The following is a 125,826-nucleotide window of genomic DNA, read 5'->3' on the forward strand; positions in this document are numbered from 1 at the left end:
TCTTTTCCTTCCTTTTGGATAACCGTCATCTTTATCATTTTTTTGTGAAGGAGAAAGGTCTTCCCCTTGTGAAGCTCCAGGAAGAGATTCTAAAGGGATCTTCTTTCCTTCCTTTTGGGGAACCGTCATCTTTATCATATTTTTCCTAGTGAACAAAGGTCTTCTCCCTTTTGAGGCTCCAGGAAGTGATTCTAAAGGGATCTTCTTTTCCTTCCTTTTGGGGAACTGCCATCTTAGTTATCTTTCTCCCGGAGGAGAAAGATCTTCTCCCTTTTAAGTCTTTAAGAAAAGATTCAAAAGGGATCTTCTTTTCCTTTCGTTTGGGAACCATCATCTTTATCATCTTCTTCCTTGTGAGTCTCCAATAAGAGATTCTAAACGGATCTTTTCATTCCTTTTGGGGAACCTTCATCTTTATTATCTTTCTCCTTTTTGTTCCTTTTCGGAACCGTCACTGTTATCATCTTTCTCCTATAGGAGAAATGCCTTCTCCCTTTTAAGCCTCGAGGAAGAGATTTTAAAGGGATCTTCTTTTCCTTCCTTTTGGGGAACCGTCAACTTTATCGTCTTTCTCCCTGAGGAGAAAGTACTTCTCCCTTTTGAAGCTTTAAGAAGAGATTCTAAAGGGATCCCCTATTCCTTCCTTTTTTGGAACCCTATCATCTTTCTTCCACATGAGAAAGGTCTTCTACCTTATATGTCTCTAAGAAAAGATTCAAAAGGAATCTTCTCTTCCTCCCTCTTGGGGAACCATCATATTTATCATCTTTCTCCTCAAGGAGAAAGGTCTTTTGCTTCTTGAGTCTCCAATATGAGATTCTAAAGGGATCTTCTTTTGCTTCCATTTGGGGAATCGTAGTGTTTATCATCTTTCTCCTCAAGGACAAAGGCCTTCACCCTCTTGAGTCTTTAAGAAGAGATTTTAAAGGGATGTTTTCCTTCCTTTTGGGGAACCGTCATTTTTATCATCTTTTTCCTGAAGGAGAAAGGTATTCTCCCTTTTGAGTCATTAGGAAAGGATTCTGAAGGGATCTTTTCCTTCCTTTTGAGGAATCGTCATCTTTATCATCTATCTCCCGGAGAAGAAAAGCCTTGTCCCTTTTGAAGATATTATGAAGGGTTCTTTTCCTTCTTTTTGGGGAATCTTCTTTATCATTGTTCCCCCAAAGGATAAAGGTCTTCTCTCTATTGAGTCTCCAGGAAGAGATTCTACAGGGATCTTCTTTTCCTTCCTTTTGGGAAATTTCCATCTTTATCATCTTTCTCTCAGAGGAGAAATTTTTTCTCCCTCCTTCGTCTCTAGGAAGAGATTCTAAAAGGATTTTCTTTTCCTTTCATTTTGGGAACCATCATCTTTATCATCTTTCTCCCAGAGGAGAAAGGTATTCACTCTCTTGAGTATAGAGGAAGAGATCCTAATGGGATTTTCTTTTCTTTCCTTTTGGGGAACCATCATCTTTATCATCTTTCTCCCGAAGGAGAAAGCTCTTCTCCCTCTTTAGTATCCAAGAAGTGAGTTTAATGGGATATTCTCCCTATTGGGTTTCAATGAGAGATTCTAAAGGGATATTCTTTTCCTTCTTTTTAGAGAGCCTTCATCTTTATCATATTTCTCCCATAGCAGAAAGGTGTTCTTCCTTTTGAATCTCCAGGAAGAGATTTTAGAGGGACCTTCTTTTCCTTCCTTTTAGGAAACCGTCATCTTTATGTTCTTTCTCCCAGAGGAGAAGGGACCTTCTTTTCCTTCCTTTTAGGAAACTGTCATCTTTATGTTCTTTCACCCAGAGGAGAATGGTGTTCTCCCTTTTAAGTCTCTACAAAGAGATTTTTAAGGGATCTTCTTTTCCTTCCTCTTGGGGAACCGTAATCTCTATCATCTATCTCTGGGACGAGAAAGGTCTTCTCCCATTTAAGCATATGAGAAGAGACTCGTAAGGGATCTTCTTTCCTTTCCTTTTGGGGAATCATCATCTTTATCCTGATTCTCCCGGAGAATAAACGTCTTCTTCCTCTTGAGTAGGGGTGTAACTCGGGTCGGGTTCATCCTGAAAAAAAGCCAGGTTGGGTTGAGTTCGCGTCAGGTTCGGGTTTCGCGTTCGGGTTTAGTTTTCTCAACCCGGGTTGAGTTCAGGTCAGGTTGAGGGCATGGGCAACCCGACCTGAGTGAAACCTGACATTTTTAATAATTTTTTATTTTCTAAGCTTAAAATCTCGGGTTGGATCGGGTTGAAGTCGGTTTGAGTTCGGGTTGGAAAAAAGGGTTCCTCGGGTCGGGTTGAACCTCATTGGGTTGGAAGTCAGGTCGGGTTCGGGTTGGCCTCAAGCCGACCTGAGTTGCACTCCTACTCTTAAGCCTCCAGGTGGAGATTCTAAAGGATATTCTTTTCCTTCCTTTTGGGGAACCGTCATCTTTACCCCTTTTCTTCTGATGGAGTACGTTCTTCTCCCTTTTGAAGACCTAGGAAGAGATTATGAAGGGATCTTATATTTCTCCCTTTTGGGGAACCGTTATCTTTATCATCTTTCTCCCTCTTGAGTCTTTAATAAGAGATTCTAAAGGTTTCTTCTTTTTCTTCCATCTGGAGAATTATAATCTTTATCATCTTTCTCCAGAAGGAGAAATGTCTTTACCCTCTTGAGTCTCTAGGAAGAGATTCTAAAGGGATTTTCTTTTCATTTCCATTGAACAACGGTCATCTTTATCATTTTTCTCCTCTAGGAGAAAGCGATTCTTCCATTTGAACCTCTAATGAGAGATTCTAAATGGATCTTCGTTTCCTTCCATTGGAGAACCGTCATATTTATCATCATTCTCCTAGAGGAGAAAGATTTTCTCTCTTTTGAGTCTCTAAGAAGAGATTCTAAAGGGATCTTCTTTTCCTTCTTTTTGAAGAAACAATCATCTTTACCATTGTTCTCCCAGAGGAGAAAAGTTTTCTAAGTCTCCAGGATGAGATTCTAAATGAATCTTCTTTTCCTTCTTTTTTGAAACTGTCATCTCTATCATCGTTCTCCCAGAGCATAAAGGTCATCTCCCTCCTGAGTCTTCAGGAAGAGATTCTAAAGGGATCTTCTTTCCTTCCTTTTGGGGAACTGTCATCTTTATCATTATTCTCCGGGAGGCAAAATGTCTTCCCCTTTATGAGGCTCTAGCAAGTGATTCTAAAGGGATCTTGTTTTCCTTCCTTCCGGGGAACCATGATCTTTATTAAGTTTCTCCCGAAAGAAAAAGGTCTTCTCCCTTTTGAGGATCCAAGAAGAGATTATAAAGTGATCATCTTTTTCTTCCTTCTGGGAACCGTGATTTTTATCATCTTTCTCCTGGAGGAAAAAAGGTCTTCTCCCTTTTGAGGACTTGAGGATTTAGGAAGGGATTCTTTCCTTCCTTCTTGGGAACCGTCGTCTTTATTATTTTACTCCTGGAGGAGAAAGGGCTTCTCCCTTTTGAGGGTCCAGGATGCAATTCTACAGGGATCTTCTTTTCCTTCCTTTTGGGGAACAATAATCTTTATCATCTTTCCCCGGGAAGAGAATGGTTTTCTCTGTTTTAAGTCTCCAGGAAGAAATTCTAAAGGGTTCTTCTTTTCCTTTCTTTTGGGGAACTATAAAATATATCATCTTTCTCCCGGAGGACATAGGGCTTCTCCTTTTTAAGTTTCTAAGAAGAGATTCAAAAGACATCTTCTTTTCGTTCCTTTTGGAGAACCATCATCTTTCTCCCTTAGGAGAAAGGTCTTCTCTCTTTTGAGTCTGCGGGAAGAGATCCTAAACGGATCTTCTTTTCCTTCATTTTAAGGAACCACCATCTTTATCATTTGTCTCCCAAAGGAGAAATGTCTTTTTGCTTTTGAGTTTCTAGGAAGAGATTCTAAAGGGATCTTCCTTTCCTTCCTTTTGATGAACCATCATCTTTATCATTATTCTCCCGGAAGAGAAAGGTCTTCTCCCTTTTGAGGCTCCAAGAAGTGATTCTAAAGGGATCTTCTTTTCTTTCCTTTTGGGAACTGCCATCTTTATCATCTTTCTTCTCGAGGACAAAGATCTTCTCCCTCTTGTGTATCGAGGAAGAGATTCTAACTGGATCTTCGTTTCTTTTATTCTCGGGAACCGTCGTCTTTATCATCTTTCTCACGGAGGAGATAGGTCTTATTCCTTTTGAGCCTCCGTGAAGAGATTCTAAAGGGATCTTCATTTCCTTCTTTCCGGGGAATCATGATCTTTATCATCCTTCTCCCGGAGGACAAAGTTGTTCTCCCTTTTGAGGATCCAGGAAAAGATTCTAAAGGGATCTTCTTTTCCTTCCTTCTGGAGAGACGTGATCTTATTCTTCTCCCTTTTGAGGATCTTGGAAGAGATTCTAAAGGGATCTTCTTTCCTTCCTTCTGGGGAACCGTGATCTTTATCATCTTTCTCCCGCAGGACAAAGGTCTTCTTCCTTTTGAGGATCCAGGAAGATATTCTAAAGAGATCTTCTTTTCTTTCCTTCTGGGGAACCGGAGGAGAGACGTCTTCTCCCTTTTGAGGCTCCAGGAAGTGATTCTAAAGGGATCTTCTTTTCTTTTCTTTCCTTTTGGGAACTGCCATCTTTATCATCTTTCTTCCGGAGGACAAAGGTCTTCTCCCTCTTTTGTGTCGAGGAAGAGATTCTAAAGGATCTTTTTTTCGTCCCTTTCAGGGAATCGTCGCCTTTATCATATTTCTCCTGAAGAAGATGGGTCTTCTCCCTTTTGAGGCTCCATGAAGAGATTCTAAAGGGATCTTCTTTTCCTTCCTTCTGGGGAACCGTGATCTTTATTATCTTTCTCCCAGAGAAAAAAAGGTCTTCTCCCTTTTGAAGATCCAGGAAGAAATTCTAAAGGGATCTTCTTTTCCTTCCTTCGGAGGAATCGTGATCTGTATCGTCTTTCTCCCAGAGGAAAAAGGTCTTCTCCCTTTTGAGGGTCCAGGAAGAAGTTATGAAGGGATCTTCTTTTCCTTCGTTTTGGGAAACAGTGATCTTTTTCATCTTTCCCCGGAGGAGAAAGGTCTTCTCTGTTTTAACACTCTAGGAAGAAATTCTAAATGGATCTTCTTCCTTTTTTTGAGGAATCATCATCTTTATCATATTTCTCCTGGAGGACAAAGGTCATCTCCCTTTTAAGTCTCTAAGAAGAGATTCAAAAGAGATCTTCTTTTTCGTTCCTTTTGGAGAACCATCGTCTTTCTCCCTGAGGAGAAAGGTCTTCTCCCATTTGAGTCTTAAGGAATAAATTCTAAAGTAATCTTCTTTTACTTCATTTTACGGAACTATTATCGTTATCATCTATCTTTCTCCCAAGTGAAAAAGGTCTTCTCCTTTTTTAGTCTTAAATAAGAGATTCTTAAGGGATCTTCTTTGCCTTTCTTTTGAGAAACCGTCATGCTTCTCATCTTTCTTCCTAAGCAGAAAGGCCTTCTCCCTCTTGAGTCTCCATTAAGAGATTCTGAAGGGATCTTTTTTTCCTTTCTTTTAAGAAACCGTCATCTTTATCATTACTCTCCCGGAGGAGAAAGGTCCTCTCCCTTTTGAGAGTGCAAGAAATGATTCTAAGGGATCTTCCTTTCCTTCCTTTTGGAACCATCATTTTTATCATTTTTCTACTGAAGAAGAAAGGTGTTTTACCTTTTGAGGCTCGGGGAAGAGATTTTATAGGGATCCTCTTTTCCTTCTTTTTGGGGAACCGTCATCTTTATGATCTTTCTCCCGTAGGAGAATGGTCTTCTCCCTTTTAACTCTCTATGAAGAGATTCTAAAGGGATCTTCTTTTCCTTCCTCTTAGTGAACCATCATCTTTATCTTCTCCTTGAGGAGAAAGGTCTTCTGTAGAAAGACACTCTTAAAGGAACTTCTTTTACTTCCTTTTCGGGAAGCGTCATCTTTATCAACTTTCTCCGTTAGGAGAAATATCTTCTCCTTTTTTAGTCTCAAATTAGAGATTCTAAAGTGATCTTCTTTTCCTTCCTTTTGGGAAACCATCATTTTTATCATTTTTTACTGAAGGAGAAACGTTTTTTACCTTTTGAGGCTTGTGGAAGAGATTCTATAGGGATCATCTTTTACTTCTTTTTGGGGAACCGTCATCTTTATGATCTTTCTCCCATTGGAGAATTGTCTTGTCCCTTTTTAGTCTGTATGAAGAGATTCTAAAGAGATCTTGTTTTCCTTCCTCTTAGTGAACCATCATCTTTATCTCCTTAAGGAGAAAGGTCTTCTGTAGGAATATACTCTAAATGGAACTTCTTTTACTTCCTTTAGAGAACGGTCCTCTTTATTAGGTTTCTCCGTTAGGAGAAATGTCTTCTCCTTTTTGAGTCTCAAATAAGAGATTCTAAAGGGATCTTCTTTCGCTTCCTTTTGGGAAACTGTCATGCTTATCATCTTTCTCTCTGAGGAGAAAGGCCTTCTCTCTTTTGAGTCCCCATTAAGAGATTCTGAAGGGATCTTCTTTTTCCTTTCTTTTGGGGGGTCGTCATCTTTATCATCTTTCTCCCGAAGGGGGAAGGTCTTCTCCCATTTGAGTTTCTAGGAAAGGGATTCTTAAGGGATCTTCTTTTCCTTCCTTTTTGGGAACCGTCATCTTTATCATCTATTTCCTGGAGAAGAAAGGCCTTCTCCCTTTTGACTCTCCATGAAGAGATTCTTAAGGGATCTTCTTTATAATCTTTCTCCCAGTAGAGAATGGTCTTCTTCCTTTTCAGGCTCTAGGAATAGCTTCTAAAGGGATCTTCATTTCATTCCTTTTGGGTAACCGTCATCTTTATGATCTTTCTCCCATAGGAGAATGATCTTCTCCCTTTTAAGTCTCTACGAAGAGAATCTAAAGGTATCTTTTTTCCTTCCTTCTGAAGAAATCGTTATCTTTATCATTGTTATCTCGAAGGAGAATCGTCTTATCCCTTTTAAGTCTCTATGAAGAGATTCGAAAGGGATCTTCTTTTCTTTCCTTTTAGAGAATCGTCATATTTATCATCTTTCTCCCAAAGGAGAAAGGTCTTCTCCCTCTTCTGTCTTCTGAAAGAGATTCTAAATGGATCTTCTTTTCTTTCCTTGTGGGGTACCATCATCATTATCATTATTCTCCCGAAGGAGAAAGTTCTCCCTTTTGTGGCTCTAGAAAGTGATTCTAAACAAATCTTCATTTCCTTTCTTATGGGGACCCGTCATCTTTATTATCGTTCTCCCGGAGGAGGAAGGTCTTCACCCTATTAAGTCTCTGAAAAGAGATTCAAAAGGGATCATCTTTTCTTTCCTTTTGGGGAACCATCATCTTTATTAACTTTCTCCCTAAGGAGAAAGGTCTTTTGCCTTTTGATTCTCAAGGAAGATATTCTAAAGGGATCTTCTTATCCTTCCTTTTAAGAAACCATCATCGTTTTCATCTTTCTCCAAGAGGTGAAAGGTCTTCTCCCTCTTGAGTCTCTAATAAGAGAGTTACTTTCGTTACTTTTGGGGAACCGTCATCTTTATCATCTATCTCCCTGAAGAGAAAGACATCCCTTTTGAGTCTTCAGGAATAGATTCTAAAAGGATCTTCTTTTCCTTCTTTTGGGGAATCGTCATCTTTATCATTTTACTTATTGAGGAGAAAGGTATTCTCCCTATTGAAGCTCTAGGAAGAGATTCTAAAGGGATGCTCTTTTGCTTACTTCTGTGGAATCATATCATATTTTTCACGGAGGAGAATGGTTTTCTCCCTTAAAGTCTTTAAAAAGAGATTTTTAAGGGATCTTCTTGTCCTTCCTTTCGAGGAACCGTCATCTTTATCCTCTTTAGCACGGAGGATAAAGGTCGTCTCCCTATTGAGTCTCTATGAAGAGATTCTTGCGGGATATTCTTATCTTTCTCTCAAAGGAGAAAGGTATTCTCCCTCTTGAGTCTCTAATAACAGATTCTAAAGGGATCTTCTTTTCCTTCCTTGTGGGGAACCATTTTCTTTGTCATCTTTCTGCCGGAGCAGAAAAGCATTCTCCCTTTTGAGTCTCTAGGAAGAGATTCTAAAGGATCTTCCTGAGATTCCTTTTACGAATCCGTCATCTATATTATCTTTTCTCCTAGAAGATAAAGGTCTTCTCCCTCTTATGTCTCGACGTAGAGATTATAAATGGATCTTCTTTTCCTTCCCATTTGGACCTTTTAAAGTATAAAAGATAAATTACGCCTTTCTCAAACAACTTAAGCTTTTGGAGAAGTTGGTAAGTTAATATGGTATAAGAACCAAAGGTCTCGGGTTAAAACCTCCAGGACAGTAAAAATCCACATGCGATGGTCAGCCCAAAGTGGGACCACATGTGCCACGTGTTTGCCAAGTGGGCCACACGTGCGAGGGAGTGTTAAAGTTTAAAAGATAAATAACGCCTTTCTCCAACAGCTTAACCTTTTTGAGAAGTTAGTAAGTTAACTAGAACTATCATCTTTATTATTCTTCTCATGGAGGAGAAAGGTCTTCTCTCTTTTGAGTATCCAGGAAGAGATTCTAAAGGAATCTTCTTTTCCTTCCTTTTGGGAAACTACGATCTTTATCATCGTTCTCCAGCAGGATAAAGGTCTTCTCCCTCTCGAGTCTCCAAGAAGAGATTATAAAAGGATTTACTTTTCCTTCCTTTCAGGGAACCCTCATCTTTATCATCTTTTTCCTGAAGGAAAAAGGTATGGTCCCTCCTGAGTCTTTAGGAAGAGATTATAAAGGGATCTTTTTGTTCTTTTTTGGGAACCATCGTCCTGGTCGTCTTTCTTCTGGAGGAGAAATGTCTTCTCCCTCTTGAGTCTCCAGGAACATGTTCTAAAGAGATCTTCTCCTTCTTTTTAGGGAACCATCATCTTCATCATCTTTCTCCCGGTGGAGAAATGTGTTCTTCCTCTTGAGTCTCTAGGAAGAGATTCTGAAGGGATATTCTTTTCCTTTGGGGGCAACGCCTCGTTATCATTTTTCTCTCGGAGGAGAAAGGTCTTGTCCCTTTAAGCTATCTAAGAAGAGATTTTTAAGGGATCTTCTTTTCCTTCCTTTTGATGAACCGCCATCTTTATCCTCTTTCTCACGGAGGATAAATGTATGCTCCCTCTTGTGTCTCTTGGAAGAGATTTTGAAGGGATATTCTTTTCCTTCCTTCTGGACGAGAAATGCCATCTCCCTTTTGAGTCTCCATGAAGAGATTCTAAGGAGTTAACAGAAAAAGGTTTCTCCTTTCTGAGTCTCATATAAGAGATTCTAAAGGGATGTTCTTTCCCTTTTGGAAAACCGTCATGATTATCATCTTTCTCCCTGAGGAGAAAGGCCTTCTTCCTCTTGAATCTCCATGAAGAGATTATGAAGGGATCTTCTTTTCCTTTCTTTTGGGTAGCCGTCATCTTTATCATCTTTCTCCTGAAGGAGAAAGGTCTTCTCCCATTTGAGCCTTTAGGAAGGGATTCTTAAGGGATCTTCTTTTCCTTACTTTCCCATTTGAGTCTCTAGGAAGGGATTCTTAAGGGATCCTCTTTTCCTTCCTTTCGGGGAACGTCATCTTTATCATCTATCTCTAGGAGAAGAAAGGCCTTCTCCCTTTTGAGTCTCCTTGAAGAGATTCTAAAGGGTTTTTTCCTTCCTTTTGGGAAACCGTCTTTATCACTGTTCTCTCGACGCAGAAAGGTCTTCCCCCTTTCGAAGCTCAAGAGATTCTAAGGGGATATTTATTTCATTTTTTTTGTGGAACCGTCATCTTTATCATTTCCTTATTTTTCCTTCCTTATGGGGAATTTCCATCTTTATCATCTTTCTCTTAGAGGAGAAAATTTTTCTCCCTCTTTAGTCTCTAAGAAGAGATTCTAAAGGGATTTTCTTTTCCTTCCATTTTGGGAACCATCATCTTTATCATGTTTCTCCAAGAGGAAAATATATTCACCCACTTGAGTATACACGAAGAGATTCTAAAGGGATCTTTTTTTCTTTCCTTTTTTAGAACCATCATCTTTATCATATTTCTCCCGGAGGAGAAAGGTTTTCTCTAGGAAGACACTTTAAAAGGAACTTCTTTTACTTCCTCTTTGGGTACCGTCATTTTTATCAGCTTTCTCCGTCAGAAGAAAGGTCATCTCCTTTTTTAGTCTCAAATAAGAGATTCTAAAGGGATATTCTTTTCTTTCCTTTTGGGTAACCACCATTTTTATCATTTTTCTACTGAACGAGAAAGGTCTTTTACCTGCTGAGGCTCGGGGAAGAGATTCTATAGGGATCCTCTGTTCCATCTTTTTGGCGAACCGTCATCTTTATGATCTTTCTCCCGTGGGAGAATGGTCTTCTCCCTTGTAAGTCTCTATGAAGAGATTCTAAAGGGATCTTCTTTTCCTTCCTCTCAGCGAACCATCATCTTTATCTTCTCCTAGAGGAAAAAGGTCTTCTGTAGGAAGACATTGTAAAGGGGACTTATTTTACTTCCTTTTAGGGAACCTTCATCTTTCTCAGCTTTCTCCGTTAGGAGAAATGTCTTCTCCTTTTTTAGTCTCAAATAAGAGATTCTAAAGGTATCTTCTTTTCCTTCCTTTTGGAAAACCATCATTTTTATCATTTTTTACTTAAGGAGAAACGACTTTTACCTTTTGAGGCTCGGGGAAGAGATTCTATAAGGATCATCTTTTCCTTCTTTTTGGAGAACCATCATCTTTATGATCTTTCTCCCGTAGGAGAATGGTCTTCTCCCTTTTAATTCTCTAAGAAGTGATTCTAAAGGGATCTTTATCTTCTTCTTGAGGAGAAAGGTCTTCTGTTGGAAGATACTCTAAGGGAACTTCTTTTACTTCCTTTTGGGAAACCGTCATGCTTATTATCTTTCTCCCTGAGGAGAAAGGCCTTCTCCCTCTTGGATCTCCATTTAGAGATTCTGAAGGGATCTTCTTTTCCTTTCTTTTAGGGAACCGTCTTCTTTGTCATCTTTCTCGTGGAGGAAAAAGGTCTTCTCCATCTTGGATCTCCAGGAAGAGGTTCTAAAGGGATCTTCTTTTCCTCCCATTTGTATAACCGTCATCTTTATCATTACTCTCCTGGAGGAGAAAGGTGTTCTCCCTTTTGAGACTACAAGATATGATTATGAAGAGATCTGCTTTTCCTTCCTTTTGGGGAACCATCATTTTTATCTTTTTTTTACTGAAGGAGAAACGTCTTTTACATTTTGAGGCTCGGGAAAGAGATTCTATAGGGATCCTCTTTTCCTTCTTTTTGGGGAACCGTCATCTTTATGATCTCTCTCCTGTAGGAGACTGGTCTTCTCCCTTTTAAGTCTCTATGAAGAGATTCTAAAGGGATCCTCTTTTCCTTCCTCTTAGCGGACCATCATCTTTATCTTCTCCTTGAGGAGAAAAGTCTTCTGTAGGAAGACACTCTAAATGGAACTTCTTTTACTTCCTTTTAGAAAAAATCGTCATCTTTATCAGCTTTCTTCGTTAGGAGAAAGTTCTCATTTTTTAGTCTCAAATAAGAGATTCTAAAGGGATCTTCTTTTCCTTCCTTTTGGGGAACCATGATTTTTATCATTTTTTTTACTGAAGGAGAAACGTCATTTACCTTTTGAGGCTCGGGGAAGAGATTCAATAGGGATCATCTTTTCTTTCTTTTTGGGTAACTGTCATCTTTATGATATTTCTCCCGTAGGCGAATGGACTTCTCCCTTTTAACTCCCTATGAAGAGATTCTAAAAGGATCTTCTTTTCCTTCCTCTTAGCGAACCATCATCTTTATCTTCTCCTTGAGGAGAAAGGTCTTCTGTAGGAAGACACTCTAAAGGGAACTTCTTTTACTTCCTTTTGAGGACCCGTCATCTTTACCAGCTTTCTCTGTTAGGAGAAAGGTCTTCTCCTTTTTTAGTCTCAAATAAGAGATTCTAAAGGGATCTTCTTTCCCTTCCTTTTGGGAAACCGTCATTTTTATCAATTTTTTACTGAAAGAGAAACGTCTTTTACCTTTTGTGGCTCGGGGAATAGATTCTATAGGGATCCTCGTTTCCTTCTTTTTTGGGAAACCGTCTTCTTTATGATCTCTCTCCTGTAGAAGAATGGTCTTCTCCCTTTTAAGTCTCTATGAAGAGATTCTAAAGTGATCTTCTTTTCCTTCCTCTTAGTGAACCATCATCTTTAGGAGAAAGGTCACCTGTAGGAAGACACTCTAAAAGGAACTTCTTTTACTTCCTTTTAGGTAACCGTCATCTTTATCAGCTTTCTCCGTTAGGAGAAAAAAGTCTTCTCCTTTTTAAGTCTCAAATAAGAGATTCTAAACGATCTTCCTTCCCATCCTTTTGGGAAACCGTCATGCTTATTATCTTTCTCCCTGAGGAGAAAGGCCTTCTTCATCTTGAGTCTCAATTAAAAGATTCTAAAGGAATCTTCTTTTCCTTTCTTTTAGGGAACCATCTTCTTTATCATCTTTCTCCCTTTTCAGTCTCCATGAAAAGATTCTAAAGGAATCTTCTTTTCCTTCCTCTTAGTGAACCATCATCTTTATCTTCTCCTTGAGGAGAAAGGTCTTATGTAGGAACAAACTCTAAAGGGAACTTATTTTACTTCTTTTAGGGAACCGTCATCTTTATCAGCTTTCTCCGTAAGGAGAAATATCTTCACCTTTTTTAGTCTCAAATAACAGATTCTAAAGGGATCTTCTTTCCCTTCCTTTTGAGAAACCGTCACGCTTATCATCTTTCTCCCTGAGGAGAATGGCCTTCTCTCTCTTGAGTCTCCATTAAGAGATTATGAAGTTATCTTCTTTCTACTTTCTTTTGGGGAGTCGTAATCTTTATCATCTTTCTCCCGAAGGAGAAAGGTCTTCTTCCATTAGAGTATTTAGGAAAGGGATTCTTAAGGGATCTTCTTTTCCTTCCTTTTTGGGAACCGTTAGCTTTATCATCTATTTCCTGGAGCAGAAAGGCTTTCTCCCATTTGAGTCTCTATGAAGAGATTCTGAAGGAATCTTCTTTTCGTTCCTTTTGGGAAACCGTCTTTATCATCGTTTTCTTGGAGGAGAAATCTCTTCTCCGATGAGATTATAAGGGGATCTTTTTTTCTTTCCTTTTGAGGAACCGTCGTCTTTATAATCTTTCTCCCGGAGGAGAAAGGCCTTCTTCCTTTTCAGGCTCTACAAATAGATTCCCAAAGGAGTCTTCATTTCATTCCTTTTGGGTAACCGTCTTCTTTGTGATCTTTCTCACGTAGGAGAATGGTCTTCTCCCTTATAAGTCTCTACGAAGAGACTCTAAAGGTATATTTTCCTCCTTCCTTTTGAAGAAATCATCATCTTTATCATCGTTCTCCCGAAGGAGAATGGTCTTATCCCTTTTAAGTCTCTTTGAAGAGATTCTAAAGGGATCTTCTTTTCCTTCCTTTTAGAGAACCGTCATATTTATCATCTTTCTCCTTTGGGAGAAAGGTCTTGAGGCTCAAGGAAGAGATTCTAAGGGGTCCTCTTTACTTCCTTTTGGGGAACCATATATCATCTCTCTCCCGGAGGAGAAAGGTATTTTCTCTTCTAAGTCTGTAAGAAGATATTCAAAAGGGATCCTCTTTTCTTTCCTCTTAGTGAACTATAATCTTTATCATCTCCTTGAGGAGAACCTCTTCTGCAGGAAGAGACTCTAAAGGGAACTTCTTTAACTTCTTTTTAGGAAACCGTCATCTTTATCAACTTTCTCCATTAGGAGAAAGATCTTCTCCGTTTTGAGTTTCATATAAGAGATTCTAAAGGGATCTTCTTTCCCTTTTGGAAAACCGTCATGCTTATCATCTTTCTCCTTGAAGAGAAAGTCCTACTCCCTCTTGAATCTCCATGAAGAGATTCTGAAGGTATATTCTTTTCCTTTCTTTTTGTAACCGTCATCTTTATCATCTATCTGTATGAGAAGAAAGGCCTTCTCCCTTTTGAGTCTCCATGAAGAGATTTCAAAGGGTTCTTTTCCTTCCTTTTGGGAAACCGTCTTTATCACCGTTCTCTCGAAGGAGAAGGGTCTTCTCCCTTTCGAAGCTCAAGGAAGAGATTCTAAGGGGATCTTCATTTCATTCCTTTTTTAGAACCGTCATCTTTATCATCTTTCTCCTAGAGGAGAAAGGTTTTCTTTCTTTTCCGCCTCTAGAAAGAGATTCTAAAGAGATCTTCATTTCATTCCTTTTGGGGAACAATCATCTTTAGGATCTTTCTCCCGTAGGAGAATGGTCTTCTTCCTTTTATGTCTCTACGAAGAGATTCTAAAGGGATCTTCTTTTCCTTCCTTTTGAAGAAATCGTCATCTTTATCATCGTTCTCCTGGAGGAGAAACATTTTCTAAGTCTCTAGGAAGAGATTCCCAAGGGATCTTCTTTTCCTTTCTTTTAAGGAACCGTCATATTTATCATCTTTCTTCCAGAGGAGAAAGGTCTTCTCGCTCTTGAGTCTTCAAGAAGACATTCTAAATGGATCTTCTTTTCCTGCCTTTTGGGGAACCATCATCGTTATCATTATTTTCCCGGAGGAGAAAGTCCTTCTTTTCCTGCCTTTTGGGGAACCTTCATCTCTATTATCTTTCTCCCGAAGGAGAGAGGTCTACACCCTTTTAAATCTCTATGAAGAGATTCAAAAGGGATCTTCGTTTCCTTCCTTTTGGGGAACCATCATCTTTATTACCTTTCTGCTTAAGGAGAAGGTCTTCTCCCTTTTGAGTCTCAAGAAAGATATTCTCAAGGGATCTTCGTATTCTTCCTTTTAAGGAACCGTCATCATTTTCATCTTTCTCCCGGAGGAGAACTGTCTTCTCCCTCTTAAGTTTCAAATAAGAGAGTTTAAAGGGATATTTTCATTCCTTTTGGAGAACCGTCATCTTTATCATCTTTCTCCCTGAGGAGAAAAACATCCCTTTTGAGTCTTCGGGAAGAGATTCTAAAGAGATCTTCTTTTCCGTCCTTTTGGGGAACCGTCATCTTTATCATTTTTCTTATAGAGGAGAAAGGTCTTCTCCCTTTTGAGGCTCTAGGAAGATATTCTAAAGGGATCCTCTCTTGCTTCCTTTTGTGGAACCGTATCATCTTTCTCCTGGAGGAGAATGATCCTCTCCCTTTTTAGTCTTTAAGAAGATATTTTTAAGGGATCTTCTTTTCCTTCCTTTTAAGGGGCAATCACCTTTATCCTCTTTCTCACGGAAAATAAAGGTTTTCTCCCTCTTGAGTCTCTAGGAAGAGATTATAACGGGATATTTTTTCCTTCCTTTTGGGGCAACGCCATTTTTATTATCTTTCTCCTGCAGGAGAAAGATCTTTTCCCTTTTAAGCGTATAAGAAGAGATTTTCAAGTGATTTTCTTTTCCTTCCTTTTGAGGAACTGTCATCTTTATCCTATTTCTCTCGGAGTATAAAGGTCTTCTCCCTCTTGAGTCTCTACGAAGAGATTCTAAAGGGGTGTTGTTTTCCTTCCTTTTCGGGAACAATCATCTTTATCATCTTACTCCCGGAGGAGAAATGTCTTTTCCCTTTTGAGGCTCCGAGAAGAGATTCTGAAGAGATTTCTTTTCCTTCCTTTTGAGGAACCATCATCTTTAACATCTTTATAAAGGAGGCGAAAGGTCTTCTGTAATCATCTTTAACATCTTTCTAAAAGAGGCGAAAGGTCTTTTACCTTTTGAGTCTCCAAGAAGAGATTCTAAAGGGTTCTTCTTTTCCGTCATTTTGGGGAACCATCATCTTTATTATCTTTCTCTTAGAGGAGAAAGGTATTCTCCTTCTTGAGTCTCTAATAACAGATTTTAAAGGGATCTTCTTTTCCTTCCTTTTGAGGAACAGTAATCTTTATCATCTTTCTCCCTCTTGAGTCTTTAATAAGAGATTCTAACGGTATCTTCTATTCCTTCTAGAATCACCATCTTTATCATCTTTCTCATGGAGGAGAAAAGTCTTCACCCTGTTAAGTCTCTAGAAAGAGATTCTAAAGGGATTTTGTTTTTTTTCTTTTGAACAACCGTCAGCTTTATTATCTTTCTCTTATAGGAGAAATGGTTTCTCCCTTTTGAGACTCTAATAAATGATTCTAAAGGGATCTTCTTTTCCTTCCATTAGAGAACCGTCATCTTTATCATCTTTTTTCCCAGAGGAGAAAGGTCTTCTCTCTTTTGAATCTCTAAGTAGAGATTCTAAAAGGATCTTCTTTTCCTTCCTTTTGAAGAAATCTTCGTCTTTACCATCGTTCTCCCTGAGGAAAAAGGTTTTCTAAGTCTCCAAGAAGAGATTCTAAAGGAATCTTCTTTTCCTTCTTTTTAGGAAACCGTCATCTCTATCATCATTCTCCCAGAGCAGAAAGATCGTCTCCCTCTTGAGTCTTCAGGAAGAGATTCTAAAGGGATCTTCTTTTCCTTCGTTTGTGGAACCGTCATCTTTATCATTATTCTTCCGGACGCAAAATGTTTTTCCTCTTTTGAGGCTCTAAGAAGTGAATCGAATGGGATCTTCTTTTCCTTCCTTTTGGGGAACCATGATCTTTATCATCTTTCTCCCTAAGGATATAGGTCTTTTCTTTCTGGGGATCCAGGAATAGATTCTAAAAGTATCTTCTTTTCCTTGCTTCTGGGGAACCGTGATCTTTATCATCTTTCTTCCGGAGGAAAATGGTTTTCCTTTTGATGATCCAGGAAGAGATTTTAAAGTGATCTTCTTTTCCTTCCTTTTGGGGAACCGTCATCTTTATTATTTCTCATGGAGGGGAAAGGTCTTCTCCCTTTTTAAGGTCTAGGAAGAGATTGTGAAGGGATCTTCTTTTCCTTTGTTTTCGTGAACAGTGATCTTTTATCATCTTTCCCCGGAGGAGAAAGGTTTTCTCCATTTTAAGTCTCCGGAAAGAAATTCTAAAAGGACCTTCATATTTCTCCCTGAGGAGAAAGGTCTTCTCCCTTTTGAGTCTCCAGGAAGAGATGCTAAAGTGATCGTCTTTTCTTTCATTTTAGGGAACCGTCATCTTTATCATCTTTCTCCCAGAGAAGAAATGTCTTTTCCCTCTTGATACGAAGAGATTCTGAAGGGATCTTCTTTTGCTTCCTTCTGATGAACCATGATCTTTATCATTATTCTCCTAGAGGAGAAAGGTCTTCTCCCTTTCGAGGCTCGAAGATGTGATTCTAAAGGAATCCTCTTTTCCTTCCTTTTGGGGAACTGTATCATCTTTGTCCCTGAGGAGAATTCCTTCCTTTTGGGAATCCGTCATCTTTATCATATTTCTCCTCGAGAAGAAAGGTCTTCTGACTTTTGAGTCTCTAGGAAGAGATTCTAAAGGGATCTTTGTGTATGGTATAAGTCTTTTTCAGTATGGCTAATGGCACCTGGAAGTTTTGCCATGAACACACACAGACACATTTATTGATTTCGTCACTCTTACATGTTTTATAATTTGTGTAAGGTTCGGTTTTGATAATTAAGGTGTTCCTTTGGAAATAATACCCTTGATTTTATACTTTGATTGATTTTGAGAAATTATTTAAGTAGATTGAAAATAATTTGGTATTATATATTTATCTAATTTTAATAATTATGATAAAGTGCTCTAGATAAGTTTAGTTATTATTATAATTGCCCAAAGGTGATTTATTAATCATGATGATTAGTCCATGAGCATTTTAGTAATTATTAAAAAATTTCAGGGGGGGTGTTGTAATTATTTTGTTTATAGATAGTACAATAAATTGTCCCATAATTATTTATCAAAGATAGATAGATACTTTTGAAGAATCATCAAGGATGGAGTACCGCTTAAGATGGTTTGGACATATCCAACGTGGGCGTTTGGATGCTCCAGTGAGAAGAAGTGACTCGTGCCAAGTTGATGGAGTAAAAAGAGGTAGGGGCAGACCGAAAACAACTTGGGTAGAAACAGTGAAGAAAGACTCCAGGGCGAGACTTAACAGATAACATAACCTTGGATAGGATAGAATGGAAGAAAATGATCCATGTAGACGAACCCAACTAGTGTCAGGATTAGACTTAGTCAATTTGAGCCGGGTAGATCCTTTCACCTTCTTCATGAAAATTTTCTAAAGGATTCATCAGCCGACCCCAACTAGTTTGGGGCAAAGGCTTAGTTGAGTTGAGTTGAGTATCAAGGATATTCATGGAATATTGCTTTATTAGGTTTACTATCGCTAAAATAAATCTTCTATGAATTATAGCATGTGAATAACAATAATTAAACTCTATATGATGAATTATCATTAAAAAAGTGGAAGCATTGATATAATTGTCCTATTTACATGATCTGGAAAGAGTTGAAGTGAGAGGTTAACCACCAAAGTGTTCCATTCACGGAAACTAAATGACTTTCCAAATCATTTTAGGAAATTGCATTTTGAATTATAATAGGTAGTGGTTGGCCCAAAGGAAAGCCCTACTTGGCTCAATTCAAGACGGCACATGTAATCGAAGAAAGTCTAATAGCCTAGAAGATCTCTTCAACCCAAAGGTATTGATATTTTCGAAAGCTATTGTATTTTGCATCGGTTGGCATTGCGATAAGTTCTGGAAAGGACTATTGCATGTTGTGTTCTTATCCCAAAGGAGAGATTACTTAGATGTAGTTGATTACTTAGATGTAGTTTGGACTTCTAGTGAATTGATTAAAGAAATTGTTGTAAAATTCTAGACAGGACCGTTGCACATTATGATCTTATCCCAAAGGAGAGATTACATGGATGTGGTAGGACTTCGAGGGGATTCTTAAAAGAAACTAGATAAAAGCGTCGGTGACGTAGTTTCAATTTGACTTTTATAGTAATCAATGCTTCATCTATACCTAGTCAACTACCATCGATAGTGACACTCAGCGATTGTTCTAGGGATCATGGATTTTGACTTGGATCTTAGAGAAGATGATCCGCCCAAACAATGAGAATATTGCTCTCGTAAAGCGAGTGCCAAGTATGAAAGATGGGTGATGACCGATCGAATATGTATTCTAATCATGTGTAGGTATATGTCTGAGGTAATCAGGGGTGGTATTCCTGAGTATGAGCCAAGGATTTCTTGGATGTGGTGGTGCAAAATTTTGTTGAATATGAGAAAGCATAGACTGGAATTTTAATGAATACCGTGATTACACATCTTACGAATGATAAACGTGGGATCTAAACTTAGGTCTCTGGGAGTAGACATATCAGATTCATTTATAGTACCTTGGCCTTGAATTTACTTCCGTTAAAATTAGGACAACTAAAGACCACGTATAATGCATTTAGGGAAAAGTGGGAGCTGAATGAGCTGATCTCCATATGTGTCCAAGACGAGGATCGTTTGAAGAAAGAAAGAACTAAAAGTGCTTACGTGATACAACATGAGAAAGCTAAAGAGTTCACTTTTCAAAGGTAGAAGCCAAACTTTAAGGAACCTTTCTAGCTGAACACGTCGAAGCTGCTACATGATCCCAAGACTAAGAATAGCCATGTTATTAAATGATTCCATTACAGGAAGAAGGGACATAAGAAGATAGAGTGTCGCCAATATCCAGCTTGGCTAGAAAAGAAGAAAAAAGCAGTGGATGTTCACAAGCCCGAGGCTTCAAATTAAAGATGAAGTCACTTTTCAAGTAGTAAATGGAGAAAGTTTTCTTAGAGCTAATAAAAATTGGTCAAAAATAATTTATCGAAGTACAGAGACCATTTTCAGTTGATTAATCCTTTAATGTACTTGGTTAGTGAGAGCACATTTTAATTTTGACATATTGTAAAGAATAACAAGAACTACGTACAGGCTTGATCCCAATTCCGGGTACGTAGGCAGCTCTTAAAGTTACTTAGAGCGCAGCCGGATTGATTTAATAAAAAATTCTGATATCGGTCAAGGAATGTGTTATCATTTGGGTAATTGTGGAAATATTCCTAGAATGAAAGCCTTAAGTTTCATACTTAAGCATGACCGTAGTAGTCGACTCCATGTAAGAAGCATTAATTCTTGAGCATGATGGTAATAGTCACATAAGGGCTTCAGGTAAGAAGCAAAAGTGCCTTAAGTTTTACAGTTAAGCACGACGATTATTATTCACATGAGAGCTTTAGGAGAAAAGCACAAAGGTTGACCAATATTGGATTTAGCGTAAAATGATCACATAAAGTACGGTATTTCCATACTACACGTTCCATGCTTGTCGGCGATCATTTGTGAACGAGATTTCTAGTAATTGTGATCATACTTGGTCGTATACCGTTTGATGCAGTATTGACCTCTATGGTTCGTTGTTAGAATCTTGTGAGATGTGATCCTGTTTTTGAGATGTCATCACATTAATCTTATTTGGCCAAGAAGTCTTCCAGTCTAGATATGTATCAAGGTTAGTCTTATGTTCAATGCTTGCCAAGTGGGAGAACGTAGGATCTTATATTGTCAATCATTGATCTAAGATCGACAGTCTAGATTGAAGAATGAGATTAAATATGAAATTACTGGAGTTACCTGTTTCCACAGTGATCAGTGAAGGGTATTTTAAGGTAATCAGTGCATCTCATCCTTATTGAGACATGGATGATTAATGTAGCCCTAGATTCAACTACATCCGTTGGTTAAATAGATTAAGCCAATTAGGATTTATTGTGGGTGGAACGATAAGTCTTTTTCTATAAATAGAGGGGCTCGTCTCTGCTGCCATCTAAACTGACCAAAGGGAGATTTCTCCCACCAGGCGGACCAGAGAGGCAGTAGAAGACCTAGCCCGATCGATCACCGCCATGGCCGACCGAGGTAAGTCTCACAATCTTTCTTTTGTATTCTAGTTTATTTGCACGAATCTATTTGCACATTAATTTAAGATCTTAAGATTAACATCTTCATCATATTTCTCCCGTAAGAAAAGGTCTTCTTCCTTTTAAATCTCCGAGGAGGACTCAAAAGTACTTATTTGCTTCTCGGAGAAAGTCGGTAAATAGGGAAAAGAAAAATGCTAGTTTGAGAAGTTTTTTTTTTTTACCTTTTTGCCTTTTTCTTCTTTTTTTTTGTTGGTTCTTCTCTTCCTTTTGCGTTGTTTTCTCTCCAAATGATCCGGTCCCTCTCAAAAGTATCTTTCCTCTATTTATAGAGCTTCTTGGTGTCGTTGGCTAATGCTAACTCATCGCTTATCTTCAATTTCACGATCTTCACTTTCTCTTATTAGAGCCGTTACCAACGATCAGCTCACCCTTACCGTTCGTTCCACGATTTCAACATCCCTCTTTTATGGGAAGTTACGAAACCTCATCATTTATCCCTTTTATCTTAGGGAAAACGTAATATGTAACCACCATTTCTTTTTTCTTTTTTTACCAAGGCATTTTACCTTTATCCTTTCATTTTCTTTTTTTTTGTAAAATTTTGAGTTCAACAATTATTTTTCCCCTATTTCCCTTTATATCTATTTTTCTGATTGCATCTTTAGTTATTGCTAGTTGCTACATGTTTGGGTGCTAGCTTGGTATGTTGATGTCTACCTTGGTTGGTATTATGTTCTGCCTTCAGTTGACTGATTAATTAATTGAAAATATTTCACATTTGAAAAAATGTAAGATATTTATTCATGTTGAAAATGAGATTGAGATGAATGTGAGTTGGAGTGAGAGCTCTCTCCCAGCCCCCCCTCACTAATATGTCTCTCTCTCTCTCTCTCTCTCTCTCTCTCTCTCTCTCTCACTATATATATATATATGTGTGTGTGTGTGTGTGTGTGTGTGTGTGTGTTAAGTACAATGGCCAAAATACTCTTAAGTACATGAAATGCATCTAACAATTCATTTTCTTGTTTTATTTGAGAAAATCCACTCATTGTTAGGGTTTGTCGGAGCACCATATTTTTTTTTTCTTTTTCTTTTTAACATTTTGTCATTTAGCAGGGAAATATATAGAAGTTATTGTTCAAAGTGGATAAATATTGCGAGTTATTTATTCATTTTTCAAGATTAAATATTGGTTTCCCCAATTTATCGTTAATATTTGTTAATTAATTGAATAAAATTGAGATTTTGAAGTTTTGTAGATGACTTTTTCCATTTTTAAAACTCTTCTTCCTGATCTCATTTTGCAATATTTTAGAAATTTTACCCTCTTCTTTTAATGAATCAATTTGCATGGTTTTCCTATTTTTCATACATTCCAAAAAAGAAAACTCAAATAGAAATAGACAAGAGACAGAGCAACAAATAATTCATTAACGTCACTGACTTTTCATGATTCTCGATCATATAATACCAACTACAACAGTTTCCTACACTGTCTACTTACAAATACTTTTGAGAAAAACAGAAAAACACCAACCTTATGTCACTCTCTCCTCAACTAGACATAGCACTACCTAAAACTGTTTTCACTACTTACAATTACTCCTGAGAAAAACAGAAAAACGCCAATCTCATTTGAAAGCGAACTCCAAGATTAGCCTCAATTCTTGCAATTTCATTCTCATCATCTCCTGTCATTATCAATCATTAATATATTAGAATAATAGAAAAAAAATTGTCATTATATATTTACAAATTAATGGGAATCAGATGATGTCAGGAGGTATCCAATAGCCTCGAAAAATACTAATTTATTTATCGATATCGTTCTAATTTTATTATTAATTTTGAAAATTGGGTTTATGAATGAAATGGTTCTTGTTGAAAGAAGTGGTTGTCCCTCTCTCTCTCTCTCTCTCTCCCCACTCTACAAAAAGCACCCATTTTCAAATGTGCCAGAACCATAGAGAAGATTTGTTCCCTTCAAACGGGAACATAAGAAGGTAACTTTCAACATTTTCATATGTTTTCCTTTTTTCTCTTATTACATTATAATTTTTGTGGTTGTTGGCTGTTTTACAGGTGAAGATAATTACTTCCAAGGTTTTAACGACATTTGAAACCTTCAAAATTTTGGTAGCATTAAACTTTTCTTCCCTTCCATTTATGAACTACGTGTTTGTTGGGAAGCGCTTCTTGGAAAGAAGGTGAACCGAATAGGTGTAGTTTGTTTCATATAAATGAATTTTGACATCAAGCAAATTGTTATCCTATTCTCTGTTAGTGAGGTACAGACAAATAGTTTGCATGGTGAATCTTAGAGGGATCCGAAGCCGCTCTAAAGCCTCATTCACTGGCAGACAGATGGATTTTATCATAGCAAAAGGCAGTTTATACATGCCAATTTAAACCAGTTTATGACTGACCAGATTACATCCAGAATTGGTTTGCTGAGTTGTGTTGATCACAGTAAGATTTCAAGGTCAAATTCCTCTTTATGCACATCCACTTGAGAACTTAAGGAATCTCCCACAAGATTATGATTTCTTTGTTACATCTACATCAAAACTCATTAGAGCATGTCTCTACACACTTGAGCAACGCCCCGTCGCACTTTCCCTGCATCACTCATGCATTATACCTTTTCTTAGATCAAAGGTCTTATGGTTTTTCAGGCTACCAAGAGAAATTTATCTTCAACAATTGTTCGTGTGGATAATAACATAATTGAGTGTGATGTGCTTAATGTTGCTACAAGAGATGAAGTGTGATTGGTTAGTAGCCTGATTATAATTGATATTTTTTTCTGTTTCGCGCAGAGCATCAACATTTCTAGAAATCCATGTAACCATTTTTTTAGGGAAATGTTATCAGCACTACTGTATTTTGATGAGGGCACTCCTCACTTTATTAAAAGTACGGTATGGTTCGCACCATAGGATGATCCAAACCGTCCATTAGATGGGCCACAGCCTAAATACGTTGTGGCCCAAAAATCATTTCCATAGGTTAGATCCTAAAGTGAGGAGTGCCCTCATCAAAATACCGTAGTGCTGATAACATTTCCCCATTTTTATAGGTGGTTCAACTACAAGGAGATCTGAGAGGTTTTGGCATTGATGTTGAAGAGGTTCATCATCAAGTCCAAAATTTGGTGATCTATCTTTATTTTACTTAGTGTTGACCTTTTTCTTTAATTTAAAAATTCAAAATTTATTTATTTACTTTATGCAAAAAGTCAAATATATATATATATATATATATATATATATATATATATATATATATATATATATATATTAAAAGTTACAATTAAAGAGAAGTGTATCTTAAGTATTATCTTGAATTCCTATAAATATTCGTACATACACATGCTTTTAAGTTTTTTCTTCTTCCCAATTTATTCCACAGACGTGAGGCATGTTCTCAAGGGTTCCGGGCTGTTTAAGTGCAAATCCCCTTAGAGCGGACGAGTTGTATCATGGAGGCATATGCTAGAGAATCCATTTGCACTGTTGATTCGTCAAATGCAGGGACAATATTTTCCTTAAGGTTTAGATCAGTGCCTCGACTCAACCGTAAGTCATTCTCTCTCTTTACTGTTTGATTCTTTCTATTATTTTTGGTTTGGTTACATGTGGATTATTGCTTTATTTGTGTTGTTTATTATTATAATCTGAAATTCCAGTGTATTTTTACCAACACTTGGTAGGATATATAGATTTTCTACCAATTGGAATAACAACTCTTTGTCAGAAATGAGAAGAATGATTTTAAACTTTGTTGCATCTCAGGAAGCAAAAAATGGGGAGCAAAGTGGAAAAGTGGGGTGTTACTCATGCAACAAACTTTTAAATCCTCTACAGTGTTCTTGTCTTCCTTGCGTAGATCATAATGTGGATCCTTACTGTAGTTTGCATTGAACTTAACCTCTAAAATTAGATAATGTTTTGTAGTACGATGATATATTTTAGTTTGCTTGGTTTCATTAAATAAGAGCTCTTTCAACATGGTTCCAACAGTTCCTTAGATGTTATGATGTGTACATTTAGCTTAGGCCATGTTTGGATACCCACAAGATTTAGATTTGGATTTAGTTGATATTTTGAGCTGGATCAGATCCTTAGATTTCCAAATCATCTACAACAGTGCCAAAAAATCTGATTTTCAAATCTTTTCTGCTAGACATTATTTGTAAATAAATATTTGTAGCAACTTCCTTCACCGTGTGCTCCTCAATGTTGCTCCGGCAGCAGCGATGAGACATTCCTACCTCCATCTCTCTCTGTCTGTGTCTTAAAACATGATCATGAAGATGAATAATGTATTTTGTATCCAAAACTCAAATCCAAATCAAAATACAAATGCATGAGGTATCCAAACGGGCCCTTACGGAATTTTTAGAGCTGAGAAAAGCTCTTCTAGTGTATGTTATGATTGACATAGAACACACAGGTTTTTTGTACCTAATTTTTGGGATTTTTCTTAATTTAAAATATTTTAAAAAAATATTATTTTTAAAATTATTTCACACTCTTATCCGACTTCATGAAAATTTTCTAAGGGATTCATTAGCCGACCCCTACTAGTTTGGGACAAAGGCTTAGTTGAGTTGTATTTTACACTTTTATCTGCCGTTAGAACCGCCAGCAAAAGTTCCTTTGGTTGCCTAAAAGCCGGGTTAATCCATGGATTTTAGTTAGTTTTGGGGTGCCACGTCAGCCGAATACCCTGCTTGTTTGCCAAACCAAAATTAAAACCCTGGAGGACTACCTGCTTCGTCGGGTGAATGTTGTCCGAAGCAGTATCCTTGTTCAAATGTGATTTTGAGTCCAATAATCAGTTTAGCACTCACAATCGGTTGTTATAATCAAAAGACCCTGTTCGTTTCAGATTGTGAAAACCGATTGTCAGCACCAACCAGATTATTGTACCCAAAATAACGTTTCATTTTGAGTCCAATAATTGGTTGGGGGGTTCAAACTTGGCTGCCACAATCTGAAACGAATTTTACAAAAATTCAGAGTGGATTTCCTGGAAATCGGCCCATTCACTTTTCGATGAATGGTTGAGATTATTAGCCTAACTGGAAAAAAAGGCCATGTTTGGCAACTACGAATTTTTTTTTCAAGGAATATTAATTTTTCAAGGGGTGAGAGAAAAGAGAGAGTGGGAGGGAGAGGATCTCCACCCCCTACTCCCTTGCCCCCTCTCCCACCACTGTATAAATTAATATTCCATGGAAATAATTTTCATGACTGTTAAACATGGCTTTAGTTGGGACGTGGGAATTTCAAAATCTTTTCGAATTTAAGTGGTGCAATTTTCTTTAAATTATTAAGGAGTATTAATGCATGCAATTATTTGCTAGGCAATTTCTCGGGAAATGAAACCATTTCGCACCTGACTTTTGCATTAGAGAATAGCCAGCTCTGATTAATTAAATGAATAAGACAAAATCTACAAAAGCCTATGTGGCTGTTCTCTCATGCAGAAGTGAGCAGCGAAATGGCTTTCTGCGAAATTGCCTAGCAAATCCCGAGCAAGAGATATGCTAAAGTTACTCTCTTTTATAACAACCACTCTTTGGGGCCCAAGTAAGGAATGCTGGTGTAATCGGATTAGCTGGTCAGATCAACGTCCACAAGCGTGCCCCATGTCCCTTTAGCCAGCTTGATTGGACGATCCTAGCCCCTTGATCCATAATGGCTTGTTTAGGGCTTCCGCAAAGAAAATTCCAACCGTTGATTTGTACAGTTAGTTATCTTACGGATAGGATGCCCGTGTGGCATTCAATATGAATCATGTAGGTCACGTCATGATCGTCCACAAGATCAACGGTCTCAATTACACTAGATGTCCCCCTGTGGGACCCAAAAATTGATAGTAAGAAATGCAGCTTAAATCCATTTTATTAAATTGACACAAGTAGTTTGATCATCGATCTAGGCCACACATCTGGTGGGTACCTCTGTAGTTGGGAGACATGCATGCCCTGATCGGATGATCCTAGCCATACATACAATGAAGTGAATTTGGCCTGTCAGGAAATTAGGGGTGCAACTTGGGTCGGGCTCAACCCGAACCCGACGGGTTCAAATTGGGAAAGCCAACCCGATTTAAATTCTGGTTGGGTTAGGGTTGAGGACTTGGCAACCCAATCCGACGCAAACCTAGCCTCTGTCTTCTAGTTTTCTCACGTTTTTCTAGGGTTATGCTTTTTTCCCCTGTATTTTTCTATTTGGCCCGAGATGAACCCGACCCGACCTGACCCGATTAGGAGGCAGGTTGGGTTAGGGTTGGCCCCAACCCAAGGCTCGGGGTTGGCCTCAACCCGACCCAACCCAACCCGAGTTGCACCCATCAAGCCCTTCCAACACTGGTCTGATCGTGAATGTTAACCGTCCAATACAACGAGCCTCACCTTTCAATCACATTGATCAGATGGAACACACCCCTTACCTTTTATACTGACACCCGTCTGTGTGTTCCCACGTGAAACTCAAGGATCTCCCTACACGTGTTAAAAAGTACAAGTGTCGTTTAGGCTTGCACCTGCCTTTAACAACTGACATGTGGCTATTTCACATGTCCGTATTCCTGAGCTGGTTCACAGATTTTAAAACCCCATTCAAACCACTGGCCGATACTCGGGTAAATCCACTCAATATTAAACACGCACATACACCGTATATATATCTTACCAGCATATATACACTGTAGAGATATACATATACGTTCCCATAAAAGACACCCAATTGTTCTACCTGCTGTCACGATGTTATAATTTATAATATTTTTTTTGAATGATGAAGAATTCATTAAAAAAGGGGACCGAGATGGTCAATTACAAAAGATAAAAAAGGAAACGGTGGATATAAATCCAACCAAATACAAAAATATCAAGGAGGGAGGATAATAAATTTATTTTATTCATTATTCTAACTTGAAATGGAGAAAATAATAATAAATAATCTCAGTGGTCCATTTGTGGGAGATGGAACAAAAAACAAGATCTTAATTAGACCCGGAAAAATGGGACCCGTACCCGGGGGTACACCCGGCCCGCAGGGGTATGGGTACCAATTTCAATACCCGCGAAAAAAAATACCCGCACCCAACCCGTACTCGTGACCCGCGGTTGGGTCTGGGTCAGGCGTTGGTGCCCGCGGGTTACCCGCCATTCGGTTTTCAACTCTTTATTCTTTAGGCCTAAACACCAAACATCTAATGGATCAAAATTGTAGACTTGAACATCTAATGGATCAAAATTCTTTGAATTACAAGCCTCAAACTAACAAACATAAATATAAGTTTTTCAACTTTTGGTTAACTCATTTTTGGTGGATTTTTTTCTTCTAAAAATGAATAATTTCAATAGGGGCAAGATTTTTCTTGAAGAGGAGGCTAAGATTTCAGTTAAAAAGATTTTTAGTCTGTTAATTATGATAATAAGAAAATATACAAGTTATTGAGGTTGATATAGGACTTAAAAGAAGCTTTTTGTAGTTACAACATATATTTTCAGGAGGCAAACAAAATATTTGGCTTCTCACGAAATGTTGATGAAGCTTGTATAGAAAGGGGCAAATAAGAATATGACTTAAGCTTGTATGTTGTTGCTACACTACTTAGTGGAAATGATGTAGGAATGTTATCAACCATTTAGATCTAGTTTATTAGTAATTTTATTATAAATGATCTATGGTAGGCATCCTACACTCTTGGTCGAAGGTTTACCGAGACATATAAAGAACAAAATGTTAGGACTACAATAGGTAAACTGTGGAAGTAAAATATTGACTAGATTCAATAAAAGAGGGTACTCATCATCCCATCCTTGATATTTGATCCAACAGCAGCTGACTTGTTAAGAAGCTGTTGTTGGATTAAATATCAAGGCTTGTACATCCATCATACCAACTTTTTACAATGTTGCCTACTAGCCACTCTGCCTCTTGACATCACGGTCAAAGATGTTGCATTTGCCACCATGGGGTGCGCTAGAAACCCATGGCCGGCGCGAAATTTCATTATTCATGTACGACTCATACCTCCGCCCAATCCATCAAATCATATTTCTCAATGCCTTTTATTTCATTTATTTACTACCAGTTTTTCTGCCATGTGATCCATTTTTAATATCCTTTAGATATTCATTAGCAATTTTTTTGCTTCCAAAGTATTTTCCTTTGTGAGGATTAGCACCTCATTATTTGTTGGCATAGCATCATTATTAAATTAATTGCATGCTACTAATATGGCAAAACATAACAAGCCAATTTGGCATGTCAGGAAATCCAACAAAACTGGTCTGATCGTTAATCTGACCCGTCCAATACAACGAGTCTCACCTTTCAATCACATTGATCAAATGGAACACACCCCTTACCTTTTATAATGACACCCCGTTGTGTGTTCCCACGTGAAACTCATCCCTACACGTGTCAAAACGTACAAGTGTCGTATATGCTTGCACCTGCCTTTAACAACTGACATGTTAGCTGGTTCACAGATTTTAAAACCCCATTCAAAACAGATACTGAGGTAAATCTACTCAATATTAAACACACACATACACCGTATATATATCTTGCCAGCATATATACACTGTAGAGATATACATATATGTTCCCATAAAAGACACCCAATTGTTCTACCTGCTGTCACGATGTTATAATTTTTATTTTATTTTTTTGAATGACGAAGAATTCATTAGAAAAGGGGACCGAGATGGTCAGTTACAAAAGATCAAAAAGAAAACGGTGGATATAAATCCAACCAAATACAAAAATATCAAGGAAGGAGAGTAGTAAATTTATTTTATTTATTATTCTAACTTGAATAAAATGATAAGAAAATAATAATAAATAATCTCAGTGGTCCATTTGTGGGAGATGGAACAAAAAACAAGATCTTAATCAAGCTCTTGCTGAGAGGCCTTTCTCTCGTAGGAAACTTCTGATACTCTTTTCTCGTTTTGGAGAAGAAAAAATCATTAAAATGCAATCATATGTAGAGTTGTCATGCATTAACATATCCAAAGTAAATAAAGCCATCTTTTAGTAAGATTTATAGTAAAATACACTAATTAATTTAATTTAATTATTGGGTACGTGAGATAATCTATTGAAAATATACATATATGGGATTTGCTCGGGACCATCTCATAAGGCATTTAGTGGAACCGTTGTTGCATGAGCATGGTTTTCAATTTTGACCGAAATCCGAAATTTCGGATTTCAGTGAGGACCGAAACGAAAAGGTGCGGAAACCGAAATTCCTAAAATTTATAAAATTTAGTTCGAAATTTCTATTAAAATAATAAATTTTTATTGTGTTAACTAATTTAATTTCGTCCCTAAAATCCGGGATTTTGTGCATCAATACCAAATTTAGCCCTAAATTTCGGGATTTCGGCTAAAATTTCGGTTTCGGATAACTCTAAAATTTTAGCTGAAACCGAAATTTAAAACCATGTGTACATGGGAGAGCAGACACATGCTCACTTTTCAACAGATTTTGTTTTATACATATAATTCATATGAGGTGGTTGCTCTCTCACGCAACACTGCGATGGTCCCTAGCAAATCCCTACATGTATAGGTGTCTTAAACAACCTAGAGTTTATGTCCCATAAAGAACATTCTTGCAAGAACTTTATTTTTAAAATACATCACCCATAATAGAAGGACCCTGATCTAAAACATTCATTTGTTGAGCCCCAACTTAAATATGTTGTACCCCAAAAATCATCTCGATAGGAGATCTTAACCGTTTGATCTATATAAATTTATATATGGTTAGTTCAACAAACTAAGTATATTCATTCGGTAATAAACATACACACTTAAACAATTTTTAAATTTAAAGCATACAACTTAATTCATTAGGTGAGCACATAATAATAATCATCTCTGAAGAAAGCCTGAAACATTAATTGGGATCATGCTATGGCATTTAAACAATGTCAAATAGTTATTCTAGCAAGGCAAACAATGTTTTCCAAGTAAGAAACTTATGTTTGTGATTATTATTTGTAATGCATGAGTTGAGACGACTCATGCAAGACAATCAAGCTCCCTTAGCTTGTTGCCCCCCAATACGTTCTACTGCCCTCGTCTACAGGTAGTGGGCATGGGAACTTTTTACAATGTGTTTACTGGCCAGTCTGCCTCTTGACATCACGGTCTAAGAGGATGCATTTGCCACCATGGGGTGCGCTAAAAACCCATGGCCAGCGCGAAATTTCATTATTCATGTACGACTCATACCTCCGCCCAATCCATCAAATCATATTTCCCAATGCCTTTTATTTCATTTATTTATTATCAGTTTTCTGCCATGTCATCCATTTTCAATATCCTTAAGATATTCATTAGCAATTTTCTTGCTTCCAAAGTATTTTCCTTTAACAAGGAATCATAGTATTCCATCATTTGTGAGCATTAGCGCGTCATTATTTGTCGGCATAACATCATTATTAAATTTATTGCATGCTACTAATATGGCAAAACATAATAGGAAAATACATATCATTTAACAGCAGTTATGTCTACAAGTCATTGTCATGAACCACTTACAAATACTGTTGAATAAAAAATGAATTTATTTTCATGCACACATGCTTATATCAGTATGTGTGAATATTCAAAATTTGATATATTTGTTTTCGTACACAAATACTAACAAACCATGAATTTTCACATAGATGTCTATATGCATGTATATTAGAGTTAAAAACTCCAAATTTTAAACTCTACACTTATGCACATATATCAAGATATAAATTTTAGATTGTAAATAATATAAATATTTATACACATACTACTTTTAGTAAAAATCATATTTACTATTTTTAGTAAAAAACGAACTTACTATTTTTGGTAAAATCTGAATTTACTATTTTTAGTAAAATATTTTTAGATTTGAAACCATATTCACACACACACACACACACACACACACCATATATATTTGAAACCATATATATTTAAAGATATATATATATATATATATAATATACGCATATTTTAGGGATAAATATATATATATATATATATATATATTTCATATTTTAACTATATAATAATATATACGCATATTTTAGGGATAAAAATTTCATATTTAAAGATACATAATATACGCACATAATTTTAGAACAGAAAAATTAGCATAATTGTCATTAGCATGAACATCTAAAGAAAAAACATGTAGGATACATACTTGAGAGATGAAGAATGCCAAAGAATGCCCAAATCTTTCCTTTAATTGGGGGTTGAGTTAGTTTCCTTCTTTTATTCTCCTTTCTTTTATAGTTTATCCCTTTCCGTAGTTGTAGATTTTCTATTGGTTAAATAAAGTAATTTGTGTCATGAAAGGATTCTTAAATATAAGGAATACCAATTTTAATGAGATTTGGGTTATAATTAAAGTAGTGTGACCCACTTACTATTTATAGTAAAAACAGGCTTACTATTTATAGTAAGTACGAACTTACTATTTATAGTAAGCGCGGACTTACTATATTTAGTAACTTTGATAGGGACACCCATAAAAATACTGTAATGCTCCCCTTTAGTTTGATAACAACACCCCCTACAAGCCCAAAAAGATTTCAACCCAACTTTTGATAATGACACCCATTAAAATAAATATATAAATAAATAAATTTCCCAACTTGGGACCGGGTATTACAGAATTGAAGTATCCTCCCCGGGTGGAGTGAAGGGTTGTCCTTTTATAGCCTGAGGTTCTGTGTTCCTGGGTGCGATGTGACAACGACGGACGACATGATGAACGGTAGTTTGGGCGATGGCAGTGGTGTAGTACGGTAAGCCATAAGCTACAAGTAGATGACGTGGTGTGAAAGGTGAGGTGTGTCATCCCAGAAGGTGACATGTTGGCGGTTGGTAGATGTTGGGATCTTGTACGATTGCTGACAGAATTAGCACTGGTAAGTGATGGGACGTTGCATGATCTTTTATGGTGGTGGAAATGAGTCAGCAGGCGATGACGTCATATGATCCTCTGGGGGCTTCTACTCAACCGAGGGTATTGATGCCCCGCCCGTCATTGAGTCTTTGTCCTTTCGTGTAGTGGCACTCAACCAGATGCTGCTAGAGGCAAGCAGCCCGAGGTCTTTCCTCTGGCACAAGACGGTGACGGAACCACGTGGCGGCACTCTGTCAGGGGTCTTGGCATCGAGGGCCCTTCTCGGGCAAATGCCTTCTATTCGGATGATAGGCATCTCTTTGCTCCGTGAGGTGGAGTGGTCGGTGGCACTCGGCTCTTGGTTGTCCGAGTGGTCTTGTCCAATCTCTGCAGGTCTTGCCACAAGTCAGTGTATCATCGGTGGTCCGGTTTTACCGCAAACATATTTGAATCATAAGGTGTAGATATTTAGCCAGACTTAAATTGACTAAAGTTTTTAAAAAATTTCCCTACATAGTGTCATTGTGTTAAAAAATCATCAAGGTTTCTATGTATTATAATTGCTAGGGCTACATTAGCTCTTCTCAATTCCTCATCTCAAATTTATTAGATAAGAGTTTCTTGTTGCCTTCAAACTATATAAATTTACACGTCATTGCTTGGGATCTTGTTTTAGACCATAAAGAAAATTTATTAATCTATACACCGTGTTCTTGATCTTGAACTATAAAGACTTCAGATTGGTCCATATAAATTTCTTCATCTACTAACTACTTAACAATATTGTTGTAGCATCTAATTAATAGAATTGTAAGTTATAAATGATAGCTTATGAGGAAATTAATACTAGAATAATAATTATTCTACTGAATAGTGAATACTTATCAAAGAAATCTATACATTGTTTTTATTTAAATCCTCTGGCTATTATTCTAGCTTTATATTTTTAAGTAATTAATGTCTTACGTACAAGTCGATCTCCGTTTATTATGGCACATGGGCACAACCATGGTGGAGTCCACTATACGGACGATCCGGATCTTTCTATTTGCTACGCTTAATAATGGATACATGTAAATTTCATTTAGAAAAATGAAAAAAGATGGTGGTTTCTTGACATTCCCTAACATTTACTCTCTGGGTCTCCATGTGGACGTAATCGAATCCGTTGATTAGAACTATGATATAGGGGTGCAACTCGAGTCGGGTTGGATCGGGTTGAGGCCAACCCTAACCCAACCTGAGATAGCATTCCCTCAACCCTAACCCAACCCGAGCCTCAGGTTGAGGACGGTCAACCCTAACCCAACCTGCCTCTAAATCTCTCAACCCTAACCCAACTGATCTACCCGAAATCGGGTCGGGTTGGTTCGGATTCACTTTGGGCCAAATAAAAAAATAAAATAACAAAATGAAAATCAAGATAAAATTAGAGGACGGAGGTCGGGTGTGGGTCGAGTCGGGTTGCCAAGGAATCAACCTTAACCCAACCTGAAATAAATCGGGTTGGGAAAAGTCATCCCTAAACCAACCCAACCCGAGGAAATGCCAACCGAACCCGACTCAAAATTGGGTTGAACCCCTTGGGTTCGGGTTGAGCCCGACCCAAGTTGCACCCCTACTATGATCACAGTTCTGGTCCATTGCCATTGATTCCACTTTGTTGGGATGAGGATATCTCCTTGACAAATCAAGCCTCCTTTGCTCCTTGTTTTGATTCCATCAAATTTCAAGAAAAGTTTGGAAAAGAAAAACATTTTGCTCTTCCACTACTTTATTACATATCAATAAAAATGACTTGAACAACCACAATTCAAGTTATAATGATTATCCTCAAAATTTATCATTTCCCTCTAATTTGTGGAAAAAAATTCCTACGGAAAAATTCCTTCAAAAATGTTTTTCCTGCAATCCAAATAGGCCTGCCATGAAAATTTAAACACTTTATTAGTTTTTTCTTATTGATGGAACATGCCACGTGGGTCGGCTCATCATGATCAACAAGATCAACGGTCTTGATTCCAGTTACCAAAAAGAAATCATAGGGTTTATTTTTGTGAAGCAGAGAAAACATGAGACATCAAAGAAAGATAGCCGACCGAAAACGTTTTCTTTAATTGCTTTAAAATTCCATTGATTTTGAATCTACCATGTTTTGATAAGTGCAGAAACTTATCTGGTCTAAAAAGAACATAATTAAAAAAGAAAAGACAAGCTTCGTTCGTGATATTATCCAAGCACAGTAGTGCTATTATCAATAGCCTTTAATAATTTGGTAAGCTTAGTTCTTGCATTTGCTTGTCATAGAGGTTTCTTGTTATATCAAATGGATGCCAAGAGTGCATTCCTAAATGGGAATATCATGGAGGACGTTTATGTTGAACAACCTCCCGGTTTTGAGGATTTTAAATACCCTAACCATGTCTATAAGTTGGACAAAGCTTTATATGGACTAAAGCAAGCTCCTAGAGCATGGCATGATAGGCTTAGTCTTTCCTTTTGGACAAAGGTTTTGATAAGGGCAAGGTTGACAAAAATCTTTCGTCAAAAGACAAGGAGATGACATACCCATTGTGCAAATATATGATGATGATACCATCTTTGGATCAACCAATGAGAGTATGTGAAAAGAGTTTGCCCAATGCATGCAAAGTAAATTTGAAATGAGTATGATAGGAGAACTCAAGTATTTCCTAAGACTACAAATTCATTAATCAAGAGAAATACACTAAGGAATTGTTTAAGAAGTTTGTGATGGATAGCTCTCAAACAAAGCCTACACCTATGAGCACATCCACCAAACTAAGCAAGGATGATCTTGACCCATTCATTGATCAAAAGAAATATAGGGACATGATAGAGAGCCTACATTACTTGACTGCTAGCCTACCCGATATTGAAATAGTGTTTGCTTGTGTGCTAAGTTTAAGTCTGATCCTAAGGAATCCCATTTATGCGTTGTTAAAATAATATTGAAATATCTTAGGGAACTCCTACTGTACGTTTGTGATTTGAAAACTCTAAGGAATTTAACCTTGTAGGGTATTCATATTCTGACTTTGCCAAATGTAGAGTTGATAGGAAGAGCGCAAGTAGCACTTGTCAGTTCTTAGGTAGATCCCTTGTGTCTTGGTTTAGTAAGAAGCAAAATTCAGTTGCCCTCTCTACCACTGAAGCTGAATATATTGCAGCTGGGGCTTATTGTGCACAAATCCTTTGGATGAGGAATACCTTAGAGAACTATGGTATAAAGTTTGAATGTGTTCCGATTAATTGTGATAACACAAGTGCAATCAATTTAACCAAGAATCTAATTCAACACTTTAGGACTAAATATATAGAGATAAGACACCATTTCCTTAGAGATCATTCATTAAAAGGGGACATTTCAAATGAATATACAAACACAAATGATTAACTGGCAGAAATTTTTACTAAACCACTTAATGAAGAAAGTTTTTGTGATATAAGAAGTGGTCTCAATATTTGGAGTGCCAACCAAGTAAATAAATTCTAAAATTGAATTATATATACATATTACTTATATATACACGTTGCTTGGTATTGACTGCATGGTCAAGATATCAAACCCTAACACTAAAAGCTACTCAATTGGTGTCATTAGCCTTCTTACTAGTTAAAAGAGAGAGAGAGAGAGAGAGAGAGAGAGAGAGAGAGATAGTACCATCACCTCTAATTAAGAAATCTAATCTCTTGGCTATATTTCACATAAGGACCATGTATCTATATGCTCTACTTGAATATGCTTACAACATATAATTAGTTACTTAGGGGGAGAAAAGATTTCAGAGTTAAAAAAAAAAAAAAAAAAAACTTGGGGGGAGAACTACTTAAATGGTTATATTCTTTCTCCATCTTTTTGATGTGACAAAAGGGGGACAAGTAAGAGTAAATCAATTATGTTTTACATATTGTTCATGATATTTGGACTACCTTTGCACATAATTCTCATATCAGGCTTATGTGTCCCTTTTGTGATCACAAAGCATGCATATTCTATGCTTATTGTGCTTCAATGTTATAAACTTGTTAAACATGCTTCATATCATTATTTGCAATGTTTATTATAAGCATAGATTTAGGGCGAGCTAGATTTACATTTTTCAATCTCTAAGGGTGAGCTTCCACCTCATAATTAATTTGGTTTGTCTTCATCAAAAAGGGGAAGGTTGTAAGCCTAAGGGTTCAACCTTATCCATGTTTTGATGATTTGCAAACTCAAAATGATTATATGATGCTAATGGTTTTGCTAGTTTTGTTCTTTAGCTAGGTTTTATCAAAATCAATAGTAGTAGCTAAATGGAGGCTTGGAGGTGAACTACACATGGTGACTCACTCATAGACTCAAATTGTTGGTTGATCAAAATTGATACTAGTCACATAGACCAAAGCAAACTCAAGAGTTCACTTACACATGCGGATTGGCCACAAGCTTAGAGAAGAACCAATGGTGGTGATCCCTTCAAAGCACATACATAGCAGCCAATTCACTTACACATGCGGATTGGCCACAAGCTTATGGAAGAACCAATGGTGGTGAGCCCTTCAAAGCACATGCAAATTAGTGAATTGTTAGAAGTTGAGCCTTGCGTGTTCGTGGGGGTATAGGGTAGTCCAAATGAATATACACACCTGGGTGGTCTATGATGGTTACCAGCGTGGTGACAATTTGGTTTGTGCACTTTTGAGTGGAATTAAAGTATGCTCCTCGGGTGGAGTGGAGGGTTCCCCTTTTATAGCCTGAGGTTCCGTGTTCCTGGGTGAGATGTGCCAACGATGGACGTCATGGTGAACGGCAGTTCAGGCACTGGCACTGGTGTAGTACGGTAAGCCAGAAGCTACAAGTAGATGACGTGATGTGACATGTGAGGTGTGCCATCTCAGAAGGTGACATGTTGGGGATGGTAGATGTTGGGATCTTGTACAATTGCTGACAGAAATAGCACTGGAAAGTGATGGGACGTTGCTTGATCTTCTATGGTGGACGAAACGAGTCAGCAAGCAATAATGTCATATGATCCTCGGGGGGGGGGGGGGCTTCTACTCAACTGAGGGTATCGATGCCTCCTCTGTCATCAAGCCTTTGTCCTGTCGTGTAGTGGCACTCGACCAGATGCTACTAGAGGCAAGTTGCCCGAGGTCTCTCCTCTCGGACAAGACGGTAACGGTATCACGTGGCGGCACTCGGTCACGGGTCTTGGCATCGAGGGCCCTTCTCGGGCAAATGCCTTCTATTCAGATGATAGGTGTCTCTTTGCTCCGCGAGGTGGAGTGTCGTCGGTACTCGGCTCTTGGCTATCCGAGCGGTCTTGTCCCATCTCCGCAGGTCTTGCCACATGTAAGCATATCAATGGTGGTCCGGTTTTACCCCCGACATATTTGAATCATAAGGTGTAGATATTTAGCCAGACTTAAATTGACTAAGGTTTTGTAAATTTTTTCCCCACATAGTGTCTTTGTGTTAAAAAATCATCAAGGTTTCTATGTATTCTATAATTTCTAGTGCTACAGTAGCTCTTCTCAATTCTTCATCTCAAATTTATTAGGTAAGAGTTTCTTGTTGCCTTACTTCAAACTATCTAAATTTCGTGTCATTGCTTGGAATCTTGTTATAGACCATAAAGAAAATTTATTAATTTATACACTGTGTTCTTGATCTTGATCTATAAAGACTTAAGGTTGGTCCATATAAATTTCTTCATCTAGTCACTGTTTAACAATATTATTTTAGCTTCTAATTGATAGAATTGTTAAGTTATAAATGATAGCTAAGGAGGAAATTAATACTCGAATAATGATTATTCTAGTGAATAGTGAGTACTTATCAAAGAAATCTATACATTCTTTTTATTTAAATCCTGTACCTAGCAATCTAGCTTTATATTTTTAAGAAAACGTACTAGTCGATCTCTATTTATTATGGCACATGAGCACATCCATGCCGGAGTCCATATACGGACGATCCAGATCTTTTTATCAGCTGCGCTTGATAATGAATTCAAGTAAATTTCATTTAGAAAAATGCCAAAAGATCGATATTTCTGGACATTCCCTAACTTTACTTTCGGGGTCTCCATGTGGATGTGATCGAATCCGTTGATCAGAACTATGGTCACAGTTCTGGTCCATTGCCATTGATTCCACTTTGATGGGATGACGTATCTCCTTGACACATCAAGCCTCCTTTGCTCCCTGTTTTGATTCCTTGAAATTTCAAGAAAAGTTTGGAAAATAAAAATATTTTGTCCATTGTTTTATTACATATCAATAAAAATGACTTGAACAACCACAATTCAAGTAATAATGATTATCCTCAAAATTTATCATTTCCCTCTAATTTGTGGAAAAAAATTTCTAGGAAAAAAATTCCTTGAGAAATATTTTTCCTCCAATCCAAGCAGACCTGCCATGAAAATTCAAACAGTTGATTATCTTTTCTTATTGATGGAACATGCCACGTGGGTCGGCTCATGATGATCAACAAGATCAACGGTAAAGACATCATAGGGTTTATTTTTTGTGAAGCAGAGAAAACATGAAGAGGAATGATAGATGCAAGGGCCCTCTTTATGCAAGGGCTAAAGAAGGGCCCTAGAATACACCCACGTCATTAAGTGCAACCGAATTCCGTTTCTCAACTGAATTTAAAAATGATGTGGATCTATTCAAGGGCCCTTCTCCAGTCCTTGCATAAAGAGGGCCCTTGCATCTATCATTCCTCAAACATGAAACGTCAAAGAAAGATAGCCAACCTTTTGTTTTCTTTAATTGCTTTAATATGCCATTGATTTTGGATCTGCCATGTTTTGATAAGTGCAGAAATATATCTTGTCTAAAAAGATCCTAATCTAATTATTATATATATAAACATATCTTGTCTAAAAAGAACCTAATCTAATTATTTTATATTTATATATATATATATGAGGAAAATGATTGTGAGCTTGAAGCTCATATAGCTTATATGAGCTTGAGGGCCCAAACACATGGGTCCCACATTTTTTGTGGTGATCCAAACCATTCATTTGCAAGGCCCCATCATAGATACGGTGTGTACCAAAAATCAGCTCCATTGGGTCATCCTAACCCCTCCAAAAGCGGAGGGAAAAATGGGTAGATTTGTGGCAAACGGTGTTTGTCCATTTTGCCCTCCACTTTTGGATGGGTTAGGATGATCCTATGGAGCTGATTCTTTGTACACACCCTATCTATGTAAGGGCCTTTCAAATGAATGCTTTGGATCATCCTAACAATGTGGGCCCACATGTGAGCTTCAAGCTCACAATCATTTTCCTCTATATATATATATATATCTACTATAATAAGCTGGATGGAAAAGCCCAAGCTTGTTTGAATTTTTTGAAAAATCTATGGAATTTACACCTCACTTTTTTGACTTTTTCTAACAAAGACACCCATTCAACACACATATTTTCAATCCTACCCCTCCTTTATGCTTTTTAACAAAAGCACCCATTCAACCCACATATTTTCAATCCTACCCCCTCCTTTATGGTTTTTAACAATAGCACGCATTCAACCCACATATTTTAAATCCTACCCCTTCCTTCATGCTTTTTAACAAAGGCACCCATTAAACCAACATAATTTCAATCCTACCCCCCTCCTTTGTTAAAAAGCATTAGAAAATATTTTTAGAAAAATATAAAAAGCATATATTTTTAGAAAAAGTATATGATACTTTTATTTATTTATTTTTAGCTACATTTTTACTTTTTTTCTACATATTTTTTAAATAACATTTTTTCGTATCATATACTTTTTTTTGGCCGTGTCGTGCATATTTTTATTTTTTTTACACAAAAATTAATTACGAAATTCTGTATCATATACTTTTTTTTTGCCGTGTCATGCATATTTTTATTTTTTTAACACAAAAATTAATTACGAAATTTTGTATCATATACTTTTTTCCACCGTATCGTGCATATTTTTTTTCCAGAAAAAGTAATTAGAAAACTCTTTCTTTTGCATTTTTTCATTACTTGGTATATGGTTATGCATACTTTTTTGCTTATTGTTTCTACATATATTTAACTAATTTTTTTTTGTTATCATATTCTCTCTTTTTTTGTCGTGTGGTGCATTGCACGTCGGGTATCATACTCCTTTTTTTGGCCGTGTCGTGCATCGCAAGTCGTGGTTAAAAATATTGTTTCTACATATTTTTAACTAATTTTTTTCTTGGTATCATAGCCCTTTTTTGGCAGTGTCGTGCATCTCACGTCGGGTATTACTAGTATATGTAAAGCTGAATGTTGCAAGCTGAGGTTGCGCCACGTGCACCCCCATTGCATTCCGAAATTGAAAAACGATTTAAGGGGATGTTGCACACCGTTTGACACGTCACCGTTTCACACGTCACGTATTCCTCTATCAACAAATTAATGCCATAAATTTTGGAAACAATACGTATTAGAAACAAGCTTTGTAAATATGCTTTCTATATCCCCTATACGTCTCCCCAAATTACGTTTCTCCTCTGATTCTCTAATAAAGGAAATTTATTTCAAGCCTTAATTAGAGGAGATATTCTTTAGAGAATTTTATTTAAATCCTTAATTAGAGGAGATATTCTTTAAGAGATATCGAATTGGCGCTACAAATCCTCCCAAAATTAGAAATATAATCTCAAAATTACGCGGCAAATCTAATGTCGTATAAGTAAGCCGGTGTCGCCACGTGGCACCCCTCTACAACCGGTATATTAGCAAAGATTTTCTCACACCGTTTCACCTCTCAAAAAAAAAAAACGTACACGCAACCTTCATATTCCGTATTTATGGGACTCTCTTGAATTCACTTTTTATTAACTTTCTCTAAAAGGAAGGAAGTTGATTTTTCCCATTTTCCTTGAAACCTTTCAAATTGCGTTTCACTTCTATCTTTAAAATCGCACAGAAATCCAAAATCCCAAAAAACTTTCGCAAAATGACCAAAAAAATCTGCACAAAATGATAAATCTTCCCGAGTAAAGCCAGCTTTCAACTCTCTCTCTCCCTCTCTAATATTTTCCTCTTTAAATAATTTTTTATTAGATTTGGAAACTGGTATATAAAAAGTAATAGCAAATAACATTGGTAGAGGAATCCATTCTATCAGCCGCTTCATATTGGTTGCAGAGGCACTTCTGTCGCCATGGATGTTAGCACTCTTTCTCACTCGATTCTCTGAAGGTCAGTGTTTTCTTAGTTTAATTTTTTATTTATTTTCATCTGAATTTTTTTCTTGGAAGAAATTAAAAATAGGTTTAGTTACTCATTCTGTTTGGGTTATGGTGAATTTTTCTACTGGAGGTATTTAAGTTGGGGCTAAATAATGAATGGTTTGGACTTTGGATTATCTACATTTTTTAAAATTATAAATCTCTTTAAAAGAAAATGACTAAATTTGATATCTATTTTTTTTTATCTTCCGTAATAAACATGAAGGGCGACAAAATTATAGGTGGATGTGATGCAGACGCATCTATATCTGCACCTATATTGGAGACTCCTTTGCCCATAATTCAGCCAAGAAGAAAATGGGATTCGGCAATTGTGTTTGGAGACTCATTCTGCTTCGCCAATGGGATCGGTTTATATGATTGCTTATGAGATTCGAGTTCAGACTCATTCTGCTTCGCCAATGGGATCGGTTTATATCATTGCTTATGAGATTAGAGTTCTTGCGGAAAGGGTGAGAATCTCACTGTTGGTGGTTTGATCCTATTTTCTTGCTATTAGTATGTTTCTTTGTTAGATAAAGCATTGTTTGTTCCTTCTTTTTTTTTTTGGTGACCTCTGAAGCTGATGCTCAGATTTTGTATGGGTTACTTTTTTATTCAGATTTCGGAACCATGGAAAGTGGGTGTAAATCTTCATTAGATAATTTAGGATAGATTTCTCATTCAAAATATAAGGTTAATAGGCTGCATATGAATAAATTGATCTAATGATCAACCGAAATATATGAATAAATTGATCTAATGATCAACCGAAATATGGCATGACATCATTTGCTACTTGCCCATCAATATCTAATCTAATTATATCTTCCCCTATAAAAATGCATCACCATCCTATCATCTCTCTCGTATCCTTAATTTTCCTGAATTTATTTGAAGACCGAACGATTCGTTTCAATTCCCTTCTAAATAGATTATATCAATGCCATGAGTACCATGTGTTTCCTATTCTGACGCTTCGTTTCCTATATAAAACTTTCACCCCTACAGAATTGGCGCATAGAGAGAGAATTCCCTCTCTCTCACTAAATAATCTCTTTGCTTATTATTCACACCTACAAAATAGGACATAAAGAGAGAATTTCGTCTATCTCTAAATCCAATCTTTTTTCTTATTATTTTAAAGTCACCAAATTTTGGAAAAAGATAAGGTTGTAATAGAGTTCCTATCTAATGGTTAGAAACAATTGAACGGAGAGATTTTCATGTTATGTCATATATAAGTCATAGGCTATTGGATGAAGGAGATATGGATTATTAGAAAAAATTGAACGGAGAGATTTTCACGCTATGTCTTATACAACTCATAGGCCATTAGAAGAAGGATATCCGGATTATGCAAGCCTCATATCGATGGGGCCATGGCATCAAAACATAAGGTGTAAAATGTGGCCCCACCCCATCGAAACATGAGATATAAATTAGAGGCCCACCCAAGCTACATGTCCGAGGTGTAAAATGGTGCCCTTGCTATATGCATGGGTTCAGGTAGATGGTGGCCCCACAAAATCAAATGCTGAGGCGTAAATGGTGGCTCCGCTGGTACTCCCTATCTGTAAATCAATTTTTAAAATTTTTTAAATTTCTCCACGAAATCTCCTGAATTATAGCATATGATGGGAATAGGAAAGATCACTTGCTATTATATGCAAAACATTCTGCAAATGAGAATCGGTGTCCTCTGTCATATTGAATTATTGATAGAAACGGATCTCCTTTAATAGGTATTATTGGAGATTTGTTTCCAAACACTATAGTTTTGCTACAACCTTTGGGTTCCTTTCCATATGCATTTAAACCCTTAAATCAATCTTTTCCCATGTCATTATGGATTGGGCCTTTTGTGATTATTGATTGGCTTTTCATTTTTATTCTTATGTGATTATTGATTGGTTTCTGATTGCCTTCTCAATTGAGCATGCTTCTCATGATCATCTCCAATCCGTCTTGCCATTTTTCTCAATTGAAGGTGTTGCTTGCAATCTCAATCTATTCTCATGTTCTCTTCTCCTCCATCTGTAGGTTCCCTCATACGAAAAGTAAATACTTTCAGGGTGGTAAGATCTGTGAGTTACTTTTCTTTTTCTTCCACACCCATATTTTTGCTTTTAGTTGTTTTTGGCATTTGTCTTGATGAATATTTTTCAATCATGTGTATGCTATACTATGCATGTTGTGTTGGACCAAGTCCAATCTAGGATCGACGAAGACAACACATTTTCCACCATATATTTTGGCAGACTCGAAGTTATCAAGCGAGGTTTGTTTCTTCCACAATCTCTCTATTTCTTTTGCCTAATGTTTATGCTTTATCTTTTTTACATATTTTATTATTCTTCTAAAGATTCTTCAAAAGATTTTATTTCCTTATTTTCATTTTATTATATTGGTAGATATAAAATAATTTCTAATTTGTTTAAATTCTTTCTATTTCGAGAATGTCATTCTATTTTGGACTTTAGTTTTTACTGTTTTAATGTCTTATAAGAACTATTTTGGGTTGTTTTGCAGTTAAGTTATAAGGAAAAATATTTCAAGATCATAATTTTTTCGTCGACCCGTGCATCGCACGAGACTGCAACTAGTATATAAGTAAAGCTGAATGTGGTTCAATGTGGTGTTGCCACGTGTCCCCCTCCTATACAAGCAACTTCTGTGTAAAGTCTCTTTTAAGAGAAAGGGTAATATACACCAAACGTATGTGTATAGAAAGGAATTTGTTTCATTTAGGTATGCTAATAATAGCTAATACATCTGCAATAAATCAGAGATTGGAAAACCAAATGATTTTGTTTCTTTTAAGGCTGCTATTAAGTTCTAATAAATCTATAAAAAAGCAGAGAATGGAAAACAAAACAATTTTATTCCTTTTAGGGCTGCTATCGATAGCTAATAAATTTGCAATAAATCAGAGAATGGCAAACCAAAATATTTTACGGAAGTAGAATGGCTATAGAAATAGCAAAACTGACGGATCATATTTCCAAATTTTCCTCGATTTGATATTCCTGATTTTTTTTAAATATGTGTTTTACCTTTTTTTTTAGGGAAAATGAGAAAAAATGGGATTTTTAACTGAAAATCTCAAAAAAGGGTTGAGTTGGCTAAATCCTCAGGAAGGGATGAAACGCATCCCAAGGCATGTTTTAAGACAAGAATGACCTTTACTTGCTTTTCCCTTCACCTTTTTTGAGAAACAGATCCCAATGCATTTCACAAACCCTATTCACCTTTTTAACCTTCTTCTTTCCCACGCCAAGTGTTGAAAGTCCATTGCCTTTCGTAAAACTCCATTGTACAGCCCCCTTCTAGGATGAATTCAGCCCATATTTTTCTAAATGGACTACACAGCCCATACCATAGGATGATCCAAACTGCCCAATTGATGGGCCACAACGTAAATAGATTGAGCCCCAAAAATCATTTCCATAGGATGATTCTAACCATCCCATCTAAAGAGGGACTCAGATTATGGAAACTTCTATAGATCGAACGGTTGGGATCATCTATGGAAATTATTTTTGGGGCACAACCTATTTATGTTGCGGCCCATCAATTGGGCAGTTTGGATCATCCTATGGTGTGGGCTGTACATTCTAGAAATTGTGTTCAACTACATAAATACACTTGGCTTTTGACTTGGTGGTAGGGAAGACTTATTTGTTTCTTCATGAGAAAGAGTTTTTATAAGGTGTAAACCCGTATACTCCTGCATTTTTCAAAAAGTATTGTACGGGTCACACCATAGGATGATCCAAAACGTCCATTAGATGGGCCACAATGCAAATAGGTTGTGCCCAAAAAATCATTTCCATAGGAGGTGATCCTAGCCGTCCAATCCATAGAGAAAATTCGTATTATGGAAACCTCTATAGATTCAAGGGCGAGGATCAGCCTATGGAAAACAAACTCAAAACTTCAAACATCATTTTATGTTCTGTATTTTTGTTTGGATAAAAATTGTCCATCCTCTCGAGTTTCTTTTCACTTTCTCTTGATCCCTAACTCTAAGCGCTAACTATGTACAATATAAGTCGGACTTAGGACACTTTGATGGATGGTCCCACTCGACTCAAAATAGATTGTGACCTGAAATCAGAAATTGAGATCCAAAAGCACTCCAAAAAGGATAATGGATCAAATGAAATACTATTAGAATCTATGAACCATTATTTATACCTTGGAACCACTATTTATACCTCGGAACCACTACTTAGTAGTAAATAGTGGTTTCGAGGTATAAATAGTTGTTCTCACAGTTCTGAGTGTTTAAACCACTATGTATACACTCATTCTTACTTTTTATAGTGGTTTTGACTGTAATTGTGGTTCACATGAATCTTGAAACCACAATTAGTGCTTGCAAGGATTTAATTGTCGTTCCTTTCATCTCAATGTGGTTCTTAGTGTTTAAACCACTGTGTATAAATTCATGACAACTTTGAGACCCAATAAAATACTATCAGAATGTATGGACCAATATTTATACCTCGAAACCACTATTTATACCTCGGAACCACTACATAGTGGTAAATAGTGGTTCCTAGGTATAATTAGTGGTTCTGAGTGTTTAAAACCCTATAAATACACTCATTCTCACCTTTTATAGTGTTTTAAGTGCATAACTTTTTCAATCTCACAATTTAAACTCTTAGAACAAGTATTAGGCCATCTAAACTATGAACCACCATAAGATCTGAGTGTTTAGACAACTATTTAACCCATTGTTCATAAATTCATTGTGACTTTGACACCCAATGAAATACCATTAGATTGTGTGAAGCAATATTTCTACTATCGAACCACTATTTATACCTCGAAATCACTACATAGTGGTAAGCAGTGGTTCCTAGGTATAATTAGTGGTTTTGAGTGTTTAAAATCCTATAAATACACCCATTCTCACTTTTTATAGCGGTTTTGAGTGAATAACTTTTTCAATCTCACAATTTAAACTCTAGGAACAAGTATTGGGCCATCTAAACTATGAACCACCATGAGATCTGAGTGTTTAGACAACTATTTAACCCATTGTTCATAAATTCATTGCAACTTTGACATCAAATGAAATACCAGTAGAATGTGTGAACCTTTATTTATACCTCAGAACCACTATTTATACCTCAGAACTACTATATAGTGCGTGTTTGGCGTACCGTTTAAAACGCCGTTTGGGAGTGTTTGGGTGCGCAGCCACCGTTTGAAACTCCGTTTGAAACTCCGTTTGAAACACCGTTTTGAACCCTCAAAACGGCGTTTTGCAAACGGAGGGAGGGAGGTCCGTTTGCAAAACGCCGTTTTGAACGGAGTTTTTGGGGCTTGGGTTTTTACATGTTTACCCTCACCAAACCCATTTTTACACCTTCGTTTTTTTGGCACAAGTTAAAAACAAAATTTTCCCCGACTCTCGCTGTGCTCCAAAGAAAGAAGACACGAGACTTGTCTTCCACCTCCAGACGTCTCCTTGCAACCTCAGACTCTCCAAGCTTCATAGCAGGTACGGAGATCTCTCTCTTCTTTCCGTTTATTTTTCCTTTTTTTTATCTTGTTAAATCTCATAAAATAGGGTTTCTAAAAACCCAAAATAGGGTTTTGTGGTTCTCTGTTTGTTGGGGTTTCATGTTTTTTTATTGTTCCTGTATCTGTTATCTTGGTGAAAAACCCAAAATAGGGTTTTGTGGTTCTCTCTGTTTGTTGTGGTTCTCTGTTTGAGGATACCTTATAAAACAGAGGAGAAAAACGTGAGTTTTTTCTCATCTTGGTGAGGGGGTGAGAGAAACAAGTGAAGGTTCCTGTATCTGTTTTCTCTTGTGATATTTTTTGTGCAGTGGGATTTTTTTAAATCCCACTGCAATGAGATGTGGCTAAAAATCCGGAAACAAAAGACTCTACTCATACTCGGATTGACCTTCAGGTGCTTGTGATTCCTATTAGATACATCATCCGAAAACGCTCAGAAAAGTAGATATATGAGATTTTTGTCAACTGGACAACATGAGAAACTGAGAAAGTAGTGAAAACTTTGGAATTGGTATTAATCATACTTATTCTACATTGGGTTTCATGGTGGTTCCAAAAACTAAGATTTCTTTCTGCCCAATTTCCTTCCCTGCCATTGGAAGGTTGGGGAGGAAGCTTTGATATGTTTATATGGGATTTTGTTCAATTTCTATGTGAACTGAGATTCATTGATTTCCTTCCGTGCTGCTCTATTGCTAAATCTGCAAATATACTCGCCATCTAAAGTCATATGTACTGAACTGAGTAATAATTTTTTTTAATGGTTACTGAGCCAAGTAAGTTTGACTCTATTTAAGATGAATGGTGCTTTAAACAATTGTAAAATTGGGCTCATATATTGGTTTGATCATTGGTAAGTAGTGACTACTTGTCACCAAAAGCATCAACTCTTCTGAGCTTGGCCAATTAACCTATTATAATGATGACAGAGAGTGAGTTTCATGTTCAGGGATGGTAAAACACCCTCTGGTCTCTTATGGATCAACTTTGTGGCATGAATTTTCATAATCTTCTTTTAGAAAGCATGACTTCTGGTAAAAATTCTGGTTTTGACACCATGCAATGGTCTGAACACCATATTTTAGGGGAAGCAGGTTGTCAACCCACAAATCGATTTTCTAAGTATTGCAGGCTAAAGTGGAGCCTACACTAGGTGCCTCTTTTGTTTTTTGTTTTGTACTGAGAAGTAATTTTGAGTCCAAAACTGATTACTCGACTCAGAATTAAGGCCAGTTTGTTTTGGAGTTTGAGAATTGATTTCGAGTCAAAAACTGATTATTGGCCTCAAAATTAAGGGCTGCTGGTTTTGGATTTTCAGAATTGATTTTGATTCCTAAACTGATTATTGACTCAAAATTAGCTGGACATTGAATGGCATTGACCGGCTCTTGTCAATAGGTTGTTTGAGAATTGAATGATTCCAAAACAGATTATTGAACTCAAAATTGCATATAATTTTTGAGTCCCCAACAATAATCAGTTTTGGTTTCGTAACCAGTTTTTTCATAATCCAAGATGAATAGGGAATAAACGTAATTTTGAGCCCAATGATCAGTTTTGGACTCAAAATCCAAAACGAACATGGCCTTGTAGAAATCTATTCTGAAGAAAATTTTGAAGGATATGATATTTCAACCTCCTTTTGCAGCAATTCAAAACCCTGCTGTGGGATTTTTAGCCACATCTCATTGCAGTGGGATTTTTTTAGCCACATCTCATTGCAGTGGCATTGGGACTCCTTTTTCTTTCTTCTTTTTATCTTTCTCTTGTTAATTCTCATGGTGGGTAGAGAAAGCTAATCAAAAGGCATTGGGACTCTTTTTTCTATCTTCTTTTTGTCTTTCTCTTGTTAATTCTCATGGTGGGTTCTGTTTAAATGCCTATTTTCTGGGTTAGATTCAATGGTTTTTTCTCCATTCATTTATTAGAATCTTGATAGCAAAAGCCCAGTTTGATTTTAAAAACCCACGTCCAAAATCCAATTTTTTTATTGATTTAAGTGGTGTTTCTCATTTTCTCTGGTTTGTAACGCTTTTGGTTTTGCATTGTCTGTTATCCTACTTAGAATTGTTGGGAAACTCAGATCTCCTTGATAAGCACAAACCTTAAAAACTTCTAATCTTTTGGTAGTGGTTTTCCTTCTGTTCCTTTCTCCTTTTTACTTTAGCAATTCCTTTACAAAATCTTAGCTTTCTCAATAAACTTTTAAGCTCTCTTTTAGAACAGAAAGCTTTAGAAATCCATTGTTAAATCCCCTTTTTATATCACTTCTATCTGTGACTCAATTTTTTACTATTCTTCTTTGATTTCATAGCCATACCCAAAATCTGAGCATTAAGAAAGCCATCGGAAAATCCTACTTTGAATTTTTTAGATGGAAAGTGATCAAGCAAAAAAATCTTCCCAGACTACAAAAGGGAAGGCAAATGGAAAAGAGATTATTAAGAAAGCTCAATGGGACACCGATAGCCATTATGCTTGGATTGACATATGTAAGGACTTAGTTAGGAGGGGATTTAGACCCGGTTCACACTTGAGTAAGGAAGGGTGGGCGCTAGCAACTGATGGTTTTAATGAGAAGACGGGCAAGGGATTCACTAAGGAACAAATGAAAAATCATTGGGACTCGACTAAAAAGGAGTGGCAGTTGTGGCATTCTTTGTTGACCAGTGCAACTGGTTTGGGTTTTGATCATGCGAAGCATTGCATAGATGCATCAGACGATTGGTGGGATAGTCAAATTAAGGTAATCAATAAACTTAAACATAATTTATTTTTATTATAAGTTTTTTTTCCATTTCAGTAAAAGGATAATGTTTCTTTTTTTGTTTTGTGTAGAGAAATAAAAAGTATGCGTGCTTTAGGAGTCGAGCCTTGAAAAGGTGTTGGGATCTTGAGGAGTTGTTCTTAGATGTTTCTGCAACTGGAAGACTTGCATTTTCTCCTTCTGCAAGCCAAGTTGAGACACAAAATAGCAAACCATCTACCCCATTTGATATAGAGGAAGAGGGAGATGAAGATGTAGGCACACCAGTATCTTCGAATGAGCCTTTTTATGGTGAAGATGAGACGGAACCAGATGTAGTAGCAAGGAAGAAAGAGCCTAATGTAAAACAAAGGGTTGCAAAAAGAAGATCGGTTGCAAATCATATTTCCAAAAACTTAGAGCGTCTCGCGACTGCAGTGGAAAGCAGGAGCACGACTACATCTGTCCGTATGGAGAAGTTTGATGCTGACATGACTAAAATCGTGAGGCAATTAGCCTTGTTGCCAGGTTATGAGAGGGGGTCACTAAATTTTTATGCCGCTTGCAAATTGTTTAAGGTGAAAGAGAATCGTGCATTGTGGGTGGCTATGGGAGATGACAAAACAAAGATTGGTTGGCTACATTATGAGTTGGGAGTCCCATTGCAACCGTCATTCGATGATGGCGATGTTTACTATCCCCAGCCCATTGATTAGTTTTCTATCTGTTGGTTGTGAACTTGTGTTACTTGGATGTTGACAAGTCACGTTATTTTTTATCTTGTGATCGATGGTTGTGAACTTCTGATAGTTTTTTGGGTATTGCAACTTGTTGGTTGTTACTTTTATTTCGAACTGGTTGGTTTTTATATGTTAGTTGAACAAGCTCAAGACAATGTATAACTTTTTCATTCGTATACAATTTATTTTGAACTGTTTTTACACTACAGAGGCCTGGAGCATACCAGTAACATCTTCCCTTGGTGTGCCATACGGGATTTGAATATGCTAGTTGTTGGTTTTTTATTTGCAGGGAATATGGATTCAGGAGATGGGTCAGATGCATCAATTGAATCAATTGACAGTGACGAAGATTATGATGATGAAGATTTGATGGCCATGGTTGTTGAAGGTGTGCAAGATGCAATTAGGTATTATTCTATGTATTTTTGCAAGACACCTTGCCGAACAAGTAAATACACTGGGCATAAATTTATCATGGACCTATTAGATTGTGCACCAAACCGATGCTATGAGCAACTTCGTATGGAGAAACATGTATTTAGGAACTTGTGTAATTTATTCAAAACAAGATAGGGGTTAACACCAACAAAAGCAATGTCTATTGAGGAGATAATGGCAATGTTTCTGATGACATTAGGACATGGCGTTTCTAATAGGTATATGCAGGAGCGGTTCCAACATTCTGGAGAGACAATTAGCAGGCAATTTCATAAAATCTTAACTTGTGCGATGCGATTTTCGTCTGATATGATTAAGCCAGAGCCTAATTACAATGATATTATTCCTGCATACATCCAAAATAGGGCAAAATTTTTTCCATACTTCAAAGATTGTATTGGAGCTATTGATGGCACCCACATTCAAGTGATTGTGCCTCAAGCAGAGCAAATTCCATATCGAGGAAGGAAAGGTTACACCTCAACAAATGTCATGGCATGCTGTGACTTTGACATGTGCTTCACCTTTACATGGGCAGGATGGGAAGGTGCTGCTCATGACACAAGGATTTTTTCAGAGACACTGCGTACGCCGGATCTTAATTTTCCTCACCCAAGGGGAGGTAAGTACACAAATAATACTATAAATTTAATATAATATAATATATAATATCTTACATAACTTTCTTTTCAAATTTTGATGTAGATAAATATTATGTGGTTGATGCCGGCTACCCCAATATGAAGGGATACTTGGCCCCGTACAAGGGAGAAAGGTCACATGTTCCAGCTTTTCGACATGGTACTCAACCAATAAGTGGTTCAAATGAGCAATTTAATCAAGCACACGCCTCTCTTAGGAACATTATAGAGCGCACATTTGGTGTATGGAAAAATAGATGGGCCTTGCTATCCAGAATGCCTAAATTCGATTTAAAAACCCAGATACAACTAATTGTAGCATCAATGTCACTACACAACTACATCAGAAAGCATGCAAGTCGTGATGAGGAGTTCGATAGAGCTGACCATGATGATACATATATGCCTACTGTTAATGTTGGTTTGGGTTATGATCATGCTATGGATCATAACGATACATTTGACTATACACATGATGATGCTTTCATGGGTTCAATTCGGGATCGCATTCGTGATGAATTATGTTCTATATAAATTACTCATTGTGCCACTTTTTAAATTTTGTTTTTTGAACAATAGTATAACTATTTATGGCAATGATGTTTAATTTTAATTGTGTTGAATGAGATCCTAATGACCTTCTAATATTGAGCCTAATAAGAGAATAATTGAGTTACATTGAGGCCAACCAAACAATGCCCTTTTTGGTCATTTAACCACTAAAACTCCGATTTGGGGCATTTGCAACCAAACACACAGTACCTCCGTTTGCCGTTTAAAACGCCGTTTTGATCTGGCCAACCAAACACCAAAACGCCGTTTTGAACCAAAACGCCGTTTTGCAAAACGGCGTTTCAAACGCTATTTCAAACGGTACGCCAAACACACCCATAGTGGTAAATAGTGGTTCCTACGTATAATTACTGGTTCTGAGTGTTTAATCCCCTATTTATACACTGATTGTCACTTTTTATAGTGGTTTTGATTGCATAACCTTTTATTCTCACTATTTATACTGTCGGAACCACTATATAGTGATTTGGAGGTCTACATGGTGGTTAGGACGGTATAAATAGATTACCTCAGTGTTTAAATAGTGGTTCTGATCTTCTACATAGGGTCCTCACTCTATTTCCACATTCAGAACCACTATTCAAATCATTGGAACCACTACTTAGTGGTTGAGAGGACTAAATACTGGTTCCCACATATCAATAGTGGTTCCGAGAACAAAATATTGCTTCTACACATTTAAATAGTGCTTCTAATTGTATAGACATGAGTTTCATCCGGGTTTACTCTAAATAGAAACATAGAGGGCAATAGAGAGATAGGGAGATGATGAAAATATATCATAGCATTGTAAAGAGGATGATGACAATAACAAATGCCTAACAAAACCATAACAAAACCCTAACAAACAAAACAAGATTATGACAATACACCATAGCATTGTAAGGAACATGTTAAACCTAAGCAAATGTATGACAATGGACTACTAGAGAACCTTAGGTTTCATAGCCAAAGAAAATAAAGAGATCCAATAAAATCTAGATATTCTCAAGGGGAATTTCATCGGTCTGCAATGTAATTTCAATGGAGTTTTACAACAGGCAATGGAGTTTCATCAGTTGGCGTGGGGAAGAAGAAGGCAAAAAGGTAGAGGTTAGGTGAAATGCATTGGGATCCGTTTCTTACCTTCTTGGAGGGACAAGCAACTCAAGGGCATTTTTGTCTTAAAACATGCCTTGGGATGCGTTTCACCCCTTTCGGAGAATTTAGCCAACTCAACCCTTTTTTGAGATTTTCAGTTAAAAATCCCATTTTTTTATCATTTTCCCTTTTTTAATATTAGTTACACAATTCCCAATTCCTTTCCTAATGAAAACCGTCTACACCCATAATTAGTTGTGTCATACCTTATGGTTTGAATTTAGGCACTTTTTTTAATGTTTTCCGTTTTAATTTCCTATATATATATAGCTGAATGTGGTAAGCTGGAGTGGCGCCAGGTGGCACCCCCACTGCATTCTGAAATTTAAAAACGCTTTAAGGGGATGTTGCACACCGTTTTACACTTTTGGAATTCCAAAAGTTCTTTCTAGAAAAACAAATCGTTCTATATTCCCTCTTTAGTGTACTCCATTTCTCTTAAAGAGAAAATAGATGCTAAAATCTCTCATCTATATCTATAAACGGAATTCTATACTAATGTTTCGCAATCTACACCTATAAAAAAGGAATTCTACACCTTAACATCTGGTATTCTATTCTGGGCTGTTTTGCTCTTAAGTTATAGTAAAAATTATTTCAAGAACATAATTTTTCGTTGCCCCGATAAGGTTAGTTCGTGCCAGATAGAAAAATACAATAACAAAAAGAAAATCAAGATAAAATTAGAGGACAAAGGTCGGGTGCCGGTCGAGTCGGGCTGCCAAGGCATCATCCCTAACCCAACTTGAAATTAAATCGGGTTTGGAAAAGCCATCCCTAACCCAACCCAACCCAACCCGAGGAAATGCCAACCGAACCCGACTCAAAATTGGGTTGAACCCGACCCAAGTTGCACCCCTACTATGATCACAGTTCCGGTCCACCGCCATTGTTTCCACTTATGTGGGATGATCATATCTCCTTGACACATTAGGCCTCCTCTGCTCCTTGTTTTGATTCCATGAAATTTCAAGAAAAGTTTGGAAAAGAAAAACATTTTGCTTTTCCATTGTTTTATTACATAGAAATAAAAGTGACATGAACAACCACAATTCAACGTTTGTTCACAGGAGGAACCTTTAAAGTTATAATGATTATACTCAAAATTTATCATTTCCCCATAATCTGTGGAAACAAAAAAATATTTCCTAGGAAAAAATTTCTTGAGAAATGTTTTTCCTGCAATCCAAACAGGCCTGCGTAGGACTAGATGTCACGTGGGTCAGCTCACGAGGATCAACAAGATCAACGGTCTTGATTTTATTTGTGTGAAGTAGAGAAAACATGAAATGTCAAAAGAAAGATAGCCGCCAACCTTTAATATGCCTATTGATTTTCGCACTACAATGTTTTGATAAGGGCAGAAACTTATCTTGTCTTTTATTATTGAAACATCTTATAACAGTAAAAAGAACATAATTGAAGAGAAAAGACAAGCTTAGTTCGTGCAATTATTCAAGCACAGTAGTGCTATTATCAGTAGATTTTAATAATATGGTAAAGGGTAAATTCGAACCTTTTTTGTTACTTGGGACAGCCCTCTCTAGTGTAAAAGAACAGTCATAAATACACTAGAGGGGATGTCCCCAAGTAAAAAAAGGGGGGGTTGAATATATCACTTACCAATAGAAATAAAGAGCTATAAATAAATTCCTTCAGCGAGAGAGGAAAGAAAGACACCGACTCTCAATCTATTCTTAATTCTCCCTCTCTCTCAGCTCTCCGCGCTCTCTAATCTCTCTTTCTTGCTCTTGCTCTTTCTCTCTCTAATCTCTTCTGTTTCTCTCTCTAATCCCTCTTTCTTGCAATCTCTTCTTTCTCTCTCTCTCTCTCTCTAATCTCTCTTTCTTGCTATCTGTCTCTCTCAGACAGAAATGGAGTTTGATCACTATGACGAAGAGTTCTGTCACTTTAATCCAAATGAAACTTACGAATTTGAGTTCGACGAGTTTTATGAAAATTTCTCTGCACCAATGTTCGTCGACTTAACAAACCCGGATCGATCCGTTGAGGATGATAAAGAATGGTTTTGCACACGCCTCGGTAAGTTTTTTTTTTTTTCATTTGCATGTTTTTTTTTTTTGCCATTTTTGTCTGTTTCCCCCCCTTTTTCTTGTCTTTTTCATCTTCACGTTCAAGTTCTTGAATGGTTCTTCCAATTAATTTTTCTTGGAACTGAAACTTTTCTTCCACTTAATTTTTCTTGGGTCGACTCTGTTTCTGCCCTTTTCATCTTCTTGACAATTCTTGCTATAGAGTATAGACATTTGTTTTAAATCTGACATGCATGCTTATCTCTCTGTTTATTGAACCCAAATTTTTGTTGCTCTGTTTGAATTTGATAGAATATTGCAATTTCAATTGATTGAATCCTAAAGGTTTTCAAAGGTTTCTTTGCTTTTGAATCTTTTTTTTTTTATATATAGTTAAAATAGTCGTGGCTGGCTCTAGTTGACTCATTATGAATTGCATGTGAAATGCGGTGTTTGTACTATGTCTAAATATTTATATGAATTACAGGTGAAAAAGATGGTATGTATTGAATTATCGGACTTGCGTGACAACACATGTCTTTTGGGATTTTATGTTATTAAAACATTATGTATAGATATTTGTCTTATGTGGTAAGTTTGTATTTGTGTTTATTGTAGCATTTCCTGAAGTTTCATGTTAAAATTCTATCATTTTCAATTGTTTGCCTGCGGATTTCCACCGAAATGTCCGACCGAAACTGAAAAGGTCCCATTTTCGTGATGACCGATACCATAACTGAAACTGAAATTTAAGAAATTCCAAAAATTGAACTTGTCTAAAGTACAATTGTTGCACAACATGGCAATGTGTTGGTTGATTCTACCTGTCATTGCTTTCACTTCATTGTCCTGCGATATAAAATCAATCATTTTGTGTTATCCATATTTAAAAATGAAGTTGGCAATGCATGCTAGACCCTTGAATCACTTCCACTTGTATCTTCAACAAAATCACTTCCATATTGATGAACAGTTTTGCAGTGATGTAAGAAAACAAATCCATCTAAAATCAACATGTCATCAGAATAATGAACCCTTTGTTCTAATATAGTGCAGCACCTATCTGCCAAACCTTTTCAATCCTTCAACCAATGGTTGAATAAGTGAACGCTCTCCTCCTCTCTCTTTCTACTGCTATGCAAGTTGTCTTGGGTTGCCTTCTCAACATGGGTGTCGCTGATTACCCGACCTTGTGGTTGCTCAACTGCTCCCTCTTCAGAATTGGAGTGTTCTCTTTCATATCAGTCACTATTGGCCAATATTTCAAGCTCTCGACCTATGAGAAAAAATGTTTCAAACTCTCAATTGGTATGTGTCTTGATTTCAACTCTGCTGGCCTTTTCTCAGATTTTACTGTGGAAATGGACATTTCATTGAACCATTGCTGTTCACATCCACTTTTATCTTCCAAATTACAATTTTCCAATGAGTTCTGAATTTTACATTGTCAACCCAGGATTCTTTGAGTGTGAGAAATCATCTCAACAACCTACATGCATCACCGTCTTCTATTTTGTATCGTTCTAGTATTTTAGCAGTCTCTGGACTATTTAAATTAGTAACTTGTGCAGAAATCAAATTCTTTTTGTGTCCATTTTGATACTATGCTTGATCAACAAATGTGTGGAACTGATCTATATTTGAATTTGCAATTGGCACTTCTTTGAAACATTGATCCAGCTGAGAGGAACTGGTCTATATTTGAATTTGCAATTGCCACTTTTTGAAACATTTCGTAACCTCAACATTTTCACTTTCTTTATGTTCTGTGGAAAGCATAGATCTAGGCACAAAGCTTTGATACTACTTGTTGAAAACAAGATCAAAAGCAAAAGAAGCAAAACCCAAATAACACAAATCACAAAGGGAGAGAGAGAGAGAGAGAGAGAGAGAGAGAGAGAGTTCCCTCGAATATACTATTCCAAGACTCAAACCGTACACCACTTCTCTTCAATACTCTATTCACACTTTTTCTCTCACTCACATACTGTTTCAAGAGTCTTTGGCTGTGTTTGCTTTGTTCACACCCTTACCCCAGGGCTAGATAAATTGGATCCTCAGGCGGAGCGTTGTGTCTTTCTGTGCTTACTTTCGTACCCAGAAAAGTGATCGGAGTTACCGTCCTCGACTTCGCCGATATTTGTTTCCACCGACGTCACTTTGTTTGAGTCTACCTCCTTCTTTACCGCTTATGCTAGGAGCAGTCCCTTTGTATGTGAATGAAAGGGATGCGCGCGCGCAAGAGTTTTACGGCAAGGTTTCCTTAGCAAGATTTTACGACAAGGAGAGAGATGCGGGAGAGGTGGAGAGATGCGGCTAGGTTTCCTTCTTTTTTTGAATTTTGTTTATTGGATCAGCTCTTATACCATGTTATTGTTGATAAGGAAGAAGAAGAAGAGTGAATATGGAGTTTCCTTAGGAGCTCCCATATAATATATATATATATATATATATATATATAGAGAGAGAGAGAGAGAGAGAGAGAGAGAGAGAGCGAGAGAGAGAGAGAGAGAGAGAGAGAGAGAGAGAGAAAAGTGTTGGTGCGCAGGGAGTTACCTGCGCATTAGTGGCTTATAAAGCCACCAATTGGTCGCTTTTTTGGACCCCGCAAAGGTGGACCCGCCATACGAACCAATCGGTGGCTTTATAAGCCACTAATGTGCAGATAACTCCTAGCGCAGCTGCGCAGGTTTTAAATTTCGGTTTCGGGCAAAATTTCGGTCTTTCCCAAAACCGAAATTTCGGTTGAAATTTGGTAAAGGATTAAAATAATATTATTTTATCTATTATTTCACCGAAATTTCGACCGAAATTTGGTACATTTCGGGAATTTCCGTTTCGGTGCAATTTCGTTTCGGTCCCGACAAAATCCGATCGAAATTTAAAACCATGACTATAATACCCTTCAACAGTTACATTTAAAACTAACCGTAAAATAAAAATAATATAAACTACCATATTACCATGTTTCCTTTTCGATTTGCCCAACCCATTTAAACTAATTAGAAGCCACACTTTCTAAATCAAAACTACTTTTAAAGACTAAAAAGCCCATTAACACTTCCCATTACCCATGTCCGTTAGGACCGTGACCTTTTCAGAACACACAGCCACACACAATAGTAACCTTTCTTTTCCAATATGTTCCTATTCTAAAATCTGTCCAATGATCACTGGTGCAACTTCTCTAGCTGTTTCACCTTTTCTTGCTGATGTAGAAAATCAAGATCAAAGCACAAAAGCTTTGATACCACTTGTTAAAAACAAAGATCAAGCAGAAGCACTAAACCCACAACACAAAAGATCACAACAAAAGGAGAAGAGGGAAGAGAGAGCGGAAGAGAGAGAGGGAGAATTTCTCTTGAATACTGTTGATGGCAGCAACCATACACAACTTCTTAATAACAAAGAGTTCACGTTTCACACTCCTCTCTTTTTTCCACTTTTTCATGTTTACTCTCACTTCATTATTTCATTCATGTTCTCTCTCTCTCTCTCTCTCTCTCTCTCTCTCTCTCTCTCTCTCTGCATATAAGCAAAGGCACTCAAACACGTATTGAAACTACCCATGCTATACAATCCCCTCTACTTTCCAAAAAAACACTATCGAAACACTAATTAGAAACTAACCTATTAAACCACTTTCCTATTTCTATATAATACCCTTTTCCACACGCCTCGGTAAGTTTTTTTTTTTTCATTTGCATGTTGTTGTTTTTTTGCCATATTTGTCTGTTTTGCCCTCCCTTTTTCTTGCCTTTTTCATCTTCACATTCAACTTCTTGAATGGTTCTTCCTTTTAATTTTTCTTGGATCTGAAAATTTTCTTCCCATTAATTTTTCTTGGGCCGACACTGTTTCTGCCCTTTTAAATCTGACATGCATGTTTCCGAAAACACATATCTCTTTGTTTAAATTGATTGAATCCTAAAGGTTTTCAAAGGCTTCTTTGCTTTTGAAACTTTTTTTTTATATAGTTAAAATAGTCGTGGCTGGCTCTAGTTGACTCATTTTGATGGTTGTGGAACCACGTTACTCACAAAACTTATCTAAAGCTGAATCCTTACACAACATAGGTTGGTTTTGGTGATTATGTTTGGCATTGTTTTACTTGGTTGGATTTAGTAACATGTTTTTAAATTTCCAATGAAACAAACGACTGATATGTTTCCATCCCCATCCCCATCGAAACGATACCAAAACTGAACGGACTTGCTCAACAATACATGTCTTTTGGTATTTTATATTATTAAAACATTATCTATATCTGTATTTCTTATGTGCTAAGTTTGTATTTGTGTTTATTGTAGCATTTCCTGAAGTTTCATTTTAAAACTCTATCATTTGCAATTGTTTGCCTACGTTTCGGCGATTTTACAGGATTTCCACCAAAATGTCCAACCGAAACTTAAAAGGTCCCATTTCTGTGGTGACCGAAACCATAACTGAAACTGAAATTTAAAACCTTGATTAGTAGATTTTCCAAAAATTGAACTTGTGTAAAGTAAAATTGTTGCACAACATGGCAATATGTTGGTTGATTCTACCTGTCATTGTTGGTTGATTCTACCTGTCATTGCTTTCACTTGATTGGACATTTTCTTTGTGGAATTAAAAGTAGGAGCATGTCCTGCGATATAAAATCAATCATTTTGTGTTATCTATATTTAAAAATGAAGTTGACAATGCATGCTAGACCCTTGAATCACTTCCACTTGTGTCTTCAACAAAATGATTGTCCATATTGATGAATAGTTTTGCAGTGATGTAAGAAAAAAAAATCCATCTGAAATCAACATGTCATCAAAATAATGAACCCTTTGTTCTAATATAGTGCAGCACCTATCTGCCAAACCATTTCAATCCTTCAACCAATGGTTGAAAAAGTGAACCCTCTCCTCCTCTCTCTTTCTACTGCTATGCAAGTTGTCTAGGGTTGCCTTCTCAACATGGGTTTCGCCAATTACCCGACCTTATGGTTGCTCAACTGCTCCGTTTTCAGAATTGGAGTGTTCTGCCTCATATCTGTCACTATCGGTCAATATTTCATGCTCTCGACCTATGAGAAAAAAATGTTTCAAACTCTTGATTGGTCTCAGTGGCTTGATTTCAACTCTGCTGGCCTTTTCTCAGCTTTTACTGTGGAAATGGACATTTCATTGAACCACTGCTGATCACATCCACTTTTATCTTTCAAATTACGGTTTTCCAATGAGTTCTGAATTTTACATTGTCAACCCAGGATTCTTTGATTGCGAGAAATCTTCTCAACAACCTACATGCATCCCCATCTTCTATTTTGTATCGTTCTAGTATTTTAGCAGTCTCTGGACTATTTAAAATAGTAACTTGTGCAGAAATCAAATTCTTTTTTGTGTTCGTTTTGATACTATGCTGGATCAACAAATGCGGAGAACTGGTCTATATTTGAATTTCCAATTGCCACTTCTCTGAAACATTCTGTAATGTCAACATTTTCACTTTCTTTATGTTCCATATAAAACAATGATCAAAGCACAAAGTTTTTTGAAAACAAGATCAAAAGCAAAAGAAGCAAAACCCAAATAACACAAATCACAAAAGGAGGGAGGAAGAGAGAGAGTTCTCTTAAATATACTATTCCAAGACTCAAACCGTACACCACTTCTCTTCAATACTCTATTCATGTTTTTTTTCTCACTCACATATTGTTTCACGTTTTGCACTCTCCTTTTATATATGTTAGAAATGTGGCTAGGGTTTAGAGGGGAAGAAGAAGTGTGAGGGTGAAGATGGTGAGATTCTCCACTTAGGAGTCCACCCATTAATATGATGTATATATAGGTCCAAAGTAGGGAAACATGGTACAAAGGCTACAATACCCCTCACACTACACATAATGACTAAGATACCCTTCAACACTTCCCCTCAAGCTGGAGTGTATATACGGTATAACTCCACACTCCAGATTCCTACAAAGAAAACTAAAACAAACAACTATAATACCCATACAACAGAAAAACAATAATCCCATAGACATAGCCAGCTTGGTACAACACACCCCGTCAAGCTGGTGTGGTGAATACATAGTAAAAAACATAACAAAAAAGGACCATGGCCACAACTAGTACAACAGCGAGTTCAACGGCCAAAAAAACAACGAGCTCCCCCTAAATTAGCATTACCGTCAGAGCGATCAACACAGATCCTCCCCCTGAATCAGAGCACGGCTATCAAATCTACACCAATAACAATCGAACGAAAGGGCCTCGGCAAGGAAACAACAACGATCCATAGAATAAAATAAGCACACCAAAGGCGCGCACACGAACAACGACGAAGCACCACGAGTAGAGATCAAGAGAACATCATATCGAAGAAGAAGCCCAACCAGGACCAACAACCAACCAACAACAGGGCGATAGAAAATCAGCCCACAACAACAACCAACCAATGATGGCCACACAGCACGTCGCTTGGGAAACAACCAACCAAAGAAGGCCACACAACACGTCGCCTGGGAGAAACAACAATAAGGCCGAATTCAACGCAAATGACCGGGCATATAGCCACTACTAGCAACAACGCCGAAAGCAATGCTAACGACCTGGTATATAGCCACCAACAACAACAAGGCTGAAAGTAACGCTAATGACTGGGCATATAGCTACAAAAAAAAAAAAACAAGGCCGAGAGCAACGCTAACTACCCGGCTTATAGCCACAATAACAAAGTGGATTGCAACGCAACCACTACAATGACAACGAATGCGTAAAACTGCGCAAAGCAACTACACACACTATATAGAAGAACCAATAAAGTGGATTGCAACGCAAACCTCTACAGCAACAATGAATGCGCAAAATTATGCAAGGCAACTACACACATGTAGAAGCATCAACAAACAGGACTCGCAAAGCGAGTCCACCAATAACACCAAGCGCGAAGAACCAACCAACCACAACAGCAATGATCTCAACCACGATCAACTCAACCACAACCAACCCAGCCAACCAAAAAACCAACCAACCAACCAACCAACAACAAATAGAAGGAGCAACTAACCAAGAACGCGAAGCATGGTGAAAGAACATCAACTTAAGTCACCAACAACACACCAACAAACGCTAAGCAGAAGGAAACAACTAGCAACATGAAGAACCAACAACTAACAATGCAAAAAAGAAACTAACCAACCAACCAATGAATCAACTAAGGAAACCTCACAACACTTCAACAAGGAGGACGATACTACACTAACCCGAAGACCATGACAAAACATAATAGGAAGAACAACCACCAACAAAGGAGCACCAACAAGGAACTCCATGTGGAACAACTACCCACAAGACAACAACAAGACTATAACACGACAACAACAAGACAACACAAGACATCAATACACCACTCCATCCATGGAACCTACATCAACACTCCCCCTCAAAAAACACTATTTGAAACACTAATTAGAAACTAACCTATTAAAAAACTTTTGTATTTCTATTTATTAGCCTTTTCTAAAACACAATAAGTAACTAATTATGTTTCCTAAGACAATCCAATCTCCTAAAGCTACCACTTTCCAAAACCCAAATTAGAATCTAACTCTAACTACCAAATTGACAAATCCTAATTTAGACTAGGAAAGATCCATGTGGGCCCGCGCCCCGTCCGCACCGACCCATCCCCTCCGGCGCCATGGAGAGTCAACGATAACTTTTATCACTCCCCTTCACTGCTGACTCTCTGCAAGTCATGCTAAGTTCATTTCTAAACTTCACAAACCTATTGTACTCCAACCCTTCGAATGTAGCAAGATACTCCGCTATCTTACCGTACCACTGTACTCAGGTTTCAATCGTCGGATTATAATCCTCTGCATCCCCGTCTCTGAAATCTTGGACTCTTCATCGAGTTGTGATATTGCATGACAGATCTTCGTGAATATTTCATGACACTAATAAGAAACTAACCTATTAAACCACTTCCCTATTTCTATATACTACTCTTTTCCAAAACAAAATTAGTAACTAATTATGTTTCCTAAAACAATCCAACATCCTAAAGCTACTCGTTTCCAAAACCCAATTTAGAATCAACTCTAAATACCAACTTGACAAGTCCTAGTTTAGAATAGGAAAGATCCATGTGGGCCCGCCTCGGCCCGCGTCCGTGCCGACCCATCCTCTCCTTCACTGTGGAGAGTCCGCGATGACTCTCAACAGGTGACACATCTACCATTGTTAAACCAACAACTACTATATTTTTGTAAACCAAATTTTCCACTTTCTCTTCTACATCGTGTCCTGAAAACAAATCAGTATCCAAGTTGCAGAACTCGTTAGAAGCTATGTTTTTTGTTTTGTTTGAAATAGTGATATATTGAATTAAAGGGAACCAAGATGGTCCACAAAGGCACAAACATTACAGAAGGAATAAATACAAGAAAAACAAAAATACAATTTATGGCAGGAGGAAATCAAACCACTCCAAACCCAGCCTTCTAACCCTTGATTTGGCTGAAGAATCGGCTTCACCATTAGATGCTATGTTAGAAGACTTTTCTCCCTTACTTTCTCCTTCTTCATGCTTATCCAGTGAAACGATCTACAATCTGCTTGTATGGGGAATGTGCACTACATTTTAGGATAGAAACTTGATATGCCAACGCACTAATTTTCTGTGAACTTGTTCTAGCAAATGCTTTCAACCTGGAAAGTTCTCTGCAATCCTCAAAGTTTTGGTTATCTAGACCCATCTCAAGCTTAAAAGGAGAAGCTGCAGCAGAATTTTCAGCAGCTGCCAGAGCTTCATATGTTAAAGTTCTCTACTCCCAAAACCTTCCACTTCCTTAGACTTTCCATGCAGCACATTTCAATCTAAGAATTATCTTCAATCCCCACTGTACTATCATCTACAGATTCCCTCCCTGCTGGTGGAACTTGGGCCATTGCTCAATTCCTCATTTTCTTGAGCTTGGACATTTCAAGCACAGATAGCTGCACTCATTTCCTCATTTTCTTGTTCCGAGGCTTTGTTAGGCTCGATATGGGCAGCTGCTTCACATTCCTCAGATTCAAATTTTGTTCTGGTATCTTCATTTTCCCTTTGAGCTGATTCACCACATACTTTCACCTCTTCCACTTGATCGTGATCTTTGCAATTAATTTCCTCTTGATCAATCCAAATTTCTCCCTGATCTTCACATTCAACTTCTTCCTTGACAGCTTGATTGGTTCTTGTTTCTCTTCCTTTCAGCTTCTTGAGCCTTCTCACAATAGACGTTTGTCTCATCATAGTTCACAAGAGACTCGTCCTCTTTGGCATCATGTTCACAGACAAAATTTGAATCCTCAACTCTGTAAGCTATTACATAATCTTTGAATTCTCCCTGATCTTTTCCCTTTTTACCTTTTTCTGCATAGTAATTCCTTATGCATGAGCAATCGTTCTCATCTCTTTGGAGAGAATCTTGAAACTCTGTTGCACTGATGCCGTATGTGTGGATCCCGTCCTGAGGGGGGGTGGTCCCACGAGGGTGTGTTTTACGATGATGATGATAGCGCCTTTGTCCATTGGATTTGAATATGAATGCTTTTTCACAAATTTAGGATAAAGGTCCTAACTTCACAAAAGAAGCAACTGACCAGAGTCGCCACCTAGATTAGGGATCTAGGACCCATGATTAACTCTGTTAATTTGGTCTACGTTTTGAATTCTGGGTAAGTTACCTGATTACGAAGTCGGAAGGTGTACCGCACGAAGTGTACAGCACCGACCTTGCCTAACTTTTTAAAAGCTTTAATTATTCAGGTTTAACTAAGGGGGTGAATGTGAGTTTTATTTTAGAAATCTAAACATTACTAATGATTTGGCCGTTCACAGTTTAGACTCATGCGGGCCAGGAGTGCATCCTACATGCAACTACATGCCTACGTGCCTATGTGATTGTTTTTGAGTTTGATGAGATTTGGCTTAAGTTGAATTTGATTAATTGATTTGAGGTGAAGTGACTTACGCTACATGAACCTAGATCTAATGCAATGGGCCTAAGTTGCATCTTAGTATTTCTGTGAGAATTTGGACTCTAAGATGTTATTGGGGAACCTAAAGTGCAACCTCTAAGTTCAGAACCTAAAAGATTTTACGATTGATCTTGAATTGTGATTTTTCAATTGGGTGAAAGTTCTTAGGTTCTTTAAGGCTTTCAAATTCCAAAAAGTTCCAAATTCAAACAAAATAACTAAACATGCAATTTCTACCAAAGACAATTAACATGACATTTTAAATGATGAAACATGTAAAGAAACTAAACATGGAAAGCCAAGTAACTAATCATGCAAAATGACCAATGAACTAAACATGCAATCAATGATTTGAGAATGGGAGAAGGGATAGAAAGAAAGGTGGAAGAGATGGGGAAGGGTGTGAGAGAACAGGAAGGATGGAGAGGGGGGCGACTGAACTTGATTTTGCCAAGTTGCCTACGTACCCCGTCGTGGGGATCAAGCCATACGTAGTTCCAACGAAGGGGGATTGAAAATTGGGATTGGGCTTGGGATTAGCTAGGGTTTGAGAATTAGAGACTTGGATGGGGAATTTTGAATTGGAAACTTAGGATTAGCTCCGAAGGATTGAATGACAAGGTCATCAAAAGAGATGGACTTATAGATTCGGGCATAGGAATGCAACTCGGTTGGGGTCTAGGGGTGCAACCCGGTTGGACAAGGGTAGGTGTGGCTGAATTAGGCACATGACTCGAGTGAGTCAAGGGGCGCAACTCGGGTTAGGATCGGGATAACTCGGGTTGACTTGGGTTAGCTTAGGTTGAGCCGGGTTGAGGTCCGGTTGGTTTAAGGTGGAAAGATTGGGTTTTGTGTAGCTTAGACTCGGTTGGGTGCGGCTCGGGTTAACACGGATTGACTCGGATTGGACTCGAGTTAGGACCGGACTCAGATTACGGTTCGGGTCCTAGTTGGACTCGGGTTAGGGGGCTGGTTTTCCTTGGGATTGAGATGGAGTTAGATGCTCGGATAAGGGATGAATTATAATTGGATTGTGATCTGATGGACATGGGGATATGATGGGGATATGGCCCATGGGGTCAGGTGGGATGAATATACCATGGATACGATGGCGATGGAATGGTAGCGTATATGATCGAACTGGTAGCTCTGTGGGTGTAGAATTAATGAAGAGGGTGCATGTACTGTTGGGTTATGGGTGGGAGGCATGGGCTATGAGTAATTTGTTCAAGTGCTGTGGTGTCATGGGTAGGTGGAATGCGGCTTGGGCTGGGCTGCAGCTTGGGTGGAGTGAGGCTTTTGGTGTGGGGTGGACGGGTAAGATCGAATTGAACATGAGTTGGGCTGATGTTGAACCGGTTTGTCGGGTTAGGTTCGGGTTTAGCTTAGGCAGGTCCTGAAATTGCTTGGTATGGGGACATGAAATAGGCTATGCATGTGGGATAAGACGATGGCTAGCAAATAGGGTCTGTTAGGATGGCTATGGCGGTTTGGGTAGTGAGATGTGGTAGTCGGATGAAGTAGATGAACATAGAATATGTCATGGGTATGTGGAGTAAAGGATGCATGTGATGGGTTCTATGAATATGGGACATGCTATGGGTATTTGAGACATAGGATGGTTGGGCAAGCATATGTGATGGGTTATGTCGGATTGAATGAATGAGGATATAGGGTGCTGGATATAAAGTAGTTGGGTTAGCATTTGGTTGGATGAGTCCAGTTGCGTGGTGCGGGTTCGAATGGGTCGGTTCGGGTTATAGGTTCGGGCTGACTCGGGTTGGGTGAAGTAGGGGTTCGGGTTGAATTGGAATGGGCGGGTTTTGGTCAGACCGGGCGGGTCCAATTGGGTCAAAGTCAAGGGGGCTGCGGGGTTCGGGTTAAGGGGTCCGGGTTGGAGGTCCGAGCTGATCCGGGGTTAACTCGGGTCTGGGGTGCGGCTAGGTGGGCCAGGCTCGGGCTGAATTGGAATGGATTGGTTATGGCTCGGTTTTGGTTAATTGGGCTGCTGGATGGGAAGACGGGCATGGCTTTCTTTGATTATGATGAAATTAAAGGAGGCAGGGGTAATGTACGGTCGGTTGAATATATGGGGATAGCGGTAGATGGGATATTAGATAGGAGGTGATGAGATGGCTATGAGAGACTAAGTTGATCATAGATGGGGTTATGGCTATAAGGAGGTTGGTTGAGCACGCTGTCGGAATATGGGGTATATTGTTTGGAAACAAGAGCGTGGTGATATGGTATTGGTATATGGTAATGGCTATAGGGGTGAGGATGTGGATATGGTCATGGAGATGTAATCATGGGTATGGTAGAGCTTAGATGGGGAATTATGGCTTAGACAAAAGCTATGGAATGGGCTGCCGAGTGGGATCAACTTAGGGAAAGAGATGATGTAACCGAGTAGGCCCCATGGAGTGGGTTTGAATGACCGAATGGCCTTGAGCTCGGGTCTCAATTTCTTCTAGCCGTGTGGACTACAGGATTCGAACCTTGGTTTCTCATAGGCCATATGGGTCCCACGGTGGATGCATTTTCTTTACTTGATTCTCGTCTTCTCCAAGCATAATTATTAATTTATTTTATTTAATCTATTGGATCTAATCAATGGAAGCAATATTGAAAACTACCAATTCTATTTGGGTCCACTCAAAGAGTGCAAGACCAAAAATCAAACCGATAATTTTATCCGGAGTAGAAAACCTCTAATTCTATTAGATCCAATGAACAAAAAATGGTACTTTTATCGGAATCTTGAAGAAGATAAAAACAAAATACTACACACCTTTGATGGGATAGAACTTGAACTTGAGAGAAGCTTTGCCAAATATCCACTCTAGCTTTGACTTTGGGGAAGATGGAGTGTTGGACGGATCCCTTTGGAGAGGGGAAGTGGGAGAGAGAGAGCTGAGAATCTCTTGGACGAACTTGATGGGGGAGGGAGAGAAGGCTTAGAATTCTGTCCTTTAGGGGGAAGAATGAGGGGCTATTTATAGGTGAATGGGTGAGCAAGGTTGCTATATTTAGGCTCTAGAAAAAGCAATGGTTGAGATTAAAGATTAGAAATTGGAGGACAAAGATTACAATTTCTAGGATGTCCTTCTCTAAACATGGAAATCTCTTTTATGAATAAAAAGAAACATCCATGTAGGGGATGGGAAGAAAGAATTTAAACGGCTAGATTCGGTTATTACAAATTGAGAAACCCATTGGGAGCACGAGATGAGGCCACTTGTCTCACAAAATCTTACAACTTGGGAATAATTAGAGAGCAAAAAGAAACATCTAATTTCTTCTCTTTGCTGGATTTTTAGTAAGAGACCAACCCAATTGGATACGGACATTTGTCCGCTTGACTTGCTTGAGCTAGTGAGATTGTGCCACATGTCCCTTCAAAAGATTTTCACCAAATCAAAATCTCTACCCAATATCCCAAACAAATAGGGGAGGGGAAAGCAATGCACGTTTTTACCAAGCTTGGGGAAACAAAACGTGTGGTGAGAGGAGATAGAATGTGAGGAGAGAGAGAACATTTGCGGAAACAGAAAATTTTCATTTTCCGGAGATTTTGGTGTCCAATTTCGATAATTTTTTCGCCTTTGGAATCCTTGATTTTTCCTCTTTCATTTAAACCCAATATTGCCATAGAAATACTGATTTTGAAATTTTCGACCAATGAGAGCCATCGATCTCCATCGGTCAAATCGCTTTTCCAGAGATTGGGCAAATCGGTGATCCAAACGAACCAACCGACTCGATCAATCTTGGATCAATGATTAAAACCATTAAACCAAGATATCAAAGCCAATTAAGACATTAAAAGGTTCTGTTATCGATGATTTAATGGGATAATTTCGACGGATCTCATTCATCCTGCCTTGATCCGTGACTCTTTCACTAAGTTTTTGCTCAGTTAAGTAATCCAATGTTGAATCCGGATTCGAGATTAACCTTGATTGATATCATTTTGACTAAATGATCACAAATCCTTAGTAAAGAAAGACACCCATGTTGAAAATCAGCCCTCGATCTGACGATTTACGGAAATCGGGTCTCATAATGGAATCAGGGTCCGGGCTGTGAGGTGACCCTAGCTTATTTCGTCCCAATTGATGATCCGTAAAGTCAGATCGAGATATTAATGCCTTAAAACATATAAATTCATGATAGAGGGACTCTTGCATGGATTTAACACTCTAAGTCACCAATCAGGGCATTTTTCCAATTTTTCGGATCTAATCGTCTTACCAGGTACATCTTATTATTTTGGTTTTCAGGGAATGTGAGGATGCATATTTTACCAGTGAAATTCAATGGATCAATATATTAGGTTATTGTCGGTTGAAGTGTAGCAAAATGAGGGTGTCTACAGTATGCAGTTTCTGATTTTATCTTAAATTCAACTGATTGCACATGTTTACTAACGCTCTTTCTTATTCCTATGTAACTTCCATTCAAATTCTCTCTCTGATTTTAAAATGTTTGAATGCTTTTATTCGAGTTTTATGCTTTCTCTTGAATTATAAATATGAAATTTATGGATGTGCTTTCTGGGGTATTGTGTTACAGGATGCAACCAAAAGCATGATGAAGAAGATGATCCTGATATTCTCCATAGAAAATTTGAACTTCGGGTATGTTATGCCTCACTCTTTGTCCTACGTGAATGGATGATATTGTTGTTCATGTAACTTCATGACATCTTGAGTCTTAAATCATGCAGGTCATGGCAGCGAGGAGCCTAAGACTTCAAAACTCACTAAAGGGACAAACATCACGGTATTTTAAGTTCTTTAAACATTGAATTATTATTATTTCTTCAATTTCCCATGAACAATTCAATGACAAAATCTCCTTTGCCTTTCAGTTGCACTGCGAGATGTCGTCCACTTCCTGCACCTGCGAAATCTGCCAAGGAAAGGATGGCAATATTAAACATGATCAGGAAGACAATGAAAGCATCCAATGATCCTCCAAGGTACAAATTAGTGACACCAAATCTGGAACCCAATCCAAAAGTAGCTACTCCATTACCAAAGAATGGAGTGGTGAAAAGTAAAAAGGCAATTGGCCAGAATTGTTTGCCTTTCAGTGGGATGAAGAAACCCATTCAAAGCCGTAAGAATCTAAAAGTAGCTGCTCCATTGCCAAAGAATGAAGTGGTGAAAACTGAAAAGGCAATTTGCCAGGTTCGTTTGCCTTTCAGTGGGATGAAGAGACCCATTCAAGGCCTTGAGAATCCAAAAGTAGCTGCTTCATTGCCAAAGAATGGAGTGGTGAAAACTGAGAGGGCAATTCTCCATGTTCGTTTGCCTTCCAATGGGATGAAGAGACCCATTCAAAGCCTTGAAAATCGAAAGGTAGCTGCATTGGCAAATAATGGAGTGGTGAAAACTGAAAAGGCAATTGGCCAGGTTCGTTTGCCTTTCAGTAGGATGAAGAAACCCATTCAAATCCGTGAGAATCCTAAAGTAGCTGCTCCATTGCCAAACAATGGAGTAGTGAAAACTGAAAAGGCAATTAGCCAGGTTCGTTTGCCTTTCAGTGGGATGAAGAAACCCATCCAAATCTGTGAGAATCCAAAAGTAGCTGCTCCATTGCCAAAGAATGGAGTGGTGAAAACTGGAAAGGCAATTGGCCAGGTTCGTTTGCCTTTCAGTGGGATGAAGAGACCCACTCAAGGCCTTGAGAATCCAAAAGTAGCTGCTTCATTGCCAAAGAATGGAGTGGTGAAAACTGAAAAGGCAATTCTCCATGTTCGTTTGCCTTCCAATGGGATGAAGAGACCCATTCAAAGCCTTGAGAATCGAAAAATAGCTGCATTGGCAAAGAATGGAGTGGTGAAAACTGAAAAGGCAATTGGCCAGGTTCGTTTGCCTTTCAGTGGGATGAAGAAACCCATTCAAATCCGTGAGAATCCTAAAGTAGCTGCTCCATTGCCAAAGAATGGAGTAGTGAAAACTGAAAAGGCAATTGGCCAGGTTCGTTTGCCTTTCAGTGGGATGAAGAAACCCATTCAAAGTCTTGAGAATCTAAAAGTAACTGCTCCATTGCCAAAGAATGGAGTGGTGAAAACTGAAAAGGCAATTGGCCAGGATCGTTTGCCTTTGAGTGGGATGAAGAAACCCATTCAGAATCGTTTGCCTTTCAGTGGGATGAAGAAACCCATTCAAAGCCTTCATAATCCAAAAGTAGCAACTCCATTGCCTTTTAGTGGGGTGAAGAGACCCAAGTGGAAGGACGTATGGTAGAAGTAGGGGACTGTTTTCTTTGAAAGTAGGGTGGGGTAAACTTTAGCTGGATAGGAGTCTATCTAGTGGAGTCTGTCATGCTTAATTGTAGGAGTCTAAGTGCTTAATTATAGGAGTGAAGGTTATCCTGTTTGCTTCGGAAGTACGGAACTTTAGTCGGATAGGTCTCACTGAACCATTGTAGGAATTTTTAGAGCAGTTGTAATGATTGATTCATAGTGTTTAGAGCATCAGATCCTTCTGCCTCTAAGCTTGAGAAATCAACTGGTGGTGTTTAGAGCATCATTCCTCTTATTATTTTACATGATCCTACGTTCTAAATGTTCTTTATAAATCCTTTTTCTTTGTCATATGATCATTGAAACCTTAGGTATGAATGTATGTCACATAATATTTCTGTAGCTCTCTCTCTCTCTCTTGAATTTTAATAATTTGTTTTTATAGCTCTAAGTAACAGAAACCATTTATTATGATGCTTACAAATCACGTGGTAGTGTTTAGAATTTAGAGCACCAGATCCTTTTTGCTTTAAGCTTGAGAAATTAAGTGGTGGTGTTTAGAGCTTCTTTCCTCTCTTATTATCTGACATGATCCTATGTCTAAATGTTCTACGTAAATCCCTTTTCTTTGTTATATGATCTTGCAAAAGTGATCCATTCTTCACTTCTACCTGCATGCATTTCTCAGTCAACAGCTTGTGAACACTGCATCTTAAGATAATTTGCTGTTTCAGTTCAAAAGCGGCTTAGTCAACTATTACATAATTAGTTGTTATTCTGCAATGCATTACTATGCATGTATAACTAATTAATTAATTCGGCCCTATTTGTTTCGGATTTTGAGAACTGACTGAGAGTCCAAAACTGATTAGTAGACTTGAAATTAAATTTTGAGTCCAATAATCAGTTTTAGAAATCCTTTTTCAAAATCCAGTGGCCCTATTTGTTTTGGGTTTTTGAGAATCGATTTTGAGTCCAACACTGATTATTGGATCCAAAATGTCAGTTCTGGACTCAAAATCAATTCTCAAAATCCAAAACAAAGCTGTCCTTACTAGGATAAGAGTGTAAATGAGAGAATCTGAGGCTCTAAACCTGATTCTTGACCCGCTTAAAGAAAAAAATTTCAAATTTGTTCTTCAGTTGTTTCTTTATGTTTTCAAGTTTTACTTGTTGTTACTCGTTTACATGCTAGCTCTTAATTTTTACAATTGGGAGATCATGACCATTTGCTAACGAATATTACCATATGTTTCTGTGAATATGTTGGGAGTCCTCTCTTTTAATGTGCTTGTACAATCTTCCATGAGTCTCATTTTTGGGCACCATTCCAAATGTTTATGCAATTATTTTTTGACAACAGAAGCTTCCCAAGCTCATTTTTCCCTATGTATTTCTACCTAATTTCAGATTTCAATCACATATAGCTAGATTATTTTCCCCTGTTTCCCTTTATATATATTTTATGATTGCATCTCTACTTATTGCTAGTTGGCACATGTGTGGGAGCTAGCTTGGCATGTTGATATCTACATTGGTTGGTATTGGATAATGTTGTGCTCGCAGTTGAATGATTAGTTAATTGAAAATATCTTACATTTCAGAAAATGTAAGATATTTTTTTTTCATTTTTTCTCGTTCTATTGGAGAATCTCAAATGTAAGATATTTATTCATTTTTTCTTGTTTTCGTTGAGAAAATTCACTCCCTTTCTTTTGGGGAACCGTCATCTTTATCATATTTCTGCCGAAGGAGAAAGGTGTTCTCCCTATTGAGTCTCTAGGAATAGATTCTAAAGGGATCTTTTTTTCCTTCTGTGAAATGACCAGTTACTCCAAAAGCTTAAGCTGATGGAGATGGTGTTATTTAATCTTTTATCACGTGTATCCCCTCTTTCTCGGGTCGACCTACATGTGGCCCCTCTTTTCAGTTGGGATTGGCAATTGCATGTGGATTTTTGCTATCCGGGAGATTTGAACTCAGGACCATTGGCTCTGATACCGTGCGAAACGCTCCTACGATCTAAATGCTCTTTATAAATCCTTTTTCTTTGTCACATGATCATTGAAACCTTAGGTATGAATGTATGTGACATAATATTTCTGTAGCTCTCTCTCTCTCTCTCTTTTGAATATTAATAATTTGTTTTTATAGCTCTAAGCAACAGAAACCATTTATTATGATGCATTACAAATCACATGGTAGTGTTTAGAATTTAGAGCACCAGATCCTTCTTGCTTTAAGCTTGAGAAATCAAGTAGTGGAGTTTAGAGCTTCTTTCCTCTCTTATTATCTGACATGATCCTATTTCTAAATGTTCTATTTAAATCCCTTTTCTTTGTTATCTGATCTTTGCAACCTTTATTAATATATTAAGCAATCCATTCGTCACTTCTACCTGCATGCATTTCTCAGTCAACAGCTTGTGAACACTTCTTCTTAAGATAATTTCTTGTTTCAGTTCAAGAGCGGCTTAGTCAAATATTACATATTTAGTTGTTATTTATCATACATCACATGTTCTTTCCTGCACATCTTTTATATGCAAGTATACATTATTCTGCAGTGCATTACTATGCACTTTGAACTAATCAATTAATTTTGTGCCATTGCAGCCCTATTTGTTTCGGATTTTGAGAACTGATTGAGAGTCCAAAACTGATTAGTAGACTTGAAATTAAATGAACTCTTGAGTTCAATAATCAGTCTTAGAAATCCTTTTAAGAAATCCAGTGGCCCTATTTGTTTTGGGTTTTTGAGAATCGATTTTGAGTCCAAAACTGATTATTGGACCCAAAATGTCAGTTCTGGACGCAAAATCAATTCTTAAAATCCAAAACAAACGGCTCCTTACTAGGATAAGAGTGTAAATGAGAGAATCTGAGGCTCTAAACCTGATTCTTGACCCGCTTAAAGAAAAAAAGTTTTTCAAATTCGTTCTTCAATTTTTTCTTTATGTTTTCAAGTTTGACTTGTAGTTACTCATTTACATGCTAGCTCTTAATTTTTACAATTGGGAGGTCATGACCATTTGCTAACGAATATTACCATATGTTTTTGTGAATATGTTGGGAGTCCTCTCTTTTAATGTGCTTGTACAATCTTCCATGAGTCTCATTTTTGGGCACCATTCCAAATGTTTGTGTAGTCATTTTTTGACAACAGAAGCTTCCCAAGCTCATTTTTCCCTATGTATTTCTACCTAATTTAAGATTTCAATCACTTATAGCTAGATTATTTCCCCCCTGTTTCCTTTTATATCTATTTTATGATTGCATCTCTACTTATTGCTAGTTGGCACATGTGTGGGAGCTAGCTTGGCATGTTGATATCTACATTGGTTGGTGTTGGAAATTGCTGTGCTCGCAGTTGATTGATTAGTTAATTGAAAATATCTTACATTTCAGAAAATGTAAGATATTTTTTTCATTTTTCCTTGTTCTATTTGAGAATCTCTAATGTAAGATATTTATTCATTTTTTCTTGTTTTCATTGAGAAAATCCACTCCCTTTCTTTTGGGGAACCGTCATCTTTATCATATTTCTCCCGAAAGAGAAAGGTCTTCTCCCTCCCTGTTGAGTCTCTAGGAAGAGATTCTAAAGGGATCTTCTCTTCCTTATGTGAAACGACCAGTTACTCCAAAAGCTTAAGCTGATGGAGATGGTGTTAATTAATCTTTTATACTTTAACACTCCTCCTCACGTGTAGCCCCTCTTTCACGGGTTGACCTACACGTGGCACATGTGGCCCTACTTTTCGGCTGGGTTGGCAATTGCATGTGGATTTTTGCTATCTAGGAGGTCTGAACTCAGGACCATTGGCTCTGATACCATGCGAAACGACCAGTTACTCCAAAAGCTTGAGCTGATGGAGATGGTATTATTTGATCTTCTATATTTAACACCTTCCTTTTGGAGAAAGCCATCATCTTTATGGTTTTTCTCCCGGAGGAGAAAGGTCTTCTCCCTCTTGAGTCTCCAGTTAGAGATTCTAAAGGGATCTTATTTTCGTTTCTTTTGGGGAACCGTCATCTTTCTCCCGGAGAAGAAATGACTTCTCCCACTTGAATATCCAAGAAGAGATTCCAAAGGGCTATTATTTCCCGTCCTTTTTGGGAACCATCATCTTTATCATCTTTCTCCTGGAGGAGAAAGGGTTTCTATCTTTTGAATCTCCGATAAGAGATTCTAAAGGGGATATTTTCCTTCTTTTTGGAAACCAGTCATCTTCATCATCTCTCTCGGAGGAGAAAGGTCTCCTCCCTTTTGAGGCTCTAGGAAGAGATTCTAAAGGTATTTTCTTTTCATTCCTTTTGGGGAACCATCAACTTTATGATCCTTCTTCTGGTGGAGAATGGTATTCTCCCTTTTAAGTCTCTACTAAGAGATTCTAAAGGGATCTTCTTTTCCTTCCTTTTGAAGAAACTGTCATCTTTATCTTCTTTCTTCCGGACGAGAAAGGTTTTCTAAGTTTCTAAGAAGAGATTCTAAAGGGAATCTTCTTTTCATTCCTTTTGGGGAGCCGTCATCTTTATCCTCTTTCTCCCGGAGGATAAAGGTCCTCTTCCTCTTGAGTCTTGAGGAAGAGATTGAAAACGGATCTTCTTTTCCTTCCTTTTGGATAACCGTCATCTTTATCATTTTTTTGTGAAGGAGAAAGGTCTTCCCCTTGTGAAGCTCCAGGAAGAGATTCTAAAGGGATCTTCTTTCCTTCTTTTTGGGGAACCGTCATCTTTATCATATTTTTCCTAGTGAACAAGGTCTTCTCCCTGTTGAGGCTCCAGGAAGTGATTCTAAAGGGATCTTCTTTTCCTTCTTTTTGGGGAACTGCCATCTTAGTTATCTTTCTCCCGGAGGAGAAAGATCTTCTCCCTTTTAAGTCTTTAAGAAAAGATTCAAAAGGGATCTTCTTTTCCTTTCGTTTGGGGAACCATCATCTTTATCATCTTCTTCCTTGTGAGTCTCCAATAAGAGATTCTAAACGGATCTTTTCATTCCTTTTGGGGAACCTTCATCTTTATTATCTTTCTCCTTTTTGGTCCTTTTCGGTCCTTTTCGGAACCGTTCATGTTATCATCTTTCTCCTCTAGGAGAAATGCCTTCTCCCTTTTAAGCCTCGAGGAAGAGATTTTAAAAGGATCTTCTTTTCATTCCTTTTGGGGAACCGTCAACTTTATCGTCTTTCTCCCCGAGGAGAAAGTACTTCTCCCTTTCGAAGCTTTAAGAAGAGATTCTAAAGGGATCCCCTATTCCTTCCTTTTTGGGAACCCTATCATCTTTCTTCCACATGAGAAAGGTCTTCTACCTTATATGTTTCTAAGAAAAGATTCAAAAGGAATCTTCTCTTCCTCCCTCTTGGGGAACCATCATATTTATTATCTTTCTCCTCAAGGAGGAAGGTCTTTTGCTTCTTGAGTCTCCAATAAGAGATTCTAAAGGGATCTTCTTTTGCTTCCATTTGGGGAATCATAGTGTTTATCATCTTTCTCCTCAAGGACAAAGGCCTTCACCCTCTTGAGTCTTTAAGAAGAGATTTTAAAGAGATGTTTTCCTTCCTTTTTGGGAACCGTCATTTTTATCATCTTTTTCCTGAAGGAGAAAGGTATTCTCCCTTTTGAGTCATTAGGAAAGGATTCTAAAGGGATCTTTTCCTTCCTTTTGAGGAATCATCATCTTTATCATCTATCTCCCGGAGAAGAAAGGCCTTGTCCCTTTTGAAGATATTATGAAGGGTTCTTTTCCTTCTTTTTGGGGAATCTTCTTTATCATTGTTCTCCCAAAAAGGATAAAGTTCTTCTCTCTATTGAGTCTCCAGGAAGAGATTCTACAGGGATCTTCTTTTCCTTCCTTCTGGGAAATTTCCATCTTTATCATCTTTCTCTCAGAGGAGAAATTTTTTCTCCCTCCTTCGTCTCTAGGAAGAGATTCTAAAGGGATTTTCTTTTCCTTCCATTTTGGGAACCATCATCTTTATCATCTTTCTCCCAGAGGAGAAAGGTTTTCACTCTCTTGAGTATAGAGGAAGAGATCCTAATGGGATTTTCTTTTCTTTCCTTTTGGGGAACCATCATCTTTATCATCTTTCTCCCGAAGGAGAAAGCTCTTCTCCCTCTTTAGTATCCAAGAAGTGAGTTTAATGGGATATTCTCCCTATTGGGTTTCAATGAGAGATTCTAAAGGGATATTCTTTTGCTTCTTTTTAGAGAGCCTTCATCTTTATCATATTTTTCCCATAGCAGAAAGGTGTTCTTCCTTTTGAATCTCCAGGAAGAGATTGTAGAGGGACCTTCTTTTCCTTCCTTTTATGAAACCGTCATCTTTATGTTCTTTCTCCTAGAGGAGAAGGGATCTTCTTTTCCTTCCTTCTGGAGAGACGTGATCTTATTCTTCTCCCTTTTGAGGATCTAGGAAGAGATTCTAAAGGGATCTTCTTTCCTTCCTTCTGGGGAACCGTGATCTTTATCATCTTTCTCCCGGAGGACAAAGGTCTTCTTCCTTTTGAGGATCCAGGAAGATATTCTAAAGAGATCTTCTTTTCTTTCCTTCTGGGGAACCGGAGGAGAGACGTCTTCTCCCTTCTGAGGCTCTAGGAAGTGATTCTAAAGGGATCTTCTTTTCTTTCCTTTTGGGAACTGCCATCTTTATCATCTTTCTTCCGGAGGACAAATGTCTTCTCCCTCTTTTGTGTCGAGGAAGAGATTCTAAAGGATCTTTTTTTCGTTCCTTTCAGGGAATCGTCGCCTTTATCATATTTCTCCTGGAGGAGATGGGTCTTCTCCCTTTTGAGGCTCCATGAAGAGATTCTAAAGGGATCTTCTTTTCCTTCCTTTTGGGGAACCGTGATCTTTATTATCTTTATCCCGGAGGAAAAAAGGTCTTCTCCCTTTTGAAGATCCAGGAAGAAATTCTAAGGGGATCTTCTTTTCCTTCCTTCGGAGGAATCGTGATCTGTATCGTCTTTCTCCTAGAGGAAAAAGGTCTTCTCCCTTTTGAGGGTCCAGGAAGAAGTTATGAAGGGATCTTCTTTTCCTTCGTTTTGGGAAACAGTGATCTTTTTCATCTTTCCCCGGAGGAGAAAGGTCTTCTCTGTTTTAACACTCTAGGAAGAAATTCTAAATGGATCTTCTTCCTTTTTTTGAGGAATCATCATCTTTATCATATTTCTCCTGGAGGACAAAGGTCATCTCCCTTTTAAGTCTCTAAGAAGAGATTCAAAGAGATCTTCTTTTTCGTTCCTTTTGGAGAACCATCGTCTTTCTCCCTGAGGAGAAAGGTCTTCTCCCATTTGAGTCTTAAGGAATAGATTCTAAAGTAATCTTCTTTTACTTCATTTTACGGAACTATTATCGTTATCATCTATCTTTCTCCCAAGGGAAAAAGGTCTTCTCCTTTTTTAGTCTTAAATAAGAGATTCTTAAGGGATCTTCTTTGGCTTTCTTTTGGGAAACCGTCATGCTTATCAATCTTTCTTCCTAAGCAGAAAGGCCTTCTCCCTCTTGAGTCTCCATTAAGAGATTCTGAAGGGATCTTTTTTTCCTTTCTTTTAGGAAACCGTCATCTTTATCATTACTCTCCCGGAGGAGAAAGGTCCTCTCCCTTTTGAGAGTGCAAGAAATGATTCTAAGGGATCTTCATTTCCTTCCTTTTGGAACCATCGTTTTTATCATTTTTCTACTGAAGAAGGTGTTTTACCTTTTGAGGCTCGGGGAAGAGATTCTATAGGGATCCTCTTTTCCTTCTTTTTGGGGAACCGTCATCTTTATGATCTTTCTCCCGTAGGAGAATGGTCTTCTCCCTTTTAACTCTCTATGAAGAGATTCTAAAGGGATCTTCTTTTCCTTCCTCTTAGTGAACCATCATCTTTATCTTCTACTTGAGGAGAAAGGTCTTCTGTAGAAAGACACTCTTAAAGGAACTTCTTTTACTTCCTTTTAGGGAAGCGTCATCTTTATCAGCTTTCTCCGTTAGGAGAAATATCTTCTCCTTTTTTAGTCTCAAATAAGAGATTCTAAAGTGATCTTCTTTTCCTTCCTTTTGGGAAACCATCATTTTTATCATTTTTTACTGAAGGAGAAACGTCTTTTACCTTTTGAGGCTTGTGGAAGAGATTCTATAGGGATCATCTTTTACTTCTTTTTGGGGAACCGTCATCTTTATGATCTTTCTCCCATTGGAGAATTGTCTTGCCCCTTTTTAGTCTCTATGAAGAGATTCTAAAGGGATCTTGTTTTCCTTCCTCTTAGTGAACCATCATCTTTATCTCCTTAAGGAGAAAGGTCTTCTGTAGGAATAAACTCTAAATGGAACTTCTTTTACTTCCTTTAGAGAACGGTTCTCTTTATCAGGTTTCTCCGTTAGGAGAAATGTCTTCTCCTTTTTGAGTCTCAAATAAGAGATTCTAAAGGGATTTTCTTTCGCTTCCTTTTGGGAAACTGTCATGCTTATCATCTTTCTCCCTGAGGAGAAATGCCTTCTCTCTTTTGAGTCCCCATTAAGAGATTCTGAAGGGATCTTCTTTTTCTTTTCTTTTGGGGAGTCATCATCTTTATCATCTTTCTCCCGAAGGGGGAAGGTCTTCTCCCATTTGAGTCTCTAGGAAAGGGATTCTTAAGGGATCTTCTTTTCCTTCCTTTTTGGGAACCGTCATCTTTATCATCTATTTCCTGGAGAAGAAAGGCCTTCTCCCTTTTGACTCTCCATGAAGAGATTCTGAAGAGATTCTCAAGGGATCTTCTTTATAATCTTTCTCCCAGTAGAGAATGGTCTTCTTCCTTTTCAGGCTCTAGGAATAGCTTCTAAAGGGATCTTCATTTCATTCCTTTTGGGTAACCGTCATCTTTATGATCTTTCTCCCGTAGGAGAATGATCTTCTCCCTTTAAGTCTCTACGAAGAGAATCTAAAGGTATCTTTTTTTCCTTCCTTCTGAAGAAATCGTTATCTTTATCATTGTTATCTCGGAGGAGAATGGTCTTATCCCTTTTAAGTCTCTATGAAGAGATTCGAAAGGGATCTTCTTTTCTTTCCTTTTAGAGAATCGTCGTATTTATCATCTTTCTCCCAAAGGAGAAAGGTCTTCTCCCTCTTCTGTCTTCTGAAAGAGATTCTAAATGGATCTTCTTTTCTTTCCTTGTGGGGTACCATCATCATTATCATTATTCTCCCGAAGGAGAAAGTTCTCCCTTTTGTGGCTCTAGAAAGTGATTCTAAACAAATCTTCATTTCCTTTCTTATGGGGACCCATCATCTTTATTATCGTTCTCCCGGGGGAGGAAGGTCTTCACCCTATTAAGTCTCTGGAAAGAGATTCAAAAGGGATCATCTTTTCTTTCCTTTTGGGGAACCATCATCTTTATTAACTTTCTCCCTAAGGAGAAAGGTCTTTTGCCTTTTGATTCTCAAGGAAGATATTCTAAAGGGATCTTCTTATCCTTCCTTTTAAGAAACCGTCATCGTTTTCATCTTTCTCCAAGAGGTGAAAGGTCTTCTCCCGAGAGTCTCTAATAAGAGAGTTTAAAGGGATACTTTCGTTACTTTTGGGGAACCGTCATCCTTATCATCTATCTCCCTGAAGAGAAAGACATCCCTTTTGAGTCTTCAGGAATAGATTCTAAAGGGATCTTCTTTTCCTCCTTTTGGGGAATCATCATCTTTATCATTTTACTTATTGAGGAGAAAGGTATTCTCCCTATTGAAGCTCTAGGAAGATATTCTAAAGGGATGCTCTTTTGCTTACTTCTGTGGAATCATATCATCTTTTTCACGGAGGAGAATGGTCTTCTCCCTTAAAGTCTTTAAGAAGAGATTTTTAAGGGATCTTCTTGTCCTTCCTTTCGAGGAACCGTCATCTTTATCCTCTTTAGCACGGAGGATAAAGGTCGTCTCCCTCTTGAGTCTCTATGAAGAGATTCTTGCGGGATATTCTTATCTTTCTCTCAAAGGAGAAAGGTATTCTCCTTCTTGAGTCTCTAATAACAGATTCTAAAGGGATCTTCTTTTCCTTCCTTGTGGGGAACCATTATCTTTGTCATCTTTCTGCCGGAGCAGAAAAGCATTCTCCCTTTTGAGTCTCTAGGAAGAGATTCTAAAGGATCTTCCTGAGATTCCTTTTACGAATCCGTCATCTCTATTATCTTTTCTCCTAGAAGATAAAGGTCTTCTCCCTCTTATGTCTCGACGTAGAGATTATAAATGGATCTTCTTTTCCTTCCCATTTGGACCTTTTAAAGTATAAAAGATAAATTACGCCTTTCTCAAACAGCTTAAGCTTTTGGAGAAGTTGGTAAGTTAACATGGTATAAGAACCAAAGGTCTCGAGTTAAAACCTTCGGGACAGTAAAAATCCACATGCGATGGTCAGCCCAAAGTGGGACCACATGTGCCACGTGTTTGCCAAGTGGGCCACACGTGCGGGGGAGTGTTAACGCCTTTCTCCAACAGCTTAAGCTTTTTGAGAAGTTAGTAAGTTAACTAGAACCATCATCTTTATTGTTTTTCTCATGGAGGAGAAAGGTCTTCTCTCTTTTGAGTATCCAGGAAGAGATTCTAAAGGAATCTTCTTTTCCTTCCTTTTGGGGAACTACGATCTTTATCATCGTTCTCCAGCAGGATAAAGGTCTTCTCCCTCTCGAGTCTCCAAGAAGAGATTATAAAAGGATTTACTTTTCCTTCCTTTCAGGGAACCCTCATCTTTATCATCTTTTTCCTGAAGGAAAAAGGTATGCTCCCTCTTGAGTCTTTAGGAAGAGATTATAAAGGGATCTTTTTGTTCCTTTTTGGGAACCATCGTCCTGGTCGTCTTTCTCCTGGAGGAGAAATGTCTTCTCCCTCTTGAGTCTCCAGGAACAGGTTCTAAAGAGATCTTCTCATTCTTTTTAGGGAACCGTCATCTTCATCATCTTTCTCCCGGTGGAGAAATGTGTTCTCCCTCTTGAGTCTCTAGGAAGAGATTCTGAAGGGATATTCTTTTCCTTTGGGGTAACGCCATCGTTATCATTTTTCTCTCGGAGGAGAAAGGTCTTGTCCCTTTAAGCTATCTAAGGAGAGATTTTTAAGGGATCTTCTTTTCCTTCCTTTTGATGAACCGCCATCTTTATCCTCTTTCTGACGGAGGATAAATGTATGCTCCCTCTTGTGTCTCTTGGAAGAGATTTTGAAGGGATATTCTTTTCTTTCCTTCTGTACGAGAAATGACATCTCCCTTTTGAGTACCATGAAGAGATTCTAAGGAGCTAACAGAAAAAAGGTTTCTCCTTTCTGAGTCTCATATAAGAGATTCTAAAGGCATGTTCTTTCCCTTTTGGAAAACCGTCATGATTATCATCTTTCTCCCTAAGGAGAAAGGCCTTCTTCCTCTTGAATCTCCATGAAGAGATTATGAAGGGATCTTCTTTTCGTTTCTTTTGACCGTCATCTTTATCATCTTTCTCCTGAAGGAGAAAGGTCTTCTCCCATTTGAGTCTTTAGGAAGGGATTCTTAAGGGATCTTCTTTTCCTTACTTTCCCATTTGAGTCTCTAGGAAGGGATTCTTAAGGGATCCTCTTTTCCTTTCTTTCGGGGAACGTCATCTTTATCATCTATCTCTAGGAGAAGAAAGGCCGTCTCCCTTTTGAGTCTCCTTGAAGAGATTCTAAAGGGTTTTTTCCTTCCTTTTGGGAAACCGTCTTTATCACCGTTCTCTCGACGCAGAAAGGTCTTCCCCCTTTCGAAGCTCAAGGAAGAGATTCTAAGGGGATATTTATTTCATTCTTTTTGTGGAACCGTCATCTTTATCATCTTTATCATTTCCTTATTTTTCTTTCCTTATGGGGAATTTCCATCTTTATCATCTTTCTCTTAGAGGAGAAAATTTTTCTCCCTCTTTAGTCTCTAAGAAGAGATTCTAAAGGGATTTTCTTTTCCTTCCATTTTGGGAACCATCATCTTTATCATGTTTCTCCAAGAGGAAAATGTATTCACCCACTTGAGTATACAGGAAGAGATTCTAAAGGGATCTTCTTTTCTTTCCTTTTGTAGAACCATCATCTTTATCATCTTTCTCCCGGAGGAGAAAGGTTTTCTCTAGGAAGACACTCTAAAGGGAACTTCTTTTACTTCCTCTTTGGGTACCGTCATTTTTATCAGCTTTCTCCGTTAGAAGAAAGGTCATCTCCTTTTTTAGTCTCAAATAAGAGATTCTAAAGGGATATTTTTTTCTTTCCTTTTGGGTAACCACCATTTTTATCATTTTTCTACTGAACGAGAAAGGTCTTTTACCTGCTGAGGCTCGGGGAAGAGATTCTATAGGGATCCTCTTTTCCTTCTTTTTGGCGAACCGTCATCTTTATGATCTTTCTCCCGTAGGAGAATGGTCTTCTCCCTTTTAAGTCTCTATGAAGAGATTCTAAAGGGATCTTCTTTTCCTTCCTCTCAGCGAACCATCATCTTTATCTTCTCCTAGAGGAAAAAGGTCTTCTGTAGGAAGACATTGTAAAGGGGATTTATTTTACTTCCTTTTAGGGAACCGTCATCTTTCTCAGCTTTCTCCGTTAGGAGAAATGTCTTCTCCTTTTTTAGTCTCAAATAAGAGATTCTAAAGGGATCTTCTTTTCCTTCCTTTTGGAAAACCATCATTTTTATCATTTTTTACTGAAGGAGAAACGACTTTTACCTTTTGAGGCTTGGGGAAGAGATTCTATAAGGATCATCTTTTCCTTCTTTTTGGAGAACCATCATCTTTGTTATCTTTCTCCCGTAGGAGAATGGTCTTCTCCCTTTTAATTCTCTAAGAAGTGATTCTAAAGGAATCTTTATCTTCTTCTTGAGGAGAAAGGTCTTCTGTTGGAAGATACTCTAAGGGAACTTCTTTTACTTCCTTTTGGGAAACCGTCATGCTTATCATCTTTCTCCCTGAGGAGAAAGGCCTTCTCCCTCTTGAATCTCCATTTAGAGATTCTGAAAGGATCTTCTTTTCCTTTCTTTTAGGGAACCGTCTTCTTTGTCATCTTTCTCGTGGAGGAAAGGTCTTCTCCATCTTGAATCTCCAGGAAGAGGTTCTAAAGGGATCTTCTTTTCCTCCCATTTGTATAACCGTCATCTTTATCATTACTCTCCCGGAGAAACGTCTTTCCTTCCTTTTGAGACTACAAGATATGATTATGAAGAGATCTGCTTTTCCTTCCTTTGGGGGAACCATCATTTTTATCTTTTTTTTACTGAAGGAGAAACGTCTTTTACATTTTGAGGCCCGGGAAAGAGATTCTATAGGGATCCTCTTTTCCTTCTTTTTGGGGAACCGTCATCTTTACGATCTTTCTCCTGTAAGAGACTAGTCTTCTCCCTTTTAAGTCTCTATGAAGAGATTCTAAAGGGATCCTCTTTTCCTTCCTCTTAGCGGACCATCATCTTTATCTTCTCCTTGAGGAGAAAAGTCTTCTGTAGGAAGACACTCTAAATGGAACTTCTTTAACTTTCTTTTAGAGAATCGTCATCTTTATCAGCTTTCTTCGTTAGGAGAAAGTTCTTCTCCTTTTTTAGTCTCAAATATGAGATTCTAAAGGGATCTTCTTTTCCTTCCTTTTAGGGAACCATGATTTTTATCATTTTTTTTACTGAACGAGAAACGTCATTTACCTTTTGAGGCTCGGGGAAGAGATTCAATAGGGATCATCTTTTCTTTCTTTTTGGGTAACTGTCATCTTTATGATCTTTCTCCCGTAGGCGAATGGACTTCTCCCTTTTAAGTCCCTATGAAGAGATTCTAAAATGATCTTCTTTTCCTTCCTCTTAGCAAACCATCATCTTTATCTTCTCCTTGAGGAGAAAGGTCTTCTGTAGGAAGACACTCTAAAGGGAACTTTTTTTACTTCCTTTTGAGGACCCGTCATCTTTACCAGCTTTCTCTGTTAGGAGAAAGGTCTTCTCCTTTTTTAGTCTCAAATAAGAGATTCTAAAGGGATCTTCTTTCCCTTCCTTTTGGGAAACCGTCATTCTTATCAATTTTTTACTGAAAGAGAAACGTCTTTTACCTTTTGTGGCTCGGGGAATAGATTCTATAGGGATCCTGTTTTCCTTCTTTTTGGGAAACTGTCTTCTTTATGATCTCTCTCCTGTAGAAGAATGGTCTTCTCCCTTTAAGTCTCTATGAAGAGATTCTAAAGTGATCTTCTTTTCCCTCCTCTTAGTGAACCATCATCTTTAGGAGAAAGGTCACCTGTAGGAAGACACTCTAAAGGGAACTTCTTTTACTTCCTTTTAGGTAACCGTCATCTTTATCAGCTTTCTCCGTTAGGAGAAAAAGGTCTTCTCCCTTTTTAGTCTCAAATAAGAGATTCTAAATGATCTTCCTTCCCATCCTTTTGAGAAACCATCATGCTTATTATCTTTCTCCCTGAGGAGAAAGGCCTTCTTCATCTTGAGTCTCAATTAAAAGATTCTAAAAGAATCTTCTTTTCCTTTCTTTTAGGGAACCATCTTCTTTATCATCTTTCTCCCTTCTCAGTCTCTATGAAAAGATTCTAAAGGAATCTTCTTTTCCTTCCTCTTAGTGAACCATCATCTTTATCTTCTCCTTGAGGAGAAAGGTCTTATGTAGGAACAGACTCTAAAGGGAACTTATTTTACTTCTTTTAGGGAACCGTCATCTTTATCAGCTTTCTCCGTAAGGAGAAATATCTTCTCCTTTTTGAGTCTCAAATAACAGATTCTAAAGGGATCTTCTTTCCCTTCCTTTTGAGAAACCGTCACGCTTATCATCTTTCTCCCTGAGGAGAATGGCCTTCTCTCTCTTGAGTCTCCATTAAGAGATTATGAAGTCATCTTCTTTCTCCTTTCTTTTGGGGAGTCGTCATCTTTATCATCTTTCTCCCGAAGGAGAAAGGTCTTCTTCCATTAGAGTATTTAGGAAAGGGATTCTTAAGGGATCTTCTTTTCCTTCCTTTTTGGGAACCGTTAGCTTTATCATCTATTTCCTTGAGCAGAAAGGCTTTCTCCCATTTGAGTCTCTATGAAGAGATTCTGAAGGAATCTTCTTTTCGTTCCTTTTGGGAAACCGTCTTTATCATCGTTTTCTTGGAGGAGAAATGTCTTCTCCGATGAGATTATAAGGGGATCTTTTTTTCTTTCCTTTTGAGGAACCGTCGTCTTTATAATCTTTCTCCCGGAGGAGAAAGGCCTTCTTCCTTTTCAGGCTCTACGAATAGATTCCCAAAGGAGTCTTCATATCATTCCTTTTGGGTAACCGTCTTCTTTGTGATCTTTCTCCCGTAGGAGAATGGTCTTCTCCCTTATAAGTCTCTACGAAGAGACTCTAAAGGTATATTTTTCTCCTTCCTTTTGAAGAAATCGTCATCTTTATCATCGTTCTCCCGAAGGAGAATGGTCCTATCCCTTTTAAGTCTCTTTGAAGAGATTCTAAAGGGATCTTCTTTTCCTTCCTTTTAGAGAACCGTCATATTTATCATCTTTCTCCTTTGGGAGAAAGGTCTTGAGGCTCAAGGAAGATATTCTAAGGGGTCCTCTTTCCTTCCTTTTGGGGAACTATATATCATCTCTCTCCCGGAGGAGAAAGGTATTTTCCCTTCTAAGTCTGTAAGAAGATATTCAAAAGGGATCCTCTTTTCTTTCCTCTTAGTGAACTATAATCTTTATCATCTCCTTGAGGAGAACGTCTTCTGCAGGAAGAGACTCTAAAGGGAACTTCTTTAACTTCCTTTTAGGCAACCGTCATCTTTATCAACTTTCTCCATTAGGAGAAAGATCTTCTCCGTTTTCAGTTTCGTATAAGAGATTCTAAAGGGATCTTCTTTCCCTTTTGGAAAACCGTCATGCTTATCATCTTTCTCCTTGAAGAGAAAGTCCTACTCCCTCTTGAATCTCCATGAAGAGATTCTGAAGGTATATTCTTTTCCTTTCTTTTGGTAACCGTCATCTTTATCATCTATCTGTAGGAGAAGAAAGGCCTTCTCCCTTTTGAGTCTCCATGAAGAGATTTCAAAGGGTTCTTTTCCTTCCTTTTGGGAAACCATCTTTATCACCGTTCTCTCGAAGGAGAAGGGTCTTCTCCCTTTCGAAGCTCAAGGAAGAGATTCTAAGGGGATCTTCATTTCATTCCTCTTTTAGAACCGTCATCTTTATCATCTTTCTCCTAGAGGAGAAAGGTCTTCTTTCTTTTCCGCCTCTAGAAAGAGATTCTAAAGAGATCTTCATTTCATTCCTTTTGGGGAACAATCATCTTTAGGATCTTTCTCCCGTAGGAGAATGGTCTTCTTCCTTTTATGTCTCTACAAAGAGATTCTAAAGGGATCTTCTTTTCCTTCCTTTTGAAGAAATCGTCATCTTTATCATCGTTCTCCTGGAGGAGAAACATTTTCTAAGTCTCTAGGAAGAGATTCCCTAGGGATCTTCTTTTCCTTTCTTTTAAGGAACCGTCATATTTATCATCTTTCTCCCAGAGGAGAAAGGTCTTCTCGCTCTTGAGTCTTCAAGAAGAGATTCTAAATGGATCTTCTTTTCCGAAACCATCATCATTATCATTATTTTCCCGGAGGAGAAAGTCCTTTTCCTGCCTTTTGGGGAACCGTCATCTCTATTATCTCTCCCGAAGGAGAGAGGTCTACACCCTTTTAAATCTCTATGAAGAGATTCAAAAGGGATCTTCGTTTCCTTCCTTTTGAGGAACCATCATCTTTATTACCTTTCTGCTTAAGGAGAAAGGTCTTCTCCCTTTTGAGTCTCAAGAAAGATATTCTCAAGGGATCTTCTTATTCTTCCTTTTAAGGAACCGTCATCATTTTCATCTTTCTCCCGGAGGAGAACTGTCTTCTCCCTCTTAAGTTTCAAATAAGAGAGTTTAAAGGGATATTTTCATTCCTTTTGGAGAACCGTCATCTTTATCATCTTTCTCCCTGAGGAGAAAAACATCCCTTTTGAGTCTTCGGGAAGAGATTCTAAAGAGATCTTCTTTTCCATCCTTTTGGGGAACCGTCATCTTTATCATTTTTCTTATAGAGGAGAAAGGTCTTCTCCCTTTTGAGGCTCTAGGAAGATATTCTAAAGGGATCCTCTCTTGCTTCCTTTTGTGGAACCGTATCATCTTTCTCCTGGAGGAGAATGGTCCTCTCCCTTTTTAGTCTTTAAGAAGATATTTTTAAGGGATTTTCTTTTCCTTGCTTTTAAGGAGCAATCATCTTTATCTTCTTTCTCACGGAAAATAAAGGTTTTCTCCCTCTTGAGTCTCTAGGAAGAGATTATAACGGGATATTTTTTCCTTCCTTTTGGGGCAACGCCATTTTTATTATCTTTCTCCTGCAGGAGAAAGATCTTCTCCCTTTTAAGCGTATAAGAAGAGATTTTTAAGTGATTTTCTTTTCCTTCCTTTTAAGGAACTGTCATCTTTATCCTATTTCTCTCGGAGTATAAAGGTCTTCTCCCTCTTGAGTCTCTAGGAAGAGATTCTGAAGGGGTGTTGTTTTCCTTCCTTTTCGGGAACAATCATCTTTATCATCTTACTCCCGGAGGAGAAATGTCTTTTCCCTTTTGAGGCTCCGAGAAGAGATTCTGAAGGGATTTTCTTTTCCTTCTTTTTGAGGAACCATCATCTTTAACATCTTTATAAAGGAGGCGAAAGGTCTTCTCAATCATCTTTAACATCTTTCTAAAAGAGGCGAAAGGTCTTTTACCTTTTGAGTCTCCAAGAAGAGATTCTAAAGGGTTCTTCTTTTCCGTCATTTTGGGGAACCATCATCTTTATTATCTTTCTCTTAAAGGAGAAAGGTATTCTCCTTCTTGAGTCTCTAATTACAGATTTTAAAGGGATCTTCTTTTCCTTCCTTTTGGGGAACAGTAATCTTTATCATCTTTCTCCCTCTTGAGTCTTTAATAAGAGATTCTAACGGTATCTTCTTTTCCTTCTAGAATCATCATTTTTATCATCTTTCTCATGGAGGAGAAAAGTCTTCACCCTGTTAAGTCTCTAGAAAGAGATTCTAAAGGGATTTTATTTTTTTTCTTTTGAACAACCGTCAGCTTTATTATCTTTCTCTTATAGGAGAAATGGTTTCTCCCTTTTGAGACTCTAATAAATGATTCTAAAGGGATCTTCTTTTCCTTCCATTAGAGAACCGTCATCTTTATCATCTTTTTCCCAGAGGAGAAAGGTCTTCTCTCTTTTGAATCTCTAAGTAGAGATTCTAAAGGGATCTTCTTTTCCTTCCTTTTGAAGAAATCTTCGTCTTTACCATCGTTCTCCCTGAGGAAAAAGGTTTTCTAAGTCTCCAAGAAGAGATTCTAAAGGAATCTTCTTTTCCTTCTTTTTAGGAAACCGTCATCTCTATCATCATTCTCCCAGAGCAGAAAGATCGTCTCCCTCTTGAGTCTTCAGGAAGAGATTCTAAAGGGATCTTCTTTTCCTTCGTTTGTGGAACCGTCATCTTTATCATTATTCTTCCGGACGCAAAATGTTTTTCCTCTTTTGAGGCTCTAAGAAGTGAATCGAATGGGATCTTCTTTTCCTTCCTTTTGGGGAACCATGATCTTTATCATCTTTCTCCCTAAGGATATAGGTCTTTTCTTTCTGGGGATCCAGGAATAGATTCTAAAAGTATCTTCTTTTCCTTGCTTCTGGGGAACCGTGATCTTTATCATCTTTCTTCCGGAGGAAAATGGTTTTCCTTTTGATGATCCAGGAAGAGATTTAAAAGTGATCTTCTTTTCCTTCCTTTTGGGGAACCGTCATCTTTATTATTTCTCATGGAGGGGAAAGGTCTTCTCCCTTTTTAGGGTCTAGGAAGAGATTGTGAAGGGATCTTCCTTTCCTTTGTTTTCGGGAACAGTGATCTTTTATCATCTTTCCCCGGAGGAGAAAGGTTTTCTCCATTTTAAGTCTCCGGAAAGAAATTCTAAAAGGACCTTTATATTTCTCCCTGAGGAGAAAGGTCTTCTCCCTTTTGAGTCTCCAGGAAGAGATGCTAAAGTGATCGTCTTTTCTTTCATTTTAGGGAACCGTCATCTTTATCATCTTTCTCCCAGAGAAGAAATGTCTTTTCCCTCTTGAGTTTCTACGAAGAGATTCTGAAGGGATCTTCTTTTGCTTCCTTCTGATGAACCATGATCTTTATCATTATTCTCCCAGAGGAGAAAGGTCTTCTCCCTTTCGAGGCTCGAAGAAGTGATTCTAAAGGAATCCTCTTTTCCTTCCTTTTGGGGAACTGTATCATCTTTGTCCCGGAGGAGAATTCCTTCCTTTTGGGAATTCGTCATCTTTATCACATTTCTCCTTGAGGAGAAAGGTCTTCTGACTTTTGAGTCTTTAGGAAGAGATTCTAAACGGATCTTTGTGTACGGTATAAGTCTTTTTCAGTATGGCTAATGGCACCTGGAAGTTTTGCCATGAACACACACAGACACATTTATTGATTTCGTCACTCTTACATGTTTTATAATTTGTGTAAGGTTCGGTTTTGATAATTAAGGTGTTCCTTTGGAAATAATACCCTTGATTTTATGCTTTGATTGATTTTGAGAAATTATTTAAGTAGGTTGAAAATAATTTGGTATTATAAATTTATCTAATTTTAATAATTATGATAAAGTGCTCTAGATAAGTTTAGTTATTATTATAATTGCCCAAAGGTGATTTATTAATCATGATGATTAGTCCATGAGCATTTTAGTAATTATTAAAAAATTTCAGGGGGGGTGTTGTAATTATTTTGTTTATAGATAGTACAATAAATTGTCCCATAATTATTTATCAAAGATAGATAGATAATTTTGAAGAATCATCAAGGATGGAGTACCGCTTAAGATGGTTTGGACATATCCAACGTGGGCGTTTGGATGCTCCAGTGAGAAGTGACTTGTGCCAAGTTGATGGAGTAAAAAGAGGTAGGGGCAGACCGAAAACAACTTGGGTAGAAACAGTTAAGAAAGACTTCAGGGCTAGACATAACAGATAACATAACCTTGGATAGGATAGAATGGAAGAAAATGATCCATGTAGACGAACCCAACTAGTGTCAGGATTAGACTTAGTCAATTTGAGCCGGGTAGATCCTTTCACCTTCTTCATGAAATTTTTCTAAAGGATTCATCAGCCGACCCCAACTAGTTTGCGGCAAAGGCTTAGTTGAGTTGAGTTGAGTATCAAGGATATTCATGGAATATTGCTTTATTAGGTTTACTATTGCTAAAATAAATCTTCTATGAATTATAGCATGTGAATAACAATAATTAAACTCTATATGATGAATTATCATTAAAAAAGTGGAAGCATTGATATAATTGTCCTATTCACATGATCTGGAAAGAGTTGAAGTGAGTGGTTAACCACCAAAGTGTTCCATTCACGGAAACTAAATGACTTTCCAAATCATTTTAGGAAATTGCATTTTGAATTATAATAGGTAGTGGTTGGCCCAAAGGAAAGCCCTACTTGGCTCAATTCAAGACGGCACATGCAATCGAAGAAAGTCTAATAGCTTAGAAGATCTCTTCAACCCAAAGGTATTGATATTTTCGAAAGCTATTGTATTTTGCATCGGTTGGCATTGCGATAAGTTCTGGAAAGGACTATTGCATGTTGTGTTCTTATCCCAAAGCAGAGATTACTTAGATGTAGTTGATTACTTAGATATAGTTTGGACTTCTAGTGAATTGATTAAAGAAATTGTTGTAAAATTCTAGACAGGACCGTTGCACATTATGATCTTATCCCAAAGGAGAGATTACATGGATGTGGGTAGGACTTCGAGGGGATTCTTAAAAGAAACTAGATAAAAGCGTCGGTGACGTAGTTTCAATTTGACTTTTATAGTAATCAACGCTTCATCTATACCTAGTCAACTACCATCGATAGTGACACTAAGCGATTGTTCTAGGGATCATGGATTTTGACTTGGATCTTAGAGAAGATGATCCGCCCAAACAATGAGAATATTGCTCTCGTAAAGCGAGTACCAAGTATGAAAGATGGGTGATGGCCGATCGAATATGTATTCTAATCATGTGTAGGTATATGTCTGAGGTAATCAGGGGTGGTATTCCTGAGTATGATCCAAGGATTTCTTGGATGTGGTGGTGCAAAACTTTGTTGAATATGAGAAAGCATAGACTGGAATTTTAATGAATACCGTGATTAACATGAAATGTGATGGAAACGAAAGTGTGAGCGAGCACATCTTACGAATGATAAACGTGGGATCTAAACTTAGGTCTCTGGGAGTAGACATATCAGATTCATTTATAGTACCTTGGCCTTGAATTTACTTCCGTTAAAATTTGGACAACTAAAGACCACGTATAATGCATTTAGGGAAAAGTGGGAGCTGAATGAGCTGATCTCCGTATGTGTCCAAGACGAGGATCGTTTGAAGAAAGAAAGAACTAAAAGTGCTTACGTGATACAACATTAGAAAGCTAAAGAGTTCACTTTTCAAAGGTAGAAGCCAAACTTTAAGGAACCTTTCTAGCTGAACACGTCAAAGCTGCTACATGATCCCAAGACTAAGAATAGCCATGTTATTAAATGATTCCATTACAGGAAGAAGGGACATAAGAAGATAGAGTGTCGCCAATATCCAGCTTGGCTAGAAAAGAAGAAAAAAGCAGTGGATGTTCACAAGCCCGAGGCTTCAAATTAAAGATGAAGTCACTTTTCAAGTAGTAAATGGAGAAAGTTTTCTTAGAGCTAATAAAAATTGGTCAAAAATAATTTATCGAAGTACAGAGACCATTTTCAGTTGATTAATCCTTTAATGTACTTGGTTAGTGAGAGCACATTTTAATTTTGACATATTGTAAAGAATAACAAGAACTACGTGCAGGCTTGATCCCAATTCTGGGTACGTAGGCAGCTCTTAAAGTTACTTAGAGCGCAGCCGGATTGATTTAATAAAAAATTCTGATATCGGTCAAGGAATGTGTTATCATTTGGGTAATTGTGGAAATATTCCTACAATGAAAGCCTTAAGTTTCATACTTAAGCATGACCGTAGTAGTCGACTCCATGTAAGAAGCATTAATTCTTGAGCATGATGGTAATAGTCACATAAGGGCTTCAGGTAAGAAGCAAAAGTGCCTTAAGTTTTACAGTTAAGTACGACGGTTATTATTCACATGAGAGCTTCAGGAGAAAAGCACAAAGGTTGACCAATATTGGATTTAGCGTAAAATGATCACATAAAGTACGGTATTTCCATACTACACGTTCCATGCTTGTCGGCAATCATTTGTGAACGAGATTTCTAGTAATTGTGATCATACTTTGTCGTATACCGTTTGATGCAGTATTGACCTCTATGGTTCGTTGTTAGAATCTTGTGAGATGTGATCCTGTTTTTGAGATGTCATCACATTAATCTTATTTGGCCAAGAAGTCTTCCAGTCTAGATATGTATCAAGGCTAGTCTTATGTTCAATGCTTGCCAAGTGGGAGAACGTAGGATCTTATATTGTCAATCATTGATCTAAGATCGACAGTCTAGATTGAAGAATGAGATTAAATATGAAATTACTGGAGTTACCTGTTTCCACAGTGATCAGTGAAGGGTATTTTAAGGTAATCAGTGCATCTCATCCTTATTGAGACATGGATGATTAATGTAGCCCTAGATTCAACTACATCTGTTGGTTAAATAGATTAAGCCAATTAGGATTTATTGTGGTTGGAACGATAGGTCTTTTTCTATAAATAGAGGGGCTCGTCTCTGCTGCCATCTAAACTGACCAAAGGGAGATTTCTCCCACCAGGCGGACCAGAGAGGCAGTAGAAGACCTAGCCCGATCGATCACCGCCATGGCTGACCGAGGTAAGTCTCACAATCTTTCTTTTGTATTCTAGTTTATTTGCACGGATCTATTTGCACATTAATTTAAGATCTTAAGATTAACATCTTCATCATATTTCTCCCGTAAGAAAAGGTCTTCTTCCTTTTAAATCTCCGAGGAGAGACTCAAAAGTACTTATCTGCTTCTCGGAGAAAGTCGGTAAATAGGGAAAAGAAAATTGCTAGTTTGAGAAGTCTTGTTTTGTTTACCTTTTTGCCTTTTTCTTCTTTTTTTTTGGTTGGTTCTTCTCTTCCTTTTGTGTCGTTTTCTCTCCAAATGATCCGGTCCCTCTCAAAAGTATCTTTCCTCTATTTATAGAGCTTCTTGGTGTCGTTGGCTAATGCTAACTCATCGCTTATCTTCAATTTCACGATCTTCACTTTCTCTTATTAGAGCTGTTACCAACGATCAGCTCACCCTTACCGTTCGTTCCACGATTTCAACATCCCTCTTTTATGGGAAGTTACGAAACCTCATCATTTATCCCTTTTATTTTAGGAAAAACGTAATCTGTAACCACCATTTCTTTTTTCTTTTTTTACCAAGGCATTTTACCTTTATCCCTTTCATTTTCTTTTTTTTTTGTAAAATTTTGAGTTCAACAATTATTTTTCCCCTATTTCCCTTTATATCTATTTTTTTGATTGCATCTCTAGTTATTGCTAGTTGCTACATGTTTGGGTGCTAGCTTGGTATGTTGATGTCTACCTTGGTTGGTATTATGTTCTGCCTTCAGTTGACTGATTAATTAATTGAAAATATTTCACATTTGAAAAAATGTAAGATATTTATTCATGTTGAAAATGAGATTGAGATGAATGTGAGTTGGGGTGAGAGCTCTCCTCGAGCCCCCCTCACTAATATGTCTCTCTCTCTCTCTCTCTCTCTCTCTCTCTATATATATATATATATATATATATATGTGTGTGTGTGTGTGTGTGTGTGTGTGTGTGTGTGTGTGTGTGTGTTAAGTACAATGGCCAAAATACTCTTAAGTACATGAAATGCATCTAACAATTCATTTTCTTGTTTTATTTGAGAAAATCCACTCATTGTTAGGGTTTGTCGGAGCACCATATATATTGTTTTTCTTTTTCTTTTTAACATTTTGTCATTTAGCAGGGAAATATATAGAAGTTATTGTTCAAAGTGGATAAATATTGCAAGTTATTTATTCATTTTTCAAGATTAAATATTGGTTTCCCCAATTTCTCGTTAATATTTGTTAATTAATTGAATAAAATTGAGATTTTGAAGTTTTGTAGATGACTTTTTCCATTTTTAAAACTCTTCTTCCTGATCACATTTTGCAATATTTTAGAAATTTTACCCTCTTCTTTTAATGAATCAATTTGCATGGTTTTCCTATTTTTCATACATTCCAAAAAAGAAAACTCAAATAGAAATAGACAAGAGACAGAGCAACACAGAATTCATTAACGTCACTGACTTTTCATGATTCTCGATCATATAATACCAACTACAACAGTTTCCTACACTGTCTACTTACAAATACTTTTGAGAAAAACAGAAAAACACCAACCTTATGTCACTCTCTCCTCAACTAGACATAGCACTACCTAAAACTGTTTTCACTACTTACAATTACTCCTGAGAAAAACAGAAAAACGCCAATCTCATTTGAAAGCGAACTCCAAGATTAGCCTCAATTCTTGCAATTTCATTCTCATCATCTCCTGTCATTATCAATCATTAATATATTAGAATAATAGAAATTTTTTTGTCATTATATATTTACAAATTAATGGGAATCAGATGATGTCAGGAGGTATCCAATAGCCTCGAAAAATACTAATTTATTTATCGATATCGTTACTAATTTTAATATTAATTTTGAAAATTGGGTTTATGAATGAAATGGTTCTTGTTGAAAGAAGTGGTTGTCCCTCTCTCTCTCTCTCTCCCCACTCTACAAAAAGCACCCATTTTCAAATGTGCCAGAACCATAGAGAAGATTTGTTCCCTTCAAACGGGAACATAAGAAGGTAACTTTCAACATTTTCATATGTTATCCTTTTTTTTCTTATTACATTATAATTTTTGTGGTTGTTGGCTGTTTTACAGGTGAAGATAATTACTTCCAAGGTTTTAACGACATTTGAAACCTTCAAAATTTTGGTAGCATTAAACTTTTCTTTCCTTCCATTTATGAACTACGTGTTTTGTTGGGAAGCGCTTCTTGGAAAGAAGGTGAACCGAATAGGTGTTGTTTGTTTCATATAAATGAATTTTGACATCAAGCAAATTGTTATCCTATTCTCTGTTAGTGAGGTACAGACAAATAGTTTACATGGTGAATCTTAGAGGGATCCGAAGCCGCTCTAAAGCCTCACTCACTGGCAGACAGATGGATTTTATCATAGCAAAAGGCAGTTTATACATGCCAATTTAAACCAGTTTATGACTGACCAGATTACATCCAGAATTGGTTTGCTGAGTTGTGTTGATCACAGTAAGATTTCAAGGTCAAATTCCTCTTTATGCACATCCACTTGAGAACTTAAGGAATCTCCCACAAGATTATGATTTCTTTGTTACATCTACATCAAAACTCATTAGAGCATGTCTCTACACACTTGAGCAACGCCCCGTCGCACTTTCCCTGCATCACTCATGCATTATACCTTTTCTTAGATCAAAGGTCTTATGGTTTTTCAGGCTACCAAGAGAAATTTATCTTCAACAATTGTTCGTGTGGATAATAACATAATTGAGTGTGATGTGCTTAATGCTGCTACAAGAGATGAAGTGTGATTGGTTAGTAGCTGATTATAATTGATATTTTTTTCTGTTTCACGCAGAGCATCAACATTTCTAGAAATTCATGTAACCATTTTTTTAGGGAAATGTTATCAGCACTACTGTATTTTGATGAGGGCACTCCTCACTTTATTAAAAGTACAGTATGGTTCGCACCATAGGATGATCCAAACCGTCCATTAGATGGGCCACAGCCTAAATACGTTGTGGCCCAAAAATCATTTCCATAGGTTAGATCCTAAAGTGAGGAGTGCCCTCATCAAAATACAGTAGTGCTGATAACATTTCCCCATTTTTATAGGTGGTTCAACTACAAGGAGATCTGAGAGGTTTTGGCATTGATGTTGAAGAGGTTCATCGTCAAGTCCAAAATTTGGTGATCTATCTTTATTTTACTTAGTGTTGACCTTTTTCTTTAATTTAAAAATTCAAAATTTATTTATTTACTTTATGCGAAAAGTCAAATATATATATATATATATATATATATATATATATATATATATATATATATATATATATTAAAAGTTACAATTAAAGAGAAGTGTATGTTAAGTATTATCTTGAATTCCTATAAATATTCGTACATACACATGCTTTTAAGTTTTTTCTTCTTCCCAATTTATTCCACAGACGTGAGGCATGTTCTCAAGGGTTCCGGGCTGTTTAAGTGCACGTCCCCTTAGAGCGGACGAGTTGTATCATGGAGGCATATGCTAGAGAATCCATTTGCACTGTTGATTCGTCAAATGCAGGGACAATATTTTCCTTAAGGTTTAGATCAGTGCCTCGACTCAACCGTAAGTCATTCTCTCTCTTTACTGTTTGATTCTTTCTATTATTTTTGGTTTGGTTACATGTGGATTATTGCTTTATTTGTGTTGTTTATTATTATAATCTGAAATTCCAGTGTATTTTTACCAACACTTGGTAGGATATATAGATTTTCTACCAATTGGAATAACAACTCTTTGTCAGAAATGAGAAGAATGATTTTAAACTTTGTTGCATCTCAGGAAGCAAAAAATGGGGAGCAAAGTGGAAAAGTGGGGTGTTACTCATGCAACAAACTTTTAAATCCTCTACAGTGTTCTTGTCTTCCTTGCGTAGATCATAATGTGGATCCTTACTGTAGTTTGCATTGAACTTAACCTCTAAAATTAGATAATGTTTTGTAGTACGATGATATATTTTAGTTTGCTTGGTTTCATTAAATAAGAGCTCTTTCAACATGGTTCCAACAGTTCCTTAGATGTTATGATGTGTACATTTAGCTTAGGCCATGTTTGGATACCCACAAGATTTAGATTTGGATTTAGTTGATATTTTGAGCTGGATCAGATCCTTAGATTTCCAAATCATCTACAACAGTGCCAAAAAATCTGATTTTCAAATCTTTTCTGCTAGACATTATTTGGAAATAAATATTTGTAGCAACTTCCTTCACCGTGTGCTCCTCAATGTTGCTCCGGCAGCAGCGATGAGACATCCCTACCTCCATCTCTCTCTGTCTGTGTCTTAAAACATGATCATGAAGATGAATAATGTATTTTGTATCCAAAACTCAAATCCAAATCAAAATACAAATGCATGAGGTATCCAAACGGGCCCTTACGGAATTTTTAGAGCTGAGAAAAGCTCTTCTAGTGTATGTTATGATTGACATAGAACACACAGGTTTTTTGTACCTAAGTTTTGGGATTTTTCTTAATTTAAAATATTTTTAAAAAATATTATTTTAAAAATTATTTCACACTTTTATCCGACTTCATGAAAATTTTCTAAGGGATTCATTAGCCGACCCCTACTAGTTTGGGACGAAGGCTTAGTTGAGTTGTATTTTACACTTTTATCCGCCGTTAGAACCGCCAGCAAAAGTTCCTTTGGTTGCCTAAAAGCCGGGTTAACCCATGGATTTTAGTTAGTTTTGGGGTGCCACGTCAGCCGAATACCCTGCTTGTTTGCCAAACCAAAATTAAAACCCTGGAGGACTACCTGCTTCGTCGGGTGAATGTTGTCCGAAGCAGTATCCTTGTTCAAATGTGATTTTGAGTCCAATAATCAGTTTAGCACTCACAATCGGTTGTTATAATCAAAAGACCCTGTTCGTTTCAGATTGTGAAAACCGATTGTCAGCACCAACCAGATTATTGTACCCAAAATAACGTTTCATTTTGAGTCCAATAATTGGTTGGGGGGTTCAAACTTGGCTGCCACAATCTGAAACGAATTTTACAAAAATTCAGAGTGGATTTCCTGGAAATCGGCCCATTCACTTTTCGATGAATGGTTGAGATTATTAGCCTAACTGGAAAAAAAGGCCATGTTTGGCAACTACGAATTTTTTTTTCAAGGAATATTAATTTTTCAAGGGGTGAGAGAAAAGAGAGAGTGGGAGGGAGAGGATCTCCACCCCCTACTCCCTTGCCCCCTCTCCCACCACTGTATAAATTAATATTCCATGGAAATAATTTTCATGACTGTTAAACATGGCTTTAGTTGGGACGTGGGAATTTCAAAATCTTTTCGAATTTAAGTGGTGCAATTTTCTTTAAATTATTAAGGAGTATTAATGCATGCAATTATTTGCTAGGCAATTTCTCGGGAAATGAAACCATTTCGCACCTGACTTTTGCATTAGAGAATAGCCAGCTCTGATTAATTAAATGAATAAGACAAAATCTACTAAAGCCTATGTGGCTGTTCTCTCATGCAGAAGTGAGCAGCGAAATGGCTTTCTGCGAAATTGCCTAGCAAATCCCGAGCAAGAGATATGCTAAAGTTACTCTCTTTTATAACAACCACTCTTTGGGGCCCAAGTAAGGAATGCTGGTGTAATCGGATTAGCTGGTCAGATCAACGTCCACAAGCGTGCCCCATGTCCCTTTAGCCAGCTTGATTGGACGATCCTAGCCCCTTGATCCATAATGGCTTGTTTAGGGCTTCCGCAAAGAAAAGTCCAACCGTTGATTTGTACAGTTAGTTATCTTACGGATAGGATGTCCGTGTGGCATTCAATATGAATCATGTAGGTCACGTCATGATCGTCCACAAGATCAACGGTCTCAATTACACTAGATGTCCCCCTGTGGGACCCAAAAATTGATAGTAAGAAATGCAGCTTAAATCCATTTTATTAAATTGACACAAGTAGTTTGATCATCGATCTAGGCCACACATCTGGTGGGTACCTCTGTAGTTGGGAGACATGCATGCCCTGATCGGATGATCCTAGCCATACATACAATGAAGTGAATTTGGCCTGTCAGGAAATTAGGGGTGCAACTTGGGTCGGGCTCAACCCGAACCCGACGGGTTCAAATTGGGAAAAGCCAACCCGATTTAAATTCTGGTTGGGTTAGGGTTGAGGACTTGGCAACCCAATCCGACGCAAACCTAGCCTCTGTCTTCTAGTTTTCTCACGTTTTTCTAGGGTTATGCTTTTTTCCCCTGTATTTTTCTATTTGGCCCGAGATGAACCCGACCCGACCTGACCCGATTAGGAGGCAGGTTGGGTTAGGGTTGGCCCCAACCCAAGGCTCGGGGTTGGCCTCAACCCGACCCAACCCAACCCGAGTTGCACCCATCAAGCCCTTCCAACACTGGTCTGATCGTGAATGTTAACCGTCCAATACAACGAGCCTCACCTTTCAATCACATTGATCAGATGGAACACACCCCTTACCTTTTATACTGACACCCCGTCTGTGTGTTCCCACGTGAAACTCAAGGATCTCCCTACACGTGTTAAAAAGTACAAGTGTCGTTTAGGCTTGCACCTGCCTTTAACAACTGACATGTGGCTATTTCACATGTCCTTATTCCTGAGCTGGTTCACAGATTTTAAAACCCCATTCAAACCACTGGCCGATACTCGGGTAAATCCACTCAATATTAAACACGCACATACACCGTATATATATCTTACCAGCATATATACACTGTAGAGATATACATATATGTTCCCATAAAAGACACCCGATTGTTCTACCTGCTGTCACGATGTTATAATTTATATATATTTTTTTTGAATGATGAAGAATTCATTAAAAAAGGGGACCGAGATGGTCAATTACAAAAGATAAAAAAGGAAACGGTGGATATAAATCCAACCAAATACAAAAATATCAAGGAGGGAGGATAATAAATTTATTTTATTCATTATTCTAACTTGAAATGGAGAAAATGATAAGAAAATAATAATAAATAATCTCAGTGGTCCATTTGTGGGAGATGGAACAAAAAACAAGATCTTAATTAGACCCGGAAAAATGGGACCCGTACCCGCGGGTACACCCGGCCCGCAGGGGTACGGGTACCAATTTCAATACCCGCGAAAAAAAATACCCGCACCCAACCCGTACTCGTGGCCCGCGGTTGGGTCTGGGTCAGGCGTTGGTGCCCGCGGGTTACCCGCCATTCGGTTTTCAACTCTTTATTCGTAAGGCCTAAACACCAAACATCTAATGGATCAAAATTGTAGACTTGAACATCTAATGGATCAAAATTCTTTGAATTACAAGCCTCAAACTAACAAACATAAATATAAGTTTTTCAACTTTTGGTTAACTCATTTTTGGTGGATTTTTTTCTTCTAAAAATGAATAATTTCAATAGGGGCAAGATTTTTCTTGAAGAGGAGGCTAAGATTTCAGTTAAAAAGATTTTTAGTCTGTTAATCATGATAATAAGAAAATAAACAAGTTATTGAGGTTGATATAGGACTTAAAAGAAGCTTCCTGTAGTTACAACATATATTTTCAGGAGGCAATCAAAATATTTGGCTTCTCACGAAATGTTGATGAAGCTTGTATAGAAAGGGGCAAATAAGAATATGACTTAAGCTTGTATGTTGTTGCTACACTACTTATTGGAAATGATGTAGGAATATTATCAACCATTTAGATCTAGTTTATTAGTAATTTTATTATAAATGATCTATGGTAGGCATCCTACACTCTTGGTCGAAGGTTTACCGAGACATATAAAGAACAAAATGTTAGGACTACAATAGGTTAACTGTGGAAGTAAAATATTGACTAGATTCAATAAAAGAGGGTACTCATCATCCCATCCTTGATATTTGATCCAACAGCAGCTGACTTGTTAAGAAGCTGCTGTTGGATTAAATATCAAGGCTTGTACATCCATCATACCAACTTTTTACAATGTTGCCTACTAGCCACTCTGCCTCTTGACATCACGGTCAGAGATGTTGCATTTGCCACCATGGGGTGCGCTAGAAACCCATGGCCAGCGCGAAATTTCATTATTCATGTACGACTCAATGCCTTTTATTTCATTTATTTACTACCAGTTTTTCTGCCATGTTATCCATTTTTAATATCCTTTAGATATTCATTAGCAATTTTTTTGCTTCCAAAGTATTTTCCTTTAACATGGAATCGTAGTATACCATCATTTGTGAGGATTAGCACCTCATTATTTGTTGGCATAGCATCATTATTAAATTAATTGCATGCTACTAATATGGCAAAACATAACAAGCCAATTTGGCATGTCAGGAAATCCAACAAAACTGGTCTGATCGTTAATCTGACCCGTCCAATACAACGAGTCTCACCTTTCAATCACATTGATCAAATGGAACACACCCCTTACCTTTTATAATGACACCCCGTTGTGTGTTCCCACGTGAAACTCATCCCTACACGTGTCAAAACGTACAAGTGTCGTATATGCTTGCACCTGCCTTTAACAACTGACATGTTAGCTGGTTCACAGATTTTAAAATCCCATTCAAAACACTGGTAGATACTGAGGTAAATCTACTCAATATTAAACACACACATACACCGTATATATATCTTGCCAGCATATATACACTGTAGAGATATACATATATGTTCCCATAAAAGACACCCAATTGTTCTACCTACTGTCACGATGTTATAATTTATAATTATTTTTTTGAATGACGAAGAATTCATTAGAAAAGGGGACCGAGATGGTCAGTTATAAAAGATCAAAAAGAAAACGGTGGATATAAATCCAACCAAATACAAAAATATCAAGGAAGGAGAGTAGTAAATTTATTTTATTTATTATTCTAACTTGAAATGGAGAAAATGATAAGAAAATAATAATAAATAATCTCAGTGGTCCATTTGTGGGAGATGGAACAAAAAACAAGATCTTAATCAAGCTCTTGCTGAGAGGCCTTTCTCTCGTAGGAAACTTCTGATACTCTTTTCTCGTTTTGGAGAAGAAAAAATCATTAAAATGCAATCATATGTAGAGTTGTCATGCATTAACATATCCAAAGTAAATAAAGCCATCTTTTAGTAAGATTTATAGTAAAATACACTAATTAATTTAATTTAATTATTGGGTACGTGAGATAATCTATTGAAAATATACATATATGGGATTTGCTCGGGACCATCTCATAAGGCATTTAGTGGAACCGTTGTTGCATGAGCATGGTTTTCAATTTTGACCGAAATCCGAAATTTCGGATTTCAGTGAGGACCGAAACGAAAAGGTGCGGAAACCGAAATTCCTGAAATTTATAAAATTTAGTTCGAAATTTCTATTAAAATAATAAATTTTTATTGTGTTAACTAATTTAATTTCGTCCCTAAAATCCGAAATTTTGTGCATCAATACCAAATTTAGCCCTAAATTTCGGGATTTCGGCTAAAATTTCGGTTTCGGATAACTCTAAAATTTTAGCCGAAACTGAAATTTAAAACCATGTGTACATGGGAGAGCAGACACATGCTCACTTTTCAACAGATTTTGTTTTATACATATAATTCATATGAGGTGGTTGCTCTGTCACGCAACACTGCGATGGTCCCTAGCAAATCCCTACATGTATAGGTGTCTTAAACAACCTAGAGTTTATGTCCCATAAAGAACATTCTTGCAAGAACTTTATTTTTAAAATACATCACCCATAATAGAAGGACCCTGATCTAAAACATTCATTTGTTGAGCCCCAACTTAAATATGTTGTACCCCATAAATCATCTCGATAGGAGATCTTAACCGTTTGATCTATATAAATTCATATATGGTTAGTTCAACAAACTAAGTATATTCATTCGGTAATAAACATACACACTTAAACAATTTTTAAATTTAAAGCATACAACTTAATTCATTAGGTGAGCACATAATAATAATCATCTCTGAAGAAAGCCTGAAACATTAATTGGGATCATGCTATGGCATTTAAACAATGTCAAATAGTTATTCTAGCAAGGCAAACAATGTTTTACAAGTAAGAAACTTATGTTTGTGATTATTATTTGTAATGCATGAGTTGAGACGACTCATGCAAGACAATCAAGCTCCCTTAGCTTGTTGCCCCCCAATACGTTCTACTGCCCTCGTCTACAGGTAGTGGGCATGGGAACTTTTTACAATGTGTTTACTGGCCAGTCTGCCTCTTGACATCACGGTCTAAGAGGATGCATTTGCCACCATGGGGTGCGCTAAAAACCCATGGCCAGCCCGAAATTTCATTATTCATGTACGACTCATACCTCCGCCCAATCCATCAAATCATATTTCCCAATGCCTTTTATTTCATTTATTTATTATCAGTTTTCTGCCATGTCATCCATTTTCAATATCCTTAAGATATTCATTAGCAATTTTCTTGCTTCCAAAGTATTTTCCTTTAACAAGGAATCATAGTATTCCATCATTTGTGAGCATTAGCGCGTCATTATTTGTCGGCATAGCATCATTATTAAATTTATTGCATGCTACTAATATGGCAAAACATAATTGGAAAATACATATCATTTAACAGCAGTTATGTCTACAAGTCATTGTCATGAACCACTTACAAATACTGTTGAATAAAAAATGACTTTATTTTCATGCACACATGCTTATATCAGTATGTGTGAATATTCAAAATTTGATATATTTGTTTTCGTACACAAATACTAACAAACCATGAATTTTCACATAGATGTCTATACACATGTATATTAGAGTTAAAAACTCCAAATTTTAAACTCTACACTTATGCACATATATCAAGATATAAATTTTAGATTGTAAATAATATAAATATTTATACACATACTACTTTTAGTAAAAATCATATTACTATTTTTAGTAAAAAAACGAACTTACTATTTTTAGTAAAATCTGAATTTACTATTTTTAGTAAAATATTTTTAGATTTGAAACCATATTCACACACACACACACCATATATATTTGAAACCATATATATTTAAAGATATATATATATATATATATATATATATATAATATATACGCATATTTTAGGGATAAATATATATATATATATATATATATATATATATATTTCACATTTTAACTATATAATAATATATACGCATATTTTAGGGATAAAAATTTCATATTTAAAGATACATAATATATGCACATAATTTTAGAACAGAAAAATTAGCATAATTGTCATTAGCATGAACATCTAAAGGAAAAACATGTAGGATACATACTTGAGAGATGAAGAATGCCCAAATCTTTCCTTTAATTGGGGGTTGAGTTAGTTTCCTTCTTTTATTCTCCTTTCTTTTATAGTTTATCCCTTTCCGTAGTTGTAGATTTTCTATTGGTTAAATAAAGCAATTTGTGTCATGAAAGGATTCTTAAATATAAGGAATACCAATTTTAATGAGATTTGGGTTATAATTAAAGTAGTGTGACCCACTTACTATTTATAGTAAAAACAGGCTTACTATTTATAGTAAGTACGAACTTACTATTTATAGTAAGCGCGGACTTACTATATTTAGTAACTTTGATAGGGACACCCATAAAAATACTGTAATGCTCCCCTTTAGTTTGATAACAACACCCCCTACAAGCCCAAAAAGATTTCAACCCAACTTTTGATAATGACACCCATTAAAATAAATATATAAATAAATAAATTTCCCAACTTGGGACCGGGTATTACAGAATTGAAGTATCCTCCCCGGGTGGAGTGAAGGGTTGTCCTTTTATAGCCTGAGGTTCTGTGTTCCTGGGTGCGATGTGACAACGACGGACGTCATGATGAACGGTAGTTTGGGCGATGGCAGTGGTGTAGTACGGTAAGCCATAAGCTACAAGTAGATGACGTGGTGTGAAAGGTGAGGTGTGTCATCCCATAAGATGACATGTTGGCGGTTGGTAGATGTTGGGATCTTGTACGATTGCTGACATAATTAGCACTGGTAAGTGATGGGACGTTGCATGATCTTTTATGGTGGTGGAAATGAGTCAGCAGGCGATGACGTCATATGATCCTCTGGGGGCTTCTACTCAACCGAGGGTATTGATGCCCCGCCCGTCATTGAGTCTTTGTCCTTTCGTGTAGTGGCACTCAACCAGATGCTGCTAGAGGCAAGCAGCCCGAGGTCTTTCCTCTGGCACAAGACGGTGACGGAACCACGTGGCGGCACTCTGTCAGGGGTCTTGGCATCGAGGGCCCTTCTCGGGCAAATGCCTTCTATTCGGATGATAGGCATCTCTTTGCTCCATGAGGTGGAGTGGTCGGTGGCACTCGGCTCTTGGTTGTCCGAGTGGTCTTGTCCAATCTCTGCAGGTCTTGCCACAAGCCAGTGTATCATCGGTGGTCCGGTTTTACCCCAAACATATTTGAATCATAAGGTGTAGATATTTAGCCAGACTTAAATTGACTAAAGTTTTTAAAAAATTTCCCTAAATAGTGTCATTGTGTTAAAAAATCATCAAGGTTTCTATGTATTATAATTGCTAGGGCTACATTAGCTCTTCTCAATTCCTCATCTCAAATTTATTAGATAAGAGTTTCTTGTTGCCTTCAAACTATATAAATTTACATGTCATTGCTTGGGATCTTGTTTTAGACCATAAAGAAAATTTATTAATCTATACACCGTGTTCTTGATCTTGAACTATAAAGACTTCAGATTGGTCCATATAAATTTCTTCATCTACTAACTACTTAACAATATTGTTGTAGCATCTAATTAATAGAATTGTAAGTTATCAATGATAGCTTAGGAGGAAATTAATACTAGAATAATAATTATTCTACTGAATAGTGAATACTTATCAAAGAAATCTATACATTGTTTTTATTTAAATCCAATGGCTATCATTCTAGCTTTATATTTTTAAGTAATTAATGTCTTAAGTACAAGTCGATCTCCGTTTATTATGGCACATGGGCACAACCATGGTGGAGTCCACTATACGGACGATACGGACGATCCCTAAACCAACCCAACCCGAGGAAATGCCAACCGAACCCGACTCAAAATTGGGTTGAACCCCTTGGGTTCGGGTTGAGCCCGACCCAAGTTGCACCCCTACTATGATCACAGTTCTGGTCCATTGCCATTGATTCCACTTTGTTGGGATGAGGATATCTTCTTGACAAATCAAGCCTCCTTTGCTCCTTGTTTTGATTCCATCAAATTTCAAGAAAAGTTTGGAAAAGAAAAACATTTTGCTTTTCCACTACTTTATTACATATCAATAAAAATGACTTGAACAACCACAATTCAAGTTATAATGATTATCCTCAAAATTTATCATTTCCCTCTAATTTGTGGAAAAAAATTCCTTCAAAAATGTTTTTCCTGCAATCCAAATAGGCCTGCCATGAAAATTTAAACACTTGATTAGTTTTTTCTTATTGATGGAACGTGCCACGTGGGTCGGCTCATCATGATCAACAAGATCAACGGTCTTGATTCCAGTTACCAAAAAGAAATCATAGGGTTTATTTTTGTGAAGCAGAGAAAACATGAGACATCAAAGAAAGATAGCCGACCGAAAACGTTTTCTTTAATTGCTTTAAAATTCCATTGATTTTGAATCTACCATGTTTTGATAAGTGCAGAAACTTACCTGGTCTAAAAAGAACCTAATTAAAAAAGAAAAGACAAGCTTCGTTCGTGATATTATCCAAGCACAGTAGTGCTATTATCAATAGCCTTTAATAATTTGGTAAGCTTAGTTCTTGCATTTGCTTGTCATAGAGGTTTCTTGTTATATCAAATGGATGCCAAGAGTGCATTCCTAAATGGGAATATCATGGAGGACGTTTATGTTGAACAACCTCCCGGTTTTGAGGATTTTAAATACCCTAACCATGTCTATAAGTTGGACAAAGCTTTATATGGACTAAAGCAAGCTCCTAGAGCATGGCATGATAGGCTTAGTCTTTCCTTTTGGACAAAGGTTTTGATAAGGGCAAGGTTGACAAAAATCTTTCGTCAAAAGACAAGGAGATGACATACCCATTGTGCAAATATATGATGATGATACCATCATTGGATCAACCAATGAGAGTATGTGAAAGGAGTTTGCCCAATGCATGCAAAGTAAATTTGAAATGAGTATGATAGGAGAACTCAAGTATTTCCTAAGACTACAAATTCATTAATCAAGAGAAATACACTAAGGAATTGCTTAAGAAGTTTGTGATGGATAGCTCTCAAACAAAGCCTACACCTATGAGCACATCCACCAAACTAAGCAAGGATGATCTTGACCCATTCATTGATCAAAAGAAATATAGGGACATGATAGAGAGCCTACATTACTTGACTGCTAGCCTACCCGATATTGAAATAGTGTTTGCTTGTGTGCTAAGTTTAAGTCTGATCCTAAGGAATCCCATTTATGCGCTGTTAAAATAATATTGAAATATCTTAGGGAACTCCTACTGTACGTTTGTGATTTGAAAACTCTAAGGAATTAACCTTGTAGGGTATTCATATTCTGACTTTGCCAGATGTAGAGTTGATAGGAAGAGCGCAAGTAGCACTTGTCAGTTCGTAGGTAGATCCCTTGTGTCTTGGTTTAGTAAGAAGCAAAATTCAGTTGCCCTCTCTACCACTGAAGCTGAATATATTGCAGCTGGGGCTTATTGTGCACAAATCCTTTGGATGAGGAATACCTTAGAGAACTATGGTATAAAGTTTGAATGTGTTCCGATTAATTGTGATAACACAAGTGCAATCAATTTAACCAAGAATCTAATTCAACACTTTAGGACTAAATATATAGAGATAAGACACCATTTCCTTAGAGATCATTCATTAAAAGGGGACATTTCAAATGAATATACAAACACAAATGATTAACTGGCAGAAATTTTTACTAAACCACTTAATGAAGAAAGTTTTTGTGATATAAGAAGTGGTCTCAATATTTGGAGTGCCAACCAAGTAAATAAATTCTAAAATTGAATGATATATACATATTACTTATATATACACGTTGCTTGGTATTGACTGCATGGTCAAGATATCAAACCCTAACACTAAAAGCTACTCAATTGGTGCCATTAGCCTTCTTACTAGTTAAAAGAGAGAGAGAGAGAGAGAGAGAGAGAGAGAGAGAGAGAGAGTACCATCACCTCTAATTAAGAAATCTAATCTCTTGGCTATATTTCACATAAGGACCATGTATCTATATGCTCTACTTGAATATGCTTACAACATATAATTAGTTACTTAGGGGGAGAAAAGATTTCAGAGTTAAAAAAAAAAAAAAAAAAAACTTGGGGGGAGAACTACTTAAATGGTTATATTCTTTCTCCATCTTTTTGATGTGACAAAAGGGGGACAAGTAAGAGTAAATCAATTATGTTTTACATATTGTTCATGATATTTGGACTACCTTTGCACATAATTCTCATATCAGGCTTATGTGTCCCTTTTGTGATCACAAAGCATGCATATTCTATGCTTATTGTGCTTCAATGTTATAAACTTGTTAAACATGCTTCATATCATTATTTGCAATGTTTATTATAAGCATAGATTTAGGGCGAGCTAGATTTACATTTTTCAATCTCTAAGGGTGAGCTTCCACCTCATAATTAATTTGGTTTGTCTTCATTAAAAAGGGGAAGGTTGTAAGCCTAAGGGTTCAGCCTTATCCATGTTTTGATGATTTGCAAACTCAAAATGATTATATGATGCTAATGGTTTTGCTAGTTCTGTTCTTTAGCTAGGTTTTATCAAAATCAATAGTAGTAGCTAAATGGAGGCTTGGAGATGAACTACACATGGTGACTCACTCATAGACTCAAATTGTTGGTTGATCAAAATTGATACTAGTCACATAGACCAAAGCAAACTCAAGAGTTCACTTACACATGCGGATTGGCCACAAGCTTGGGGAAGAACCAATGGTGGTGATCCCTTCAAAGCACATACATAGCAGCCAATTCACTTACACATGCGGATTGGCCACAAGCTTATGGAAGAACCAATGGTGGTGAGCCCTTCAAAGCACATGCAAATTAGTGAATTGTTAGAAGTTGAGCCTTGCGTGTTCGTGGGGGTATAGGGTAGTCCAAATGAATATACACACCTGGGTGGTCTATGATGGTTACCAGCGTGGTGACAATTTGGTTTGTGCACTTTTGAGTGGAATTGAAGTATGCTGTTGAGTGGAATTGAAGTATGCTCCTCGGGTGGAGTGGAGGGTTCCCCTTTTATAGCCTGAGGTTCCGTGTTCCTGGGTGAGATGTGGCAACGATGGACGTCATGGTGAACGGCAGTTCAGGCACTGGCACTGGTGTAGTACGGTAAGCCAGAAGCTACAAGTAGATGACGTGATGTGACATGTGAGGTGTGCCATCTCAGAAGGTGACATGTTGGGGATGGTAGATGTTGGGATCTTGTACAATTGCTGACAGAAATAGCACTGGAAAGTGATGGGAAGTTGCTTGATCTTCTATGGTGGACGAAACGAGTCAGCAAGCAATAATGTCATATGATCCTCGGGGGGGGGGGGGGGGGGGCTTCTACTCAACTGAGGGTATCGATGCCTCGTCTGTCATCAAGCCTTTGCCCTGTCGTGTAGTGGCACTCGACCAGATGCTACTAGAGGCAAGTTGCCTGAGGTCTCTCCTCTCGGACAAGACGGTAACGGTATCACGTGGCGGCACTCGGTCACGGGTCTTGGCATCGAGGGCCCTTCTCGGGCAAATGCCTTCTATTCAGATGATAGGTGTCTCTTTGCTCCGCGAGGTGGAGTGTCGTCGGTACTCGGCTCTTGGCTATCCGAGCGGTCTTGTCCCATCTCCGCAGGTCTTGCCACATGTAAGCATCAATGGTGGTCCAGTTTTACCCCCGACATATTTGAATCATAAGGTGTAGATATTTAGCCAGACTTAAATTGACTAAGGTTTTGTAAATTTTTTCCCCACATAGTGTCTTTGTGTTAAAAAATCATCAAGGTTTCTATGTATTCTATAATTTCTAGTGCTACAGTAGCTCTTCTCAATTCTTCATCTCAAATTTATTAGGTAAGAGTTTCTTGTTGCCTTACTTCAAACTATCTAAATTTCGTGTCATTGCTTGGAATCTTGTTATAGACCATAAAGAAAATTTAGTAATTTATACACTGTGTTCTTGATCTTGATCTATAAAGACTTAAGGTTGGTCCATATAAATTTCTTCATCTAGTCACTGTTTAACAATATTATTTTAGCTTCTAATTGATAGAATTGTTAAGTTATAAATGATAGCTAAGGAGGAAATTAATACTCGAATAATAATTATTCTAGTGAATAGTGAGTACTTATCAAAGAAATCTATACATTCTTTTTATTTAAATCCTGTACCTAGCAATCTAGCTTTATATTTTTAAGAAAACGTACTAGTCGATCTCTATTTATTATGGCACATGAGCACATCCATGCCGGAGTCCATATACGGACGATCCAGATCTTTTTATCAGCTGCGCTTAATAATGAATTCATGTAAATTTCATTTAGAAAAATGCCAAAAGATCGATATTTCTGGACATTCCCTAACTTTACTTTCGGGGTCTCCATGTGGATATGATCGAATCCGTTGATCAGAACTATGGTCACAGTTCTGGTCCATTGCCATTGATTCCACTTTGATGGGATGACGTATCTCCTTGACACATCAAGCCTCCTTTGCTCCCTGTTTTGATTCCTTGAAATTTCAAGAAAAGTTTGGAAAATAAAAATATTTTGTCCATTGTTTTATTACATATCAATAAAAATGACTTGAACAACCACAATTCAAGTAATAATGATTATCCTCAAAATTTATCATTTCCCTCTAATTTGTGGAAAAAAATTTCTAGGAAAAAAATTCCTTGAGAAATGTTTTTCCTCCAATCCAAGCAGACCTGCCATGAAAATTCAAACAGTTGATTATCTTTTCTTATTGATGGAACATGCCACGTGGGTCGGCTCATGATGATCAACAAGATCAACGGTAAAGACATCATAGGGTTTATTTTTTGTGAAGCAGAGAAAACATGAAGAGGAATGATAGATGCAAGGGCCCTCTTTATGCAAGGGCTAAAGAAGGGCCCTAGAATACACCCACGTCATTAAGTGCAACCGAATTCAGTTTCTCAACTGAATTTAAAAATGATGTGGATCTATTCAAGGGCCCTTCTCCGGTCCTTGCATAAAGAGGGCCCTTGCATCTATCATTCCTCAAACATGAAACGTCAAAGAAAGATTGTAATAACCGGTAAAAATATATATATATATATATATATATATATATATATATATATTCAAATAAATAAAAATGGCCTCATAGGTGGGTAATCATTGGCCATTACTCATTTTTCCCCGAGTTAATCGGGCATGAGGACATCTGGCATAATGGGGCGTACGCGATTCGAACCCAACGCTGAGCGAGGATTGAACAGCTTCCTACCACTAAACCACCGTCCCAGATGTCAACTAAAAATGAGTAGATACTTACACATATAAAAAAATTTACCAATAGTCACTATTCATAATTACTATTCACAATAGTCACTATGCAAGATTACTATGCAGAAATACTACGTAAGATTACTATGCAGAAATACTATGCAAGTTCACTATTGAGATAAACTATTCAAAATTACTATTCACAGTAGGACCCACCGAGTACTATTCACAAGCGGGTCCCACCAACAGCGGGTCCCACATCAGCGGGCCCCACACAAACGGGTCCCACATCAGCGGGCCCCACACAAGCGGGTCCCATATCAGCAGGCCCCACATCAGCGGGCCCCACACAAGCGGGTCCCACAACAAGCAGGACCCACAAATAGCGGGACCCAACGCCAGCGGGACCCATCACTAGTGGGAACCACTACCAGAAGGACACACCGCAACCACTATCATTAAGCGGGTCACTCCACAACCACTATCATTAATGAGTAGTTGCGCTTCACCGACGAAAATAATAATTAAATAATATTAATCATCTGTTACTATTCAAGCAGCCTTTACTATTCATTTATTTATACCTTTACTATTCCTATATTTTTGTAAAAGCATTTATGAGAAGCATTTAAGAGGGTAGTTGTGAATTTAAGAATGTAGTATCTATAAATAGCGGCTCTCATTTTGTTATTTCGACAAACCCTAGTAGAGCTAAAAATTCAGAGAAGAAAGAGTAAGAGAGAGAGAAAAAAAAAGAGAGAGGAGAAGGAAAAGGAAATCCACTTCATCACTACCAAGGTAAGTCTTTCATATAGTATTTATTATGGGTAATATGGTTGGTTCTACCACCTATGTAAATAATAGGATAAAGCATGCATAAGAGGCGATAACTCGCTATAGATTATGCAAGTTTTATCATCTTATTTGAACGGTGAAATGCTAGCATAGTAACCGTAAAGTAAACTTTAATCAAAGAAAGGCGAACTGCTGAGCATAGTAGCCCATCTTATTTGAACGGTGAAATGTTAGCATAGTAACCGTAAAGTAAACTTTAATCAAAGAAAGGCGAACTGCTGAGCATAGTAGCCTATCTTATTTGAACGGTGAAATGCTAGCATAGTAACCGTAAATTAAACTTTAATCAAAGAAAGGTGAACTGCTGAGCATAGTAGCCAAGAAATAAACTAAATCAAAGAATGGTGAACTGCTGAGCATAGTAACCTGTGGGGTCCACATGAATAGTAACATGTGGGGTCCACATGAATAGTAACCTATGGGGTCCACATGAATAGTAACATATGGGGTCCACATGAGTAGTAACATGTGGGGTCCACATGAATAGTAACATGTGGGGTCCATATGAATAGTGCATGCTGGGCCCCATGATTTTAAAATTTTAATAGAAAGAACACTGAACACAGGGAACATTATTTTGGACATAGATGGACATTACCTGGACAGAAAGGACACTGCCTTAAAACATGAATTTGATAAAATTAGAATATATTTACAGGTTATCCACTCCAAGGTGTAAGCTCAAACAAACCTGTGATCAAAAAGCTATATGTAAGGGTTTCTTATCGTCTAATTCTCTTTTGCTATATTTGATGTAAGGGTTCCCTATCTTTTGATTCTCTTTTTGCTTAACTTGATGTAAGGGTTTTCTTCCATTGATTCTCTTTTGCTATATGTAAGGGTTTCTTATCGTCTAATTCTCTTTTGCTATATTTGATGTAAGGGTTTTCGTCCATTGATTTTCTTTTGATATATGTAAGAGTTTTCTCCATTGATTCTCTTTTGATATACTGGATGTGAATATTTCATATTCTTTGATTCTCTTTATACGCAATTGCTATAAGAGTTTCTATCCTTCTAAGATCCACAACTTATGAGAATCCAAGGGGGATCCTTTCTTTTAGACCTCATTCCTTTCAGATAAATGATTTTACTGATAAAGCTATAATTCTATCCTCGAAACTTGTTTCCATGAGATGTGTTTATGTTTAGGGTTTATCTTGTGATACCCTAATTCTGAATATGGACTGAGTTATGATATGATGACGGGTGGACGCGTTATAGTCCTCCATGTGCACGTGGGTAAAGACGACTCTAGAGAGTGTAAATCTAGAGGATTATGAGCCGAGGTATGGCTATGAATGGGCCGAGATATGGCTATGAATGAAAGCATCTATGCTTAATGAAGTCTATATATATAATTCTTGATATCAAGTTCTGTAAATTTTCTCTATACGTTTGGAAAGTATGTTGTGCTTATTCTTTCTTTCCATGTTTATGTCCTATCTGCAAAATATCATGTTCTTATGAGCTTGACAATTCTACATCACTTGTTGTTTATACCCTACTGGGCTATTTGAGCTCACCCCTTTTTCCTTGTCTTATTGTTCCAACCCCCAGGTGAAGTATAGATGAAAGATGAGGAATGCTAGAGTTGAATCCAGAACTGTTCTAAAGGACAAATATGTTTTAAATATGTATCAACTATGTCTTGAATTAAGATGTAATAAGTTAGACCTAATTTCTGTAAACCCTCTAAACGTAGTTGTTGTATTTGAGATCTTGGGAATAATGAAAGTTTTTGAAAAAGATGATGTAATATTCTTCTACGCACCGAGTTGGTATTTCAAAAAAATCCGGGGCGTTACAAAGATAGCCAACCTTTTGTTTTCTTTAATTGCTTTAATATGCCATTGATTTTGGATCTGCCATGTTTTGATAAGTGCAGAAACATATCTTGTCTAAAAAGAACCTAATCTAATTATTATATATATAAACATATCTTGTCTAAAAAGAACCTAATCTAATTATTATATATATAAACATATCTTGTCTAAAAAGAACCTAATCTAATTATTATATATATATATATATATATATATATATATATGAGGAAAATGATTGTGAGCTTGAAGCTCATATAGCTTATATGAGCTTGAGGGCCCAAACACATGGGTCCCACATTTTTTGTGGTGATCCAAACCATTCATTTGCAAGGCCCCATCATAGATAGGGTGTGTACCAAAAATCAGCTCCATTGGGTCATCCTAACCCCTCCAAAAGCGGAGGGAAAAATGGGTAGATTTGTGGCAAACGGTGTTTGTCCATTTTGCCCTCCACTTTTGGATGGGTTAGGATGATCCTATGGAGCTGATTCTTTGTACACACCCTATCTATGTAAGGGCCTTTCAAATGAATGCTTTGGATCATCCTAACAATGTGGGCCCACATGTGAGCTTCAAGCTCACAATCATTTTCCTCTATATATATATATATATATATATATATATATATATATATATATACACTATAATAAGCTGGATGGAAAAGCCTAAGCTTGTTTGAATTTTTTGAAAAATCTATGGAATTTACACCTCACTTTTTTTGACTTTTTCTAACAAAGACACCCATTCAACACACATATTTTCAATCCTACCCCTCCTTTATGCTTTTTAACAAAAGCACCCATTCAACCCACATATTTTCAATCCTACCCCCTCCTTTATGCTTTTTAACAATAGCACGCATTCAACCCACATATTTTAAATCCTACCCCTTCCTTCATGCTTTTTAACAAAGGCACCCATTAAACCGACATAATTTCAATCCTACCCCCCTCCTTTGTTAAAAAGCATTAGAAAATATTTTTAGAAAAATATAAAAAGCATATATTTTTAGAAAAAGTATATGATACTTTTTTTTATTTATTTTTAGCTACATTTTTACTTTTTTCTACATATTTTTTAAATAACATTTTTTCGTATCATATACTTTTTTTTGGCCGTGTCGTGCATATTTTTATTTTTTTTACACAAAAATTAATTACAAAATTCTGTATCATATACTTTTTTTTTGCCGTGTCGTGCATATTTTTATTTTTTTAACACAAAAATTAATTACGAAATTTTTTATCATATACTTTTTTTCCACCGTATCGTGCATATTTTTTTTCCAGAAAAAGTAATTAGAAAACTCTTTCTTTTGCATTTTTTCATTACTTGGTATATGGTTATGCATACTTTTTTGCTTATTGTTTCTACATATATTTAACTAATTTTTTTTTGTTATCATATTCTCTCTTTTTTTGCCGTGTGGTGCATTGCACGTCGAGTATCATACTCCTTTTTTTGGCCGTGTCGTGCATCGCAAGTCGTGGTTAAAAATATTGTTTCTACATATTTTTAACTAATTTTTTTCTTGGTATCATAGCCCTTTTTTGGCAGTGTCGTGCATCTCACGTCGGGTATTACTAGTATATGTAAAGCTGAATGTTGCAAGCTGAGGTTGCGCCACATGCACCCCCATTGCATTCCGAAATTGAAAAACGATTTAAGGGGATGTTGCACACCGTTTGACACGTCACCGTTTCACACGTCACGTATTCCTCTATCAACAAATTAATGCCATAAATTTTGGAAACAATACGTATTAGAAACAAGCTTTGTAAATATGCTTTCTATATCCCCTGTACGTCTCCCCAAATTACGTTTCTCCTCTGATTCTCTAATAAAGGAAATTTATTTAAAGCCTTAATTAGAGGAGATATTCTTTAAGAGATATCGAATTGGCGCTACAAATCCTCCCAAAATTAGAAATATAATCTCAATATTACGCGGCAAATCTAATGTCGTATAAGTAAGCCGGTGTCGCCACGTGGCACCCCTCTACAACCGGTATATTAGCAAAGATTTTCTCACACCGTTTCACCTCCTCTCAAAAAAAAAAAAAACGTACACGCAACCTTCATATTCCGTATTTATGGGACTCTCTTGAATTCACTTTTTATTAACTTTCTCTAAAAGGAAGGAAGTTGATTTTTCCCATTTTCCTTGAAACCTTTCAAATTGCGTTTCACTTCTATCTTTAAAATCGCACAGAAATCCAAAATCCCAAAAAACTTTCGCAAAATGACCAAAAAAATCTGCACAAAATGATAAATCTTCCCGAGCAAAGCCAGCTTTCAACTCTCTCTCTCCCTCTCTAATATTTTCCTCTTTAAATAATTTTTTATTAGATTTGGAAACTGGTATATAAAAAGTAATAGCCAATAACATTGGTAGAGGAATCCAATCTATCAGCCGCTTCATATTGGTTGCAGAGGCGCTTCTGTCGCCATGGATGTTAGCACTCTTTCTCACTCGATTCTCTGAAGGTCAGTGTTTTCTTAGTTTAATTTTTTATTTATTTTCATCTGAATTTTTTTCTTGGAAGAAATTAAAAATAGGTTTAGTTACTCATTCTGTTTGGGTTCTGGTGAATTTTTCTACTGGAGGTATTTAAGTTGGGGCTAAATAATGAATGGTTTGGACTTTGGATTATCTACATTTTTTAAAATTATAAATCTCTTTAAAAGAAAATGACTAAATTTGATATCTATTTTGTTTTATCTTCCGTAATAAACATGAAGGGCGACAAAATTATAGGTGGATGTGATGCAGACGCATCTATATCTGCACCTATATTGGAGACTCCTTTGCCCATAATTCAGCCAAGAAGAAAATGGGATTCGGCAATTGTGTTGGAGACTCATTCTACTTCGCCAATGGGATCGGTTTATATGATTGCTTATGAGATTCGAGTTCAGACTCATTCTGCTTCGCCAATGGGATCGGTTTATATGATTGCTTATGAGATTAGAGTTCTTGCGGAAAGGGTGAGAATCTCACTGTTGGTGGTTTGATCCTATTTTCTTGCTATTAGTATGTTTCTTTGTTAGATAAAGCATTGTTTGTTCCTTCATTTTTTTTTTGTGACCTTTGAAGCTGATGTTCAGATTTTGTATGGGTTACTTTTTTATTCAGATTTCGGAACCATGGAAAGTGGGTGTAAATCTTCATTAGATAATTTAGGATAGATTTCTCATTCAAAATATAAGGTTAATAGGCTGCATATGAATAAATTGATCTAATGATCAACCGAAATATATGAATAAATTGATCTCATGATCAACCGAAATATGGCATGACATCATTTGCTACTTGCCCATCAATATCTAATCTAATTATATCTTCCCCTATAAAAATGCATCACCATCCTATCATCTCTCTCGTATCCTTAATTTTCCTGAATTTATTTGAAGACCGAACGATTCGTTTCAATTACCTTCTAAATAGATTATATCAATACCATGTGTACCATGTGTTTCCTATTCTGACGCTTCGTTTCCTATATAAAACTTTCACCCCTACAGAATTGGCGCATAGAGAGAGAATTCCCTCTCTCTCACTAAATAATCTCTTTGCTTATTATTCACACCTACAAAATAGGACATAAAGATAAGGTTGTAATAGAGTTCCTATCTAATGGTTAGAAACAATTGAACGGAGAGATTTTCATGTTATGTCATATATAAGTCATAGGCTATTGGATGAAGGAGATATGGATTATTAGAAAAAATTGAACGGATAGATTTTTCACGCTATGTCTTATACAACTCATAGGCCATTAGAAGAAGGATATCCGGATTATGCAAGCCTCATATCGATGGGGCCATGGCATCAAAACATAAGGTGTAAAATGTGGCCCCACCCCATCGAAACATGAGATATAAATTAGAGGCCCACCCAAGCTACATGTCCGAGGTGTAAAATGGTGCCCTTGCTATATGCATGGGTTCAGGTAGATGGTGGCCCCACAAAATCAAACGCTGAGGCGTAAATGGTGGGCTCCGCTGGTACTCCCTATCTGTAAATCAATTTTTAAAATTTTTTAAATTTCTCCACGAAATCTCCTGAATTATAGCATATGATGGGAATAGGAAAGATCACTTGCTATTATATGCAAAACATTCTGCAAATGAGAATCGGTGTCCTCTGTCATATTGAATTATTGATAGAAACGGATCTCCTTTAATAGGTATTATCGGAGATTTGTTTCCAAACACTATAGTTTTGCTACAACCTTTGGGTTCCTTTCCATATGCATTTAAACCCTTAAATCAATCTTTTCCCATGTCATTATGGATTGGGCCTTTTGTGATTATTGATTGGCTTTTCATTTTTATTCTTATGTGATTATTGATTGGTTTCTGATTGCCTTCTCAATTGAGCATGCTTCTCATGATCATCTCCAATCCGTCTTGCCATTTTTCTCAATTGAAGGTGTTGCTTGCAATCTCAATCTATTCTCATGTTCTCTTCTCCTCCATCTGTAGGTTCCCTCATACGAAAAGTAAATACTTTCAGGGTGGTAAGATCTGTGAGTTACTTTTCTTTTTCTTCCACACCCATATTTTTGCTTTTAGTTGTTTTTGGCATTTGTCTTGATGAATATTTTTCAGTCATGTGTATGCTGTACTATGCATGTTGTGTTGGACCAAGTCCAATCTAGGATCGACGAAGACAACACATTTTCCACCATATATTTTGGCAGACTCGAAGTTATCAAGCGAGGTTTGTTTCTTCCACAATCTCTCTATTTCTTTTGCCTAATGTTTATGCTTTATCTTTTTTACATATTTTCTTATTCTTCTAAAGATTTTATTTCCTTATTTTCATTTAATTATATTGGTAGATATAAAATAATTTCTAATTTGTTTAAATTCTTTCTATTTCGAGAATGTCATTATATTTTGGACTTTAGTTTTTACTGTTTTAATGTCTTATAAGAACTATTTTGGGTTGTTTTGCAGTTAAGTTATAAGGAAAAATATTTCAAGATCATAATTTTTTCGTCGACCCGTGCATCGCACGAGACTGCAACTAGTATATAAGTAAAGCTGAATGTGGTTCAATGTGGTATTGCCACGTGTCCCCCTCCTATACACGCAACTTCTGTGTATAGTCTCTTTTAAGAGAAAGGGTAATATACACCGAACGTATGTGTATAGAAAGGAATTTGTTTCATTTAGGTATGCTAATAATAGCTAATACATCTGCAATAAATCAGAGATTGGAAAACCAAATGATTTTGTTTCTTTTAAGGCTGCTATTAAGCGCTAATAAATCTATAAAAAAGCAGAGAATGGAAAACAAAACAATTTTATTCCTTTTAGGGATGCTATCGATAGCTAATAAATTTGCAATAAATCAGAGAATGGCAAACCAAAATATTTTACTGAAGTAGAATGGCTATAGAAATAGCAAAACTGACGGATCATATTTCCAAATTTTCCTCAATTTGATATTCCTGATTTTTTTTAAATATGTGTTTTACGTTTTTTTTTAGGGAAAATGAGAAAAAATGGGATTTTTAACTGAAAATCTCAAAAAAGGGTTGAGTTGGCTAAATCCTCAGGAAGGGATGAAACGCATCCCAAGGCATGTTTTAAGACAAGAATGACCTTTACTTGCTTTTCCCTTCACCTTTTTTGAGAAACAGATCCCAATGCATTTCACAAACCCTATTCACCTTTTTAACCTTCTTCTTTCCCACGCCAAGTGTTGAAAGTCCATTGCCTTTCGTAAAACTCCATTGTACAGCCCCCTTCTAGGATGAATTCAACCCATATTTTTCTAAATGGACTACACAGCCCATACCATAGGATGATCCAAACTGCCCAATTGATGGGCCACAACGTAAATAGATTGAGCCCCAAAAATCATTTCCATAGGATGATTCTAACCATCCCATCTAAAGAGGGACTCAGATTATGGAAACTTCTATAGGTCGAACGGTTGGGATCATCTATGGAAATTATTTTTGGGGCACAACCTATTTATGTTGCGGACCATCAATTGGGCAGTTTGGATCATCCTATGGTGTGGGCTGTACATTCTAGAAATTGTGTTCAACTACATAAATATGCTTGGCTTTTGACTTGGTGGTAGGGAAGACCTATTTGTTTCTTCATGAGAAAGAGTTTTTATAAGGTGTAAACCCGTATACTCCTGCATTTTTCAAAAAGTATTGTACGGGTCACACCATAGGATGATCCAAAACGTCCATTAGATGGGCCACAATGCAAATAGGTTGTGCCCAAAAAATCATTTTCATAGGAGGTGATCCTAGCCGTCCAATCCATAGAGAAAATTCGTATTATGGAAACCTCTATAGATTCAAGGGCGAGGATCAGCCTATGGAAAATAAACTCAAAACTTCAAACATCATTTTATGTTCTGTATTTTTGTTTGGATAAAAATTGTCCATCCTCTCGAGTTTCTTTTCACTTTCTCTTGATCTCTAACTCTAAGCGCTAACTATGTACAATATAAGTCGGACTTATGACACTTTGATGGATGGTCCCACTCGACTCAAAATAGATTGTGACCTGGAATCAGAAATTGAGATCCAAAAGCACTCCAAAAAGGATAATGGATCAAATGAAATACTATTAGAATCTATGAACCATTATTTATACCTTGGAACCACTATTTATACCTCGGAACCACTACTTAGTAGTAAATAGTGGTTTCGAGGTATAAATAGTTGTTCTCACAGTTCTGAGTGTTTAAACCACTATGTATACACTCATTCTTACTTTTTATAGTGGTTTTGACTGTAATTGTGGTTCACATGAATCTTGAAACCACAATTAGTGCTTGCAAGGATTTAATTGTCGTTCCTTTCATCTCAATGTGGTTCTTAGTGTTTAAACCACTGTGTATAAATTCATGACAACTTTGAGACCCAATAAAATACTATCAGAATGTATGGACCAATATTTATACCTCGAAACCACTATTTATACCTCGGAACCACTACATAGTGGTAAATAGTGGTTCCTAGGTATAATTAGTGGTTCTGAGTGTTTAAAACCCTATAAATACACTCATTCTCACTTTTTATAGTGTTTTAAGTGCATAATTTTTCAATCTCACAATTTAAACTCTCAGAACAAGTATTAGGCCATCTAAACTATGAACCACCATAAGATCTGAGTGTTTAGACAACTATTTAACCCATTGTTCATAAATTCATTGCGACTTTGACACCCAATGAAATACCATTAGATTGTGTGAAGCAATATTTCTACTATGGAACCACTATTTATACCTCGAAATCACTACATAGTGGTAAGCAGTGGTTCCTAGGTATAATTAGTGGTTTTGAGTGTTTAAAATCCTATAAATACACCCATTCTCACTTTTTATAGCGGTTTTGAGTGAATAACTTTGTCAATCTCACAATTTAAACTCTAGGAACAAGTATTAGGCCATCTAAACTATGAACCACCATAAGATCTGAGTGTTTAGACAACTATTTAACCCATTGTTCATAAATTCATTGCAACTTTGACATCAAATGAAATACCAGTAGAATGTGTGAACCTTTATTTATACCTCAGAACCACTATTTATACCTCAGAACTACTATATAGTGGTAAATAGTGGTTCCTACGTATAATTACTGGTTCTGAGTGTTTAATCCCCTATTTATACATTGATTGTCACTTTTTATAGTGGTTTTGATTGCATAACCTTTTATTCTCACTATTTATACTGTCGGAACCACTATATAGTGATTTGGAGGTCTACATGGTGGTTAGGACGGTATAAATAGATTACCTCAGTGTTTAAATAGTGGTTCTGATCTTCTACATAGGGTCCTCACTGTATTTCCACATTCAGAACCACTATTCAAATCATTGGAACCACTACTTAGTGGTTGAGAGGACTAAATACTGGTTCCCACATATCAATAGTGGTTCCGAGAACAAAATATTGCTTCTACACATTTAAATAGTGCTTCTAATTGTATAGACATGAGTTTCATCCGGGTTTACTCTAAATAGAAACATAGAGGGCAATAGAGAGATAGGGAGATGATGAAAATATATCATAGCATTGTAAAGAGGATGATGACAATAACAAATGCCTAATAAAACCATAACAAAACCCTAACAAACAAAACAAGATTATGACAATACACCATAGCATTGTAAGGAACATGTTAAACCTAAGCAAATGTATGACAATGGACTACTAGAGAACCTTAGGTTTCATAGCTAAATAAAATAAAGAGATCCAATAAAATCTAGATATTCTCAAGGGGAATTTCATCGGTCTGCAATGTAATTTCAATGGAGTTTTACAACAGGCAATGGAGTTTCATCAGTTGGCGTGGGGAAGAAGAAGGTAAAAAGGTAGAGGTTAGGTGAAATGCATTGGGATCCGTTTCTTACCTTCTTGGAGGGACAAGCAACTCAAGGGCATTTTTGTCTTAAAACATGCCTTGGGATGCGTTTCACCCCTTTCGAAGAATTTAGCCAACTCAACCATTTTTTGAGATTTTCAATTAAAAATCCCATTTTTTGATCATTTTCCCTTTTTTAATATTAGTTACACAATTCCCAATTCCTTTCCTAATGAAAACCGTCTACACCCATAATCAGTTGTGTCGTACCTTATGGTTTGAATTTAGGCACTTTTTTTAATGTTTTCCGTTTTAATTTCCTATATATATATAGCTGAATGTGGTAAGCTGGAGTGGCGCCAGGTGGCACCCCCACTGCATTCTGAAATTTAAAAACGCTTTAAGGGGATGTTGCACACCGTTTTACACTTTTGGAATTCCAAAAGTTCTTTCTAGAAAAACAAATCGTTCTATATTCCCTCTTTAGTGTACTCCATTTCTCTTAAAGAGAAAATAGATGCTAAAATCTCTCATCTATATCTATAAACGGAATTCTATACTAATGTTTCGCAATCTACACCTATAAAAAAGGAATTCTACACCTTAACATCTGGTATTCTATTCTGGGCTGTTTTGCTCTTAAGTTATAGTAAAAATTATTTCAAGAACATAATTTTTCGTTGCCCCGTGCATCGCACAGGACTGCAAGTAGTTAAAAAAGAAAAAACAAGTTTAGTTCGTGCCAGATAGAAAAATACAATAACAAAAAGAAAATCAAGATAAAATTAGAGGACAAAGGTCGGGTGCCGGTCGAGTCGGGCTGCCAAGGCATCATCCCTAACCCAACTTGAAATTAAATCGGGTTTGGAAAAGCCATCCCTAACCCAACCCAACCCAACCCGAGGAAATGCCAACCGAACCCGACTCAAAATTGGGTTGAACCCGACCCAAGCTGCACCCCTACTATGATCACAGTTCCGGTCCACCGCCATTGTTTCCACTTATGTGGGATGATCATATCTTCTTGACACATCAGGCCTCCTCTGCTCCTTGTTTTGATTCCATGAAATTTCAAGAAAAGTTTGGAAAAGAAAAACATTTTGCTTTTCCATTGTTTTATTACATAGAAATAAAAGTGACATGAACAACCACAATTCAACGTTTGTTCAGAGGAGGAACCTTTAAAGTTATAATGATTATACTCAAAATTTATCATTTCCCCATAATCTGTGGAAACAAAAAAATATTACCTAGGAAAAAATTTCTTGAGAAATGTTTTTCCTGCAATCCAAACAGGCCTGCATAGGACTAGATGTCACGTGGGTCAGCTCACGAGGATCAACAAGATCAACGGTCTTGATTTTATTTGTGTGAAGTAGAGAAAACATGAAATGTCAAAAGAAAGCCGCCAACCTTTAATATGCCTATTGATTTTCGCACTACAATGTTTTGATAAGGGCAGAAACTTATCTTGTCTTTTATTATTGAAACATCTTATAACAGTAAAAAGAACATAATTGAAAGAGAAAAGACA

General features: G+C 37.2%; 1 protein-coding gene and 1 long non-coding RNA gene across 6 annotated transcripts; both read left to right on the forward strand.

Annotated features, from left to right (window-relative positions):
* Window positions 1-55,502: 55,502 nt before the first annotated feature.
* LOC143850251 (uncharacterized) lies at window positions 55,503-72,190 on the forward strand. Its single transcript, XM_077359517.1, has 5 exons — window positions 55,503-55,755; window positions 70,325-70,389; window positions 70,479-70,534; window positions 70,623-71,997; window positions 72,098-72,190. The coding sequence occupies exons 1-5, from the start codon at window positions 55,587-55,589 to the stop codon at window positions 72,188-72,190; spliced, it is 1,758 nt and encodes a 585-aa protein (XP_077215632.1). The 5' UTR covers window positions 55,503-55,586.
* Window positions 72,191-95,766: 23,576 nt separating this feature from the next.
* LOC143850988 (uncharacterized) lies at window positions 95,767-98,831 on the forward strand. 5 transcript variants are annotated; one of them, XR_013236153.1, is made up of 5 exons: window positions 95,767-96,813; window positions 96,893-97,585; window positions 97,671-97,964; window positions 98,222-98,388; window positions 98,605-98,831. It is a non-coding gene; the product is annotated as an uncharacterized LOC143850988 (long non-coding RNA). The 5 variants fall into 5 exon arrangements; XR_013236155.1 differs by lacking the exon at window positions 95,767-96,813 and having other exon boundaries at window positions 96,839-97,280; window positions 97,487-97,585; XR_013236156.1 differs by lacking the exon at window positions 95,767-96,813 and having other exon boundaries at window positions 96,839-97,280; window positions 97,487-97,585; window positions 97,685-97,964.
* The last annotated feature ends 26,995 nt before the right edge of the window (window positions 98,832-125,826 follow it).

This window comes from Tasmannia lanceolata, unplaced genomic scaffold, assembly GCF_043159265.1.
Source record: "Tasmannia lanceolata isolate RefF3 unplaced genomic scaffold, GAP_Taslan_0.1 ptg000018l, whole genome shotgun sequence".
Classification (NCBI taxonomy): domain Eukaryota; kingdom Viridiplantae; phylum Streptophyta; class Magnoliopsida; order Canellales; family Winteraceae; genus Tasmannia; species Tasmannia lanceolata.

Bases quoted from the DNA above. Each gene is read 5' to 3' on its own strand.
- LOC143850251 (XM_077359517.1), top strand. From the start codon at position 55,587: ATGGAGTTTGATCACTATGACGAAGAGTTCTGTCACTTTAATCCAAAT. The intron at 55,756-70,324 runs GTAAGTTTTTTT...ATTGTGTTACAG, and splicing joins ATGGTTTTGCACACGCCTCG to GATGCAACCAAAAGCATGAT. The intron at 70,535-70,622 runs GTATTTTAAGTT...TTTGCCTTTCAG, and splicing joins CTAAAGGGACAAACATCACG to TTGCACTGCGAGATGTCGTC.